The sequence below is a fragment of the Copidosoma floridanum genome, unplaced genomic scaffold (assembly GCF_036245765.1).
Source record: "Copidosoma floridanum isolate Cflo_tuat_1 unplaced genomic scaffold, Cflo_Japanese_pri ptg000001l, whole genome shotgun sequence".
Lineage (NCBI taxonomy): Eukaryota > Metazoa > Arthropoda > Insecta > Hymenoptera > Encyrtidae > Copidosoma > Copidosoma floridanum.
In genome coordinates this window covers 20,084,913-20,229,091 of record NW_028321878.1, presented here as the reverse complement: position 1 = coordinate 20,229,091, position 144,179 = coordinate 20,084,913, and the positions used below count along the sequence as shown (strand labels likewise).

Here is a 144,179-nt window from a genome sequence, read left to right as displayed (position 1 = left end):
TAACTGAGGCCAACGTGCAGTAAAAAATTAATTGAATGGCTCGCTGCTCTAGATCAGAACTTGTACCAAGTAATTTTTAAATTTTTATTTTTATTCAAGTGATTACAATCAAAAGAATCAGTCGCTTATAGGAATTTTTTTTTTGTTTACATTGTAAATAAAATACTTGGATACTTGGGAAAAATTATTGATGTAGTTTTCCTCTCCGAATTAGGTCCATGTTTGCTAATGCGTGGCTTCACATTTTTATTACAAGTTTTACTTGTCATGCTCCAAAGGATCAATTTCATCGGGGCTGGATTCACTGTTTTCTACATGGATATGGAAGATTGGAAGTGCATGTCACCCGTCGAAGAATAAGTTCAGCTTTAGGGCTCATCTGAACTGATTTATTGTCGAGTATTTTCGTATGGTGTAAAATCCCGAAGGATTCTCGTAGTACGCCATTTGTGCCATGAGACCATTAGCCAACTTGTCCACATTCACCTCTTTCACATTTTCATGGTTGCCGGTTTCTTCTACAACTTTAGGTGTACCCATCGGACATAAATGGGCTTGCTTGCAACGTTGTCTGGCAGTTGTCTCTTACATCTCATGCAACGGTTAAAATCGGAGGCAGACATTTTACAAAACGGGCAAATGGCCAATAAACCCTCCATATACTTGGGTTCCTGCAACATAATTACATAGTAGTTGCCCACAATGAGAGACGTGGACAGGTTTTCAATTGTATGCATTTTACAAATCCTTTTCATTCCACTTAAATAATCAATTTTATTGTACTAACCCTTTGCGTGGATGACCTACTGCTTTTGCTACATGCAGAACTCCTGCTTCTTCTGGAAAATGTTCCATTGAAACAAGATGCTTCAAAACTCGAGCATGAGTCTTGGGCATCGTTTGTATTGAAAAACATTTCATCTACGACCTCTCCAGTGTTTTGTATGGATGAGAACATTTCCTTACTTGGATCAACTCTTACATCTACTTAGCATACAAATTTATTTTATTATTATAATGATAATATATTACAAATTTGTAATAAACAGCTGTTTTATGACTTTATTCACCATGACGAATAGGGTGACTGGTTTTTTTGAAGCGTGTTGTATGTTGTGCTTCGTAAGCCTTTCTGGCTGTATTCCCAAAATCTTTTGGCGATGGATATGATTGCACATCAAAACCGTGATTTGCCTCTGTTGTATTAACACAAGTTTCATCATGAATCACGTATTTCTCTAGCCACAGTCTGACCATACGTACAACCTTATCCTTTTCTGATTCAGCCTTTTCGACTCCATCTCCGTCTTCATCCATTTCGGCTTCATCCCTTTCCACTTCATACATTTCAACTTCATCAATTTCGTCGTCGTTCATTTCGACTACTTCCATTTTGCCTATCGTCATAGAAAAAATTTAAGGCCAGGAGTCCAGTAACTTTTTTTTTTGCCATTTCAATGTTATTTAAAACGTGAAATTCATTATGATAATATTAATCGTGGAATATTATGGGGGCTAAATCGAAACATCGGCTTTCCGTGCGGCTAGTACTCAGTCGCATAAGCAAAACCCAGATATTGCACAGGAATTGTAGGTACTCTCGTATATAGGCCAGAAATAAAATAATAATTATATAAAAGTCGTGAACATGATTTTTAAAAATTAGTATTTTTGCTAGCACATAACGAATTTTCTTAACCCGTTAAGGCCCAAACGGACACATTTTTTTGGTGTTTTTCAATTACAATAAAGATGGGTGAAATGATTTGCAAAAAATTTTAGACAAGTCAATTTCGATCGAAAATTCTCTGAACTTTCCAAGTACGCTATTGGTTTTTGATTAAAAACTGATTTTAATAGGTTATGTTTGCTCTTTTACAGTGGAAAATCGTGATTTTTCTCAAAAATTTTTTTCATAAAGTCAATATTTTGACTACGAAATCACTGTTGCATATGGTACAAAAGTTCATACAAAGTGCCCAAGAACCATTTCAAATAAAGCGTACATGGTGACATTTATTAATTCAAGATGGCAGTTTTCAAATTGGCGACTCAAACCTGTAAAACTTACGGCTAAATAGTATTTGGGTAAAGTAACAGTCATTTTAGAATATACTTCTGTAAACATTTGTATACATACGTTTGTGTGGTCGCTGATTACTAAACCAGAGTTCAAATTTCAAAAATAAAAAATGATTTTTTTGGTCGCTAAATAGGAATTCGAGTTTGGAATACAAAATTTTTACATCAAACATGGTGCCTGAAAAATAGTGGCTACAAGGTGGCATAAATTTGTGAAATGCAGCCGATTCTGGCCAAGTTTCGTATTCACTCTGATTCGTAATAATTAACTAAATAAAATTCGTGCCAACAAATTACGCAGTGACCGAACAAACCCCCAAAAATAAAGTTAGGGCTGAATCGATTGATTATTGAAAATTATCCGCCATTTTGTAGCGTCCATCTTTATTTTGAAAATTTTGTAAATCTGACCTCGGATTCATATAGAGTGACCAAAAAAACTCTATCGATCGAAATTTGGGATGAATGAACTGATTATTGAAAATTTCGTCTGTGAAATTGGATCCACCATTTTGTATTTTTAAAATCTGAACTCTAGTTTAGTAATCAGCGACCACAACAACGTACGAATACAAATTTTTATAGAAGTATATTCTAAAATGACTGTTATTTTACCCATGTACCATTTAGATGTCATTTTTACAGGTTTGAGCCACCATTTTGAAAACAGCCATCTTGAATTAATTAATGTCACCATGTACGCTTTATTTGAAATTGTCCTTGGGCACTTTCTATGAACTTTTGTACCATATTCAACAGTGATTTCTGAGTTAAAATATGGGTTTTACGAAAAAAATATTTGAGAAAAATCACGATTTTCCACTGAAAAAAAGCAAACATAACCTATAAAAAACAGTTTTTAATCAAAAACCAATAGTGTACTTGGAAAGTTCAGAGAATTTTCGATTGAAATTGACTTGTCCAAAATTTTTTGCAAATCATTTCACCCATCTTTATTGCAATTAAAAAACACCAAAGAAATGTGTCCGTTTGGGCCTTAATGGGTTAAACAATACGATGCTTAAAGTGTCTGCTAAAACTTTCAGCTTCCTAAGGGCACGAGTTCCATATTTATTTAAAAAAAATGCTTATATCCAACGAGCTGCAATGCGGATCAAAAAATAGCTGACACCATTTGAAAGAGGAGCAAAAAATATATGGCAAATGGTTATTTACTTGATTTTGACCCATACAAAATCTCGAGAGGAGCGGCCGGGACATACGTAATGGTAAATTACGATTGTAAATAAATAAACTACCCCACTAGTCAACAGCCAGAAACAAGCATCAGCCGCGTAGCGGCAGAGCGTGGAGAGAGGAAAGAGGAGAACGGCCAGTAGATACGGCTAATACTCAGCCGAACTTTCGTTTTTTTCTTTGCGTCAAATGCCTGAGAAATATTACAAGTCCTAATGAAATATTTATAATGGGATAAAAAAATTGTTTCTGAGGGAAAAAGAATTTTTGCATTATTGATGATCCTCTGCAGTGGGTCCTGAATCACTTTTTTTTTTTGCAATTAAAAACTTGCTTATTGAAACATTAAAAAAAACATTGTATATGAGTTGATGATGAAAATTTAATTTTACAAAATGTATTAACACTTGGTTTTCGAGCCTTTACTTAATTTTTATATGTTGGCTCTAGCTTGGTGGATCAATCATTGTATCTTGATAGATAAATATTGAAATAAAGTATTTACTTACAATGTAGCCAGATAGTTAACTTGTAGCAGTAAGTTATTTGAATTACAAATTATTTTAGTACTACACTAAAACTCTCTCGTTTCTAGAATATTTGAACTTTTAAAGTTTTATCGGTACTCTTGGCAAGATAAAAAAAAAAAATTTTTTTTTCAATATTTATTTATGAAGATAATTGATTCGCCAAGCTAGTGTTAACGTATCAAAATTAAGTAAAGGCTCGAAAACCAAGTGTTAATACATTTTGTAAGATTAAATTTTAATCATCAACTCGTATACAATGTTTTTTAAATGTTTTAATAAGCAAATTTTTAATTGCAAAAGAAAAGTGATTCAGGACCTAGTGAAATCGATAGAAAATCATCAATAATGCAAAAATTCACTTTCCCTCAGAAACAATTTTTTTCATCCCATTATAAATATATCATTGGGACTTGTAATATTTCTCGGGGTTTGACGCGAAGAGAAAAAACGAAAGTTCGGCCGAGTACTAGCCGTATCTACTCAATCTATACTTGCTCTTAGGGTGAGATTGCATAGAGTCTGGCAGTCTGCAGACTGGCAGAATCGCACTAAGTGTAAATTATGTTTAAATTATGATATCTCAGAATAATTTAGTAAAATAAAGAAAAAATTGTAATTATTGTCATAACAGAATAAAGGCTTAGTGAGAATCAATTTTATTTACAATAAAACGTGTCAAATATTATTTTATAACTTTTTTTATAGATTTATGTTAACATCGCACAGTCGGTCAGTAGGGTCACTAATGTAACCTGGTATGTATAACAATATGTAACTGTGACAAAACGTTTTTCGTCGCCTTTTTTTTCATAAATATTAGTTCATACAGAAATGCAAATGTATTACGATAATTATTTCTTTGCTTACGTAACAGGTTTTAAATATTAATATTGAAACACATTTTAAACTTAGCGCGATTCTGCCAGTCTGCAGACTGCCAGACTCCATGTAATCTCACCCTTACCTCTCCTCGCACTCTACTGCTCCGCGGCTGTAGCTTGCTGCTGGCTGTCGACTAGCGGGAAAATCATAATGTTGCATTGGTACTTTTACTGGACTAATTGCTGTTGGTCGAAGGAAGCAGCAGACAAAGTATACGTTTGCTGTTTACATACTCGTTCGGTGACCGTCACATGACATCAATGTTTCCCTACCAAATCACTTGTAAAACGTGTTCTATACAATATTATGATTTAAAATTGTTTACAGGCATTTTCATTAACAAGCAGAACAACTTTCTCACTACATGTTTTCTAACTGAAAACAATAAACTGTTGTTTTTCACTTGTAAACAATCTTAAGCATGCACTTAAGAAGAAAGAAAGAGATAGAGAGAGTTTCACTATGTATAACCGAGTACTGGCCGAGCGCAAATTTGGCTATTTGATGCAATTACTCACGTGTTTTTTCCCGAAATCTTTATCATGGAATAATCGCACAAAAAACTACGTCTTCATTATATTACACAATTTCATCTTACCTTTGCTGTCAATAAAATTTCTTGCAGTATTTGATCACTCAGTAAAAATTTTTCACAATTTTACAAGACAGTTAATGACAGTTGAAACAAATGCAGGAGAGTTGATAAGTATACCTTCATCCCTCCTAGTCCTTCCACCTCACGGCCTCCCACTCCTTTTCCCTCCCTTTTTTCTCTCTCTCTCTCTCTCTCTTACTCTTTACAAACTGTAGATTGACTTTGTACACTCTGCAGCGATTCGTGAAAAACGCATCAAAAATTTATTACTTTTGATTAGCACATCAGTACATTTAATAAATCAAGACTTATTGCATCGACGTTTCGTTACAAATCGTCACGTACATAGTATTTTTTTGTTATTCAAGAACTACTGTTTGTGTTGTTTTGAAAATGCAAGTATTCATGATTAGTGAGTATTGGTGCAAGTTTTAACGTCATTTATGGTTATCTGACAGAAGAGAAGACTGTTTGGCTTACATCAAGACTAAAATCAAAAACATTGTCATATTTCATCAAGTCATCGAGTAAAAGGTATGTTATTAATTCAGATGTAAATTAATGTGTAATTTGTACTGATGACTGCGCTAGGAGTAGGTGGCCCTATTACCGACAATCTAAAGAGATTTAATTGTTACGCATTTGCCTTGGATAGTGTAGCGCCGCGCCACGAGTAGCCAGTAAAGGAACTGCTATAACGCATGTAAACAATGCGAAATAGCATAGATGAAATATGCCAAAAAATTTTTTTTATTGATTTTAGTAATGATTAGAGCTATGTAGAGGTAAATGACCCAATTACTGTGCACTGAAATTTTTTACTGTGCTGAATTTTTCATTTCTCATTGTTTTTCGATGTACATTGAAGCAGTTTTACATAATCTTTATCTGCAGCATCTTATGCGATCAAAATGACAAACGTTTTTCTGTTATATTACTTATTGTTTTTTAAATAGTTATTTTACTGCTGATATCACTTGCTGGTATTACTGCGCTGGTTATAAAATAAGCACCAGTCGCTGTGCCCCTAATTACTGCGCGGGTATCTCCCATAAGGTTTTCATGGTGAAGCCCCAGACCCGATTGCTGCGCACCAATTACTACGCACGACCATAAAGTTTTGTAGGTTACATTCGTGTAGTCACTCAGTTAAACAATTGTAAATATCATGATGTAAAGTATGATTCTGGATTGAACGTTATTAATGTCCGTACGTCTGTTTTGTTTACTTTCTATTACCGTCGAATGCGCAGTAGTTGGTGCATGTGCAGTAATTGGGACATTTATCCCTATGTGATGTTTTGCGTCAAATTGTTGAAAGCGAACGTATTTGCAATAAAAATCACGTTTTGTGGTATCATTGGCCAAAGCGACAAGAATATTGACTTTCTTACAGTTGTACTATGAACTTCAGCTCTAAATGACAAGACCATCAAAGTAAAAGTAAAATTATCCCTCAAGGAAAATTATTTTGAACCATCAAAATTCTCTTGTTGATGTTCTACTGGTATTCTTAGAAAGTGTAAACACTCTATTGGTGTTTTCATTCGTTTAAGTCGGTAAATATATGGTGATGAAGGTTATTTATTCAAGTTGACAGTGTCAGAGAAATAAATTTTTATTTTACTTTCAAGTAAAAAAATTGGAGAAATTGAAATTTCAATTTTCACTGATTTACAATGTGGATGGGTGAAAAAAGCTGGAAGGAATGGGGTGTGAAAAAAGTTTGTTTCTTAATTTTTTGGATGGTCTTGATAACATTTATAAAGCATAATTTTTGTATTTTTATGTTTCGTGTAAAATTAATGTATTTTTATATTAACATATTTATGCGAGATAACATGAAAATAGTTAAAATTCATGCTGATTATAGTAGAAACATCAAGCCAAATGACAATATTTTAAAATAACCGATAGTCAACATGGCTAAAAAATTGTTTTGATTGCTATCGGTGTTGATCCCATTACATTTCCAGTGTGGTTGAAAATGACAAAATTTTGTCAAGGGAACAGCTTCACATTTTTTGTTATCCATACGTTTGAGCCCATCCCCACCCATCCACACTGTAAATCAGTGAAAATTGGAATTTCAATTTCTCCAATTTTTTTACTTGAAAGTAAAATAAAAATTTATTTCTCTGACACAGTCAACTTGACTAAATAACCTGTACCACCCTATTTTTACCAATTTAAACGAATTACAACACCTACAGAGTGTTTACACTTTCCAACAATACCAGCAGAACATCAACAAGAGAAATTTGATATTTCAAAATAATTTTCCTTGAGAGACAATTTTACTTTTACGTTGATGGTCTTGTCATTTAGAGCTGAAGTTCGTAGTACGACTACAAGAAAGTCGATGTTCTTGTCGCTTTGGCCAATGATATCACAAAACATGATTTTTATTGCAAATACGTACACCTTTAACAATTTGACGCAAAACATCACATACACACCCTACAACATTGCTCAAATCAACAAAAAATTTTTTTGGCATATCTCGTCCATGCAGAGCTGCATAGCAAATTGTTCCCGATGTCCCAATCGAACTGAATTGGCGCTATCGATAGTAAGCAGCATGGTTCAGTACGGTCAGGACATACAAGAGTGCTCTCGAAAGTGGCATCCAAAGAAGCGTGAAATTCAAATTGGCTATATGGAGCAAAACGCAAAAACCCACATAACTCAACAGAATTATCTAACATAATAAATAAATAAACCCCAAGCTATTAAACCCAAAAACACAATGCTAATTAACCCAGTAACACGGAACGCCTACTGGCCACTTTTGAATTTAATGCTTTAAATAATAACAAAAGCGCCAATCACCACACAACCCGGGGCGCTTACTGGCCGCTTTGTTTGATGATATGATAAATAAAATAACACAAGCGCCAATCTCCTCACAACCCGGGACGCTTACTGGCCGCTCTGTTTATTAATTAAATAAATAAAATAATGCAAGCGCCAATCCCCTTACAACCCGGGGCGCTTACTGGCCGCTTTGTTAATTATTATAATAAATAAAATAACGCAAGCGCCAATCTCCACACAACCCGGGGCGCTTACTGGCCGCTTTGTTAATTAATAACTTTGAATTCATTATATTATTCAACAAAGTGTCCAGTAAGCGCACTGGGTTGTGTGGAGATTGGCGTTTGCGTTATTTTATTTATTATATTAATTACCAAAGCGGCCAGTAAGCGCCCCGGGTTGTAAGGGGATTGGCGCTTGCATTATTTTATTTATTTAATTAATAAACAGAGCGGCCAGTAAGCGTCCCGGGTTGTGAGGGGATTGGCGCTTGTGTTATTTTATTTATCATATTATCAAACAAAGCGGCCAGTAAGCGCCCCGGGTTGTGTGGTGATTGGCGCTTTTGTTATTATTTAAAGCATTAAATTCAAAAGTGGCCAGTAGGCGTTCCGTGTTACTGGGTTAATTAGCATTGTGTTTTTGGGTTTAATAGCTTGGGGTTTATTTATTTATTATGTTAGATAATTCTGTTGAGTTATGTGGGTTTTTGCGTTTTGCTCCATATAGCCAATTTGAATTTCACGCTTCTTTGGATGCCACTTTCGAGAGCACTCTTGTATGTCCTGACCGTACTGAACCATGCTGCTTACTATCGATAGCGCCAATTCAGTTCGATTGGGACATCGGGAACAATTTGCTATGCAGCTCTGCGTCCATGTTAATTCTCTTTGTTTACATGCGTCGTAGCAGTACCATTAGTGGCTACTCGTGGCGCTGGCGCTACCCTACTCAAGGCAACTAGCTATAATTTTAAATTTTTTTACACATGCTCTGAAATTTGAATATATGTTTTCTTTCCAAAAGGTGGTGAGCCACCTTAAGCAAGGAAGCATCGATGATAAGCAAATCAACTATTTTGTAATTATGTTATCTATTGCGATGTGCCATATGGCAAGGAAATATAGGCGGATGCAAAACCCGCTTGATTTTTAGCATAATTTATTGTGTAGATGTACCTTGGGCAGGCAAGCATCGGCGATTAATCAAACAAAATCATACTGGAACATTGACGTGCTATACCATGTTTGATACGCTGAATTGCATGCATTTTAGAGTAACAGGTGGGATGCAGAATAGGTAAAAAATTATTACCTGCCGCCAGTCGTACGGTAGTTGGACAACATTATAATTCGTGCATGTCTTAGATGTCATTGTTAAGTAGAATGGATAAGATCAAAGTTTTACATCAATGAAAAATTATCCTCGTAGGTCAATGGTAATAAACCAGACTTGATTGCCGCTGGCAAAAGGTTACATTCTCCGGTGTCACAATTTTTGATAAATAATTAGTTCACTTTTACATAAACCGGTGCGTAAAGTGTCTCTGTTATTTAAAATAACGTTAGTCGAGGTCATAAAAAACGATGTTTTCATTTTCCACTTCCTATATGCAGGAGTCCTAGATTTTTTTAATAAAAAAAATACTAATATCCAACGAGCGGTAATGTGGATCAAAAAATAGCTGACACCATTCGAATGAGGATAAAAAAATACATAGCAAACGGTTATTTACTTGATTTTGACCCACATCAAATCTCGAGAAAAGCGGACGTGAAAAACATTATGGTAAATTACAATTGTATATAGATATACCAGCCCACTAGTCGACAGCCAGCAATAAGCATCAGCCGCGTAGCGGCAGAGCGTGGAGAGAGGAAAGAGGAAAACAGCCAGTAGATACGGCTAGTACTCGGCTGAACATTTGTTTTCTTCTTTGCGTCAAACGTCAGAGAAATATTACAATTCCCAATGAAATATTTATAATCGAAGATTCTATATCAACTGCACTGGGTCCTGAATTGCATTTTTTTTCGCAATTGAAAATTTGGCATACAAAAGTATTTTAAAAACAATGTATGTAATTTGACAATTAAAATCTTAATTTTACAAAATGTATTAATACTTGTTTCTCGAGCCTTCGCTGACTATTTATACGTTGACACTAGCTTGGCTTGATAAATAAATATTGAAAAACAGTTTTTTTTACAATGTAGGCAGATAGGTAACTTGATGTATTAAATTATTTAAATAACAAATTATTTAAGTAATACACGAAAACTCTCATTTCTAGAATAATTAAACTTTGAAGCTCTTATTAGTACTCATAGCAATAAGTCTTAGAGAATCAGACGCGGCTTACTTTCTTCCCTTTTTTATTTATAATGGAGACTGATAATTATTTCTGTGTCCTCCCGTGGGTTGTATACAATTTTTTATTCATTTTGCACCGTGCGATGGATTTTTCGTTTAAAAAAATTTTTTGAAACGAGAGGTTGTATTTATTGCTGTACGAAAAATATCGTGTTATATTTAACGAAAATCGGATAAGAGAACAATCTACCGATTTATTTTTAGAATTTATATTATACTAGGCAGCTCATATATATTGATCTTAATTATATGTGAGTAAGCAATTTTTTATTGAAAAAAAAAAGTGATTCAGGACCCAGTGCAATCGATAGAGAATCATCAATAATGCAAAAATTCACTTTCCCTCAGAAACAATTTTTTTATCCCATTATAAATATTTTATTGGGACTTGTAATATTTCTCGGGGTTTGACGCGAAGAGAAAAAACTCAAATTTCGGGCGAGTACTAGCCGTATCTACTGGCTGTTCCCCTCTTTCCTCTCTCCACGCTCTGCCGCTCCGCGGCTGATGCTTGCTGCTGGCCGTCGATTAGCGGGTTAGTATATCTATATACAATCGTAATTTTGCAGTACGTCTGTCACGGCCGCTTTTTTCGAGAGAGTGTGTGGGTCAAAATTGAATAAATTATCGTTTTCTATGTATTATTCGCTCCTCTTTTAAATGACGTAAGCTACTTTTTGATCTGCATCACCGTTCGTGAAATACAAGCATTTTTGTACAAAAACAACGTGTAATCCGTACACTTATAAAGCTAAAAATCTTACCATCGTTTTTCACGACCTCGATTTATGTAATTATCAATTGGCTCCTGTATCATTAATTAATATAATGCTACGTGACCTATAATTAATTGTTTTGACCACTTTTTGACTCAACAAATAAATTTTTGAAATTTGGATGTAAATTATAAGTGTTCTTACTTTTATTATCGCCATACAGTTTTTTAATAGTACTTTGAGTACGTCCATGAGTCTTGCATGATTTTTCTTTAAATTAAAAAATTGATATGGCTGTGATGTACGATAATATTCTTAATCTTTTTCGAAATCTTCGCTAACAAATTTTTTAAACTGTTTTTAATTTTGTACTACAATCATCTTTAGATATTGCAAGCCATGCAATAAATTTGAATCTGAGTATATACAAATATATTGGTACATGCATTTAATGTAGGTGTAACAGGGTATACATTAATGGTCACATTTTTATAGGCAATTATTATTATCTTTTCCTGAACCCATATTTATGACCTTTCAGATTAAACTATTGAAAAATGGCTAAGACAGCGAAGAAGAAGTCACCTGACAAAAGAAAAGCGTCTTCTGTTATTTCAAAAATTAGTTGCACGAGCAGCAAGATATCCAAAAGCTCTGTAAGTTATATCTTATTAACATTAGAAAAAGTACGTTTATTGTCATGGGATGCACATTACTGCCAACTGGTAATCCATAAATACGAATGACAAATATTTTGCGTATCAAATGTTAACAGTATGATAGCAAAAAAAATAAAAAAAAATTGAACGGTTTTTATATTTATTTTTTTGGACTGTACACCTGCTCGCCCCTGGTCAATACTAAGGGCAAAATTAGCTAATGCATTGTAATGTGGCACCATTTTTCCGAAATTACAATATTATTTAGGGAGGTACCGCACTAACTATGTTGTTCAAGGTAGGTGTACGCTGTAGATCGAACTATTTGAAACTTTGCGGATAGAGGTTTGCATCGATGTCCTATTTTGTAATATTACAGTTTTGTTGGAACTTAGAAATTTTTATTTGTTTCTCTTCAATAACCCAATTAATGGATAATCATCAAAAGTAGAGACATCTTAACCGGGTTTTACTGCCTTCATTTTTGCAATTTCATTGAAATTTATACGTTAATTCAATCAGAATTGTATAATGAAAAAAAAATTAGTACATTTTCCCCTAAGTGGTCATATTAAAATTCAAAAAATTGTTATATTAATTCTTTGATCTAAATTCAGTCCGACGTCTTGAAACTTGGCACGTACTCTATTTCTTAACTTATTAACTTGACTAAGAGTAAATAAAATCATTCCGTAAATTCCTTATACTGTGGTACCTCTTAGTGGTAGTAACGCTAAAATTTTAAGTGCATTACGTAAATAAAGAATAATATGTTCAAGAACCATTTTTTTTCTTTTTTAAATTTTCAATGAAGTTTGGGTGATAATAGTTTAAATAATTATTTTTTGTATAGCTTTGCTAATAAGTTGTATTATTGATGTAGTATTCTTTTAGGTACAATAAATATAAGCATCAACAATTTTTAGAGTTTAATGGTAGTAAAAACAGCAATGAAGAAAAGAATCAGGCAGAAAACGGAAAGAAAATTTAGAGAGGAATGGCTGCAAGTTATTGCTTTTCAAGATTGGTTAGAAAAACACGAGCTAATGAATGATAAAGCTTATTTCGAAGCCTGCAACAAGTTTTTAGGATCATGTGTTTCAATGAACATGCCTTTTAGAAATATGCCTGGTATGCTGAAGACCATCCAATCTTAAAAATGTGGAGTATGGAAAGACTGCTGCATGAACAAAACGAAGGCTCGTCGTTTAACTGTGGATGTCATGGCAGAGTATGCAAAACAGCTCTTGACGAACACAATACGTGAAAATCCATTTTCTATTTGCGTAGACGAGTCTACTGACATCGCGATGGACAAATGTTTGGCAATTATTATCCGGTATGTTGCTGATAACGAGGTAAAATGCAGCACATGGGAGATCCTCTCTGTTTTTGTAAATGATCAAAAAGCATCGTGTGATGCTGATCGTCTGTTTGAATGCATTACTCGATCGTTTGCTGATGATAATGTACCATTTCGTAATATTGTCGCAATATGTTCTGACGGATGTTCAACTATGGTGGGTGGGAGAAGCGGTTTAAAGACGAAAGTAGCTCAAACAGATCCTGGAATAATTTGGGTTCAATGTCTAGCACACAGTACACATCTGTGCATGCAATATGCCTTCAAAGAATTACCAAAAGAAATAACGTCTCTAATTAAACTGATTTTAAAAGTAAAAAATTTTTTTAATAAATTACACGATTTTGCTCTTTTACAAACTAATGGAAGTCCCAAGCATAAGTTGTTGAAAAACAATGTGATACGTTGGTTATCTTTAAAAAGTAGCGTTGATCGTACTGTAGAGCAGTGGCCGGCTGTATTACAATTTTTTACAGATTTATCATTGACCGGTGATGATGACGTGACTGAAATAGTAACTTTGATGAACGAGAAACATATGAAACTGTATTTTTGTCTATTACAACATACTTGCTTTAAACTAAACGCGCTCAATCTATTATTTCAGCGAAAGGACATTATTATTCACATAGTACAAGATGAAATTGTAAAACGGTTTAAAAATATTGCATCGTCTATTCTAGATCGAAATTATGTTCGAAGTACAGCTGCGGAAGATATTGATATATTTAACTCGGATCATTACTTACGTTTTGTTGATTTCAACTTAGGAGATGAAATCAGAGAATCATTAATGAAATTCGGGTAAGATTTGTATTAGTTTTGTAAAGAGGCATTTAATTTCATAATTATTTTATGTTTAGAAATGAACAAATGGTTCGAAAATTTAAAAAATCCTGTTTTAATAGCTGCGAAATGTCTTCAATCAGTAAATGCACTGTCAGAAGAGTTTCAAATTGTAAATCCTAATATTTTTAATGATTTGATGAAGTATTTTAAAAAATGGTCTAAAAATGACAATGAGATGTTGCTTGACGAGTGGAATAAATTACACCTAACCAACGTTCCTGACGATTTAATGTATTCTTCGAAGGTTGTTGCATTTTGGACTTATGTAAGGGATATAGTGGATTACGGGACAGGTACCAGACCTTTCGAAATTATTGGGAAATTTGTTCTAACCATTTTAACGGTACCACATGTAAATGCAGATTGCGAAAGAACATTTAGTGCGATGAACAATTGTAAAACTAGTAAACGTAACAAAATGATTCAAGAAACCGTGGACGGTTCCTTAAGAACACAAGAGTTTATTAAATTAAATGAAAAAAATGGAGTGTATAAATCACCAGAAAATTTAGTAAAGAAAGCCGTCGGGAAATCCAAGGTCTAATTGATAATTTTGCATGTTTGTATAATTAAAAATATCTGTAGTGTTCATTTGATTTTATTTATATCCACTTTTAAGTGATAGTTGTATATAACGACTTAAATTAGGGCATATAGTTAAATCCAAAGTTCCAGTGGTTCGACGTGTGCATCGTATGCGCAAAAACGACAAGGTTTGGCCCTTGGTGGTGGTGCACCTCGATTCCTCTGTTCCTGAAGCCAAAAACATCTTCAACATCTCCTCAGTGGGTGGACTAAGCGTCCGGGTAGAACCAAAAAGAAAGTCTAAAGTCGTCCCTCAGTGTAAACGCTGTCAAAAGTTTAACCATACCTCTAACTACTGTCACGCTGCCTGGGTCTGTGCTTTCTGTGCTGAAAACCGCGCCACCGCCGCCTGCATTTCAAAGGACAACAAGGACAAAAAACCCACCTGCGCCAACTGCGGAAAAGATCACACAGCCAGTTTCAGAGGCTGCCCGAAATCGTCATCCAATTCATCTGTTCTAAAAGATCCCCAGGACCCAAAAGGTGCGGCCATCCCGCCTCTGCCAAAACATTCTACTCGAGAGGCCTTCAAGTCAAGCACAAACCTTAACTTCGCCGTAAAAGGTCCACAGATACCTCTTGCAGCTACTCTTTCATCCGAAGCAGCTCTTACTCTTGTCATCACCAGAATCGTCCTTGAAGTCCTAGCCTCTCTTCGGCAACATTCCTGAACCGAGCAGCTTGATTATAGTAACCTGGAATGCGAGAAGTTTAAACAACAAGAATCTCGAAATTCAAGAATTTCTGAAACAACATCCGATTGACGTCCTGTGTATCACCGAAAACTTTCTGAAAACAACAAAAACACTCTACTTCCCGAACTATACCATCTACAGGGATGACAAAAATGCCGGTGAAGAAGGTGGTGGAGCTGCAATACTTGTACGCAGCAACATCCGTCACACGCCAGTCAAAGTTTCCACTTCCAAAGGACAAGCTGTCTCCATCGTAATCCACAGGGATCGTAGAAGCCTGAAAATAGTTTGCTTCTATGCAGCTCCTTCGCTGAGCGACATAAAAAGCCTTCCCTCCTTCTTCGATAAAAACATTCCGACTCTAGTTGTGGGTGACCTAAATGCTAAGCATACCTCCTGGGGATGCGTGGAAACTAACCCGCGAGGAACAACTCTGCTTGGCATGCTCACAAGACATCGGCTGACGCTAGGAGCTCTGACAGATCCAACGCATATACCAGATATATCCACGCATCGCCCTGATATCTTGGATATAGGTATCACGAATGGAGTACCACTCAAAAGGGACCCCTGGGTCATCAATGACCTATCCTCAAATCATCTTTCAGTTTTCTTCGAAGTTGACAACGCTCCAACAATCGACCCACCTAAAAGGAGTAAAATTGACTGGGATTTTCTCAAGTACAACCTCGAAACTTCATCATTCAAATGCAGAATCATCAGCACTAAAGACGATCTCGATTCTGAAGTCCAAGCTCTAACCGATAGCATCACGACAGCTATAAATAAATCCACGAAACTAACTACACCGTCCAAAAAACAAGCTGATCTACCCCATGACGCAAGGAAACTCATTATAAAGAGAAACAAGATCCGTAGATCTTGGTAGCGCACCAGAACTCCTGAACTCAAAATCAAGTTAAATGCTCTTCAACGTGACATTCAAGCTCGCATGAGAGAAATCAACTCTGAGAGATTCAACAGTTACATTGAAGAAGCCGAAGAAAATCCAAGGAGGGCTTGGAAAATTATAAAATCCCTGAGCAGGAAACGAGTGATCCTCCCTCAGCTCAAAGTTGGAGAACAAACCTTCACACTAGATACTGAGAAAGCAGAAATTTTCGCAGAAGCCTTAGAAAAGCAGTGCTCGCCAAACCCGAGAAATGAAGAGTTTGTCGAAGAACACAGCCAAATTACACAACAGGTCGAAAGCTTCACCCAAAATTCTGCCTATTTTGAGCCAACTTCGCCCACTGAAATCCGTCTTCTCATTCGTTCGCTCAAAAACACCGAAGCGCCTGGAGGCGATGGGATCAAAAATACCGTACTTAAGACCCTTCCAAGGAAACAAATAACTGCAATATGCAACATCATAAATGCCATTATGAGACTGCAGTACTTCCCACTGCTTGGAAAAAAGCTGTAGTCATCTTCATTCCAAAGCTTGGTAAACCTCTCTCTTCAACAGAAAGCTCCAGACCCATCAGTCTTTTCCCGACGTTAGGCAAGGTTGCTGAGTCCATCATCCTCTCACATCTTGAAACGCATGTGAAAAATAATAACATAATACCTTGTAAGGGTCGTAATTATATTAAGATATTTTGATCATAAATTCAATAACTGTTATTTAATGGTTCTTTTATGTGACGTGATATATTCATGTGAGTTAGTATTAGTGGATATACTTTTAAGAAGGATAGAGGACCGTGGGAACTCGTGGGTACAATGTTGGATTCGTAGTCAAAGCGCCGGACTCGTTGCTGATGGCAAAAGTGATTAACGTAGGCTTGCATGGGCCTTTTATACCCTCCAGATTCGCAACGGCGTCGGCGGCTTTGATTAGGCGGCTCGAATGACTTGCACATTTCGCCGCGATTCACAACCATTGTTTGTTTCGGCATACATATAAGTGTTTTGTATAGTCGCGTTATAGGCGCTTGTTTCATCCATCTCACGTATTTACATTCTAGCAAACCGGGTAGCATCTTGAACTCAAATTGGTGATAAGCAAATAATTACTTACTATATGAATTAGACCCTCACATATCTCCCCCAGCCAATTTGCATTCAAGATGTGGTGGAGTTCGTTCTCAAAACACATGTATAAAACTAAGTGGTTGCGCTTAACCCCTAACAATATATTAAGCATGATAAATTATTATTTCATCCATGCTACTACCTATACAAGCCATGGTAGATTTTTATTTAAAAATAAAGAGTATGGCTACGTTCAGTTAATAACAATATTATATAAAAATTACTTTTTAGTCTCTTATGATATAGTTAATAAAAAAAATGATTTATATGTTTTACCATAAACTAAAAAGATATCTATTTATATTATATCTTCATCCTCACAGTTGATAGGCTTCATAATCATCGGTTTGATTATATGCATCACTTCAATGATTTTGGCTACTTCTTCATCATTTTTAAAGATGTGTATTCTTCCTGTTGTTGTTGGTTTTTTAAATGATGGATCCTCAGGATCATATTCTATTGCTGGTTCGTTTAGCATTTTTTTTAATTCCAGCGCTCTCTTGCTCATATTTTGGAGCTCTATAGGTGCTCTTTTCGGTGTTTGGGTCCTTTGCGATTTGGTTTTCTTTGGGACTGTCTGCGTGGTAATTTTTCTTTGATATTTCTTGTAGATCTGGCCCTGTTGGCCATTAATGTCTCTTGATCGCGCTATTATAATTTTTTGGCATTGTTCTCACACCTTGCTCCAATGCATCGCTAATGTCGATTTCTTTAATAGTGCCTCATTTACCAACGTGGAGGCAACGCACATACCCAGGTAATTTTCTGACTGTTTTTCCTGGTCGCACATCTTGAAGGTTTGGCGTTACAGAAGCAACTGAACTTGCTGTGCTCTTTCTTTCTATTTTTACTTATTCTTTGTGCAATTTCAGACAATAAAAAGGATTTTAAATATTATGTATTTATTTCAATAGTTTTGTTTACCGTTATTCAACCAGAAAACAGCCATGTTTATTGATATTATATTTTTGTGTTTATGTGAACGTGCGAACTGTTAACTCTGACCACTCTCACATATTTAGTAAATTGTTATGTAATTGTTCTATGTGAATGTACGAACTGTTAACTCTGACTACATTCACATTTTTTTTTTTTTTTTTTTTTTTTTTTTTTTTCATGTGCGTTTTCTAAGTGTGGAACGGCTCAAGGTTTGATATATGAAATTTTCCTTGTTCCCAATTATTGTCTTTGTTGCAAGTAAGTGTCTGTTCCCAATATTTCTTTTACTTTAAAAGGTCCTTCATATATTTCAAAAAACTTGGCAATTTGTTTGTTTTCATTGTTTGATACGTTAAGAGCTTTTACTAGCACCAAATCACTTATGTTGAAAGTTTTATGTTTTGTGTTTGTGTTTTTGTTATTCATGCGTTTTCTTAGTTTTTTATGCATAATGTTTCTAGCTAAGTGTATTTTCGTGTTTATGTCGAAATTGTTATTTTTTTTTATTGTAAAATATTTTTCTCACATCCTAGTAGGCTTTTTGTTTAAGTGAAGTTTTTATTGTTTTTTATTGAAGTTCTATTGGTGTGAACATGGTGGTGTCATGGTATGGTTCGTTAATAATATTTTGAACAATTGTTACGAGAGTCGGCGTGGTTGGCCCTTCCTGGACCGGTTGGTACGTCAACTTAGTTGTGGCCCTGATAAGGGCCGATTGATGTTGCGGCTTCAAATTATGGCAGTATGGTCGTACCACGGGTGGGTGTCACAGGCCTCGTGAGTAACCGCCTCTTTACCTATTTAAAACGCCGGGGATCCCTTAGCTCGGGGAGTCCCACCTTGAGTCTTCGAGGCCTACCCCGAGGGGTTTCAGCATACGGGTGGCGTGCCGGAGGAGGGAGAAGACTGGGCCTAGTCGGCTTCCTTGTTCCTGCCGGTCCCTCAACGTCTTGAACTGCGGATACCCTGGAAACCTGAGCCCCTGGATTCGTTGCCCTGGGTGGCTCAGGGTTAGCCTGCGCTGGTCGGAATGTGAGGGACCTGGGGGCCACGTCTACTCGTGGTGACAGAGTAGGGGTCCGAGCCGGTGTTGCGGGAGCTACGTATGGGTCGGAGGTTTTTAGAGCGGATTGCTCCCTCCGATGGTGCTCCCACAGGTGATTTATCACATCCAGCGCTGCTTCTCTTTTTCTTTCTTCTTTCTGTCTAATTTACAAGGTCTTATTTGACTATAAAACGGTTCATCCATTCGCTTATTTGTTAGATCTCATGGTTAAGAATAATCGCTGATTAATACTACCCTCTCTCCTTCCGAGTTTTGTTTTAAGGAACTGCTAGTGACCTTATATTCCGAGCGATTTTTTCTAGTAAAAAATCATACTATTTGGTTTATAAATAGTAGCTTAGTAAGAAAAGTTTCCAGCTCAGCCCAACATCAAACAAATTATCCATGTGGCTGTCAAGTGCTAAGAAAAGTGCATTCTTACAAAAGCGTGATAGCGCACATAAGTTTGGTTGAAAAGAGTAAGTTCTTAATAACACTGGCCATGAAAACTTGTTTACTAGATTATATAAAATGCACACGTGTTATCAAATGACAAGATTAGTTTCGATGTATAAAAGTAAAATTATTAGTAATTGATTTATAGAATAACATGCAATAGAATGAAAGTTTTTTAATACTGTAGAGCTATTGAGTAGTCAAACAATATTTGTATTGTTTCTAAGTAGAGAAACGATCGATATTAATACCCCGAGACCATACAAAATTCAGCAGCTCTACATATTCCACAACTGTGTGATGTCAGTCAAGCACTTGGTATAGAACTAAGCTCGTTCATCTGATATCCACGGAATATGTGTCCAGTTAGTTCTTCTATGTACATTGGTCATTCTGTTATCAGGTATGCAAACTAAAAAATTAATTTATCTCGTAGAATTATAACGTAAGATAACGATAAACAGTAGCATGTTCCTCCCACACCTCAGCTGTGCATCACTTGAAAAAACGTGTGATTTCAATATTTCATAGTTTTTTATTTGAAATGTGTAGTATATTACTAATTTTAACATATATTGGCTTCATTTTCACATCTGTAGAAATTTTTTTGTAGCATGTAGTGCTAATGTACGTTTTAATACTTATAAAACTTACTGATTGTTAGTTATTTTTATTTATTGTAGTTTATTCATCGTATTTCATCGAGAAATGGTGTCCCATCTCCATGCTTACTTACAGCTTAGCACAAATTACTCAGTATGAAAAAAAACTTAAACAACTAGAGCCTCCGTATTATCCGTCTGGTACGAATGGGGAATCATAAAACTTTTAATAATACTAAGTGTATTGTGCATTGTTTGTAGACAATGAATACTCAGAATAATAATGGTTTGTGCAGACTTCGTAGACCTGATGTCACTAGACGGCCATCAACCAGACGATTTTTGGCTCTGATTCCAAGTTTAAGTGGTCAGAATCTTACTCCAGGTTTATAAGTCATACATTTCTTGATCATTTTTACTTTGTAAAGAAATATAAAGTAATGACTGTGGTTGATTTCCGCAGAGCTTAATTCAACCGGAAGTCAGAATTCAATTTCAATTCCTAGCTCTGACGAAATTGTCATTCAGCAAAGAGGTAGACGTAAGTCAATAGTTTGGTTACCAGAAAATAGCCCTACCAAACGAGATAGTCCTTTTACGTAAATCATACTTCTTTAATTTCTTATTACATATTAGAAACACAAGAACTTTTATTTATATTTATTATGGTTTTTTTTTTTCAGGGATCATACACCAGTTAAAAGTCTATCGAAAAATCAGTCAGATGTCTTATCGGAAACTATACCAAATAATGTGACATCCCATGTCATATACTTAATATTTATTACTTCAAAACACAGAGTTTCCTTTTTAAATTATAAAAGGAAAAAGCTCAGCTATCTCGAACCATCGAGTGGTATACCTGATTCTGCAATGGCGTGTCATATTACTTACTTCTTTTGAAACAAGCTACCTTCGCAAAACTCGAACTACGCGTGCAACCTCAATCAATCTTATAAAACGCTCATCTTACAAAATCAATTCGCACAAATACACCAAATAATGTGATTAATCAACAACTTCAACATTCTTTACTGCAGATGTACACAAGAAACATCATACACAATTTCGACAGCAACTTGTACTTAATGTAAAATCCGAGAGATCAGCAGTTTCAACCATCAATTACTGTAAAATTATTGCATCACGACTGTGCTTGTGTCAGTCAAGGGTAACTGAGTTAAGCTCCGATTGGTCGTTCGGATCCCCAACTTGACGCGTCCTCCTTAGACGCAAGAGTACACAAACTCCTCGCATTTAACAATATTCGCCTTTTCTCTTTCATCAAGTGCTCCAAAGTAACTATAGAGGTTGGAGAGTGAGTTCTGTTGCGTCTTTTAAGCGGATGTAAGACTTAGTTCGGTGAATAAGCTGTGTAAGAAAAGCTCGAGCAAACCAGGTCACTGTAAACTCACCTAAAAGTAAATCAAGGAGAAACAAGAAAGAAAGGACCGTCGACTTGGGTTCCGACGTTAAAAGCAGAAGCCTAAGTATTGTCATCGCCACGAGTGCTTCCGTGTAAGATTAAGAACTTCGTTGCGGTCAACCTTGTAAGATTTTGCGACTGCGTGCGCGCAAGCAGTGGCTTACCAACGATCATAGAAGTAAGTTAAATTAAGGAAACTACAAATTGTATAACATTGTACATGCGAATCTAAAACTTTATTATTTATACCATTTGTAAAATTAACTATTTCTGGCTTTTCTAAATTTATTAAATCATCAGATAAGACATAACTTGGTTGTTGATTAAATTAATTTTCTTAATTCGAAAACATTCCAATTACTAAATTATATGAAACATTTCAAGATCCAATAATTCTAATTGATTGACACATAATTTTTACCTTATAAATACATATATTGAATATCGAGGAAAAATAAAATAGACACTGTATGACAAAGACCTTTACAAGGACGCGAGATAAGAAGACGAATAAGATACGCTACTACCGTATATGACATAATGCATAAACTCCAACTGTAAGTCAACGACAGCTCAGCGTACACCACTCCATACATATCCCTCGGTGAAACCTAACATAACAACGCTGAGTCGACGATTTCAAAGAAAAGTACACTGTAAGTTAAAGCAAATAAGGCCTTTGGGCCGATGGCTGGTTCCTGACGAACAAAAATTAAATTTATTTGTTTGTAGATCGAATCCACGAGTTCCACCTTTCACTTATAGAAATTCAGACGTAACACAAAAAAAAAATTTCTAATTGCATACTGATATGGATAAAAAAAATGTATTATCAGATTGAAGTAGCAGAGCCATTAATTCAAGACTAACAACTGAAAACTTACGAAATCAGTTAAGAGACTGCAGCCACGAACACTTGGTTGGTATAATCGTGAACTCAGTAAAAATGCACGAAGATGAAACACTGAATGCAATTAAAAATATTTGTAATATCCATTACAAAAAAAATTAAGAATCTAAAAATCAATTATTCCACGTATAAAAATAATTGCAAGATTTTACTAGCTTGTGATTATAAACGTATGAAAAAAGCGTACCCAATTAAAAAAAATAGTTATCAGGTTTAAACATTATATTCCTATCCACACATGAAAATTCATTCTATTTAAAATAGGAGGAAAACAAAAATATTGGCAAAAGTGTGATAAAAGCTATGATTTGTCCACAATCTACGTGTATTCATGTAAAAATAAAATAAAGTCTAACACAACCTTTAATAAAGCTGATGTTATTGCACGAAGTAAGTATTATTGATAGATTACAACGTTCTACGTGACAAATTTTTAGGTTTAGTATCATTAAAAAGGTCACATACACAAAAAATACTTTGCCTCAAGCACATTATAATCAGTTAATATGCAAAAAATTGATTCAAGGGAAATTACGCATTAACATTTTCGTGGAGTAGAAATAACAAAGCACCATTTAATGGGTTCAAAGTGTAATTAGTGCACACCTACACGCACCTGTAGTCCATGTAGCTCCATTATTCCTGACATGAAATTATTTACTCATCAATCTATGAGCGAGCTCATCTCCTGTTGTGCGGACACACTACTTCTGTTAGAATATATAGGTAAGTGAAAAAAACTACTTTTGGATACACACTGTACTTAACGATGCTTGTAATTTTTCAATATTTAGGCAAAATACGATGTCATTGACGCGCGTTTAAAAAACCGACCCACTGACCCACTACAGTCCCTTTCTCCTTTATACTATCTTCTGCCGCGACAATTGCTATAAGTCACGGAACTAACAGCATAAGACATCAAAAAATGTATAATATTCTGAGCAATTTTTTCTACTGAAAAATTATACTATGCGATTTATGAATAGTTTCCAGCTCAGCTCAACATTAAGCAAATCATCCATATGGCTGTCAAGAGCTAAGAACAGAGCATATTTAGCAAAGCGTGATAGCGCACATAAGTTTGTTTAAAAAGAGTAGAATCCTGATAACACTGGCCAATTTCTATTCATTAATTTTCGGCGGTCATCTCTAGGACCCTACTAGATCTGACCCGAAGGAGACTGCTAGTACCCCCCAAAAAAAGGCACTGGCTCCTGTCACGATCTTGGACCTAAAACTCAGGCAAATTCCTCATGGTGGAAAGTATTCCTGTCTACCACATGACTACCACCTCTCAAGGCACATGCGTATACCCCGAAAACATTGACAGCTTTCGACGAATCGCTTATAACCTTGACAAGAAAACCAATCACGAGCTTCACGAAAACAGTGAAATAGTAGTCGTCATTCATGGAGTCAGTATTGGTTGCACGGAAACAGAAATCTGGGACATAATCCAGGAAAAAGTACCCTCTATCCGTCGTGTATATCGCATGACCAAGGGTAATTAGATCTGGTCCCTGTTCACCGTATACTTCGACGCGTCGAATACTAACTCCCATGCTGTTAACAACCTCAGGTTCCTCGGAGGTACTCCTGTCAGAGTCGAACAGAAGCGCAAGTTAAACGACGCTCCTCTATGCCGTAAATGCCTAAAATTCAACCACCCAGCAGCCTACTGCCGCGCTGCCTTTGTTAGTGACTTTTGTTGCCTAAATCACGCCACAGTAACCTGTCCGTAAAAGGACACAGACCATGTCACCCCTCGCTGTACAAACAGAAAGCACCGTGCTTTTTATCGGGGGTGTCCAAAAATCCCTCAAAAAGAAGCTCATGCTCTCAAAAAAGGTATGGTGATCAACGTCGACTTGCACACCTGCCCATGAGTCAAAATGTTAACTGCAAAAAAGAATGTTGTTACTTAATTTATCAGAATTTTCTTTTGTAAATAGTGTAGAGGTGAGTTTATAGTTAATAGTGATGTGATGTGCCTTGAGAAAATGTTTTTTTTTTTTATATTTCAAAAAATATAATTTTAAAATTTGTTTGTAAAAATTGTTAATAACTTTTTTTGTGTGGTTTTTCGAGGTCCCACCCTTAAAATTCTAATTCAAGAGATAAAACTTCGTAAAAAAAACCACGGTAAAGCCATAGATTTCTAAAAGCTACGGGAACCTCCTTTGCGCCTGGTCTATATTATAGCTTGGGAGTCTCTAGAGTACTGAACTCTGCTTTGAGGGCAATAATGTCCCATCTGGCATCACGGAGCTCAACCGGTTCTCATACATGGACACGTGACCCCTCATCCGCCGACCCGGCGCGGCCACGGCGGCTCCAGCACAAAAACGCGCCATCTGCCATTTTATCTTGAAAACTTAAAGTGTATCTTTTTTGACTGATTTTCGTCAACTACACATTCGCAGAAGGTGAAGTGCATGCGCGGTTGATAAAAAAACGGTCAAAAAAAAATGCATCTTTCATTCTCAAGATTAAGTCCCTGCTCTTATGATCGTGCTCGTACCGACTGGGCCAAGCTCATGCACAGGCTTGCGGCTCCCACGCACCGTCTCTATGGTGCCGGCTCAACCAGTAAACGATGCACCACTACTGTGCACCCCTTCGAGGTCACCCATGGCAGTGGCGAAACTTTAGTAACCAACATACAATTTGAACAAAAAATTTGTTTTAAAATACCCAACAAATAATTAATAGTATATAAATTTTTCACGCGTCATTTGTTAACCAAAAGTTTTATATACAACTTATAGATATAATCAAAATAGATATACTTTTGCTTGGCCTTTATGTCTTTAGTGTCATCTATTACATACAACAAAAAGCGTTTTGAAATGGCTAACAAATTGATTTGTAATGTGTAAAATTATTTGATTATTTGAGATTTGGTGAAAAAATATAAAATTTACTTAGATACGGCATTAAACTATAAAAATGATTTTTAACTAAAATTCTTTAGTTAAAATTACACTTCTTGCTACGGCAAACCGTTAATTGTTCGTGCCTTAAATGCAAGACCTAACGTTTTTCATTTCAGCAACCTATTTGAAATTATTATGTGTCAAATTGAACTGAATGGCACGTTAGAGTCACATACTAGAATGGATAGAAGCTAATATGTGCACACCGTACCTGTATACACATCTCAATTGGCCCAACTGAATTTTAAATAAATTAATGAAAAAATACGAAACAATGGAGTGCACTCGATGTTCTGCAGTAATTTGACATATTTATTATTTAACCGTGATTTGCACAAAAAATTCCTTCAAGTATGGATATGGAACATCGTTTTTATGAAAGACGTATCAACACAAAGTGCTGATTTTAAGATGCTTTAAAGTCTTATCCCTATCCACTGAAACTTTCATTCCCTAAAGTTATCCGCTCATGAGCGTATTTGTATATATACATCACATAAATATTGACAGTCGTATATTATGGATATATTTAAGATGTACCGTAATTTAAAACGTACTTGGAATAATTTTTCGTTATCGTGTGTGAAAAATAGGTGTTTTTCACACTATTTTTAGTGCGGCAAATCAAATTTCCCACACTGATCATGAAAAAAGTGTGGAAATAGTAGTTTTCCTACAAGTTTGAAAAGTCTTTGTTTGCGAACTGAGAGGTTTGCGGCCCGAGCCGAAGGCAAGGTCCGTAACGAGGTTCGTAAAGGAGACTTTTCGAACGAGTATCGGAAAACTGCTTTTTTGCCCGAGGAAGTACCAGCCTCCCAAAACCACCTGCGGATGGAAAAATATTTTCCGGTGTGGGGCAAAGATTTTTTGGTTTACGGTGTAGGGAAAATATTTTCTAGTGTGCGGAATACCTTTTTCCACACCCCTAAAAATATTCTTGCAGAAATTTTTAAAAAGCTGATAATATACGATATTTGAAATGTGACAAATAAATCCTTAATATACTCTAAAAATTATGAAATTCAGTAAAAATAACTTGCACAGACACATTATAAATTTTTGAAAGTAGTAAATTATATTTTATTTGATTTTAATATCATTTAATTAGACAGTTAAAATGCAAGATTTTTCAAATAAAATTATACAATTTTAATAAAACTAGGTTTATTTATATAAATTTTAAAAAATAAAAATGTTTTTACTTTGCAAAACGATTACTTTGTTTCTAGTGGTGAACAACCAATAAATTAATAATTGAGTCGGTTTGGTTCTTACAAAGACACAGTCTAGCATAATGTTGCCCTCTGGTGGTAATTTTTTTTATTTTGTTTTATTATGATTTTTGAACTTTGTTCTTAAACATAAACGTGTAAAATGCATCTTTGAAAGCTTAAAACCCAAAAATCTGTTTTTTGTTATTACAGTTCTCTAGTGAAAATGCTGACAACATTTTTCTAGAGTAGATCTCGTTACTGTTGTGCTTTTTCAGACCAAAGATGCAACAATTTCCTCAAATTTAAGAAATTCTTAAAGTAGAAAATGTAGATTAAAAAATTTAGTATTTTTATATTGGGTATTTGAAGATAAAAAATTGGAAAAAATTAAAAATGTCAGAATTCCAATTATTATTGTGTTATTCATACCTATGTATGGTTGGTGAGTTTTGCCATATTATATACCTCTTTATTAAAATTCACGTATATCTTTAGTCTTTTTTCTGTATAAATTTTATAAACCTATACATTCAATGTTTAACAAACGAAACATTGCTCAAGTATATAATCAAAATTCTTTTAAGAACGTTATTTTTAACTTCGAAAAAAAATTTTCAATGGGACGAATACCGATAGCACATAATTTTTTACGCACGACTTCTATTGTTTTGATACTTTGTACAGTAGTTTGCGTATGTAAGACCAAAATAATGAGTAACAATATGCTCTGTAAAAGTAATGTCAAAATTGTTGTGAAACACAGACATTATCTAACTCAAAATAAGTGAGTTTCCAAAAAAAATAGCGTATTGTATTAGACCAACTGTAGAAATTGCGGTTTCAAAATGGTCCAGATTCATGTATCTCTATAAAATACAGAATATCAAAATCAACCTCTACAATAGCATTGCTCGCTCATTTACGTTATTAAAAAAAAAAAAAAAAAAAACCGTTCCTTGAAAGCATCAAAAACTTTTTTATCTTGTTAATATTTGACTTTCTTCGACAAATTTCTAAAAATAGAAGTAGAGAGTTAAAAAAGATATACACACGTAGACAACTCTGCCAGACCGAGAAAAGTGTTTAATTATTATTCTTGAGTTGAGGTTTCAAAAATTTTCAATATAGATGATAAAATTAGTTCTTTATGAATTTTCAAATTTCAATTTATGGTAAAGTATGTCTTTTTCTCGATAACAAAATGAAGCAATTGTACTTCGAATGCAAAAGTTTTTAGTTTTGTGTTAACTTGGTCAACTGTTAAATCACCTGCTTTCCATCGTTCAAATAACAGTGAATATGAATCGAAAGTACTAATTTAAATATTTATTAAGGTCACATTATCATCAGTTCACTAAATGTAGATGTTTGTTACACTTAATATATTCCATTTTATTATGTCCTGACGTTAATTAAAACGCCAAAGAAACATACTTATGATAACAAGATACAGATCATTGAGTGGTATTTCGTTATTTAGACAATTTCTTTTGGTTGCATTTACAATGATTTTAGCGATTTATTTAGTTATTTGGTCAACTTAAAAATATACAGTTTTAATTCCAATTGCAAAAAACTCAATTGCAAAAAAGCGAGCTTTGTTGCCTTTTAATTACAATAATTGAATATAAATTGAAGTAGGGATGACGTCGAGAAAAAATTCTTCTAGACGATAATATAAACCAAACAGTTAAAACAGGTTTTTTTCCACACATGGGCAAAACTAACGTAAACAAGAATGATATCTTAAATTTAATTCATTTTCACAGAAAATCATCTATTCTATCGCTATACAAGTTTACTATAATCAAGATTAATTTTTTTGCTTGTCAAGTGTAGAAAAAACTATTTCTCACCCTTTGTAAGAAAAACAACATATGCGACTTGGGAACAAACGTACAAGAACTGTGACCTTTGAGTGCTAAATTTTGTACTTTATGCCTTAGTGACGTAATGCACTATTTTTCTCGGACGACTGGTTTTGCTACATAGATAATACTGTTTGACTTTGAATGACTTCACACGAGCAGGCATACAAGTAAAGACATGTACAAATGAATACTATGTAAGTACAAAACAGTTCTGGTAACTGCGTCATTCCTAATTTTATTTGACAAATTGTATTTTTCCTACCGAGGACGCAAAGAACGTCTAAAGTTGAAAATAGTAGTTTTCCTACGAGTTTGAAAAGTCTTTGTTTGCGAACCGAGAGGTTTGCGGCCCGAGCCGAAGGCGAGGGACGTAACGAGGTTCGTAAAGGAGACTTTTCGAACGAGTTCCGGAAAACTGCTTTTTCGCCTGAGGAAGTACTAGCCTCCCAAAACCACCCAAGGGCGGAAAATAATGTTTCAAGTAGGAAATACTATATTCTTACGATAAGTGTAAGGGATTTTTGCCCTTGGCTGGAGCTTTGTGACTTTTAATTACTTAGATCTGTCAATCGTTTTTCTACCTAGAGTAGAAACTGGTTAGTGGATTTGAAAGGTCCTCATGGGTATAAAATAACATTTTACACCCTCCGTAAGAAAAATGTTGTTGGCGATTTGGACAGAAACATACAACAATCTTGCCCTTTAGATGTGCAAGTTGTATTTTGTGCCCATGGTGTAAAATGTAATATTTCGCCTTATGTAGCAGCTATTTTTTATATTGAACACAGTATATAGCCTATACTTACTGATCTTTCCCCCTATTTAATACAATTTTTCATATGCTTCGTCTTATCCATTTGTCCAAACAGATTATAATTCTAATTATCATTATGTAAATTTTATGGATCATACAAGATAAAATATTGCTTATTGACACATACAACTGTCAAAGTCACATAGTTACACGGATAAACTTTAGTTTATAAGCCCAATTTTTTATTGTACTGGTACAGACAGAAAATGACATTTAAAGTATTCAGAATGGAGCTCGCTAATCTTATAACTTTTTTGGCAACATGTTTTCTCATTACAACCAGTGGTATGTAAGAAAAAATATTACATTTTTCGGCTTATTAAAATAATGCAATAATAGAATTCAACAATATAATACTTTTTTATCAATATTGCAGCAAAACAGTTTATTTAAAAAATTATTTATCAACTGATTAATAAACCTTACTTTTTTAACATTTAACAAGTTAGTTTATTAATTTCTGTACTAAATTTTTTATAATATTTTCTATTTTTTTATGCAACTAAGTAATAACGTTAAATCAATGGTAAAATTCTGAAATGCAAGGTGGTAATTAATGACAATGTTCAACAATTTTTTGTATTTTCCATAACTACGATACAGAAAAACTGTATAGTCAGCAATCAGTTACGAATTGTTATGAATTTTCCCACGTCAATGTAGAACGTCTATAGTTTGTGTAACTCCTTGAAATAAACCTAATTCTCGTCGTTTACATGATTTATAGCAGATTTTTTGAAATAAATTACGAAAAGTACATCATCTACTGAGATATTTTTTAGACAGATATGATCTAGAAATATAACTCATATCTTATTTGTCAGTCATTTTATATAAACTGCGATATTCCATTAAGCCTATGTTTAAAAATGACGGATGGATTTTATTTCGAGTCAGAACTTTTTTTAAACGGTGTAAATCAATTTTTCCTAAATACATTTTCAAGATCAAGTAGTAAAAAATTGTTACGTGGCCATAAGATTGATAAAACAGGCCAAAATATCATTACTATAAGACGAAGCATTTTAAAATTTTATTGTTTGTGGCTTCTGGTGCCTAGAGATTAATTTTTTAATTTTTTTACGATGCACTGTCTAAAATTTTGAAGTGTTGAGCACCTTATCTGATAGTTTAGAATCGAAGAAAATGTTATTTTCAATTACGGGACGTTTTACTGGTGAAGCTTACTTTTGATACTTTGAAATTGCGCGCCACAAATGATTTAATTTGGCTAACAGTTTAATTTTCAGACACTTGGAATGAATGGTTTTGTATTCCGGAGTTTATGAGAATACTGTAAATTTTTTCGCAGCCCCAAATTTTAATTTGTAGTGTCATCGCAAATATATATCACTGAGCAACCCAATTCTTAGAATCAAAAAAAATTTCTTTACCCTCATTCTGTTAAATATTTTCTTGTAATTGAAACAAATTTAGTCGATCCAAAAAAACATTTCATACAACTAAATGAGAAATTTGTAATTAAAAAAAGAAAATTTTTATCTAATAAAATATTATTTTTAATTAACTTATATTTTTTCACTCATAAGAAAATATTTAACGGAATGAGGGGAAAAAAATTTTCTTTGATTCTAAGAATTGGGTTGCTCTGTATACAGAGCGTTTTTTCCGGTAAAATAAGCGGTCATTACCGTAACGCCCCTAATCCCGGAGGGATTTTAAATAATCGACTAGATGACTGTAGCGTACGAAGGGATATAAGGTGCAGATGTGACAAACGGAATTTCATTAAAAAATATCGACTTGGGGCTTCACAATGCAAACAAAGTACCGTTACTTGTTCTTTTCTTTTTTAAATTTTTTTAATAAATGCATTTAAATTAGTACAGGTTTTTAACAAATGATCGTAGAGTTGGGCCCAAAAGTTTTCAACTAGTTTGAACATCACATAACTTGGAAAAAATAATTAAAAAATTCTTTATTAGGGCGGAAAAATACAGCAGTTTTTGTGAAATGATCTATTTATACTTCTCTCTCCCTCTCTCTGTTTGTCTGATGTCAGGAAATTAACTAAAAGTGGTAAGGGAATTTTTTACGTATAAGGAGATTTTCTTCCGCCATTTGGATAAAAAAATTTTTTTGAGGCACACCCTTGAAACCGGGCTCATTTTACTCGTAATGTTAATTGCATTGAGCAAAAACTTTTGAGCACGGGGTTTCGTGGTAGTGACACCCTCCTTCTGTAAATTACGTGTTAAAACTATAGACATATGCATTACACGTGTTTTTTTTTATTAAAATGAGAGAGACAAACGGGCATTTTTCGGGACTTTTGAACGTTTACTGCGTCCTTGGTAAAAAAAAAAATATATAGACTTTGCCACATAAACGCCATCCAACCAGTGCTACTCTGTATATACGGTCAAAATAGCTCCGGTGGAGATGGCACTTACGTAACGATAACTACTATTTTTGCCCTAAAGTATAAAGTGATATGGCCCTAAGTGTATCCACAGACGCAAAACAGTACGAGTACTTTGTGCCCTGGGTAGGAAAACGTCGTTTGTGACTCAGACAGTACCATACTTCAGTATAGGTACTTTATGTAACGAAACAAGCTGTTTTGTCTACTTTCCTTGGCTTAAAAGTTTAACTGAGAGGCTCTCTTATATTTATTTATTTGCTATATCATAAGCTAGTAAGCCTTAGCTTGTTCACGTCCAATGCAATTCTCAGTAGATTGAAATCTTAGTATTTTTTAGTTTTATGAAGAGTGACAAGAAAAATGGCCATTTCAGGTATCCCAATTTTATTCTGCACCAAATGACAAAGCTAGTAAGTGTTATTTAAAAAAAAAATGTGTACAAGGTATGAAAATGTGTAGAAGGTATATCTAAGTGAATTGTATAAGATAAGTAACGTTTGCAAATAGTATGACAGACATCTTTCTCATTACTCCCAACAACATAAGCAGTCACACTATTTTTAAAGTTATGAGAACGTAAAAAATGATTGTCTAGACTTGCGTGGCTACGTGACACGATTTTAAAAAATTGTTTGAAAATTTTTTTGCCTTATATTTTGACCTGAAAACCCATATAAATATTTTTAAGCCAGTTAACAATAATGTCAGAAAAAATTGTATCTTTGAAAATTTTTTACAAAAGCTTCATTTTTAGATATATTTTGTTATCTAAAAAGTGGCATGACATTATTTACGAGAAGTTTTGTCAAGTGTTGTATTATAAAAAGCATTGGAAAAAAAATTTGTACACAATAAAATTGTGGACAAATGTGTAAAAAACCCAATGAAACATTCAATTTTTAGATTTGAAAAAATTAAGCCATGTTGATTAAAATGATTTCCCCTACCCACTTGAAAAAGATACAACTTTTTACTGAAAAAATTGCGTCGTTTACTTTTGAGATACATTTTTTCATTTAGCACATGTTAAATATTCAGTACTTTCTACTAGTTATTCGTGTTCTTATCTTCTTTTTATTCAAATCTGAAATTAAATTATGAATAAATTATGAAAAAGATAATTATGAAAAAATGTAAAAAATTATGGTGGGAGATGTTTAAAAGCATACTGTGAAATAATTATAAGAAAATTTTTTTGATCACAGCTGTGTAAAGATTAAACGACTGCGCTGCTGATGAACTGATAAAACTAAATTTAGCTAAAGTTTAGCTTACATATTGATCGATGGTATCTTTTGAACGAATGCATCAGTAGACAAAAAATTAAAAAATTCTATGTCAAGGATTGCATTTTAGCGTTAAGCCAAGCGTTATAAAAGCCTTTAATTTTAAAACTCAACGCAGCTCGTTGTTTTCAGCAATCTTTTTAATTTTTGGGAAATCTTATTGACTTTGTGATTCAAGTTTTTTTTTTGTCAGTTAAACACAATTTCTAAATAAACATTTTGATTTTTTTTCTAGAGCTGTAATAAGTTGTTACGTAAAGTATAAATTGTTTCGGTTGTGAAGCACAAAAATATCTCTATAGATGATTTTTAGGACGAGTTAGAGTTACACAAATGAGATTGGTTTTTGAAGTGATGTATGGTTTGCTTACAAGCGATCACATAATTTATTTGTTACTTTAAACAAAAAATTTTCAGTATGAACGATTAATAAATATTTGTTTCAATTGTATATGAAACAGTAAACATTAAATTTTTCCTCATTATCTGTAGTACTAGTAAAAATATTTATCACGTCTATTGAGTTTGATTATTCCTACACATGAACTACAAAGAAGTTGAATATAAGAGCATATTTTCCATTTTCATATACTCAGTTTATTTTGGTATAACACAAGAGCCACCTTGATCACAATGATCGCTGATTACTCCTCGAATTAGAGGTGTAAGAAATTTTTTTACGTTTTTGGGGTTTCAATATTACCATAGACATTTCTTTGGGGGACAGGTACCATCTTTCTTATAAAACAAATGTTTCATCTTGATAAGAACTTGTCTGAAGTTGAACTTTTGCTTGACAAACAGAGAATATATTTTTGATTTACATTGCAGTTGCTGGTCTCGAGATAGAAAAAATCGTGGGTGGTCGTTTATCCAAACTAAATGAGAACAAGTACCAAGTTTCCATACACAAGGGTTCCTCCCACATTTGTGGTGGAGCACTCATTGCTCCTAATGTAGTTTTAACTGCAGCTCATTGTTTTTATGATAAAAAAACAATGACTATCGAAGAATTACCTTACGTGGTCGTGGCAGGGACGATCAATAGAAATGATGACACTCACAACAGTCCTGTAACCAAAATATATGCTCACAAAGATTACAGAACGTTGGAAAATGGGAAAGTTGTAAACGACATAGCTTTATTAAGGGTCAGTATAAATCGATATTAATGGAAATTACATAATACACGGTTTTTCGTGACAAAATAACTTATAATCTTGATGCATATCCCTTAGCTCGAAAATAATTTCGATGTGAGTGGCCGTCTGCCTATTGGGTTGGCTTTATTACCAGGTCAAAAAGAAGATTTCACGCAACAAACAGCATTAGTATCAGGTTACGGTTGGGACGAAGTTATCGTCAAAGGTGACGGTGGTATTCCCAAGGAAGAAATAAACGGTACTTCATCGGGAAAATTAAAGCAAGAGTACGTAAAAATCGTTGGGCCTGATCAATGTGGCGCACAAAAGAATCCAAATTTGTTGTGCGGTCAAATGGTTCAATCCTCCAAAATTCATCAAGGCGTTTGCTCGGTACGAGACTTTGAATTATTTTGTTTAGCAATCTTGAAATCAATGGTTATACCCTTAAAGCCAGTTATGAACATTCTTCCCAACGCATATTTATAACATTATTTTTAGGGTGACAGTGGTGGACCTCTCATGTTGGGGAAAAAAATCATTGGAATCGTGAGTACATCGCCGATTGGATGTGATGAATCACAAGTATCAGCTACGTACACCAAAGTCTCTGAATTCTTGGACTTTATTCAGGACGCTATGAAGGATAAAAAAAGAAGCGACATGACGGTGAAAACTATCAACTTCGTTTACTTTGACATACCATCTCTACCACTGAAAGGAAGAACTAGTTCCCCTCAACTCCAAACAGTTCTTAAATATCTTCAAGTTACTTATCCACAGTTTAATGCGGAGCGTGAAAAGTTAAAACAATTGACTATAGCAGTAGACGATGCAGAGAAAGTTTTCAAAGCATTGGAACCAACGGCTAACGATAGCGAAGCAAATTATAAAGTGTACAACGATAAATTCAAAAAATATCAAGCTAAACATGCCGAATACAAGGCTCAATTTGACGTGGTTAAAACATTAGAAATTTCAGTTGGCGATGCAATTACAAAATTCAATGCATTGCAAAAAACAGAAAAAATTTATATTTGAATAATCGTTTGTACTGATATACTTATGCGACATAATTTTTATCAGTCATAAGTTTACTCGCACGTTGGCTCATCACTTAAAACTCAAAAAGAAATTTTTGCAGTTCGTGTGTGTTTCATATTATGTAGTTACAATTTTAGATATACCAGAATGCATTAAAGTATGAATCACAGTATGAATTTGAAGTCAAACAAATAATTTTTATTAACTTGTGCAAGAAAAATCAACATGGTAGAAATACTTTTAAGTATTGTAAAATTGATGGAGATTAATTAAATGTAATTCAGAAAAGTCTTTTCCAACATTTTTTTACAAATTACCAATAATAATTAATGACATAGAATAATCAATGAAATACATGTTTTATCGATTTATGTGTTAGTAATGGATTTATTTGATACTGTACATATTTTCATGCTTTAGACATTTGATTCTATCGTATAAAATATTCAAAAACAACTGATATGTGCAAAAAAGTGTTGAGCTATACGCAAGAAGGTCAGCAGCACCGTTATATCTGCTATTTTCACATTTCGTCTGCCAATGCTTCTATGCACTACTTGATATTTTATCATCTACACGTCCTCGACTGAAAATTCGTAAACGAGGAAGTCATGTTAAACTCGATCATAAATTAAGAACTGCGGGTCAAAAATTGAAAAAAATTTAGGACGAGTCATAAATATGTTTACTTCTTGATGGTTTGAATCGAAAATTTATAATGATTTTTAATTGTAGTGCTGATAGAAATTAAGTGTAAAATAAAACCCTATTAAAACCACATGTTTCAGAATTATTGTCCGTTTATATTTACTCTACAAAAGAACCGATGAATTAAAAAAAAATCAAGTTCGATTTGCTCAACGACATCAAAAGTTCTTATTCAATTGTGTTAACTTTTTTTTTATTAATTTTGATACTATTATTAACTAGTTTCAAAAAATTTTAAGTAAACAAACAGTGAAGGAAACTTCATATCTTATGTTACAAGGTCAACTTTAGTCAATACAAAAATACCAGACCAAATTAGTTAATAAATGAGTAAAATTATTTCATCTGATTCTTGTTCCTTACATTTTTTCTAACTAAAATTTATTTCTCAAGACTTGTCAATGCAAAACGTACTCGCAGTTTTTGGATAACTCCTCGACTATTTGGAAAAAACGCACTCATTCTAACAATAGCAAACTCCCATATGTAAGAAAGTGAGCTTCAATCATTTTCAGGATTCCAATGATGTGGGTAGTTAATTATTATAATATAAATTAGAAATGTCTTCACAGATAAATCATTTATACCCATACAGACACTTATATCCGCACACTTTTACATAATTTGTTTTAGTTTCAGCGATAATTCTTTTTAGAAAATTTCATGATTCTTTCGATTGTACAACAAAAATAATTAAATTAATTACAAAAATAAAAAAATTGTTGCGTAGGATTCTATGGTCTTGGGGTGCGCACGAAGTAAATAGTCGAGGAACTAGTATCAACGTCTTTATTAATGCAAAAACGAGAGAAGAGCGCGTCGCGTGTGTACGACCTTCGTCCTTGACGGTTCGAGCCACACGGAAGATTGTTGTTACCAGAATAAGCTATACCAAAAGTGATGAGCATAGAAAAATGACGTACAGGTCTTGAGATTTCTGCAACCAGTCTCACATTTTGACGGATTGGTACAGGATTTTTCTGTACCATGGATAGTCTATTAAATTTGTATACTGCGCATGGCTTTCTACTGTACCGTCTACCGCGCATAGTACGTGCGCTTATAACATACAGTGGAGACATGTATGTATATACATATGTGCATACTTGCATACATGTATGGGATTGTCATTGTAATTTTGGCTCAATATGTAAACTGTTCTTTGCGAGTGAAAACCAATTATTATACGCAACAGCAAAGTGACTACAAGTGCCTACTGCACTTATCATTACATCTTGTTAGATTCGTATCAATGTATTGAACTTTATATTGTGTTGTGGTGGATATACTGAAATCTTAACCTCTTGAACTTTTACAGCTACGTATATATACACTGACATTCTATATGCTCCCACTGGCCGACTAACTTTCTGTACTGGTACAGGAAAAACCCGTACCACGTATCGGATTTTGACGTACTAAGTATAAGGTTTATCTATACTCACTAAGGTACTTTAAAGTATACTACCGTACCAAATATACCTGTACCAGTACACATTTTTCTTGTACAGAGTATCGAAAATACTTGTACTAACATATAGTACCTGTTTTTCTGGTAACAACAATCTTCCGTGCCAGAGAGAGCGCTCCTTTCAGCATCCTATCTGCTTATCGCTTTGCTCTCTCCCACTACAATCATCTGTAGTAGGCCCCAAAAAGAGGGGGCGCACGTACGTGTAGCTATGATATCGTACGTGACACGTCCGAGGCCGCGCCACTATCGTCCTCGATGGCGATTTCCCTTTTTAATTTACATGTTTGTGCTCGAGTAATGTTCGTGTAATGTTGTTTATATTGTATGTGAGATTTCTAACGTAGGAGTAAAAAGAAGTAATATCGTACGTGACAAAATTGATAAAAAAAAAAAAAAAAAAAAAAAAAATAATGTAGAAACAATACTTTCTTGTAGCTATGAAATAGTTGAAACAAAAAGAAAACGGATGTTTTTGCCAAAGTATTGAATACTTCTTCTCTTGAATTCTGAAATTTCTGCAATATATAAAACATTTATGACACCTTATCTTGATGTAAGAATTTTTCATCACTTACAAAGCTTCCCCCATAAAAAAGCAAGAGGAGTTAATAAGCTCTACAACTTATTATTCAAAATAATATTTTAATATTGTTATTTTTTTTTTTAATTTTAAACAGGCTAGTACACGGATGTTCGCAATGACGGTGGTACTGAAAGAATATAATGAAAACGTTAGATGTGTACTTTTGTTATAATACTTAAGTCCCAAATATAACTTTACAGTAGTATAGACGTTTTGATTGTTAGTGTCACGATTCTATTTACTCTTACATTAGTGCTAAAAGCTGTGTTTCCACCTACTGAAGTTTAAATAGGTAATATAAGAATAAATTTGCTTACTACTAGTGTACATCTTTAAAATCCAAAAAATATCATGAATACTTTTTTATAATTTTTTTTATTTCTAAATTTAGTCATAAGGGGATGTAAAAGTAAATTTAAATTTAAATTTTTAGGTACCAGCCTCTGTCGGTAACTATACATATTGATATTGTTTATTTAAAAACAAATGCATGATTAGAAAAATCCAAGATTGCATACACTAGAAAACAGTATTATTTTTTACAGTATAAAGTTTGGAGTTAATATGTAATCGACAACTTTAAAATTTTTTTAATGTTGTTACCTATGTACTGATTGTTGTTACAGCTGGTATTGCTTTTTCTGTTAAATTCTTTATATTTTACAAAATTTATTTAAAACATCATTTAAAATGCATTTTTCATACAGACCAAACATTCTATACAGTTGCAAAACTTTTTTGGTAATCAGTGATACAAAGTGTTTGTGAAAAAGATACTTTACAAAGATTGCAGAAGTTTATAAAAGATAAACACTTACATCCATACAAATTTTTTAATTTATTTTTATCCGAATAATAAATTTGGAGACATGGCCATCTATCTAAAAGTACATTCATTCACTGAGAATCACCTACATTCATTGTAATTTACTTAAAACCAGTTAACGCTTTTTTTTATAAAACTTCACTATGTTGTAGATTTTTATATGTAAATTATTTAAAAACAATAATAAATACAAAGAAAAAGTAAAAAATCTATTTTCAAAAAAATTAAAAGATTTAAAACTAAAAAAAAACACAAAAAGAAGAAGCCAAAATTATTTGTACAAAAATCATAGGTGTTCCAATACTAAGTTACATCCACACTCATACACCTACACCCTCACGTATATTTAAAGGCATTATTATCTTAATGAAATTTTGTATGTAAAACTTGAAAAAACTTTATATTCTGTAACAAAAACAGACTGAAACTAAGAGAAAACAGAAAAAATACAATGTTTCGAAAAATCGTACTTTTCAAAATCGAGAGAGGCAATATCAAAAACCCGATCGATGAAATTAAAATTTCATTTTACTCAGATGATGGATATGCAAAAACAAAAAAAGACCAGGATGTGTCAAAATTTGTTACAGGAATCCTGGAATCCCGTGACATGACTGATTACGTACACACCCACTCACACACAAACACTTTGAAATGCAGAAAGAAAGAGAGAAAGAGAAACACTTCTGTCAGGGTACTTTACTGTATCGTAATTCCTTTTAAAAAAAATGAATTTTTTTTGGTAAAAAAACTCATTGAAAAAAAAAAATCGTTGAAACCTGAATTAAAAAAAATCTCCTTAATAAAATCTGAACTTTTTTTAGAAGTAATGGGTAATTAGATACGAAAATAATAAGCAAAGGTTTATCGTAATGGATCAAGGAAATCTTTAGAAATGATCAATTATTATTTTTAAGAATCTCTTCACTTATATGTTTAAACATACACCCATACGCAACTATATTATTACTTCATTACGTTTTTGGAAAAAGATTCGACGGTTTTTCAGTTTTATCAAAACTAAAATAAAATATCTTAAAACGTCGAGATAAAGAAAAAAAAAATTTCTACATGATATGTATCATTAAAAAACAATAACATTCAAACAAAAAAATAATAGTCATAAATAAAATCAAAATTGCATTGTTCAACAGTAATAAGTGTCTAAAAACAGGAAAAAATATGGCTACGATTTATCAAAATCGGTCGAAGGACTACTGAAATATGCTAAATCGTATATTTTATCAAAATCCATTTAGCCATTTTTGCTGTATTTAGGATGCGTAAGGAACGTTTACGTATGATGAGATCTGAACATAAATATCTTCAAATTATGTTATACTTGAATCATTCTTATTTCTTCACAAACGAGGATTGCATGGCTCACTCCTGTACGTAATTGAATAGCATTTCGTTATCACAGAACTATCAGAGAAAAGGGGGATATCTAACCTAATAATAGCTGCCCTTCTGTGCGAGATCAAAAAAATCGGAGAATCGGTATGGGTGTTTGTCGAGTAAATCAAACAAGCAAAAAGATCAAGGGAATACCCTACCCACGCATCAAATCCTATTCAGAGATTTATCGGGTATTTATTTGTGCCTTACTTGTGTAACTTTGTGTAATAGTAACAAAATTATTAGCGAATGATGATTGTTTATACCGGAATTAACTTTATGTATGCTGTTTAAAGAAATAGTTCTAGATTTTACGGAATAATCCTGGAAAACAATATTACACATATTTGGATTATACGTATTTTGTGTGAGTATATCCTTTAAAAACAATGCAAACATCTTCAGGATTAGTTGTGCCATGATAGGCGAAAAGAAATTTAATCATTCATTTGTTCTAAGCATAACAAAAAACAAAATCCTTTTACCTGAAGTATAGGCACAGCTCTTTACCAAACATAATGCAATATACTTAGTCCCATATATCAAAAAATTTTTGAGTTAAAGTCCAGATATTCAAGGAGCAAGTAGCTACAGTTAACCTGCTAGGCAGAGAACATAGAGTTAGAATATACCATTGCAGTGTCTTGAGAAAATGCAAGACCTCAGTTTTTCAGCAGTTCCATTGAACTTGGTGATGGTGCGAGGACAAACAACTCGTACTACTTACATCTCAATTGGTCGCTTCTCGATGGTCGAACGCTCCAAGCTTGTATGCTGCACAGCCTTCGTGTCACATAAGTACCATTCCATTACATGTTTGCTCACTATTGAATTCCTTATTTATAAAAGGGATAAAGATGTCACAGATCATCGTTGTTTTGATTAGAAACAAAAAGTTTGGGGTTTTTCTTCGTCTAGCAATGATGACACTTATTATATCACTACATACAAGTAATATGTAAGCTTTTAAAAGGCCTAGCTTCAGAGTATTTCAGAAACTAAATGTTTGAAACTCAACACTTTAGAAACATCAATTCAATGTAACCAAAGTTGTACGCTTTAAGTAGTGCCTACTAGTAAATACAAAATATTCAAGCCGTAAAGACGCAAGTCATGAGTTAAAAAAAAAATGACGCAAAGATAAAAGTACGTATGGTTTTGTATTCCTTATCCCGATACAAAGCGATATAAAGGCAGAGGCGTAAGGGCTGACATAATGATGACAGACAACAGCTAGACTAATTGGTCGCTCAAAATAATAGCTCATTTGATATGTACAAAACCCAAGTTGAATTCTATATAAAGTCGATTTATAATATTGCACATTAAATGACTAATTATTTTTGAAAAAAATAGAGTACACCCACTTTTTCATGTTTCAAAGAATAAATTAAGCTCAAAATGGTGAGATTGATTGAGAATTCAAGGTGGAAAACGAAAAACTAGATGTTAGACTTTCTAGGTGCAACTTGATTTGTTCTTATTCTTCTTCGCATTGCAATAAATCTCGCCAAAATAAAGCTCCATCAATTTTTTGGAAACTAAAGAATGTGTGACACCTTTTTTTCATATTTATTAGTTGATTTAACGGTTTATTTAAAATTAACACAATATTCTGTAGATTCGTATGCTAAAAACTAATTAAATAAAAGAATAACCTTACGCTGCATCTTTGTTGGATTATGTTATTTTTATTTAAAAAAATTTTTTCGTACAAGTTTATGAAAAAAAGTTGAATAACGAAAATAAGAAGAATAAGTGAAACTTAATTCCAATAATATCAACTGTAAATTGAAGAAGAAAGACGAAAAATAAGATCACGCTTCATAAGTCTGAAATCTGAGTTTTCGTTTTTCACCTTGAATTCTCAACCAATCTCATCGAGTTTAAGCATAATTTATTCTTTGAAGAATCGAGAGTGCACGTCTACATTTTCGTTTTTTTTTCAGACGAAATAGCTAGTTATTTATTAAATAATTTTGCAAAGACTGGAGACTTGAATAATTCCCAGACTGCACTCGAACACTTTGTCAAGATCGATGGCAACTTGGCGAGATAAGAGCAAGTTTTTTTTCTTCAAACTTAGAAGTATGATAATTTTCATTTCCAAATGACTTGAAATTTTTCTCTTGTTATTTCAAATAAGTACGCGTCGCGGTTTTGAAAACCGAGATAAACGCGAAACAAGCAAACGTAGGCAAACAGGGACATCGACCTCGTGCACGTATTCATATATGTGTGTATGCCCGCATGCGACAATTTTTCACACTCGACCAAAAGAAAATGCTTAGGAATTCAGCACGTATACACAGATATGTCCAAGCAGACGCAAAAAGTTTAAGAGAGTGCTGTTAATCTTCGTGGAGTATATTGTACATGTAGAGGAGCAAAAAAGCGGGAGCAGGTGTAAGTATCGCTCGGTCAGTTAGTCGCTGCGTGCGATAGGTACATGTACGCTCTCCGGAGGGGCTGGGTGCGCAGAAAGGATGTCAGACCGCGAGGAGGGGGGAGCGTATAGTCACGGCGGTGGAGGGAGTGAGAGGGAAGGGGGTTGAGAAAAAGCTGTCTGCTGCACGGCAGGATGGACGAAGGGGGCGAGGGACGGGTGGTTGCAAGCCCAGCCATGTGGAGGGTCAAAAAGCCTATACCTGCGTCCTCGACTGGAGTCTGGGTCTCAGTAACGCGCGGAACGCCGAGACAACCCAACCGCTCGGCCGTCCCCACCTGGATGCTCTCGAGTAACGAGCCCAGAACCGCATCCTGGAACTCGATCTGCTGTTCCAAGCACGTGCCTGCCCACATTTCCCCTCCCTTCTCCGCGTCTTCATTGGGAGCTCCTGAGCAAATTAGCCGCCACGCGATCAACAGGTCATTGCATCGCGGAAGCGTGCTCGCTTCACTGGATGGAAGTATGAATCTGCACTCGCGGTCCAGCAGTTTCAACGAGAAAAGTAACGAGGCTTGATCCCTGAAGGAACTTTGTTTTTTCTTCGCCGAGTTAGCAGCAGCTCGAGAGACCTCGGAACGTTTTCTTCATCGGAAGTTGGAAACTAGCTCGGATGCCCGGCAGAAAAGTTTCGATTCTCCACGAGGCGAAATCTCGAGCCTCGGCCCAATAAACTCCGACCTGGTGGTGGAACTTTTTTTGGATTAAAAACTCGCGCTGCGGGTGATCGGAGAAGGGCATCGTTGGTTCGGCGAAATAACGCAGACGCGAGGAGGGTTACGGGGGGTTCGGAGGTCAAAAGTAATTAGGCCATTCAGCTGGCGCGCGCGGTTGAAGGGGCCCTCATTAAGCGGAAAAAGTACAACAGACCGGCCACCTGCTTAGCATAAGAGAGCCCTCCGAGGGGATTCCGCCTCTGTGTTCTGGGAACGGGGTTGGGGTTGTTGTTGCGCCCACGCTGCAAGATTGGAAAAAGGAATTCGACACTGGCACGTGTGGACGGAGTTCTGCGATCCCCTGTGTTCGGCGCTCTTGGAATTTGAATCTCCATTATTTCTGCTCCGCGAATTCGACGCCCACGGCGTGGTTCGATCTCCTGTCGTTGACCAGCTTTTGGGTATACTTTTCGTACGATTTGGTTGTCTTGCATTAGCCGACAGTTCCAGCTGTTTGACAGTTTAGTGAAAGTGTTAAGCGATAAAGTTTAAGGTTGTTCCAATGAGACAGTGATGGTGTTATTTTTACGATCCGCGTTGTGATGAGAAAAAGACAGGGATATAATTGTTTTCGTATTGCATGAAGCAGTGGAAGTTTACTTTCTGAGATTACACCGGATTTCGTGGAAACAGAAATTATTTATGTAAGTTTAGAACTTGTTGGATTTTTTTTTATTACCATTTTTGCTGTTGTTATCTGCTTCTCTTTAATTTTATTAGAAATTATGGTTTTTTTTTTTTTTTTTTTTTTTTTTTTCATTGCTTAACACAGCTTTGCACGCTAGAAAGGATTAGAGTGAATTCAAGATAGCTTATGCATGAATCAAAAACGTTTTGGATCTATTTGAATTTTTATTATTATTTTGATAGTTTCAATACTTGTACCGAGTCAAAAAAGATGTAAGTTTTTTTTTGAGGCAATCAGAATATTTTTATGGTTGTCTTTTATTAGTTTCGAGTACTTTGTCTTCTTGCATAATAAAGCACTTACAAATGAAAAATGGTCTGCTTCAACAGTTATTCAATTTAGAGCCATGTACATAAATCATCTTGACAGACAAAACCTTTTTGACACTTATTCGTAAACAATACAAAAATAATAGTTCATGAATCGAGTATAAATTTTTTTTTATTGGAAATCGAAGTTAATTTTGAAACAAATTTTTTAATGACTCTATCAATATCTAATCGAGTATATACATAACTTGTGACAGCTATAAGATATTAATGTATACAGGATTTTTAAGGCTTATTTACATTTTATAAAAGTTTTTTACAGCAAATTAATTGTTACTGCCCTATTTTTAATAACAATTTATCCATATTAGTACAACATAGGTGCAGTTCGATTACTTCTCTTGGGATCGTAAATACTTGAATAACGCAAGCAATTATCCCTCAAAATATGCAATGAAATTTCGTTTCATACATTGTTATTTTCAATCAGTACTGCTAAAAAATACGAGAGTTTTCCATAATGATTATGACCATAACAATACTCAAACAACAACGGTAACCGTAATAATATCGGAAATATTAACGATAATCATAAACAAACTGGTACTCGAAATCGTACTCAAATTTTGCCAGGTTCACGAAGTTTTATTTAACTTTTTTTTGCACTGGTTCTCATAAAAAAAAATGGACATGTAGAATCTGTAGAATTCAAATGAAAAATTCCATCAAAATCTTTTTTGTTAGTTGACATTTAAAGGTGAGCGGTATTATAAAGATATAGATAAAAACTTTTGACTCCTCGTTAGCGCGGTATTCTCCAGTTCAGTGCAGTCAAGTCTTAAATGACCTGTTGGAGAAAGTTAGCACGTTAAAGATAACTTCTGCGCGTAAATGCCTCTTATTATGCTGATCCTTCCCTTTTATCTATGATCGTCGCCTCAGACGGCTCAGGAGTTAGATCGGCCACGCGATGCGAAGGCCGGCAGCTTAACTTTTTAGGGTTAAAAGAGATAATTTGCCTTAAAAATAAAACACACCGCAACTCGGAGCTGGGCTGGCTCGTTTCGTATCGCACGAGTTGCTCCAACTTTTTTACAGGTATCGGTGAGACGGATCACCCCTCTTTATCCCACGCAACGACATCTACGAGTTATTTTAAGATCAATTTCAATTGAGTATTTTTCGTGCTCAAATCAGATTAGAGTAACAAAATCAATTTACTTTTTCTGTAAGGCTCTTTGACCATTATACGTTTTTTTTTGTACAAATGGCAATTTTATCTGCCAGCCGCGTTAGTCTCGATTAAATATACGATGAACAAAAAAATGTTAAATTTACGCAAGCAGTCAAACTTATTAGGAATAACGATAAATAGATAAGTAAAATTTCAGGTAAACGATTAAAAGTATAAAAAAACGAAATAACGAGAAATCGCTTATGGAGATCAGTAGTCACGGTCAGTATTTAGTCAGCCGTAAAGGAAATTTTAATAAAAGCCGCATAAAACGCATATATATATATATCTCTCGTACAAAGATGTATTATAAATACCGACAACCAAAACATTTCTCTCCATTTGTGCGTTTACTTTTGAACATATAAATATTGTCATGTTTGACATTTTTTTTTTTCCCGCTCAACGTTTTTATGGAATCGTAAAGCAAACAATTTTTTCAACTGATGTCGCTTATGCTCGAAAGCTACCGTGAGAAAAGCGTGGCTGAAAAAAAACGTATGAAATATTGGTGCGCATTACTCAACGTCATCGATTTCTTTTATTGCGCTTCAAGTGCATGTGCCATCACACAATACGCCGGGGACTTGCAATACGAATATCTGAAAAAAAAAAAAAAAAAAAAAAAAAAAACATTTCACGTTTCAGACACGCGTGAAAATGTGCTGCGAGAGACAAATCCGCATTTCACCACGAAACCTCGAGTTGACGAGATTAGTGGCACCTTGAGGGTACAGAGTCTCGTGTGTCCATATCGCAAAGGCCAAGGGTAGAGGAAGGGGGAGAGGCAAAAAATGGCCACCAGCCACAGCAGCCATCACCCGAAATCTCCGAGGAGTCCTCGGCAGCTGCCAGTGCTGCCGGGCCACCGGAGTCCTAATCAACTGACCTGCACCAAGTCGCCCAGCACGACGCGGGTCTTTGAGTTTCCGCCGGAGTTCTGCGGCACAAACTTCGATGGCCTCGGCTCGTCAAAGAGTCCACAGGTGTGTGAGAACCATATACATACACACCCACCATATAATACACAAAAGCAGTGCCATTGTGTGCACGTGGGGATACGCGCAGCTGTGCATGGTAATTATTTGCATTAGTTTTGAGAGCATGCGTGTGGGTAAGAAAAAAGGGAAAGTGAGAGGGAGGGAAGGGCAAGAAAGGAAAGTTAGTGGGGTGGAGGGTGGCCAAAGTTGGCCGCGCTCTCTCGGTTATAATCATTCGCATGACTGTGAAATATTTGCTGGGGCGAGACGTATACACATACGCCCTTGTTGTTCTAATGTTGGGCTCCGCGTTGATGACCTCTTTTCACTTTAATAAAGACCATTTTTTTTTCGTCCAGAATTCATAAGACTCTTGCATCTCAAAAAGCTTTGTCAATGTGCAGTCGTTAAGTCGTTTTTATTTATCATTCCGATCTCCACGCCGTGAAACATGGCAGAGTTTTTCAACTAAAGAAATTTTTCAACTTCAAATCACAAGAATTTTTGTTTTATAAAAAGCTCACATAGTAGGTATTGTAAACAATAACTGAAGTGATTAGTTGTAATTACAAACCTACAAGTACATACATCAATGTCAAAAGCCATGTATAATACACGAAAAAAAGTATACAAATTTCTGTTGGTGCATTCTCATCGATGCAAGAGTAATTTTTTGAACTGATACTACAAATTACAATGCTAACGTATGGCTCAAACGTTTTCAAAGTCCAGTGTGGTTTTTCTTGCGCCACAGTGAACGGAAATTCAAATGCTCGTTTCGTCTACTTCTTACCACTATACTTGCATACAACATAGTTAATTAGAATCACCTAATAGTTAGTATCATTACATTGTATAATGTGTTTCACCAGTGTATTGTAACTTTTTTCGTGTAACGTTCAAAGTATCGCTTAAGGAGTTTCATACATTAATCTCTAATGAATTGCTCGTCGAGTTAATAAAGTCATGTTTAACTAACTATTTCACTAAACTTACTAAAATGCAGTTAATAAACTTTGTTCAAAATTTTTGATGCTATTGAAACATTTCGTTCTATTACGCTTCATGAAAATTTTCGGAATCTGCTATCTACTTGGAAAAAAACTTAAACTGTTCCATAATTAAATTTTTTTTTTCAATGTGTCATCATTTGTTAATAACCTGTGAATGCGTATACAAAATTTTATATGGAGAAATTGAGTAAGAACTGCTTTGTAGTACACGGGCTATGCGTGTTTCAACAGCAACCGATGCTTTTCTTACACGTATTCAGCATAAGCTGATTAATGATGCATTGGAGTTTTGGTTGGCATATTTTGATAACGATCGATATGGCCAATATTTTTAAAGCCAATTGCACAAGCTTTCTTGCACTAGTTATCATAGTATTTTGTTGCACATTATTTATTTTTTTTTTTTTTAAAGTACAAAAAAATACAGATGGCTGTAAGAGTAATTCATGTTCCGATTTCTGACTTTATTGCTCTTAAGGTTAAAAACCACTAGATACAAAATGCTTTAAAAATTCATGCCGATTTCCAACAGCCTAATTAATCATACTTGTAAACTACCTTTCTGGTACTGAATTTTATACGATGAAGGTACGAGCCTCAATTTGTAAAAGGCGTCCAGACTTTTAATTTGAATGAGCGCAACATAATCAGACGAGATATTTTATCAGTAAGACAAATTCCTTCCTTACAAATCTACCTCAAGGCCCCCAAATCCAATCACTATACTTACTCGCAATAGGGCCATTCCGCGAATTCGTAACCATCACCATGATCCGTTTTCGACTTTACAGAGGAGCCCCAGCTCGTGCAGCAGCAGCTCATCGCAAACCGTACCCAGGAGTGCCAGCCTGCACGGCGGCAGCTGTCCAGCCGGCTTGAAGAGCCCGTGCTCTTCGGGCTCCAGTGGCTCGGCCATTTTTCAGTTCTGCAAGCCCCGGCGCAACATCATCAAGACCTTGAGTTACCCGCCCAAGTCCCCACTCGACTCGCCGAGCACCAACACCCGGGGCAAGCAACCCAGGCCAAGCAGCCCGCGCGGCCCGGCCCAGGCACCCGGACCCTCGAGCCGCCAGCGCAACATGAGCCTCAACCTCGGGCCCGACTCGCCAGCCTCGCCGAGCATCGTCACGCCTTCCTCTGCGCGGGGTCTCGCGAATGCGACCGGGGACTCACCCTCCGACGAGCTCTTTAGGGACTCGGCCTTCAGTCCCGACGGCTCCGCGAGTGTCGCCGGGCAAATTCAGTCCGCTGAGTTGGCTGGTTGGCGCCGGGAGAGCTTGAAAACGTACAAGAAAAAGCGCTCGAGGAGTAAGGCGGTCCACGGGTGCCTGAACAAGAGCCAGAGTTACCTGAACGAGGTGGCCAAGCGGGAGGCCAAGACGGGTTGCTCGGCCGAGGGGGGGAGGAGTATGTCGAGGAAGTCCACGAGCGACCTCACGGAGCTCAATGACGCCGACACGGAGGTCACCGTGCTGTCCAGTCCGAGGAGGAGGGGGTCCATGAAAGGGGGCCTAGGTGAGGGTTGCTTAGAAACTTTTTTCTTTACTTACATATGCTTTCAGTGTGATCATTTAGTTGATAAGAGTTTTTTAGGATACTTTGAGTGTGGTTGCATCTGATGGGATTGGTCGTATGGAATATTCAAAGCAAAATCAATCATTTTCATGGGGATTGTGTTTGAATTCGTAGAACAGACAATCTAATTTTTTTGGTGAAAATATTTTTTTACTCATATTTGAGACCAGCTCTGTTATTTCACTGCCGTATGCAAAAGTAAGTTTAAGTAGTAAACCTCACGCTCGAATTTATTTTTATCTAAAGAAAACTTTTCTAAAAAAAATGGATGATTCTGCCGCAAGTGGCCAATTTCGTGTCCAGAGCTCATGCTACTACAAGAAACTAAAAAATTGAATGTTTAAAACTGCGTGAAGTTATATTGAAACTATTAAACTTTTTTGGAAAAAACTTTCAAGCTGATATGTTGACTCTTCAATGAGATAATTCACAAAATATAGTGAAAATGTCACTTTCGTACCCTGTCCTAATCTCCATTTTGCACCTACTTGAAGAAAAATAACCTTTTCTGCCATGTCCTCGCACATACATTGTCAAGTACCGACGTCGTATGTTACCTGAATGCTATAATAACATTAATTTTTAATCTATAAGCAAGACTTTTCATCAAATACCAAATGTCCCACGATTTGAACTGAAATGTCGATGACAGTGGAAGACATTTTGATAACTACACTGTTAAATTTCGTAACACCTTTTAATGGTCACATTTCTAGTATCATATCATAAAAAGACAAACTTACAAGCCAAAGTTGTCAAAAATTCCAATCCCTTTATTTGACACATATTTTAATTTTCAATTTTCGTGTGTACAACCATTTTGGTCACTTCCGTCCCCTCCTAGACTCCTAGACCCTAGACCAGCCACTCTGTTACTCATACACATAAGGAAAATTTTTTTCTTGTACTATTCATAGACAATAGATTTTTTTAAGTGGAAGATCGTTTATGTTGAGTCTACGAGCCGCAACAGTACTCCAAAGCTCGAAATGTCACTTCCGTACTCTCTTTTTCTAGCTTTCGAGCATCAAAACTTTACGAAAGTTTTTTCCAGTAATATTGGGATAATATTGGGGTGTAATATTGGGATAAATCATGAGATACGTATCTCAGCGTTTGATCTAATTGGCTTTTTTTTTGTGCGATGCATCGATGAATATCGCTTCAATTTATAACAATAGTAGCGAAGAAGTACACGATTGTAGGTAGTTCATAACAGGTTCAAATCTCTGCTGAAACAAAGCTCTATCAATTAAAAAAAAAATTGTTGAATTTGGTTTTACCAAACAAAATTTTTAGGGATTAAAAAAAAAATCATGAATTTCCGACAAAATCTACGAAATTTTACTTTGAACGATTTCCATCGCTCCTCTTTAAACAGCTATAACTTTTGAACGGAGGCACTAAATGAAACTAAATTTAATTTCAATCGATAGGGTTTAATCCCAGCTTTTATGTAATCTGCGTTTAACTATACAAGCAGCTTAGCTACGCGCATTAGAAGCAGAGGTATTTTTTTCGAAAATTGACTAAAATTGACTTATACAAAATACCATACATCTTTTGATCCATGATTTCGTACTGGAATCGCTTTAAATACTTGTTGTAGATGAGATTTAAGGGGGCTCCTACGACTACTGCTGAGGTCAAAGACAAACAAAAAATAAAGTTTTGTTTTTCAATAAACAAATGTGTCTGAAAATCATTATGATATTTTTAATAACGTATGAAGTGGGAAAAATGATATTTATGTGTGTAGTTTAACTTTGTACGAAAAATTAATTATTGTTTTGACCAGTCTAGTGCATACGAGGGTACACCACCAGACCAGACCGCCTGTGTTGGTGTAGTATAGCGATGTAATATATAGGTATATGGTATATATATGTCATGAACAAGTACGTCTGCTACTGACCTCCCGGACACTATTTATTTATTTTCATCACAAATATCTCGCTGAAATGGTCCTTTATCCACAATTTTTAATACAACATATTACAGAGGAAGACTTCATCTACAAAACGTATATATTCAGTCTGCTGGGACTTTTAATTTAGGTTTATTATAAACGAAAACAAATTGTTTTTCACGCTGCTCCATAGGAACACGTGCTAGTAGTTACAACTTTGAGCTCGGATTTCTCAAAATTTTGACCCATTCGAAATATAATTTAGACCACCATTAAATTCAGTAGACTTTTATTTACAAGAAATAATATATCTCTGTTTGGGGACTTTCGCGAAGGAGCCCCCTTAAAGTAGAACTACTATGCAAAATACTTTTTTCAACCAACTTTTTTTAAAACGATTCTTTGAGGAATTTTTAGCTATTTTCGGCAGAATCACTTAAGTATACGCGTGCTTTTTACATACACTAAGACTTTTTGTTGTAGGAATACAAATCGTTTATTCTTGTCGTTATCTGCTGTAACAATTAAAGGCCGTAGTAAAAAAATTTTTTGCTATTATAACTATGTGTCTTCATCTTACATCTCAGATCATAAGGGACAAAACTGCTTTATAAATCGGTAAAATATTTACAGCCAAAAAATGTTAATTATTTTTTGACTATACGCAGACGACGACATGTCTCATTAATATCACTATCATTTTGGCCTTTTCCTCCAAGTCGTCAATATACTAAGTTTTTCCAAAAAAATCAGACAGCAGAGCTTATCCCATTCTCTTAAAATAAAAATCGTGCCTGGATAAACTTATCTTATTTAACTAATTCAATCATTAAATTGGTGGCACTCGAATTTCTTTAATTTTCATTCCATATCTTTATAAAAAAATATGAACGTGATTATGGGTAATGGGTATAAAAGATTTTAGGATGTATATGTGTATCAACTATGAAAGTTATTTCACCTTTAAATAAAATATATAATGTGATAAACGTACAAAATAATGTTTAAAAATAAAAAAATTATCAATCGTAATACAAGAGTACTTTGATGAAAACTGGATATTTTTTTTCGCCATTTTTCACTATCTTTTTTTTTATCAAGTGCATTGTTCAGAATTTTTTTTACTATTTTTCAATGTTACGTAAGGCTTAAATACTTAAGCTGAAGAATTAAAATAAAATTTTTAAATGCCTTAAAAAGTTATCCTTTTTGGCAATCCTGAAGTGCTGGATGGAAGTTTTGCAATTGCACATTTTGGAAAAATTTGTTCACATCGATTAAAAATAATCATGTGAAATTAAATCTATTATCTTTGAAAATAGGTTTCATGGAACATGGTAGTTTCACTGAAATAACTCATATTTATAAATTTTTAATTATATACGTATGGGGCATTCTTTCTCAACCGGACACCCCATCCTCTCCAGAATTTTTTAGTCTCCAAAATATTGTCCAGCAGTGCAAATAAAAGCTTGGAACCTCTACTTTCGAATGCTGTCTGGCCAAATTCGTACAACTCATTTTTAGACACAATATGGCGGCTTTGCAATGTGGCTTAGTTTATTCACAGAGCCAATATTATTTTGAGATTTTTCTTAAATCGACTTTTCATAGTGACTCACGTTTCTATTAGCCTAGGCATTAGTAGTACATGGAATAATAAAAAACATTAGATCCAATGTGGCGGTCGAACTATAATCAGTGGTGCAAAAATTATTTTAAAATCATTATTCAACTTGGTTATTATTGTCATTTAAAGCCGCCATATTGTGTCTAAAAATGAGTTGTACAAATTTGGCCAGACAGCATTCGAAAGTAGAGGTTCCAAGCTTTCATTTGCACTGCTGGACAATATTTTGGAGACTAACAAATTCTGGAGAGGATGGGGTGTCCAGTTGAGAAAAAATGCCCCACATATAAATTTACTGCTTGAATAAAACCATGGCTTTTTTATTTAGAAGTATCTTACGTTGATTTGAAAAAAAAAAAAACAATTGATTATCTCCAAATTCATCACAATTACTTTAAATTACTGTTGTTCTAACAGATTTAAGTTATCTTTTTTTTTTTTTTTCAATTAGTCTAATAATATTTTATGTAAGTAAGGATAATAGTTGTAATTCAAATTCTTACAACCATTATTGGAATAAAAGTAATCGACTCATCTCATTTTTCAAGACACTCGTAAAATCGATAGAAAGAGGAAAGTGAAAGTTAATGTAAATTATGAAAGTAATTGAAATCAACTGATCTATTAGTACCACTGCCTAGTTATAGATGTTCTCACAGCCAATATTTCAGAATTGAAAGCTGTCAACTAACGAAATCGATTTTGAGTCAGCCAAGTTGACGATCATTTATTACAGTTTGAGCTCAACATGATTTTTTTTTATTTTGTGCTTAAGCTGCGTCAGTCCAATTATTTTTTTGATTCCCAAAAAGTGTGTGCGTTGTCCGAAACATGATTATAAACTACTTATAACTTGTGAAACAGCTGTCGTACGTGCTAGCAAACATTTTCATTATATTGCCAACGTCATTGTGCAAGCCTTGCAGATATATAATTTTATTGTAGTATAAAATAAATACTTTGAATCAATATCCTAGCAGTCATATAAGTTGATGACTCAACAACTATTGAGCTGCTGCTACAACATTTTTGAGGTGAGTGCCAAAGGAAAAGGGGCATGAAAACATTTATTTTTATCCTATATTTTTTCGTACCCACTCGCCTTTTTTCGTAGCCACGCTATAAGGTCAAGTTTTTTCAAATTTAAAGATAAATACCGATTAGTCAAGTATACATCTACCGACATACTTAGTTGTTTTTTTTTCATCTAATTTTAATAGTTGTTTCTTTTCTAGTGAAATTCACTTAATAAGACGATTAAAATTTGTACTTCTTTAGAAATTCATTTTCCTCGTAAGGTCTTTTGCAATAAATTTTTTTAATAACCGTCAGTAAATTGTTATTTACTCTCTGCTACCAATTTTATTTCGTACGCTGATGGCACTGATAACATGGATACTCTAAAATTAGATCTCAGATAACTTATCGTCAGCTTCTAAAGTAATGCAAATTAGGTACACAAACATAGCACGGCAATAATATGTCAAATACTCTTTATGAGATAAAAAATTTTTTTACAAACATAGCTTCTGTTGACCTCCTTTTAATGTGAAAAATTTATATTAAAAACAGCGATATAAGGTTGTAAGTACTGTACTGCTGCTGAGTTCGGGAATAAAAAAAAAATCGATTCCCACGTAAATTTATTACACACTGAAAAAAAAAAAAAAAAAAAAGGTTAAAGAAACATTGGGGTGACTAAAAGAGGCGTAAAAACGAGCCTGCGTGGATATACGTAAATACAAAGCACAGTGACGAGAGAAGGTGAGCTAGAAGGAGGAAAAGAAAAAGGGAAATTCATGTGTATGCGTAACAAGTGTGTGCGCGTATTTGTTTGTCCGCAAGCTATACATGTAAAAGTCTCTAAAAAATACCACAGCGTACGGCAACTAAAATTGAAAAAAATAGCGATTTTCAAATAGTGCACTGTTCGGATCTATAATATTCTTAGCATGATCAGTTTGTCCTTTATTTTCATCTAAAATAATAATATGCTACAAAAAATGGCATGAAAAAACCAAAATTTATTCCTCTCGATGGAAACTATTGCTTATGTTTTCAATCTAGCTTAGCTCAAGATTAAGTAGATGCATTTGCGTAAGAGATAAATGAAAAGGATTTAAAACAAGTTTTTTACTCTGAACTCTGATACGGTCGAAAGTTTCAGACGATTCTAATTCGCTTGTAAGCTTAAAAACTATTTAAAATCTTTGTACCTTTAAACCGTTAAATAATAATTTTTAAAAGTTGAAATGAAACTTGTATCAGTTACCAATCATTATTTTTGTTTCTGACATTACCAGAATTTCAATTGAAGATTAGTCTGAACGATTTTGGTAACGTTGAGGGAATACTTTACTTAATTTTGAGTCCAGTTACTAGTAAAGTAATAAAACCTGAACTTCCATCCAATCAGTGAATTCAACATTGATTCGACAGAAAATTTTCTTGATTCATTTTTGAAGGATTAAAATAAATGTACGTACGGCAAGAAAACATAAATTTTCAAGATACATATATGAGGTGATTTTTTATCCACATGACTTAGTTGTAAGAGCGTGTGAGAAATACCAACAAAAACATTGTCTTGAAAATTTAGTTTTTATATCTTTAATGATTTTGATAATTGTGATAACAGTTTTTGGAGATATCGTCGTATAGTGTAAGCGAAAGAGTAAGCTCAGTGAGCCGAAAACGTAGGTGTGCGTGTGCGTGTCAGGAATATATGGACATTAATATCATCGTTATTATACAATATATCGCTGGGGCTAAAACTTGTCGCTTCTAAAGCGCAATCTTGATGTGAGCTATAATTGCTTACATACCCAAAACGAAGTTAATAATTGTTTTACCTTTGTTTTTTCAACTTTGTCATTTAATCATCAGTTAATTGTATTACTATTTAATCCATTATAATGCCTTGGGAAGGATTTTATATGTATATCAGTCACTTACTTTAGATGGCATTGATTGTGATAGAAAATTTTTATTTAAATACAACATTTACAACGTTTTTCTTATAAAATGAAGAGATAAGCACATTTATTAAAACTAATTAACTTTAGTCGAGTTTAAGTACGTAAAACGTTTTAAATAAAGTTAGTGGTTGGAAAACACGGGATACTTTTTTCTTATATTTTGTCCAACAAACGTATTACGAAAATAATAAGACTGATTTAATCTTAGCAGCTTATTCGACAAATAATAAGTATTTTCATAACTTTTGTTTTCATACTTTGGAGGAAGTATGAAAAGTCGGTTACGAAGGCAAAAACGCGAATGTTGAAAAGCCCGTCTATAAATCGGTTACGTGGGTATCTTGAATATTTGATTCGGCATTTTAAGTATTTTAAATCATAAAAGGAATTTTTTTAACAGTATAAATAAAGTATAGAGACACAAAGTTTCATGTATCACCACAATATTTGTCTGATTTATCTGTAAAAAAATTAAATCTTAGCACAAATATATACAATAATGTATCGAAATAGAAAGATAGAAAAATAAAAAATGGGACTTGTATACAAAGGATTAAAAAATAATCATTGGCACATTTTGTGAGATTACCTTTACAAGTTTACAAGTATAAACGTATAGAAGAATTAAGGCAGAGACCCAAGGACTTAACTGAAGTCACAACTACCATAAAATTCCATAAACATACTAGTTAATTGGATTCAAGGTATCTCTTTATAAATTTATCTCCAAATCTGTATACCTGTTTTTATCTTTTGCGTAATTTTCTATATTCTTATAGCTGACAAAACTTTATAGTCATGCAATATTTGAGTTTTCTGGTTAATATTTATTTAGATCTGTAGTTCTTGGTGAGATAGTTTTTCCATGTATTGGTCATTACATATAAATATAAATGACAGTTACTTTTTCTTTGAACCTAATATTTAAAATTTTTTTATTTAATTTCTTTTACACTTGTTTTATTTCCATAACTTTTCTGTATTTTTGAATAATACACTCTCTTGGTAACGTCTTTTTACTGATTTATATTTGAATAAGTATGCCTCCATGTGTGTAATAAATCACAAAAAATATCTTTTTTATTTCAGAGTTCAAGATAAAGTTCGATTGTTTTTGACCCTTTGACAAATAATTGTCAGTAACATTTTATTTATGGCTTTTTTTTAACATTAAATTTAATAATAGGATCACTGCTGGATTTTAATCACTTGCAGATTTGGGTAAAATTGTGTTTATTATTTGAAAAAAAAACATACTATTTTATTTAGAAAAAATAACTGTTTTATTAATTAAATAAAATTTTTTCAAAATTAAGTAAAAATAACTTGAAATTTGAACTACAGTATTTTAAATAATTTTAACAAATACTGATGGTGTTTTGATTAAAATATTTTCAATACATTAAACAAAATTTAAAAAATCTAAATACTTTATTTCAAATAAAATATTTTAAATACAGTTTTTTAAATACAAAAAACTTGAAGTACAACTATATTCGGCTAATGGATGTCCAATAATGTGTTTGGAATACAAATGCATCTGATGAAAGTATTTTAATTTATTTAATAAAATACATCTGTATTTTAAATAATTTACTACAAATACAGTTGTATTTAAAATTTTTTATTTGAAATACTTCATCAATTAATTTTATTTTTAATATGTGAATTAAATACTTGACTAAATACCTTTATATTTAATTAAATAATTGAAATAATTGAGTCAAATGCAAGTGTAATTTTTCAACGTGTTTGAATTGATAACATAGTTGTCCACGACAAAGTGCGTTACCGTGAAATTTAAAGCTTACAATTTTTGTCTTATTTTATGGCCATACCTAAACGCACTATAAAATGTTTCAAAGCAAAATCAGCACTATCATATCATGTCTATTAGTATTACCAAAACCCAACCATATACAATTTTTGTAAAAGAACCTAAGGTGAATTCATAGCAAGATATATGTTGTATGCGTATGCTTTGTGTAGTTTTCCTGTTCTCGTCATACTCACAATCCTTGCATCGAAGATTAGCTCTTATAAAATATTGAAACACATACTTGTAAATGCGTTAATTATGGGCTTAAAGTTATGAGGATGAATATTTATAATTTTTCATTTTTACATTTAACTTTTGTCTTGAAACCATTATAGGGCGTTTTTTAAGTCGAAATAATTTGGGAACAACCCATACTGGAGTGGTCCCAAAACGCTTTAATTTCATACATTCGCATTTAAAATACAACATTTAAATACAGTTTGTAATACAATTGTATTTAATCAAGGTATTTAAAATAATTAAGTAAACTACAAATGTATTTAAGCAAATTATTTTAAATACTTCCTCAAACACAATTGTATCTGAAACAATGTATTTAAAATAAAAATGTATTTCGCACAATTCATTTAAAATAAAGTATTTAAACTACTTTTTATTTAAATAGAGTGTTTAATACTCATCGTATTTACATAAAAATTTATTTAAAATACCAACGTATTTGATGTTTTTATTTGAAATAAAATAGTTTCAATACTGTGTTTTGAATAAAAATAATAAATATTCTTTTAAACAATTTTTAATCATTAAAATGTTTTATTTGAAGTAAAATGTTTCTTCAAGTATTTTGTTTCAACTACTTTTTTAAATATCATGATAAGTATAGTATTCAGTTTAGATATTTAATATAAATAAAGTAATTAAGTATTTGGGTAACTTGAATTAAAGCTGAAATAAAGTATTTTAGAGCATTTCAACTCTGTCAAATACTGTCTATCTCTGATCTCTTGCATAAATTTATTTTGACTTATCTCGAAATCGTTATACGTAGTAATAAATGTCTTTTAGTTAATGTAACTAGTACCTTTTCATTGAAAATAATATGGTTTTTGTTACAGGGACCGAAATAATGTTTTCTTCTTTTTTTAGATTTGAACTTATAAATACAGAGAGTATCATTTTTTATTTTCGGTGACAATGAATATGGCTCAACAGTTTCAAATTATTTTAAACCAATGCAGTTGTAGATACGCTTTACAGTTCACCAACTATCTCTTTACGTCTCTCTTGCCTTATTTAAGGAGCCACATAGAGTCCCCCAAAATTTATTAATCAATTTTATTATTAAATATATCTCTGTAGAACAAAAATTTCATTAGTTTCTATTTTTACCTTATTTTATTGGAAATCAGACCTGTTTGTACGAGGGAGCAGGGGGTGACGAGTGAGGCTATTACTTTCACCCTACATATAAATTTCCTATTTGACATAGGAAAATATAAGTTATTAGATTCCACGTGCAGCCATAATCTTCTATCAATATATTAATTTGAGGTTATCAGAAAGTTATGGGTCACTCACAATGGATAGAGCAACTATTGACTGTGATTAATTTAATTTTTTTGTTAATAATTTATGGTGGTTTAATTTGCCCACATTAGAACATCAGCAATAAATAATAATACTTATCTATATAATATACGTTGTACAAAGCTAACTAGAACAAATTTGTAAGTAATAATGCTTCAACATTATAATACACATGTTTAACTTAAACCTTTTCGTGTATCTTGCAGCGTATTTAGCATCTCGACGTGGTTCACGAGATAGTCAGATCTCAAATGTATCAAATGTGAGTAATGAAGAGATTGGACCGCTTAACTTCAGTTCACACCCACGAGGACGACAGCGGAGAACATCAAATTTTTTGGAGTTGCCAGGTATTTTTGAACATAATTTACATTTTCTGATTAAAACCTATACTTTCATGGCTTCTTTCTATTTTTTAAGTAACTTTCAGATGCTGAATTGTATAAAAAATAGTTATATAGCTAATAGTTTTATATCTTTAAAGTTTGCATTAGCGAACACTTTTTGGATTGTCAGGATATCGTGTGGCCTTATAACCCAAAAAGAAAGTGATTGCCACTTCCATAGATGTTGTCTTTCCATTTTTACCATAAGAGGCAACAAAGAGAGCTAACAGTGTTCAGTAAGTGAATAAAAATTATTAACTTTAGAGCTGCATCAAGAACTCTGTTCTAACGAGGTTCCATATATTATCATCAGCGATTTCTCATTAAAAAGGAGTAGGTAATGAGCCATATATGTATATATTCTTGTGATTGCAGTGACTATAGATTAGTTAGATAGTCTTATGCAGCGCGTAACTTTTAGATCCAAATTAGATATTTCAGCTTCTGCACATACATCCACTTTCTAGTCTTTCTCGTACATATTTCTTGATGACGCTTCATACGAAAACAACAATAACATCAAACGACTGTATCTCAAAGACAAACCATGTATATACACGTTGATCTTATGTTACCAGTCCTCATTCTCTTTCCATTCGTCTAGTTATGACTGCTCTTCTCGCGATCTCGATGGTGTGGACTGGATCTTCTGTCAGTCGGTCTGATGAAACAGGGTTGGCTAGCAGCTGATTTTCAGATAAAAACAAAGAGAACTAGATGAACTGGATTCTAGTAGATAAACTGCAAGTAGAAGAATACTGCTAAAGCGGAAAAAAAACTTACACGATGGCTACTCCATCAGCTAGTACTGAGTGTATCTCTGCTTTTGCCCATCTCTTTCTATCTCCCATTAGTTTGTACTGCATGACTCACGCTTGACTAAATTTCATTACGAGTTACTCTGCATATCTTATAAAATTAATTCTCGACGATGCTATTTTACAAATCTTTTTCACTCAACAAGTCAAATGATCTTTATTGTACGCTATTTAAGATAAGCTAGTCTTACAACGATTTCCATAATAATAATAGTCATAATAACAATAATAGCAATAATAATAATAATATTATTAATAATAAAATAATTATAATAATAATAATAAGTTTAAAGTTAAACTCAGTACTACTAATTAGGATAATGGTTTCCACATACATAAATTAACGAGTGGGGCTTAGCCCCTTGGCGCGTTTTTTATGCAGAAAATAATTTAAACGAATTTTATTCGTAATCTTGACTTGTTACCTATAGTGAGAAAAGTAAGGAATAATATTTATATAATTTTCAAAAAACATAACCACAAATAAGCTAACTTTTGTTACAGTTCGATTACTTCATTCGAAGATAATGTTGATGTTGAGTGCTATTACTTACAAATATACTTTTAGTGAAATTAGCTTAGGTTCAAATAATTAAGCCCAAAACAAAAGTTTTTCGACTTTTATGATTTTAACACAAACTTTATTCAGCGACTACTGTTAAGAAACGGTACTTTGCAATTCATATTGCAGAGTAGATGAAGGTAGTTTGATCTTCTTCTATACATTTTACAATGCTTCGGGTATTACTGCAGCCAACCCAGCAAAAAAAAAGATCGAACTAGAAAATTTTATTTCGCTTTTTCGCTAGTTTTTCGACGATCAGCCCCACTGTGAGTTGATTTATGCTGACGGTTGTTCTTTCGTATTGCCGTTCGTTTATTTTTCATTAGACCTCACGCTTGTGTTTACCGTTTGTTTTGATGATTACAATCGGCGCCTGTCGGTGTCCGCTTTGCTGTGCGTCGTGTGCTACTTGTTATACTGCTTGCTTTATTGCGCTCGTACGTCTGCTTCTGTATTTTGACAACTGACTGGTAGTGCTGAAGTCTGTCTGATAACGAAGGTGATTTCGCAAAGCATCAGACCGTTCGTTCTACCCATACATCTCTTGAGTTTACGACTGAGGATGTATAGCAGGTTTAATAGGGTTGGTGATTATCACCATGCCTTATCGCTGCCTTTCATAATGAGATTACCCTTATTTCCAATTTCGTACTAGACAGAGCTACGTCTTGTAGGTCTACGTTCCACGAAACCTGTCACTCTGTGACCCTGGTAGGCTTGGTCGTAAAATTACAGTGAGATTCGAGTACAGATTGTCTGAACTGTTTTTTGCTAATGTTGTTTCGTGTCAGGTTAGCCCTAGTGCTATGACACGCTTTCTTGCTGCGTCTTGGCCCTTTATGTCAATCTGATCAGGATGGTCCATAAGAAATGTGTTGTTGGCCTTATCGAGAAAACTAAAACCTTGTAAGTATAGGAATGCAAAGTGGGCAAGAGATGCTGTAATGTCGACTGTGGATCCTGTGACATTTGGCCCAATACGTGCGTTGTTTCCAGTCCACCCGGCAACTATGGTTCTAATTGAGTGTCCCAATAAGTCGAGAAGTGCCGGGCGCTTGGTGAGACTTAAATCGAAACCTGTCTTCCACTTGCACTGGGTATAATTATATTCTTGTGAGTTTTGAAAAGTACAAGGTTACAAAAGTGTGCTTGAGCATTCTCTTTAGGTAATGGATGATACGACTGTTTAAGTAGTTTTTTTAATTAGAAAAGTAAATAGAATAGCAAAGATAAATCAACATAATATTGGAGACTTTAGTCAGGGTTATCAATACGTACACAAGTATTAAGACGCAGAAATTCACAAATTAGAAGAGACGTGCAAACAAGGTTGGAAAAGCTTAAAAATAGCAGTGTTCTTTATTAAATAACATAATTGTACTTCTCGATGTAAAAAGACTAACATAAAAAATCCCACATCATCTTAGAAACAAAGTAAAGCAAAAGCTGAGTTTTCTTAACTCGGCAAAACAAACTATAATCTCTGACGTAATAAAATAGCCGCAAGGCATCCGCTTTTTAATTTCTTTAAAAACTGACCACGAATAATTGTTGAGGATGCAGATGGATATTTGTATTTTACATAAAAATTTTAAAAAGCATTACACTGGCAGTTAAAAAAAAGTGTTTATGCATGTAGTAATATTGTAGCCACATTGAAAATTCACTTGATATTTCAGTCTTGCTTATATAGATATTCAAATACTAAAGTATGTATTTGTATTGAACTTCATGGCACATGTAGTGGAGAGAGCCGACTCGGTAGATAATGCACTTTATGTCAATTTTAAATTATGAATTTATTTTATGTTTTGTTGAAACAATATACGTAATTTTGTTAGAAATCCTACCATATGGTAGATTGCTCTATCATAGAGTTTATCCCTAAGAACGTAGCTGTAAATACTTAAAAATGGATCATAAACCAATAGATACGTTTAGTTTTCGTATGATTTCTTGACAAATAGGGGTAAACGTACCCATTACCGTACAGTTTTGCACCAACTTTTTTGTATATTTTACTACATCATTGTTTACTGTCAAATATTGATTCAAAACGTTTTAAATCGTTGTTTTTGGGTTCCTTGCAAGTAAGAAAATTTTTTTTTTACCATACTACCGTACCCAAAAAAATTTTAAAACTAAGTAATCAATGATTTAAAAATCGTTCTCCTAATTACCGTACAGCTATTCCTATTACCGCACCCCATTTACCGTACGTGTTTCTATTACCGTACACCAATTATCGCTTGATGACAAATACGAGCATAACCTCAGTTCTAGTTTTTTTTTACGTGTATACTTGATCTTATTTTTTCTCATATTACAAATTTATTAAATATTACTAAAGTAAAAAGTTATTTCACTAAACTTTTGTTTCTCTATTAATAATAAAAAATGTTTAACACTGATACGTTATCAAAGGCATTTAATGAAACCTATCAAAGAACAAAATTTGGAAATAACTAACACGAACAAGTTATTTCACGCAACATGCGAAGAAGGTTTAAACTTCAAACTATACAAAAAATAATGTAAACAATAAAATTTCGTAATATCTTGAAATATCACTCGACAAAAATAATCAATACAATCAATTTAGAATCACAATTTTCATTCTAGTTTTTTCCTTTGTCACTTGAGAATCACGCACTTGCGTCTTCGATTATTGTTTAGCCTTGGATGTTTTATTCTCCATTTTCTTTGATTCTTTCATAGTGATGAATACAACAACAGAAACGGTCAAGTATAAATGCCGTTTTACGCTGAAATTGAGGTTATACTCGTATTTGTCATCAAGCGATAATTGATGTACGGTAATAGAAACACGTACGGTAAATGGGGTGCGGTAATAGGAACAGCTGTACGGTAATTAGGAGAACGATTTTTAAATCATTGATTAGTTATAAAATTATTTTGGTACGGTAGTGTGGAAAAAAAAATTTTCTTACGTGCAAGGAACCCAAAACAACGATTTAAAACGTTTTGAATCAATATTTGACAGTAAACAATGATGCAGTAAGATATACAAAAAAAAGTCGGTGCAAAACTATACAGTAATGGGTACGTTTACCCCTATCTTAAAGAAATGCATATTTCCACATTTAAAGAGGTTAGAAAATTTTGTATTTGTGGTAGAAGGACAAATAGAGGCTCAAATGAACCACTAGAGTAAGATGCTCTGTCCTAATAATAAGTTTCCATGGATTTTGTTGAAAATTTTTCTTTCTCTAGATTATAAACAAATACATATATTCTGAAACTATAAAATAAGTCATACGTTCTGTTTTTGATAAAAGAATTCCCAAAATCTGGTCAAATCAGATGTGCGTCTAACAACCAGTGTCTTATGAAAGCAACTTTGAATATGCTGCCCTGTTGTCAAAATTGTGAATAAAAAATTTAATTTAATTCAAATTTAATTGAAAAACTTATTATTGACTTTTAAAAGTCTCAGAAATGTTTTGTTAACTCGTCAAGAAAGTTCATATATTTCCTTCCGTACGTAATTTTAGTCGGAAAATCGTGAGCAAGCAAAAATAGAGGCTAAAGTATATGATGTTTCAAACTCTTTTATTTATAAAAGGTACAAATGTATTTGATCAAAAGTGTTGCTTTCATAAAACTATCCCTATATGGGCAACTTGTCGAGGGAAGAGCACCTTAATAATCTCATGTAAATAAAATGTTTCCAGACTAGGCTTGAACTATGCATATTATATCCAAAATTGAGTAAGCATAACGAATACATACTTTAGCAATTTGATCGAAACGATTTCGCTATGAAAGTCATTTTTTGTCAAAAACATTCGCATCAATGCAATGTGTGAATAAGTGTGGAGAAAATTCACTGAATCTTATAGAGTTAGTATTTATTGAAGTCACAAATGGTGTATAAAATAGATGCAGCAGTTAAAAAATAAACATTAAAAGACAACAGAGATGATAACAATTTGTGCCAATAATTTGCAGCAGTTGTTAAATTATTTTGGTCTTTTATTTGTCTCAATATCCAGAAATTTTAAATGTACTAATGCTGCCTACATTAATACAGATATGAAGGTAACAATTTTGATTCAATTTAAATTTAATATTAAATCTATATTCTCATCTGGATGACTTTTTTTTGATAAGTTGTAAATTATAAATTTTAAACACAGCAATAACTTCATTAGTGCTAAATGACGCCTTTCTTGCCCTACGACTTTTCGAAAAATAAGTACGAGTATAATCTAACTTGAGCAGATTATTAAAAGAGGAAGAAATTGTTTTTGACTGTTTTTTAAATTTAACTGCCAAAAAAACGATTATAATCAAAAGTACGGAAAAAAAATTAGTATTGGTTTGATAAAAATGTAAGCATACTCTATGGTTTGATATAACTATTTTTCGCTATACTTGGATCATTTACAAAGCAATTAAAACAGATTTCATGCTTTTATTAGGATTTGATCTTATTGAACGCCTTACCTATACCAAGTTTAAATGGTTTCTAATAGCTTTGGTGGTTATAGTTTCAAGTGTTTCAATCAATTTAAAAATGTTTGATAACTGAAACCTTTTTATTTATTTTATGATTTGTTAAGAAAGGCAAAGTAGTTTGTTTAGGAGTTTTTAAAATAATTAGTTGCATAACTATAGTGCAACAATATTCTATTGTACTAGTATTTTTTTGTACGATTTATCTTTTGACAAGAAACAAGTAAGTACCAAGAAAACGCTTCTATTCCAAAAAAAGTTCTTTAATTACTTATTTCGATGCATACAAGAATTTCAATAACAACAAAGAACATTGATATAGAAACTAATTATTTTTCCGCCCTCGGGTGATTTTGAGAGGCTGGTACTTCCTCGGGCAAAAAGCAGTTTTCCGATATTCGTTCGAAAAGTCTCCTTTACGAACCTCGTTACGGACCTCGCCTTCGGCTCGGGCCACAAACCTCTCGGTTCGCAAACAAAGACTTTTCAAACTCGTAGGAAAACTACTATTTCACCACACTTTACCAAAATAAGAAACTTTCTTCGCTTCTAAGAAACTAGCATCACAGGAAGAAAACTCATTTTCTCGGCGTGGGTCCAAGATTATGAAAAATCGTATACTTCTCATGGGAGGAAACAAAGAACGCCTCAGATCACATTCTTGTCGAATACCTATATTATATTTTGGAGGCCATATGTTGCAATCTACGATGTCTAAAATTTTGATTTTCGCAAAATTTTATGAGTTTTCTATTACTGTTGGTTAAGAATCTAAGGACCATGGAAATTAGTTGCAATTTATTTTTTAAATCCAAGCACTGTGAGGGAGCATCCAAAAACTGCGTTAACAGTTCTCAATTGTTTTTGAATCCTCTCCCCCATTCATTAACAGCTGTATCTTACTAATATATAAAGCAAGAACGCTAAAACCGTTGTAATCGCTAACCGCGAAAACTACTAAACCGATTTTGCTGAAATTTTGCACACTGATTCATGATACTTCCTAGATGGTTTTAGTATAGTTTTTATCTTAAAAAATTTAATAACAATAGCAATAAATAAGCCCAAAGTTTTGCAAAAATACGCTAGCTTTTCACTTTAGTTCAGTAAAATCCGCTAGGTAGCGTCGACATAAAATCGAGGTTACCTGCAAAAGAATTAAATAAGTGTGGTTATAATACGCCGGAGCGTCTCGATAGTGATGTAGTCGAGCTTCGGCAGTTCAACGAGCTGTATAGAGAATGTTTATGACAGTCTTGCAGCTGGGTATTCTGGTTACGGACGACACTCTTATCCAAGGGGGAAGGGACCTAGGTGTCCATTCACCCTGAATCTCGACGAGTGCAACCAAAAAAAAAAAAAAATAATTCCAACCGATGCCGTCTCTGCCACAATACCAGGAGACATATCTAGCCAGAGCTCAATCTGCTCCAACTCACAAGAGTTGTGGGGCAGTCCCACCATCTCACCTGGTGCAGTTAGAGAATTTGTGGCTACAAATGTAAGCCAGGGAAAACAGCTCTGAGGGGCACGGGTAGCCACAACAGCTACCTTCTTGGTCGTCGCATCCCCAACGCGCTTACCCACATGTTCCCGTCTAACGATGAGCGGTTGGTTATCGGGGGAACGAGCCGAGACGAGATATTCTTTGGTCAGCGACGTACCTACCTCCATCACAGTCTCCGTACATCGAGACTCCCAGGGTAAGAATCAAGCAACCCGTAGCCAGCTCTTCATCATCAGGAACAATAATAAAGAATAGCCTGGAAGTTTCACCACTGGCGCTTTTTAGGGCCATTATAAGTATTTACGTTCCCTACTTAACCATCAATTTCATCGGTTCTTTTTAGGATCCACCTAAGTGTAAACTACCTTGCCAACAAATACATTTTTATTACCATTTCCGGAAGCGATTCGTCGACTAAAAGACTATATTAACTAAAGACGGGCACTATTAAACCAAGTCAGCCATTCACTAGCAGATGTCACCTGCGGAGTTGTTCTTCGCAAGGCTGGAAAACCCGGTGACCGACGACCCTATACTACCCTCTCGACTCTAAGCATTCAACCAGGAATCACTGATCCTTTCCAAGGTCTGCGCTGGGCAAACGTATAACAGCTATGAAGGAAAAAAAACTTGAGCCAACGGGACAGCCTCCACTGGACAAGTATCACTAACCAATCTCCCCATCTAAGATCATCAAAACAACTGAATCTGCAAATAAAGAAGGTGCTTTAGACACCAACGTCTTCAACGTTATACCGGGAAACGTTGGGAATGAGCACTACAACTAGCCCCAAAGCTTCGAACTTTGTAATTTTTCTTCGGATCAGTCTGGGTCTTCAACAGCAAGCCAGAAAAGATCACCCTGAGGTATCCAGGTCACAATTGCTGTTAACTGCAGTCAAAAAAGAGTTAACTTAAAAAGCTCACCGGCCTTTTTTAGGGCCATTGGACGTCGAACTACCTTGCCAACAAATATATTAGAACTTAACAAAGTTGACAGAAAACAGCCTTTAGGGGTCACAAAAATTTTAAGCATGCCAAAAGTCGCAAGAGGGTGAATTGGAAGAAAAACTTCAAGTGTATCTAATAAATACAATTTTACTTAGGCGTCAAGAAACTGACGCAGAAAATTTATCGAGAGTAAAACAGCAGCGTCAAAATCGACAAATAAAGAGTCCATTGCGTGAGAGATAAGCTTTTCATTGTACCCTCACAGCAATCTTTGAAATCTTTTAAGATCCTACTTCAGATTTTTAAATAAGTAGAAAATGTTTTTGTTTTTGTGGCAATAAAAATGTAGGGGTTAAGGTCCAGGACTTTGTTGCTCTGGTAATAAAGTTGTGAGATATGAGGAAAAAAAATTTTTTTTTTTACAAATTTTTTGGGGGTTTAAAATCTTAACAGCTTTAAAAAATAGCCCATTTCGTGAATTATACGGGAGAAACTGTAAATCAACGGCTTTTTATGGCCACCGATTTTTTTATGGCATAAAGAATGCACGGTACTTTTTAGCATAATATTTTTTTTTGAATTTTCACACCTTATTATTTGACCAAATAAACTATATGGATTTCGAAAAATTGTTTTTAATAAGAAGATTTTTGTTCTGAGATGTGTCAGGAATATGTGTAAAATTTCTAACTGAAAACGTTTCACATTACATGTCAACACACTACGGTGTTTTAATTAGTAATTCTCGGGCGTAGCCGAGACTGGGGGCTGCTAGTACTGACATAATCAAACTCCTCTTTCTATTCAAAAGGAGGTACGTTTTTTCATCCCAAATTAACACTTAATTTTTAAAAATTTTTATTGCTATCAACAAATTAAATACATTTTTAGGATACGTAAACAAACATAGTTAATTGTAATGAAAAAAATTATTTTATTTTATTTGCTTTAATGCAATGATTCTGATTAACAAAATATGATCATTCAACAAAGTAGTCTACTGAATATAAATGTCATGAAATAGTAGTTGATTGTGCAGTAAGGTTTCAGATACTAAAAATCCTCCAGACTTAGAGATAGAAGTACTAATCAAAGAACAAAAATTAACAGTTGTAAGAATTGTTCTTACTATTTTTAAAAACTTTTGTCAACCTTCATTCAAAAAATCAAAGAAATCTTTTTATGTTCTGAGTCCAATCAAATTTTTCTAGTCAACCGAGATACACAAGGTTAATTTAACTTATAATTGGCTACGTATAATTACTGTAGATATGCAAGTCAATAAACCCTTATATAATTCATCGAATCTGCAAGTACCAAAAATATCACCCTTCCAGCAAACAGTTTTATTATATTCATCTTAAAAAGATATTCTATTAGATACCTGAGTGACTTTAAAAAATATGTTAAATATTTTTAGAATGGTTACTAGAAGCTTGTGTTTCTTGAGCTGCGCTATAATTTAATACTCATGTTAGCAGCTTCAAAATGCGTGCCCTACCCGTTATTTAATTAATCAAATTTATTAGCCAATTCTGGAAGGTTTGATTTAATCTCAGGTTCAATTTTATAAACCAAACCTTCCACTCGATACCTTATTGTATTCTTCCTTAATAATGATAAACAAATCTAGCAAATAATCTACAAACTATTTGATTCTAGGGTTACACACAACTGTAACTACAAATTCTCTTTTGTGAAAATAAGACAAATAATTAATCAAAAAACGCGGTTTCATGGCAAGAAGTTTGATAGTATTCATTCAACATTATTAGTATTAAATAGTGTTCCGGATAAATCGAGCTTATATTTTAAAAGTGAAACATGTGAAAGTTTGTCTGTCATGTATATACAGTGAAGTAAGAAAAATGTGTTCAAATGTAAATGACGATCGTTGTCATGTTAAAAAGATGTTGATTTTGGTAAAAAGATGTTCAGTTTTGCCACCAACTTCAATGACTTAGAGTCTCATTTTGTTTGGGCAGCAATAAATATTCTTCAAGTTAAACAATTTTCCAAAGATGTTCCTTTCTTTGTGCAAAGCTGATTTCATCAGCTACAAATAGTGTATTCACAGTTGTTAGCTGATCAAGTTTTAATCAGATTGTATTATGAAAATGGTCATTGAGGTGGAAAATAACCAATGGAGTTTTTCCAAAAAGTTTCACCAGCTATTCCAAAGTGTTGCAGATTTATCGATCCTTCCACTTCTCGAGTGTATAATCTTGTAGGAAGCCATATGGCATCCCCTTATTGTATTGTGTCAAGCTTGCACCGCGTATTGAAATGCCGCGTGTGTGGAATGTGTGGTTCAACGTCGACGTAAGAATAGCTTACCTCCCGTGGCACCCAACGACCTCGTGCGTCGTACAATTACTTTGTGATTATCATTCAATTCGATTCGACTATAACAACGTCGAAGCCAACAACAAAGGGGGAGGAAAACGAATGTACCTTGGACGAGCGAACGCAAGCCACAGCCCCAGGAAATGGAGATGGAAAAAGATTTGTCGGGCAATGGAAAAGGTAAACTTGCGTCGTACGGGGAATTAAAGGGAAAAGTAGCTGTCAGCGGGCTCCGACCGCGATTTATTGCTTCGGCGCGATTATTTACCGTACTCTCGAGAAAAGTGGGCTGGGATGGGAGGGCCCCAGTAGATGTCAATAGCGGCCGGGGGATGCCACGTACCGGGGCGACCGCTTTATTTTTCCTCGTGTACCGGAGCGTGTTATCGATTCGCGTCGACGCAACCAAGTCGCGATAGGCACGTGCGCCTCGTTTGATATTGCTTCCTCACCCCCTCCCGTCCTGCCGGGGCACACCATGTCCAAGTCGTCATACGAACCGAGCTAGTTGACGCACATACGCTCACCCAACTCGTGTGTGCACTGCGTAACGCATCCTCCTCATTGTCATCTGTAGCTCTGTGTCCCACTGACTCCGATATGGTGGAGAGTGTACGCGTGCACGTGTACCCCTCATAGCCATTATACGTGAAGGGCAAATTAAGTGTTTATAGAGCAGGTATTGCACACAGAGGACTGCACTTTGTCCATCCGGAGTATAACGAGAGGCCTTCTTTGACGCACGTACCGAGGCATGTGCATATTGAACAACATACGTCAGATTGTACCTTGATGGGCGCCCAAAATGACGACAAAGATAAAAGCCGTTGGTTTGATCGCTTATGCATACCTGGTGCTCTTGTGATCGCACTGCGAGTACCTGATTTCATTGCGTTTGATCGGTTAATAATCTCAGCATACATCGTAGACCTTGATGCATACATTTGCGTGTCATACTTAGTTCTTATACAGTCAAAAGATTTCCTTACCTTCCCCTTTGTCATCTCGGTAAATGTTTTTAAAGAGGGGAGCTTCTCCGCCCACATTTCGATTTCTTTCAACGGCCCTGAATGGCACTCCGTTGTCATATTATGTGCTCACTCTCGTGTCGTCAAAGCGTAGATGTAGTTATGTCGTGTCCTTGTTTCCACGGCAGATTTCTGGCCTCTGGTCACTCTGCATATATATTATGATATGCATATTCGTGACTTGCAACTTGGTTGGGCTGTCACCTCCATGAATACTAATCAGCCGCGCGTTGCTGGTGTAAACGTGCGTCCATGTGACCACGCGTAAGGAGTTCCAGTGACCGGGTCCAGAAAAAACTAAATTTAGAACAAACACACACATATAAATACCTGCGTGGGATTTTTTTTTAAATCCCTGGATGGACGCACGTGACATGTTACGCTCGTTTGGCTCCATTACTGCGCTTACTGGTCAAGTCTACCCTTCTCCCCCTTCTCATTCGCCTGGCGCGCGTAATGAGTTGCGCTTGTATAAAGGCCGGCGGGCTTACGAACTCCTGCGAGTCCAATTAAACGGCGCTGGGTTAACCAAACCCGCGCCACACGCGCCCTGGGTGGATCGAATCTTCTGCAGCTCTGGCGTTACTCCACTCCTCTTGAGTGCAACCTTTTCCTCTTTTTTTTTATTTTATTTTTTTTTTTATTGGAAGTGTATGGAGCTATTATAGGGTGAGATAGAGATGTATCGTTGACGAGAGGATAGCTCTATTACCAAGGTGCTTATAAGATTGGTATTTATAGGCACTACATTTAGACTGTCAGCTTGCGTATCGCAATATACTTACATCACCATTATAAGTTTAACAAAGAATTCTCTTGCGCTTGAAGGGCTTTTTAACCCATAATAAACGATTGGATGGTCATCACGAAAGTAAACGCACGTTTGGGAATTATCAATGTGTTTTACGCAGTTGTAAAACATTTGTATAACGTGATTACAATAAATTTAAACCTACGAGTTTGTACCTCCATCAGCGTAAGATGATGGTAACAGTAACGTGTTCAAGTCTAGTTGTACTATCGATTCTGTGTTGCGTGATTATTCAGGCGGAAAATGCAGCTGTCGAATTTCACAGATGATTTGAGCACGCCCGAGCGCTGAGCAGTTTGAGTCTTTATGACCTTGCAAATGAACCTCTGAGAGCAGTGATTATGAACGCGATCCCGCACTGATACGAAACGTAAAGTGGTGAAGCCAATTAATGAGCAATCAAACATCATTGCACTGTTTGTACGGTAATTAGGTAACTCTGTTCCCAATTTCAATAAATGCTTTGTGGTCTATTGGTCCAATGAGTGTCGATTACTACCCTCGATGTTGATGCAGATCTTGCCATTGTATTTTTTTAAAGATCGTTTATCGATTACCTTACAAACGTCACTAAGCCACTGCACCTACAAATCTGCAATTAGGTTTTTGCATAAAAAGTTCCATTTGGTCAGTCTTGTACAATTTTGGAAAAAAATAATCGACACGTGTTTTTTTTTTTTTTTTTTTTTTATTAAAAACTTCACAAGATACAGCTCGTTAAAGATTTTCTATTTTTCATAGATATAGATACACTCCTTGTGTGTATGACGTCATAACAATACATGTAAAAAGTAGTTTTTATGTCATTATGATTTTTTACTATAACTCGAGTAAGGACAAAGATTTTTTCTTGAAACTTTCAGAAATACTTGGTTTTGGTATTATGTGGACAAGGTTAAATTTTGAGAAAATTGAATACAACCGTTTATTCATTATTTGAGGTTATAAGTATGTTTGACACTTTTTTTAAAACGCTGAATGTATCTTTAAAAGTTTTAAATTGTTTTTCATGTTTTTGTGCTCATTTTTTCGCTACGTAATGGTAGAACATTCACGTGTAATGTATATTTCACAACGTTCCATACACGCAGAAAAGAATTACAGGAACTTTTACCGTCAAAGCAACGGTAATCCTGTGATAATTTGTCATTACGTAAATTTTTACCATAGGTGTTCATGAGTTTTTACCGTAATTTACAGTAATTTTTATGGTAACTGTAAAATTTATTCCAAATTCACTATAATTTTTACTGTACGGCAATGGTAAAATTTCCCCGAAAGAGTATATATAGCTATAGGCTGCAGGGTCACGTGGTCTGGAGGGGAAGGACGAGCACCTGATCAGTTGTCTGCTAAAGCGCGGACTAACCTACAAATTGTAGACCTGTGCGGATATTTGCATTAACAGAATTGGTACTTAACGAATTGTTGGACACATGATGCAGTACTCCTTCGCTTATAGCCATTCATAAAAGATACCCGTGCTTTCATCTATACGTTGATTTCGGTAATAGAGATGTTACGTCTATCTCGTTCTCTCATTCAGGTTATATAGCCCACTACAGTAGACATCTGGTTAGCCCTTCCCTACAGCCCACGTGACCCTGCGGCCTATAGCTATATGCACTTTCAGGGGAAATTTTACCGTTGCCGTACAGTAAAAATTCTAGTGAATTTTGGATAAATTTTCCAGTTACCATAAAAATTACTGTAAACTACGGTAGAAATTCATGTACCACTGCGGTAAAAATTTACGTAATGACAAATTATCACAGGATTACCGTTGCTTTTACGGTAAAAATTCCCGTAATTCTTTTCTGCGTGTATACATTTGGTATTTTCCGTAACTTTTAAAATACCATAATTTTCAGGTACTATATCTTTTTCAATTTGTATTTTTAAGAAAAAAGAAAAAATACGTGTCAATCATTTGCAAAATCATACAAGACGGATCAAATAGAATTTTTAAAGCTGCTTGTGTATTATCAGCGCTATCTCTTGCAAAAAATTAAAGAAACCTGGGTATCTCGGAGTTTTTAAATATTTCAGTCGTTTACATTTAAACGTTTTTTCTATGGCAAAGATATTCTGTAGGTTACATCTTATGGATTACATCATTTTATACTGTTAGAAGAAATGTAAGATGTAGCTTTTATTACTTTTTTAATGAAATAAGGAATAGTAGTTTGTTGGAAAAAAATTGTCAAATTTGTAAGCAAACAATTAATTATAAACAAACTTACTTTAGTGATCAATAAATTTATTTTAATTTATGCAAAGAGTTAAAATAATGAGCTGGATGTACATATGACTTAAACATTATTCAATTTTTTTCGAGTAGATAATCATCTTTCTGCCCGAATGAATTATTTATAATTTGGGGCTCTAAAATAAAATATAACTGTTGACATGAAAACATAAAGATATAGACATTTAATTGAAAAAAAGTATCAAAAAAGGAACTTGAAGCAAAAAACATGTGTTGCCGCAAGTGCTGTACGTAAGATAACATCATTAGCCACTCTGTTCCCGCTGTGAAAACTTGTAACTGATACATCGTAGCTGTGAGTGTAGCTTACATGATAAATAATCTCATGCAAATTCACCATGGGGTGTCCAATATCTACGATCTACTTGTATATTTGAGCGACCATATCGATTACAGTATAACGTTACACGTGGGTTGATGAATTCGTTGTAATTGACCAAATCTTATGAATAGTATGAACATAAATAAATACACTGTTTCAAAGTGGTAAAAATTGTAGAAGCATCCAGTGATTAAAAATTGGTATTTCTGAAAGATAGTATCAAGGAATTCATACATTTTAATATAACCCGAACATTCAGTACAGTTTTTATGATGGACATACCAACTTCTAAAATTGGGAGAAAATAAATATAATTTCTAGAGTCAACCTCCTGGAGGTTTTTGTTTTCACATTTTCTTCAAATATTTAATGTAATGATAATTTTTTATATTGTTATCAGATCTTTTAATTAAAAAATACAAATTTTATTCAAGTAAGTTAATAGTAGCACTGGTTTAAAAAACCTAATGCATTAAAAACAGTATGTTCGTGATGACAATGATGAGAACTTTTTTTTGTACATAGTAAATGTTCATGACAGTGTTTTTTGTTACTTAAAGAGAGGCATGAATGCCTTAATGATACAGTCAAAAGGGCGTATTTTAAATGAATTATGAATGTGAGTGGCAATAGGTTACCACCATATATTTACCTGAATTCCTCTTTAATTAGAATCTTTTAAATACAACAATTTTTTTGCACAATGTATACGTAGAACATGTCTTAGAAAATTTCAATTTACACAATTTTTTGGTCTAAATTCTCGTATAAAAAATTACTTTCTAGTTTATTTCTTGACTTTCCCCTTTATTTAGTACGACTATCGTGCATTTAAACCTGTAAGTAGGAGATTTTTCTTTTAACTCTAAAACCTAATCCAAAAAATTTTAATATTTTCATGATTATTTCTTACAGTACAAGTATATTATTAATTCATTTTACACTTTTAAATTGTAGCCTCTATTAATAAGACTCTGAAACTTTTTATCAGCTGACTTTTCTATAATTGTTATAATCACTTAAAAAATACTATCAGACGATATTTTTTCATCAGTCATAAAATTTGTAATGAATGTATTGGAAAACTAAAATGTTTAAAAAATTCAATTGAAAGTGATGGCCTTAAAGTATTTTTAAAGCACTACTTAGAAGAAATTACTTTATCAGCCTTGTCTGATAAATTTTTTAAACGAATTGAACATTATTATAAATATTTTAAATACGATAATTTATCATAGTAAACATATGGCGATTTAATCAACGTAAACGGTATAAAAGAAAATTTATTCTAGTTGTCACAGTAGTAAGTTATTATTTTTTACTGAATTATTCCCTCGAAGAATTTAAGTTTTAATTACATAAGTTGATGTACTATTTTTTTGCGTTCCAACAAAAACAAACATTACTATTCATCCTTTTATTTAATGATAATTTTGAAGTAATCAATGACACACTTAAATCTAATCATAGACAGGCATCAGCTACTGACAAATTGTACATTTTCGAACGATTCGCATTGTCAAACAACCATCGCTAGAGTATCCAAGGTACTTATTTTCACAAGCATTTATGAACATAGCGCTTGTGCCTTGTTAGACCACCAGAAGTGTGAAAAATTGTGACGCACAAATCGCAGGCTTGATAGTGCCGAGTGCGCTCATGCTCAATGCGATTGGAAGGCGTGGTAAGAACTTCTGAACATATTTGGCAGGGAAAACTATGATTTTCGCGGACATGAGTTGCAAGACTGTATGGATGTTGGAAATTTTCAGAGCATGTGGGGCACTTGTGGGTGTGGTAGATGCGCATGTGACTATCGAGTTCCAGCTTCCGCATAAAAGATTGTGTACACACAACACAACAGTGAGTGTTATTTGGAATCGTATTCATTTTGAGAGTGTCGCTTTTTGGTGAATTTTGATGGTGGTATTTCGTGATATTAAAAATTTTATTTACTGAAAATAGAAACTTGTTGAGGAAAGTGTTTGTCTGTAAATAAAAACAAACAGTTTAATTGATGCGTGAAAAAATTTTTTACGTATTCATTTATGTATATTAATTTATACATATGGATTGTATTGGCTGCGTGATTGTTATTTTTACTATCAACTGTACTAGAAAGAAAATAAATGGATGAAAAACATCCATGAATTATTCTAATAATATTAACAAAAAAGCGTCAATTAAAAAAAAAATTAAAAATGTAATGTGTCAATGCTAGATTTTTTTTTAAGCTTACACGTGGTTTTTTTAATACAAAAGGATATGATATTTTCCAAGTTTTTCTACAATGATAAAATAAATTAAGATCCTATCTTTCATCATGTAAATGAGCATTTGAAATTTTGTACTTTTTTTATGATTTTTTTATGCATGATAATTTTGAGTTTCATATTTTTAAGAGAAGATTTTAATCTCATTTTCGAAATAAATTTTTGTTAAACATCAGTAATTTGAAAAAATAAGCTGTAAACATTCATGTAAAATACTTAAAATAGTATTCGTAATAACTATAAGGTCTAGCGTACAAGGCACGATCATTTTACGAGGTAATGCAAAAAAAAGTGAGATTTGACGTGGGGTTAGAGCGAAATTAGCCCACTAATCTAATATTATCATTTTTTAAATGCCAACATTAAAGAAGCCTCAACTGTAGAGTTTTGAAGATCCAATAGAAAAGCACTTTATTTTGAGTAAAATTCTTAACGAAAGTCAAAAAATTTTGAATGCTTACTTAAAGTTTTTGCAAACAACAGTAAGTTAAAATTGGTATTGTAAGTTAATTAAGATTTTGAAAAGCTTAGCGGTACCTATAATTCCCGAGTATGCGCTTTCTAAAGCTTAGAACTTTTGTGCAGTTACGTGAGAAGGAGAAGGACAGCTATATATAGTGAAGACCCAACAGCCGATAATATGTTGTATGTATCAAAATATGTGATATAGAGTGCCTCACTACTACCATGAAAATTTTTTGTATGTTTGTAACTTCTCCCTGTTTTAGGCAAAAAACGTTTGTTTTTTTCGTGTTTTTGGATACATTTTTTTCATTTTGGTGCATCTGCAATAAATTTATGCATATAATCTCTCGTATACAACAGTAGTTACTCAGATCACTTTAACAATCGATAAAAAGTTTTTATTTATTAAGAACTCCACTTTTTGCTCTAATAAAAAAATAAAGTACTCTGTGTATTATGTCTAAGACTGAATTATTTGAAAGCATACACAGTTTTAGAGAAACGAATAAAAAAAATGAAAGTTTGTGGTAGGTCCTGATTATTGTTGTGAGACGAATATTATCTTGTACAAAAATATTATGCAAAGTACAGAATAATAAATGTGAGCACCAAAAAAGCGCGGTTGTTGTACGTTTTGCTTGAGCCACGTGTGTGATTTTCCTTTCCACGCTGTATAGTCTCATCAAATTTAACTTAGTCATTTGGGCAGTAATACCTGAGTGTATAATAAATTTTATTAAAATCTTGACTGTAATTCGAGTACCGATAGTACTAACATTATTGTCTTTATCGTACTGAAGAGTCAGAATATACGTACATAACCTTTAAGAGTTTGATTATGCTCCAAGATTTTTTGCCTATCTCACCGAGAGTCTACTTCTTATAAAATGATAAATGATTCTTCGACATTTTTTTCTATGTGTCAACAAAATTTTATTGAAGATTGAATTTTGATAGTAGAATTATAAAAGACAGAAGTTAAAAAAATACAACCTTACCTAAAAATATGTGGTAAGGATAGAAAAACTTGTTTAATCGTTAGTATTAATTTCTCCCTTACAAGGTGGATTTTTCAACTTTTAACAAAGTGCTTTTAAATTTGAATCAAGTTCTTAACATTTTGTCTATCTTTGATTGAGGTTTCTTAAAATATACTTGGTCAGTATGATTTTTATTCGTAAATTATTTGAGTATCAGCTATAACCCTTAGTATATTGAATTAACAATTGCCTAATCAGTATAAGTTGATTAAAAGCTGTCTTCACACAGACATCTTAATGGTATATGGTATGTATGGTACTGAATTTCTTTAACAACTAATTAATTAATACGATCAGACTACTAACCTGTATGCTTTTATTATTCAGAGCTAGTGATGTTGCTTGTTAAATTAATACGTAAAAAAATGAAATGTTGGTACGTTTTTCTAGTTTTTACCAATAGCTTATTATACTTTTATGAATACTATTCTTTTAGAAAAATGAAACTACGACCTATTCGGTCACGCGTTCAATATGTTAAAGCAATGAAATTCGGAACTGTTCTGTATTATTGCATGTTTTTGTTTAGCAACGAAAAAATCATTTTTAACAGCATTCTAATAGGCATCTACGAATATTTCTTTGTAATACTGGCTGCCTACAAATAGTCACGTACCACCTAATATAAGATAAAGAGTTCTGGCTTAACAGATAATCCATAAAGACATTATGGAAAACGTACTAAACCCTCGAAGCCACTTGATTATTTAGTCTTAGTGTTAAATTAATCAAACTCCAAGACTTCACTCCATTTTTTGAGCATAACTATATTATTTTCTTGTGTTTGTATGTGTGTGCACGTGTTCCATTGCATCGCACTCACACACACATATATGCACTTTCTCCACGTACAAATATGAGATAACTAGCAGCCCCCCGTCTCGGCTTCGCCCGAGACTTACTAAATAAAACACCGTAGTGTGTTGACACGTAATGTGAAACATTTTTAGTTAGAAAATTTTACACATATTTCCGATACATCTCAGAACAAAAATCTTCTTATTAAAAACATATTTTTTCGGAATCCGTATAGTTTATTTGGTCAAATAATAAGGTGTAAAAATTGAAAAAAATAATTATGCTGAAAAGTACCATGCGTTCTTTATGCCATAAAATAATCGATGGCTATAAGAAGTTGTTGATTTGGTTTCTTCAGTGTAATTCACGAAAAGGGCTATTTTTTAAAGCTGTTAAGATTTTAAACCCCCAAAAAATTTATATTAAAAAAAAATTGTTTTTTCTCATATCTCACAATTTTATTACCAGAGCAACAAAGTCCTGGACCTTAAACCCAACCTTTTTATTGCCACAAAAACACAAATACATTTTCTACTCATTAAAAAGTCTGAAGTAGGATCTTTAAAGATTTCAGAGATTGCTGTGAGGGTACAATGAAAAGCTGATCTCTCACGTAATGGACTCTTAAGTTGACGATTTTGACGCTGCTGTTTCAATCTCGATAAATTTTCTGCGTCAGTTTCTTGACGCCTCAAATTGTATTCATTAGATACATTTGAGGTTTTCTTTCCAATATACCCTTTTGCGACTATTGGTATGCTTACGACTTTTATGACCCCTAAAGGCTATTTTCAGTCAACTTTGTCAAGTTCTAATATATATAATCGCTAGGTAGTTCGACGTCCGATGGCCCTAAAAAAGACCGGTGAGCTTCTTAAGTTAACTCTTTCTTGACTGCAGTTAACAGCAATTGTGACCTGGATACCTCAGGGTGATCTTTTCTGGCTTGCTGTTGAAGACCCAGACTGATCCGAAGAAAAATTACAAAGTCCGAAGCTTTGGGGCTAGTTGTAGTGCTCTTTCCCAACGTCTCCCGGTATAACGTCGAAGACGTTGGTGTCTAAAGCACCTTTTTTATTTGCAGATTCAGTTGTTTTGATGATCTTAGATGGGGAGATTGGTTAGTGATACTTGTCCAGTGGAGGCTGTCCCGTTGGCTCAAGTTTTTTTTCCTTCATAGCTGTTATAGGTTTGCCCAGCGCAGACCTTGGAGAGGATCAGTGATTCCTGGTTAAATGCTTAGAGTCGAGAGGGTAATATAGGGTCGTCGGTCACCGGGTTTTCCAGCCTTGCGAAGCACAACTCCGCAAGTGACGTCTGCTAGTGAATGGCTGACTTGGTTTAATAGTGCCCGTCTTTAGTTAATATAGTCTTTTAGTCGACGAATCGCTTCCGGAAATGGTAATAAAAATGTATTTGTTGGCAAGGTAGTTTACACTTAGGTGGATTCTAAAAAGAACCGATGAAATTGATGGTTAAGTAGGGAACGTAAATACTTATAATGGCCCTAAAAAGCGCCAGTGGTGAAACTTCCAGGCTATTCTTATTCCTGATGATGAAGAGCTGGCTACGGTTGCTTGATTCTTACCCTGGGAGTCTCGATATACGGAGATTGTGATGGAGGGAGGTAGGCTGCTGACCAAAGAATATCTCGTCTCGGGTCGTTCCCCGGATAACCAACCGCTCATCGTTAGACGGGAACATGTGGGTAAGCGCATTGGGGACGCGACGACCCAGAAGGTAGCCGTTGTGGCTGCCCATGCCCCTCAGAGCTCAGAGCTGTTTTCTTCCCTTGCTTACATTTGTAGCTATACGAATTCTCTATGTGCACCAGGTGGGATAGTGGAACTCCCTCACAACTTTGATGGGTTGGAGCAGATTGTGCTCCGGCTAGATATGTCTCCTGGTATTGTGGCAGAGACGGCATCGGTTGGGATTAATTTATTGTTTTGATCGCACTCGTTGAGATTCGGGGTGAAGGGACACTTAGGCCCCTTCCCTTGAGAAGGGTGTCGTCCGTAACCGGGATACCCAGCTGCAGGACTGTCACCAGCATTCTCTGAACAGCTTGTTGAGCTGCCGAAGCTCGACTATACAAATATCGATACGCTCCGGCCTATTATAACCACACTTCTTTAATTATGTTGCAGGTAGCTTCGATTTTATGTCGACGCCACCTAGCGGAATTTACTGAACTAAAGTGAAAATATGGCGTAATTTTGCAAAACTTTGAGCTCATTTATTGCTATTGTTATTAAATTTTTTAAGATAAAAACTATACTAAAACCATCTAGGAGGTATCATGAATCAGTGTGCAAAATTTCAGCAAAATCGGTTCAATAGTTTTCGCGGTTAGCGATTACAACGGTTTTAGCGACTTTGCTTTATATATTAGTAAGATAAAAAAATTATGATTAAAAAGTCGAGTGGAGACTCGGATTAATTTAGTGTAACGAATAAATGAATTATTTCTGACGTCAGATTTAAAATAAATGTAAATTTTTCAACATACTATGACAATCTGCCCAGCGTTGTAATAATGCGTATCAGTATACTTGTATACAAGCGTTAGTAATGTTCATCGGTGGCTAGATAGCTAGCATGCCACACTGATGAGTTTCAGGTAGTAACAGCGCATGAAACGATTTCCTTTCTTTCTCTCCTATCTGTTAATATTTTTAAAGTTATACTTCTGAAAGTGCGTTATGCACGGGAGTAAATCAACAATTTCAGAATATTCTCTCTCGAAAAATGTGTAACAAAAGTTAATTTTTACTCTCACTTCCGGTTCCAAGACTGAAAGGAAAGTGACACAAGTCATTTTTTAATTTTTATCTATCGATTTGATTTCTAAAAAAACACCCTCCATTGAAGCTTGAACTCACGACCTCCTGCATATCAGCCAAGCCCGGTATTCACTCAACCAACCATGAGTGATCGCTGAAGAGAGGCTACCTTTTACTTTTCTCATACTGTTGTCTAAACTTTTTTTGATTGAAATGTTCATTCACTGTTTGATAATAACTTTGTTTTTAAAGATATTATTGACTATATACATCAATCAATTATTTACATAACTAAATAACTTTTCTTAAACTTTAAAAGTAAAGTTTTTTAGTAGCAGTTTTTAGTCATAAAAACATTGACTGATTCCGTTGTATCTCATTCTTTTACATTTTTTTAATCGTGACTAAGGTAATTTTTTGAGTTAAGGACAGTAAGTGGATTAATATTATTGAAGGATGAGGAGAGCGCAAATATACAGCAACGCTGTCAATTATTTGGTTCATATGGATGTATACTACATGTACGCTTTTACGTATATTCGACCACATCTTCCTTATTTTATTAAAAAATTAGGCTGTGGATCTTTCCATGATTGAACAAACATTCATCAATATAAATGGTTATTATTAAGTTCTAGTCCTTCTTTTACATATATAAATATATGTGTGTGTTGTAAGTGTTATATATGTGACTAAAAATGAATGTATAAACGTATGATAGCTGAAAGCATAACGTTAGAAACTTTATCAGCTTAGAAAGTCGTTTTGAATATACTATTCTTTTTAATTTTCAACTGATCAAATATTAAAATGTTTATTTAAACCACACATTATTACTATATGATTCTAAGGATAATATATTTCATCACCTTTGCTACATCACAGTGGGTTATTTAATGCATTGTTTCGTAAAAAGTACATCTGCGTTCACAACATATATTATCTGCCAGAGAAGTATAACTTCATACTTGGGTACTTAAGCCTCCACTGATCACTGGTTTTTATACACTCCATGCGCTGATATAGTGGCACCAAGTATGAATTTCAACAGATATTGAACTTGCTTGGTGTAATCATGTGTAGGTGCAATATAGTTGCACATACACGCCCAAAAATAAAATAATAATGCTCAAAAAATTAGGTGGTGAGTTGTAATTCGATTAGTTAAATAATAAAAATTTGCGTAAGCCATTTTGACCATACATATAAGAAGATACAAGTGCTGCAGGATTCAGTCAAACTTTTTATCACTACATTGATTTTAATTTAATATTCACTAATTGTAATAGCGTCAATAAATAATGAATAGATTAACCAGTGGACTGTGGGTACTTGAGTACCCAAGTATGAACTTGTACTTCTTAAAACTTATTATCTAATTTTTAGCTGATTACACAATATGTTTGTCATGGTTGGTTTTAATATATTTCTGAGAATTAAGGAATAAACTTATTTTGCTTTATTTGCTACATGTTTGACTATTTATTTGCGTTGACGATTGTTTTTGTAATAGGTAAATTGAAAAATATTTAGACTATAGGTTATCTCGAGCAAAGACAAAGATATTTATCTGATAAAAATACCACAACTTATTGACATGCTTAGCTCCTTAAGTCAATTCCTTAATTATTATATTAATAATAACCATAATTCTTTTTCAATTTAATTTTTAAACTTCGTAATATTTTTTTATTATTTACCAGCATGAATTGATGAACAACTTACTTCTTACTTTTTATTTTCTTTCATTTCAATTTTTAACTCCTTGATGGTTGTCTTTTCTATAATTTTTATAATTATTTTACAAACATTTTTCACTCCTTTACATTAGATAAAAATTGTAAATGCATATGATCAAGTGTTGTAACTGTTACAAAAATCAAATTAATAATAATATCATAACATTTTTCAATTCTTTCGTTTTACAGGACTAATGCTATCTGTCGAAGCTTGTCAAGACTTGAGTACAAATATTTTATCATCACTGAAATAAAAGATTTATTGGCTTTAGCTGTACAACGATCTAATTTATTTTTTTCTTTTTTACAACGATATTCCGACTGTTAAGTCGTTCAGCCCGTTTGTACTGCATGGTGACCATATAGTTAAGTTTGATAAAGAGTTAATTTAAATACTTGATCAGGAATGTAACTTTTATAAGCGATTAATTAGTGAAATAATATTCATTAGAAAATGTGATACTATGAATAGGATTCGTGATACACCAAATTTAAAATCTGTTCTCAAAGAATACATACACAAATTGATCAAATAACATATGTATCTTATAAAGTTATATAAATGATAGTGCTATTATCTTTTACCTAATGTTTTAAATTTTGACTATACACTTTGAAAACAGACAAGAGGAAGTATCTATAGTTCAATAAAATACATGCAATTGTTACTTCGAACAAATATCAATTTTTTATCAGTTTGAACTGTAACGTTTACACGTAAATATTAGGAAATAGACAACATTCTCAACGGTCTCCTAATTTTTTTTATAAATTATGTGTTGAATAAAATTACTCATTGCTAACGTTCTTGTATAATACCACTATTTTCATGTTTACATGGATGGATTTAACTTTGAGTACGCTTCCAAGCTTGCGTTAATATAATTGTCATAAGCTAATGTGATTGTATAACTTTTTAGAATTGTCCTTGAAAAGGGCTGAACGACTTATCAGCCGGAATGTCGTTGTTAAAAGAAAAAAATAAATGACATCGTTGAACAGCGTAAAACAGTAGATCTTTTATTCTAGTAATTATGAACATGTTGCTGTTTGTTGAATCATAATGAGGCTGTCAGATGTTGTAATATAGGTGTACCTACATATGACTAACCAATTGCTTCAAAAAAGTTTTTAATGGATTTTGTCACTCATATGCATCTCTCCTGTAGGGATATATTATCACAAAGGTCCCTCAGGCATTGCTTTATGAGCACTTTTATAGGGTTGGTAATTGACCTGAAGGAAATGCGTACTAGTAACGAAATCTATTGTGTACAAGTAAGTATGGTTACTGTAACTTGTTAAATAAAAAGTACATAACATTGTATTAAATAAAAGATTTTACAATACTTCTGAAAAAATGAAGTGTAAGATATTTTGTTAATTTTACAATAGTTAAAGATAATATCAAAATTATATCTGACAATAATTTATTGTATCATAGTAAAATATTTACTTTACTAACGGATGGAGGAAGTTGAATGGATTTTAATTTTATCAAAACTAGAAATAAAAAACAAAAATCTGTGATACAACATGATCATGTCTGCTTTCATAACAGATTTTATGAAAAGTTAGGACATCAGAAGTTATGGAAAGACGTTTTAGCAGCTATTGGCGTTGTATCTTTAAGTAATGCAATAAAAACTTCAATAATTAAACTCATCTAAATACTTTATTAGCAAGAGTGTTACTTACAATGAAACATTTTCAAACAATGCGCATGTGATACAGACATCGCTAAAATATCCAAGGTGTTTTCAAAAATAAGTTGTAATGTATGTTTTACATCACAAGCATTTATGAACATAGCGCTTGTGTCTTGTTAGAGCAGCAGACGTGTTAAAAACCGCAAAGCACATACAGCAAGGTTGATGGTGACGGGTACTTTCGTGTAAAGTAAGATAATAAGGTGTAGTAAGTACTTCTGAACACATTCGGCAGGGAAAACTATGATTTTCGTGGACATGAGTTGCAAGATTGTATGGACGTTGAAAAGTTTCAGAACATGTGAGGCACTTGTGGGTGTGGTAGATGCGCATGTGACTATCGAGTTCCAACTTCCGTATAAAAGTTTGTGTACACATTGTACAACAATGACTTTTCTGTAGGTTCATTTGGCTTGTTAAAAGCGATACGTAGCAGTAATTCGTTGAGGAAGAGGATTGTCTGTTGGCAGAAAAATCAAAAAATTATTATCAATTTAGAATATATATGGAGAAATAATCGTGTTACTCCTTTTATTTGAGTTTTTTAATGTAAAGGTGTTAAAGTTTTATTGATCTTGTAGGGTATATAATATATCCTATATTATGTATCCTATAAGATTGATGAAATTCTAATAATTTAGAATATCCTCTTATAGAATTTTTTAAATTCTTATCTATATTGAAGCTGTTTTTCATACTTTTTTATTAGTAAAATCAGTGAAGGCAAGACAGAAAAAAAAATACTTAGATGGAAAAAATGGATATTTAATATTTAGTATCTCAAATTTACTGCGAAGCTTATGCGATATTATACTTTAGTGTCATAAAAAGGCTTTAACCATGTACAATCTTTGTTCAGATGATTTTAAAAATAATGATTTTTCTGTATATATTATGTCAAGATCTCCCAAAATCCTGGACGATTTTTCTTTAAATGATCTGTTTTATCTTCTCTAAAAATATATTTATGAGATTCAAAAATTTATGAGTGGAGTATAGAAAATATTACACTTTGTCTGCACAATAACTCATACGCTAAAGTCTTTAATTGAAGTAAAAAATGTAGCACTTAAAACTATTAACAATTTTGAAGTAATAAGCACAAAAAATTATTACTGCTGTCAGTTATCAACGTGATTGTCACACTAGAGTATTATGTTTTTCAAACATTATGTTACAGCCCGGTAAACACATTTTCTTGAGGTTTCTTTTAAATGTCTTGTAGAATGTTAATGTCCATCAGAACGACATCTTTAGGGAGTTTTGGAGGTAAAATTCCCTCAGGATGTCTTTCAGATAGACATTAGAAGCCTACAATACATCCACAAGAAATCTTGAGGAAATGTGTTTACTGGGCTGGTCTTACCTCCAGACATAGTGTGATCTTGCTTGTAAGGTAGTTAAGCCATATGAACTATCTTTGTATTATCTTTTATTCAAGAATATAACTATGTATTCTTTTATTTAATAATAATAACCCAATAACCCTTATTAAAATGATAAAGCTAGAATATTTTTAATTATGTGTATACATACAATGACTACATAAGATATTCATTTTAGTACAAGTAAGAGTACTTTATAATAGCAGAAACGTACTCAGTGACTATAAATGTATTTTCTATGTTAAGAAGTTAAACTTAGCAGAAAAAAGTCAGTTATGTTAGTCGAACTGCTTATTATTACAGAGTTGGCTGTTGTACAACTAATTCATGAAAATCGTCACTAGTTTCTTATTGTTTCATACAACACAACGTGTATGATATATATTTTATTACTTAGAGTCTGTAAATCTTGCACCTGAACTTGATATACTAAGATATAGTATCAAATTCGAACGATTTGAATAAACATTTGTAAAAAAAGTAGCAAGTTAACATACTTACGAATTACCCCTGAATTCGCTTGAATATATGTGAATAAATTATTATACATTCAACTCCAATAAATTAAGCGCTAAAGTTATTCTGACATGATTGCTGGTATAAAGCCTCCTTGAAAATTTATTTGTATAAAACTCACCTGATCGTTTCCACCAATTACTTCTGGCGATACTACTAGTTGTAAAAAATAGGTATTGCCTTGTATCTCACATAAATCGAAAACATGTTTTGCTGCTTATTTCTTAAGCAATTGAAAACTGATTAATGCACGAATATAGATAAATGGTAATGTGACATTTTTCTAATGACATAGAATATATTATTTTAAGAGTCGTATGAATTTGATTCTTTCGAAAAAAACAGTAGTCAAACTTTCAGAAGCAAATGCATTGATGATCAAATATAGTTCTAAAGCATCGCATGATTGTAGCATACGACGAGGGGTACACCCTATGAATTAACTAGAAGCTAGTAGCACTTTGTGGCATCGCTGAACTGCTAAAAAATGATACGTACCATTTCACATTAGAGGAAAAAAATACATTTAATAGATAAGGAAAGAGGCTTAGAATTGACGAAATAAATTGAAATGTTTCAAAATTTTGCACATTTCGACCCAAAAATGGCACATTAAAAATTGCACAAAAATTGCATATTAAAAAATATGCTATGTCGTTAAACTTATCATTGTTTATTTTAACAAAAAAATTTTGTATGAAATTTTTTATAGTTTTCATAGCAAGTACTCGATTTGTAGCTCTGTTACAACGAATAGTACGACTTCAAGCTCTTTTTTTTTAAACTCGGCTTAGAAATAGTTAGTTGGGGAAATTAACAATGGATATGTCCCCCATCTAGGGATTGCGCTTCAATACTGTTCATTATTACTATGTAAAGACCTAATTATTGTGTTAAAATATTAAAGAATATTCATACTATTTTTTGAATCTTATAAGTCATAGTCCATTATTATCTTATCTACTTAACGTGCTTTCTGATTATTTTCTCTCCCCTCTTATTTTGTTAGGATAGTTATTCCTTTGTTCGATAAAAATCTTCCGAAATTAGTTATCTATTTGGGTACTAAGTGTTTTCATACTAAGGAATTGACCATCTATACAAAGACTTTTTAAAGTTATCAACAAGTAAATGTAAAACAAATCACCAGCTGGAACGTAACTTAACGACTTACGTTATCAGCGCGTTTACAAGAAAAACTTTCATTTTATCCGCTTTTTTTTAATTATAAAGATAAGTTTTGGGTTATTGGGATGGATTTTTCAAAGTTAATTCCTCCATTAGATTTGTAGGTCTTGAATAACTTGTAGGCTTCATTCTGTGTAATGTAGGTATCAAAGAAGATCGTGCAAGTTCCTTTTACTAAATCATAAAAGGCCATGTAAACTAATATTTACTTGGTTTGATAGGACCAAAAAGTTTTGTACACAACATAGCTTAATGAGAATTAAGTATTTATGTACACATGATGTTACAAAAAAACTTTTAAAAAATGCATTGAAAGATAGATTACACATTTTTCGGTATTTCTCGGGTGCCTGTGTGTCTTTTAGACTATATCTAAAGTTGGACAATTTTTTATCTGGTCAGAACCTAAATGAAGTCTGGAACGTAAACGAGAAATTTTTAAGTCTTCTTAGACTACAAAAAAGCGTTCGTTATTTTCTGATATTCAAAACTGATTCCATAAGTTTCGTGAGTAGATACGTGTATCAAATTCCAAATTTTTATGTATAATAGACGAATATGAAGAAGTAATGTGGTAGGATGGCTTTTTGCCACCTTCAGATGTCCATAAGAATATAATAGTCCGGTAGCTGAAGCAATCAATAAGGAACAAATCGGAGATAGCGTCCAAACTTTGCAGATCGCTTCGTATTATAGTCTGTAAACATGGAAAAATAGTTTTGTCCAACCAAACCACGGGCTTCAATTGTTATTAAACAATTAGTAAAAATTTACCATTTTTTTTCTTAGTTTTTCTCATATAACTTTTTTTGTGGCTGTCGGATTGCAAAAATAGCTAAAATATTTTGTTCGTTATTTAATTATCTACCGATCTGTGTAGGTAAGATCATTGGAAGACTTTTTTTCGCGAAGTTATATTGCAAAAAAGTGCAAAAATCGTCGTTATAAATTGTCATTTTGAAACATCCATAACTTTTATAATGTTTGATGAAAATGCTTCAAAATTTGGTATTCGATAGCTCTTATAGATATCTTAAGCTATGCTCAAGGCTTTTCTTGTATTATGAAAAATAACGTAAATAAACTATAATTAATTAAAAAATTCATTTGATTGTCCTGATCGTTAAAATTGAGCTAGACTGAAACTTTAGAATGGATTTTATTCAGAATACAAAGAACTTCAATATTGTAAAAAAAAAATTTTTTTTTTAATTTTTACCCCGATTTTTTACAAAATTTAATTTTGCAACATTAACAAATTAACATTACTCGATCATTTTTTATTGTGGAGAAGTAGAACTAGTTCCATCTAATAGTGTATATTTTTACACAAATTTACAAAAAAAAAGTTTTACGATACGATGTTTTTAACTATAGTTATTAACAATTTAGTGTTTGTTGCAATTGTTTAATTTCTATCGGTTTTTTCGATTTGAGAAAAATAATATAGTATCTACATAGCATCTGTTGTTGTAATGTATGACTAACAGATTTTTTAACAAATAATTGACAGTTAGAAAAAATTACTTATTTACAGAGTCTTACGTGCGATAACGGCCTGTGTACGGCGGATTGCATGTTTCAGGCGTCGACGCATGTGAACGATAGTTTTCTTTTCGAACGTATTTGAGAATCCCTACCTTTCACTTTTACTGCGTACGAATAGAGAACTGCAGTTGACGGTGCTGTACCTTACGATGTATTAGTTTGAAAAGAGGTCAAAAACTGATTCAAGCTATCTATGGAGGTACAACTCAAGAAGAATGCCCTTTAAACGAGTTTCGTTTTAATATTTTCCGAAAAATATCCTGTCACAAAAATTTTAATATATCTTTGTTACCCCCAACTGAAGGGGCAGCCCGTGAGCACTCCTGCAGAGTATATTATCAAATAAGGCAATGACTGCAAACTGATAGCGGAGTGGACGTAGAAAAATGGGAATGGAAAAAATTTGAAAATGGACTGCTTCCGGTTATTACACTGCAGCCACTCATTCCTGAAAAAATATTAAAACAGATCGCGTGTAAATGCAAGAAGGGATGTGGAGGAAAATGTAGCTGCAAAAACAATGGAATCCATTGCTCAGCCGTGTGTAAATACTGTGAAGGTAAAAATTGTGCTAACATGGAAGACAGAATAGTGTCTCTTAGTGAAGATGAAGATGATAACGACATATACAGTACTCAGAACGTAGAGCATGAGCAAATTCAAATCCAGATGAGTGAATTAGTATTAGAAGACGATTCTGATGACATCTTGTTCGCCGAAATAGAAGATGACACCGAGAGTAATAGTGATCACCCACCAGTAACAAAAAAACGTAAAATATAAGAAATAGTATTTTATAAAAAATTTATGCAACAAATATCATGTACTACGTATTTTCTTGCATTCACATAATAAATTTTGTATAAAAATGTATGTTTATGTATTTTTAGTTATTACAAAACAATAATAAAAGTAAAAGATCAAATAATATGATTTTTCGAACTGGTATGGAAACGCCTGAAACATGCAATCCGCCGTACACAGGCCGTTATCGCACGTAAGACTCTGTAAATAAGTAATTTTTTCTAACTGTCAATTATTTGTTAAAAAATCTGTTAGTCATACATTACAACAACAGATGCTATGTAGATACTATATTATTTTTCTCAAATCGAAAAAACCGATAGAAATAAAACAATTGCAACAAACACTAAATTGTTAATAACTATAGTTAAAAACATCGTATCGTAAAAATTTTTTTTTGTAAATTTGTGTAAAAATATACACTATTAGATGGAACTAGTTCTACTTCTCCACAATAAAAAATGATCGAGTAATGTTAATTTGTTAATGTTGCAAAATTAAATTTTGTAAAAAATCGGGGTAAAAATTAAAAAAAAAATTTTTTTTTTACAATATTGAAGTTCTTTGTATTCTGAATAAAATCCATTCTAAAGTTTCAGTCTAGCTCAATTTTAACGATCAGGACAATCAAATGAATTTTTTAATTAATTATAGTTTATTTACGTTATTTTTCATAATACAAGAAAAGCCTTGAGCATAGCTTAAGATATATGTAAGAGCTATCGAATACCAAATTTTGAAGCATTTTCATCAAACATTATAAAAGTTATGGATGTTTCAAAATGACAATTTATAACGACGATTTTTGCACTTTTTTGCAATATAACTTCGCGAAAAAAAGTCTTCCAATGATCTAACCTACACAGATCGGTAGATAATTAAATAACAAACAAAATATCTTTAGCAATTTTTGCAATCCGACAGCCACAAAAAAAGTTATATGAGAAAAACTAAGCAAAAAATGGTAAATTTTTACTAATTGTTTAATAACAATTGAAGCCCGTGGTTTAGTTGGACAAAACTATTTTTCCATGTTTACAGACCATAATACGAAGCGATCTGCAAAGTTTGGATGCTATCTCCGATTTGTTCCTTATTGGCTATTTTTTGATGCTTCAGCTACCAGACTATAAGTAGTATGAAATATCGTGAGATCTATCTAAAGTTTTATTCATTTTTTCTAGAGGGTCGATTTTTTACCCTAAAATGTTCGACTTTTTCCCGAAATGTGGATATATTTTATATAAATATGGTGAATTACGTTTGGAAAGATGTTTCACTTTACAATCGCTTTTTTAGCACATTTTCCGTCCTTCATGTGTAAGCTTATAATTTTGAACTACAAAATCTCATAAACTATGCAGATGAAAAGTATGGAGTATTTAGACTAATCTTTGGCATTATAAAGTATAATTTCTTTCATTTCCACAACATTAGTAAATTGAAAATATTAAAAAGATACGTTATAAGGTTACATTAAATGGATGAAGTAAATTTTTTTTATCGAATACCTTCGATTAAAAAAAAAAAAAAAACAATTCCCACAATAAACGAGCTAAAAGTGTTTCTCATTTCTTAAATAGCTGTAAAAAGGTTTCCACAAAATATTACAATTATTATTCCTTCATTACTTTCACAGGATGTAACCATACCATGCTCTTTAAAATAGTTAAATTTTAAATAATTTATAGCTAAATAAACTAAGGATTGGTATATTAAACGTTTGAAGGTTAGGATTCCTTGTGAATTGTAAAATATAAAATACCTAAAAAATGTATTAGTTTTCATGTCTTTCTTATCCTTTTAAGCATGCAAATGAACCTTTTTAAATGTATATGCAATGTTTAATTATTTCATATGATTCGTTTGTAAAAACTAAGTGGTGATGATTTCAGTCCAATTAATATGTGTTATCAGAGGATTTTCAACTTATATGCGTATATGATACGCTCGTATTACATTTTACGTATGGAAATTTATGGGAGAGAATTTTTATTTTAGATGAACAGACAATTTCTTAGACAATTTTTTGTCATACAGTTTTCATTTGATGAGGAGCTTTTACTTTAAAAAAAATAATAGCTTTGAAAGGGGACTTTTTTTCAATTCAACACTAGGACTACTGAGACTTACATTGTCGCAAATTAAAAAAAAGTTCTATTATCTGTGTTTTTAAAATGTTTATTTCGAAAATAAATATGTAAATGCTATTTGAGTATTGACAAGTTAAAAACCGAAGCATTTTATGTAACCGAGAGGATAAACATGTTTGTTTAGTTTAGTATAATTTTTGTTACATGGACTACTGTACCTAGAGATATTATGTACTTATGGCATTAAAAAGGACAGTGTTATTAATTTTTTTAATGATCACTGAACTATACAAGGTCTTTTAAACTAATCTTTATTTGGTTTGAGAATTCCAAAAAATTTTGTGCATAAAATTTATTGCAATTCACTAATCTGGACTAATTGTCTGTACTTTGAAAGAAAAGACGAACCTCTTTAAACTTTTTATTTGATACTTTGATGGTAAGAGAATTATTATTCTTGCATCAAAATATTGTGTCAGTTATGTGTCATAAGATTTATAAAAATATTAATATTTATCTTTTAAATTTTGAAAAGTTAAAAGTTGTTTGGCCATTTAAAAAAAACAATTACTAATCGTAGTTTCTTGAAATTTTTTTATTAAATTACCGGAGACTAAGCTTTTTATTAGAATTTTATGAGTAATGATACCATATGAAGCAGAATAACAATATAGTAGTTCCCTTTTTATTATATTGGAGTCATAAAAAATGGTACAATAATATTTTTCCACAAAATAAATATATACTCAAAAAAATTTATCTGTTTTTTCACATTATGTTTTTTTTTATTTCTCTGAGGTCAAAGAATTACATTGCATTTAAAAAAATACTTCTAGTCTTAATCATCAGCTGTTATGAGGTACCAAATGCGTTTGAAATAGATAAAACAACTCTTTATCAATATAAAAATTAATAAAAAAAATATAAATTAAAAATTTTAATACTGTCATCAGTTAGCTAACGCTTATAAAACACATAATTTCTTTAATTAGGTTAATTTTTTTTTTTTATTATAAATTATCTGACTAGATAGCATTGTTGAAAACTTATCTTAGAGTGCAATGATCAAACTAACTATTGTTGAGCTTATGAATGTTGCATCAATATTTAAGGCTTAGCATTATTCAAATAAAGTACACGCTACAGATATAAATTGTTCAGAAGTAAACTTAAACATTTACTCGTTGAAAGTAAGCCTAAAAAAAGGAAAATTGCTGTTGGTTAGTAACTCTGTAAATGAAATCAGGTTAAAAACTAGTTAAACGTAAAGGCACGCTATTAGTAGTGTCGCACGGAAAGCAAAGTTGTGTTTGAGTTATTGGATATTTGAGAGCGTACTCTACGTGACCGGAAAATGCAATATTCTATAAATGAAGAAATCAATGTTTCTCTTTTTATACATTTCAGAAGAAATAAGTTATTTGGTGTACTATATGATTTAATACTAATTTACTATTTATTCTAAAGAATGTACCGTAATTTACCAAAAAATTTTTATCAAAAAATTTACGGGTATTAGAGAAAAAAGTTTCAATTCAATTACAGTATAAAAATTAGGGATTTTTCATCTAACGTACAAAATGTTATTAGTGCTATGAACAAAAAAATAATTTAAATTAAAACTTTATTCTTTTCATAATACTAACACTACTATGTAATATACTTCTATGTAATTTCTAAATAAATAATATTAATAAGCCTTAAATAAACGTTTATTATTTAAACTTTTTTTTTATAACTTATGTAAAAAAAACATTAGAAAAAACATTTGAAAATCATTTGGCTAGAGCAGTCAGTAATATTGTTTTTATGCAAAAGTTTAATAGTAAAAGTCTCATTTTAATGGCATCATACAATGAAGTTATTTTTCATTATTTTTCTCAAACTTTGTCTTATTTTACTCAGTATATGGTATTAATAATTGTTGTTGCTGTTACAAGAACTACATTATATTTGATTCTGTGCGGCCTTTCAATTTATACAGAGCAGAAAACCCGTAGTAGATTCAAGGATAGTTAAAGAAAATATATTTGTATACGAAAATAAATATTTGAGTCATAATTCTTGCATCTCTATACTTATGTTTCTTTTATCTCAAGGATAAAGAATCAAAAACTTGGTGGTATGGATGAATGAAGCGATAATAAGAATTAAAGAGCTTCTTAACCACCCCCTTTTTGCTAGGCACCTTAAGTTAACGTTAATAATTCAGGATGAGTGTAAGAATAAAGGACTTGTAAGAATCAAACAAATGAATCTAAAATCTAATTAAGTAAAGGGTATTTTAAAAAACGAATTACTCTATTCAAGAAAAGCATTCAGTCTTTCATCAGAAATTGTTGTACTGGTAATGCACAATGAGTATGTGGGGTAAAATAAATGTATTCAGTAATCAGTAATTGGACTAATTTTAATGTTTGTAATAATGTATTGGATTTCTAGATGTATTTATGAATTCAGAAGTAAGAGGATTCACAGAATCTTTAAAATACATCTTAAAGTATATAATACCATTTAAAACTAAAACCTTAATAATTTTTTAATAAAGGTTTAAAATACTAAGTAATACAATGTACTCATTACAAAAAAATCGAAAATATTGAATTTTATTAGATAGAAAAAAAAGGATAGACACTGACTGAGAGAAAATTTAAATAAAATTGTTACAATTTTTCTGTATTTGTCAATGTATGTAAACCATTTTAAATGAACAGGATGATACAAAGAAATACGATAAGAAGTTATGAAAAATGTAAATGTCTTATTAGTTCCAGACCATATAAGACCTCGAGTCCTTAGCCTACCGGAGAAAGCGTATAATCCTCGATCTGGAGATGACTTATACAGACTAAGGGCGTTCAGTATAACCAACAGAGGAGTCGTCAATCGTGGGGACTCTATTCTTTCACGACGTAGTAGAAGCAATACTTCAGTTAATAGCAGTAGGTAAGTGAAGATAATTCAATGAGTTACTTCTCAGTTTGTAATGATTGATTTAAGATTTCAGATAATTAAATAAAATTATTTGGTTTCAATAAAAATAAAATTAAAATAACTTTAAAATTGAAAACAACGTCAAATAGTGATTCTGTCATTATTTTTGTATTGATGCAAAATCATTACGAATTGTCCCTTTCGTAAGAGTCAGAGCTTTTTGCACCTGATGAGGGCTGGGACATTGTCCAAACGGCTGAAACGTTGATTTTGTTTTTGTATAAATACAAATATATGACAGTACCACCATTAGACGTTGTTTTCAATTATTTACCGACTGTCATTGGACATCTTATTTGATTATAACTTTAAAAGTAAATGACAAAGCTCGCTCTCTCTCTCTCCGTCTCTCTCTCTATTGTACTCATACAGGTAGGCCTTTTTCATTGCTTTTTTAAAATATTTTGTGCTCAATTTTGTGCTTGTAGAATATGATTAATTAATATTAGAATTAGAATAATTTTTTCATCATTTAAAAAAAATTTATTCTGTGTAAATAGGATTATTTAAAAATATTAATATTTGACCATAATGCACAGTTTTCCCGGGGTTTTCCAACTGTGTTTATCTCGGTGTTTAATTCAAATTCCATCTTAACCCGTCTTTAATAAAGAGTCAACCCAACGAAATTCGCGCACATGCACAACTACGCACAGTAAACAGGTATCCGAATCCGCAAAGAGACAAAGGGACAGAGAAAGTAATGAACAAGAACGTTCGTTAAACTACTGTACGTACCTTTGTGTAGGTAGGTAGTATAGATATTCTTTACTGTCTATTATATTTTTTTCTTATTCTCGTTGTTTATATGTTACTGAACAAAAAAAAAAAATAAAACATAATTTGCTTTTTCCTAATCTATAATATTCACTGATCAAAATATATATTTATAAATAAGCTGTCTTTTTAATATTAAAATATGAAATGAAGATTATTTAAAGTTAAAAAAATTAATACTTTTCCTACCTCGTGCACTTTTGAGAGATTGGCATGCACTCGGTAAAAAAAATAGGATTCGCCACATAAGCGCCATTGCTCCGTGGCTGCCTTACGTCCCTCAGGCCTTGTTTCGTAGGTCCTTCAGGCCGCAAAATAGCCCTGGAGACGATGGTACTTACCTGACAAAAACTTCTATTGTCATCATAGACAATCAAATACTACCGAGATCAATAACATATTATTTAATGTTCCACATCTGTCGTGGGTCTCACGACTCACACCTATTTTTTTTGTACTTACCATTTTCGTCCAGAAAGAAGCCCAAACGTTCTGTAGGTCGAAAAGTGCTCAAAAATAGCAAAACAAATATATTTTTCTCCATCTTACTTATTTGTTTTATATTTTGGATTGTAAAATTGACAACAAAAGTTGTAGATCTTATTGAAATACAACTTTTTTGCACACAACATTTTGACCTAGAATGTAACCCACACGTTCTATAAGATTCTAGATTACAAAGCCCATGTAAAACTCATATTCGCTGTGAGAGTGAAGTCAGCCAGCGCTCTAGTCGGTGTTTTTTTGCAACGCTGGCTGGATAGTGGACGACCTCCACGATGTCAAATCTATAAAAATATTTATTACAACCAATATAATTTTTGTATGGTTGAGCAAGTGTCATTCAAAGATCGCGTGAGAAACCTTTTTGACTAAAAAAAAATGTGAAGTGATTTTAGTGGGTGTATAACTCATACGCTTATAACAAAGTCGAGCAAAATAGCCTCGATACTGCTACCAGAAAAAAAATGATGTCAAATTCTAGTATCTGACTGTCCAAACAACACAAAAAGGTTAGCTTGTTTGACTTTCTGTATGGCGTACGATATATAGATGCACTAAAATCACTTCAAATATTTTTTGTAGTCAAGAATATTGCTCACATCATCTTTTAATAATACTTGCTCAGCCATACAAAAATTATATTAATTGTAATGAATATTTTTTCAGGATTTGACATTGCCATTCGTGCGAGTCAATCACGACTCGTGTGGGAAATCGTCTTTTCCGCACTTGTTACATAAATAACTATTGTATTAATTTTTTTATTAATTCACCATTTATGGGTATTTTTAAGCTTGAAAGTATACTCAACACCCAAAGAATTTACATCAGTTGTTAATGATGCGTTATTGTTGAAATAGACGCTTGTAACACATTATTGTTCATAAAAGGCTGTGTATTCTTGTTCTTTAGTATCGACATATTTTCCCCTAAAGGTGGGGCTCTTTCCAAGTGCTGCGTGGAGCGAACAGCTTTAAGAGGTATGGTATCAGAGAAGAAATAGTAAAATCTTTCCGAAACGTATAAATCTTGGAATAAATTTAAATAATATTTTTATTGAGAATTGATTCTTGTTTCACTAAGAAATAAGCGTTTAATACAAATTCACAGTGCACACAAAAAAATTGCTAATTGTTGCTGTAACCCTATGATACAACATACATAACAGCGTTGGCTTAAAGAAATAAGAGACCCTGTTATTTATATATAAGAAATAAAAAAAAACTATGTTTTTACAGAGCTTCAATTTTTTGGTAGAAATAGGCTTGCAAAGTAGTCATTTTCACTAACCATATGAAACTTTTTTTTGTGTGAGAAGTGTAAGTACGCAACAAGTATTAAAATATTTCAGAACTAGCTCACATCACCTATAGTATGAATAGAGTTATGCGAAGATTTTTATTTTCCTGTACTTGTTGTGGTTTTAATGATTTTCATCATGAAAAAAATTTCTTGCGTGTTATACTTTGAACTAAAATATTGTATATAGCAAGTAACTTAAGACTCAGAAAAAGTGTTAACAGCTAACTTTCACTAGTATTTGTTGGGTACTTGAATAAGTTTCTGCCGTTCACTGACATAATTATACCATTACCATTATGTGGGCGAGTAGTTTTAGACGGCAATGCATGCATGTAGAAATACTGCGAACAGGCGTTAAAATTTCGTATGTTCCATTCTATTTCAGTATTATTAAAAATGTTTATTTTTGTCACATTGAAACTGTCGTATTCTATTCCTAATACAGAAAAGCTTAGGCCACGGATTTTATTGCATTTTTTTTCTAAAAGTAAACTACAGCTTAGAGTCGTCATTTACTTCTGGAAGTTCATAGTAATAATGCTCCTCCTGAAAAAATTTATAGCGAATGGTTTTAGCAGCTTAAAGCCGACGACTACAGCGTAAAAGATACAATTTTGAAGGTAATGACTTGGAAACGCTATTAAATCAAGATTCACATCAGACACTTACAGATTCGTCAACATCAGTGTAAGTTGATGATTAACAGTAATGAAGTGTTTAAAAGCAGTAGGATGCATTCATAAGTAAGACTACTAATGTTTCGAAAGATTCGTTGTACACAATGTTAACTGTTGCTTTAAAGACAAAAGAGAAAGTCGTTCTTGCATCAAATTATTACTGGCGACAAAAAATGAATCTGATAAGATACTCCAAAACGAAAGACATCGTTTCTAAATCCTGGTTGACCATCGGTACACATATCACTTTAAAAATATTATTTTTCAATCACTATGTTTCTAGTTTCTTTTTTTATCTGAGCTCAGCTAGATCATCCTATTATTTTCTTTCACAGAGTGAGACGCTTGGAAAACAATACCCTTGTTTCCATAAAAAAAAAAAAAAAAGTAAGATACGCTTTTAAATGATATGTCAGGTGGAAAATAACTATCGTAGCTTTTAGGTACCACATTCAAGTATCAAAACCAATACTTCAATAGTGTTATGAGTTTTTACGAGCAGAGAATGGATAGCATCACATTGTGAATATTTCTGTGTTTTTTGTTCTAGAGTTTTAGTGTCTGAAACTTTCAAGGTTCTAAGTGGAAATACTATGACTTTCTATAAATATGTATCAGGCTTTTTACAGTTAAGTATATAACACTTAATTACTATTAAAACGATCCTAAAAATCAACTGAATCGCATCCAACTAATTTACTCGAATTTTATTCTACTTGTCAGCTCAGAGTCTTATGATGTGATTATTTATAATAATTCTAAAAATAGTTACTGTGTTGAAGTAATTTATACATGAATGAAAAAAAGTTCCTTTTTAAAATGATTTCCGTTTCTTGGTACAATATTCCGAGTTGTCTACGTCAATCACAATTCTATACTGTAATAGTTTTTAAATGTCATTCATATAACATCAAGTCAATTTTCTTTACTAACTATGTAAATTGTAACTGAATGGAAATCAGTCCTTTGTTTATTATTATATCTTTAAAATTTTATTTTATCACTTGTCATCCAGTACTTATTTAGTATTTTAGCATACGCATACTTGATACTTCCATTTGAATAAACATAAATTTCAGTGGAATGAAAATTTTGTATGTTGTTCCAAAATTTTATTATCTGTTCAAAAATGAACGTTATTGAAATATTAATAATAAAAATTTTAAAGGCAATAGTAATTATTATTTATTAATAAACTTATAATTACAATTATTGTTATTATTCTTATTGTCATAATAAAACAATGGTATCCAACTTACATAGTATGTAAATAACAGTTCTAATTAAATACAATGTGTACTGTTACTAAATAAAATTGACGCCCCTATTAAAACTGACTTGATCTTATAGGAATGCTATTTGAGAATGATTATAATAGAATATATATTGTTATTGGCGTAGTCAACTTGAAACACCAAGAAATACAAATTATTTCGAAAAGTATAACCTTTTTGTTTATATGCTTTGAAAAAATATATTTTCCGAATAAAGTATGGCCAGCAGGAAACTTTCTTGAAATTATTCATTTATTCGTCATGAGGATTGATTGACCAAGTTTCTCTCAAGAGCAGCATAAAGAATCAAAAAGTAAAGACGACAAGGGAGTCCAAACTTTGTTTGTCAACACACAGTTGGCCCGAGCTCGCTCTTTCGGCTGTGTGCCATCGACTACTTTGCGAATGTTAATGTTACAGTTTTTCTCATTAAATTCTAGTGTATTAATGACAGTACGAGTCTTAAATTTTTTGTGTCAAAATAGTGATTAACAGCTTTCTCGGAAATTAATTGGACAACTAAAGTGATATGACTTATTAATTAAAGATACTATTAAAAAAGGAGAGAGAAATTTATGATATTTAGTGCCAGACGAGGACTCTCGGGCATACGCGCATTTATAGATACTATTAAAACCATATCCTATGGTCTTATTGCAATGCTGCTAATTAGACCATAATGGAATAAAGATGACTGAAGCAATCACTGACTTTTTCTAGCATTCTTTTCTCGGTGAACCAATCCCTTTTTTCCATCAAAGTTAATCTTGATCTTATATTTTCCAGATCGATCGAAGCTGCCTTTTTTTACATGACTGCCGCAGCTTTTCTTCGTACAGCTCAGCTCGTGTTTCCTTGGCTGCGCTACGTTTTAAGCTCTTTTTTTCTAGTCTTTTATCTAGCCTTTCATCTCTTTTTCCACTTTCTGGCTTCGTCAGGGACCTTATTTTTTACTTCATTACACTACGTTTACTGCTTTAAATTTATTGATGAGTGAAATTGGACGTTTTCAGAAGTACCACTTTTGCTGATATCAATCCTTCAAGATATTCATGATGCAATTTATGCATAATATTGTGAAACCATCCAGTATGAATATGTTAATTTTATGAGCGCATTGTTTTATTACAAGTGCAATGATTTGAAGCAATTTATATGAAATTACGTTAGCTTGTATACATGTAGCTTGAAAAATCAATAGAAATTCAAGTGAAAATTAATTTATAAAGAAAATCAGAGTCACCGAGGATTATTTTATAAATCAACATTTAAAAAAACTTTTGTACAAATATTTACTCAACTTTGGTGAAGAGTAGTTTTAAATTGTTTACAGAATTGGTACTTTGGTTGTAAAAACAAGATGTTTCTCTCTGCGTCGGAAAACATAGAATGACTTACTTACAAAGTGGACGCTGTCATACTACGAGTGAAAAATTGTTTAAAAAAAATTGGCTTAGCATTGACAATAAAACAACAAAACCATTTTATTTAAATTTATTTATTTTCTTACAAATAATGTACAAATTAACTTTTCATCATAAGAAAACGATTGACACACAATATAAACACTTCCAACTACCTGCCTGTGAATCGTAACGCAATCGTTTAACTCTGGTATAATGTTGTACTGTCCAATGTAATAATATGTACAATTAGCTTTTGCATTTTCTCCTTAAAAAATAAAAACCATCTCCAATAAAAACCAAATTAAATTAGAAAGCGCGGGGGAATAAAGGAAAACAGCATTGACACCGAATCCGAGAACAAGCATCGAATTAACAAAAGCTCCGAAATGAATCTTCTGACATGCGGACTAGTTGTACTTGATTGAATGAGCCAACGAAGCAGGGGTAAGGAGAATGGGCGGAGGAGAGAGCGCGAGACCAGCTGGCTTTGGGCAAAAATAGTCCCGAAAATTTCGAACAATGCCGAAACATGCGCTTATAACGAGGAAACAGTGAAGCTCGCAAGAAGCCTCGTGGTATCTTGGATGCCAGCCAGACTGCAATAATTGAGCCAGGGAAAGCGAGCGAGGTATTCAAATTCTTGCGCCTCTTCTTTCACGGCGTGTCCGTTTTTCTTTTATTTTTTCGTCACATCGGAGCTCTGACATGCCCTGGGCCACGCACCATACTTATTTTAGCTGGGAAAATGTTTGTCTTTTCGAAGGAGGTTCCCAAGCCCGTTCGAGCAGCTTCGAATTTTAATGCGCTTTTCCAACTTTGGTTTGACGATTCGTTGCTTTGCGACATTTTTGATAACTTCTGTAGTATGTCTTTTTTAGGATGTGTTATTCGTGCAATCAAATAAACTTTATAATTGACACTGGTGCTTTTCTTTTTTTTAATATTTGGTTATAATAGATCACAATTCACAAGCGAATACAAATTCTTACAAAATTTACAAATAACTTCATGCATTACAACAGCCCAAAATTGAGGAATTTTCGTTCGTTTACAATAATACCGTTACTCCCATCCAGCTTTGAAATAAATGTAGGAATCACCCTCAAGGGGAGATTTATCTAATTTGAATATAATTCTACAGTTAAACAAAAAAGCTATGTGTCTATTGTAATAAAAAAAAAAAAATTAAAAAAAAAATGATAAGGAAAAAAAATGAAACCCCATCTTCGGCCGAAACGTGACAAACGACACGCCGGACAAGAGGAAATACCTTCTTCTGAGCGTTTTCATAACTTCCGAAAATTGTTTGGATGTTGTCCTGTAATCGTCAACATCTTTGCCGCAAGTGACATCGTTACCCCTCGTACTCAACAGTCTCCTCGACCTCCACAGATTTGTGCGATTGAGATGACATGGAGACCGATTTGACGGACCGACTTGACTCGACGACCGACTTTGTCTCGATGCTCTGCACCGATGACTTTGACGTTTTTATCGATTGTGACGCCGCCGTTACGTTGGTTGATTGCTCGACGAGTCGTGAGACGCTGTCGTCGACTGTTGTCAGGGTGAAACACACAAGCAAACAAATCAATCCGATTGCAACCAATAACAAGACATAGTAAAGCTTAGATCTAGAAAATCAGACTAAAATCATTGCATGTGGTTTGACATCTGCGATTAATCGGCATAGGATTAGCAAAGATTACAAAAAAATAACGGTTGTGTACGTATAAATGAATGTACATCCCTGCAGTCATTGATTATTTCAAATTATTTGCTATGAATGTATTTTAAAGCTTCCACGTATGCTGGCAACTTTGCACAACTGTTTTTAAAAAAGTTAAGGGAGCATATCATCCGTTAAATTCTACACTACACGAGTGTATCGTGTTTAATCCTAAGTACACTGATTGAATAAGAGTAAGTTGCAAAAATTTTCTGACTTTTCGTGATTCCGCAAAAATTGAAAAAAAAAAAAAAAAAAAAAAAAAAAATGGTAACGCAATCAACTGCGTTCACTCAAATGCTCACCCTTGGCAACTTCCATCTTAGGAGGTACTATTTTCAAAACAGCGGTAAAAGTTGATCACTAACACTATGTAACCAACAGTCGACGTCCGTTAACCTCTCACGGCCGGGGAGCTTTCTCAAATGCGTGGATTTTTCGCGCGCGTAGCAGCTTTACTCGAGAGCAGCTGCTTAAAAATTTCCGGCTCACCGAACGGCGGGTGAGTGGTAGGGGGGGCATGAGAATTAGAGACCACGGGTGCGGAAGGGGACAGAAAAGGTAGAGGAGGGGTGCAAGAAGCCCGGGCGAGCCGATGGAACGTGGGCAGCGAGCCGATGAGAATTTTCGAATTCCTCGCGAGCTCGCCTTCAGCCGCAAGCTCTGCCACCCCACTCCCCCCCCCCACTGGGTCCCGCATCCCTCATTTCTCGAGTGTACTGCATTCATAGCCAGAGTTCCCCGAGTAAGTCAATAATCCGGTTCGCACTCGCTTTTATTGTACACCATCGGTTCAGCCGCACGGGTCATACCAGTCGGAGTGAAAAATTCGAGCTATGACACGCGCTCAAAGTCATTGGAATGCGAGCGTGAAGGGCAAGTTTGCTTTTTCCGAGCTTTTTCTCTTTTCCCCCTTTCCCCACGTCGCTCGCCCAAACTCTTTGAAGCTTGCCATCGAGTGCTGTTGGGGATCGATTCCATATATGTAAGATATTTTCGTGCTGAAATCAGCGTTAGTTTTTTTTTTTTTTTTTTTTTTTTTTTTTTCACCAGTACGCAAAGTAAAATAAGAAGTAAGTCTTTGGAACGTAAATATCAAGCGTCGTTATGTCGCGAACAAATTTTGTCACTTTGGTTGCTAAAAAGAGTAGGTTGCAAAAAACTGTGGTCGTACTTAGTCACGCGATTCAATAAATCAAATGGCTTTGTTCGAGTGCGTTAGTTATTCGGTTGTTTTTATTTTCTCGTCACAAAGCTGATTTTGGCATCTACAAGTGCCATGTAGTGATTTTTTTGCTCGTACAACGTGAGGGTAACGCAGCACGCAAAGTCGTGGCGAACTTTTTTTCTACCCGTCATGAAGGTCCTATCGATCGAAGGAATCTTCTCCATAACTTGACATCGAAGGTTAGCTGTTTTTTTGTTGCAACGATTTTTCGTACGCACGAAATCGCATGAAATTTTCCAGCTTACCTTCCTTTTTTCCTAATATTTGCAGAGCATGAAAATCGAATCAATAGCGCTCCTCTCCGGATATTTTCCACGAGTATTTTCTGCAAAAGGAATTTTATGTGTTTTCAAATTGTATTTTATTGCGTGACCTACTTACACTGCGTGTGAAAACCGGCTCGACTCTCAAGTAACGTCAATCATAGGTCTATATTTGATAATCCGATTGTGTGGACTAAGCCGTAGCTGCCTTCAGTTCATTCAAATTATCATGCAGTTCACAATTTGGTTTATTTCCAAAATTAAAATCTATTTTTTTTCACAGTCACACAAAAAATTATCAGCATTAGTTTTTTAAACATGTTATTAAAATTATTAATTCCGTTTTGTAGCTTTTATGTATTCATGGCCACGAGTGAGAAAAAGAGTGAAGATTGTAGGGTAATGAAGTATAACGATTAACGGTCCAATTACCCAGTGAGTGACCGATTCCATTATACTTTGTGTAATATTAAAAATGACGAAGATATTAAAAAGTGTGATATTGACAAACGTCATAAAGTTTAGAGATCTGAGAATTTTTTTCTTCCTACGGGAAACTTGTCAATGAAAGTAAAGAAATCAACGTAATTCCCAAAAAATTTTCCCCTTAGACGAAAGGCACTTGAGGTATCAAAGATGTATCGAATGGTCAAAAGATACGGATTGAAAAGAAGAACGATCTCCATCGATATGGAGGCTGAGACCACAAGGATCAATCGCGATGGAGAGGGTTGTGGTGGTGTACGTTAGTATACAGGTGGCAGTATATTGGCGTGGTGGCAAGGAAAAAAGGCCTAAAGGCCTTGGGCAGCGAAAGGAGAGCAGAACCCATTGATTACTCCAATTTGCACGTAGCCCGTCTGACAGCCTTGTCGAAGAAATTACTCATTACAGTACACGAGTTGGAGCGCCCGAACGGGGCGCAAGAAGGATGCTCCACAGTACCCAGCCCGACGTCTTCTTCTTCTTCTCCGTTACCTCTCTGGGGTATACGGCCTTCGCCTCGCCCTCCCTCTCCCACCCACCCTTTCTGCCTCTCGAGCCTGCCACATCTTTCCATTTCGACTAACCGTACTTTAATTTCTCCCCAGGCGAGCTGAGAGCGGAGCCTCTACTCTCCTGCCCAACTTTTGCCAAGAACATCAAGGCCAAGCTCTCCTTTTGCCGCCGCACTTTGCCGGCTAACTTTATTTGAAATTCGACGCAGTGAATAAATTAACTTGATTACAATCTTCTTTCCCGCACGCGTGCTCTGTACCGCTCTCTACACAGATTTATTAGCCCACACAGATTTATCAACGAATAATGGCAACTCCCATTACTCATCGTTTATTTACTCTAAGGATGAGCTTGCCATTCATCAATTAAACTCGAAATGGTCATCGGTCACATTACTCATACCGAGGTTTATTTGAAATGACTTTTTCCCTGCGATTGAAAAAAAAAAAAAGGATTTGTTTGATAGTTTTAGGGAAAACGAAAAAGTAATTAATTCTAGTTGACGCTCGAAGGATTTCAGAATCCACGGGCAGGGCTGCGACAATGGAGCTTTTGAAATAGAGCGATGAGACACACGCGCACTAGAAGATTAAAGCGCGCTCCTGTGCCCGTGCAAAACATTGACTCACTTGGCTGAAAATACAATGTTGAATATGGGCTAAGCGTCGCGGCGTTCCACCAAGTTTCGTCTTGTAAAAATTGAGCGTGAGTCAGTTTGGCTCGTTGCTTGATGGGGTCATCGGCGCTCGTCACTCGCTGTTGCAATGTGTTTATGAGGAAATCTCCTTTTATTTTTCACTTTTTGAGGGGTAAAAAGTAGCCGAATTTTTTTATGAAGGCACAGTTCAAAAACATTGCTTTTTATCTTCTAGAGACCATACAGAATAAGTATAAAATTGTCAACATGCGATTCAGATCTCGGCACACTGTTTTATTTGCATTTAAGATAAAAAAAATCGACTTTTGCTAAGATTTGACGTTAAGATTTTTTTCATTCGGACTAATTGACATGACAATATTCGTACAAACAATGAGTAAAGTATCTACTTCACCGTTTTCGAGGTCGCTCTTTCCATTGGTGCAATCCAAATTTTTGTAACGTCTTATTTATTACCATATTTGTGTGAATTAAAGTAAAAAAAAAAAAAAGAAAAAAAAAATTATAATTTTACTTAACATTGCATTTTCCAAAAACTTAACATTATTTACCGATATCATAATGCATAAATTAAGTTCTTGGTAGTATTTAAGGTAGCTAATAAAGTAACTATAATAAAGCAAAATATGACGAAAATTGGAAAGTCTACGTAAATTACTCATTAATAAACTTTTATACAAAAATGTCCTGATCGTTCAGTACAAATATATTTATTTTACCATGTTCTGGCCATAAAACGGTTTCTAGTCCCATTTCAAACCATTTTTCGGCCAGAATGTGGTGACATGTCTACCAGGGTTTTCGATTTTTTTATACATACTGTAAGCATATGTAGTCACAGGGTCTAGCCACTCAGTACTAAAAAATTTTGTATACAGTAAGAATCGCACGGGTTAGAAATAGTCTATTTTAATAATCGAATAAAATAACAAGAATGCATTTGAAATAAACGATCAGGATATAAGAAATGTAACTTCGTTGGCTGAAGTTTGTATGACATATAATTTGTAATCTTGTTGAACATAGAAGTATACAATTTTTTCTAAAATCTCACGCAGAAATAGTATTATTCGATACATTTTTGTATAAAAGTTAATTAATGAGTAATTTACGTAGACTTTCCAATTTTCGTCATATTTTGCTTTATTATAGTTACTTTATTAGCTACCTTAAATACTACCAAGAACTTAATTTATGCATTATGATATCGGTAAATAATGTTAAGTTTTTGGAAAATGCAATGTTAAGTAAAATTATAATTTTTTTTTTCTTTTTTTTTTTTTTACTTTAATTCACACAAATATGGTAATAAATAAGACGTTACAAAAATTTGGATTGCACCAATGGAAAGAGCGACCTCGAAAATGGTGAAGTAGATACTTTACTCATTGTTTGTACGAATATTGTCATGTCAATTAGTCCGAATGAAAAAAATCTTAACGTCAAATCTTAGCAAAAGTCGATTTTTTTTATCTTAAATGCAAATAAAACAGTGTGCCGAGATCTGAATCGCATGTTGACAATTTTATACTTATTCTGTATGGTCTCTAGAAGATAAAAAGCAATGTTTTTGAACTGTGCCTTTATAAAAAAATTCGACTGATTTTTGCCCCTCGAAAAGTGAAAAATAAAAGGAGATTTCCTCATATACCTATAGCTTTGGGTCTCGCTGGTGAACTTTGCTTGCTGTCCTTCTCCGACGTATACACGTCCGACGAGTCCGTTCGCCTATTTGCCACCCTGACGCGTAATCGCCGACTCGCGCTTGCCTCTTTGACAACCTTCCAGAATCGTTTTCTCGGGTTTTCACTTTCTTTGCTATATGTCAGCCACACGCCGTGGCAATGACGGTTTGATTGCGAGATTCTTGTTTTCCGTGGGCTACGTCGATGGTTCTTCACGGCTAGACCAACTTCAATACTAAAAAATTTATGACAAATTCTAAATGATTGATAGAGGGTGGAAGACTTTCGGCAGTTGATCGACACATTTTGTACACGGTATCGAAGATTAATTGTGATGTAACGTGAAATATGGTTTTTTAATAAAGTGATACAAAGTAAATGTTTGAACTGTGATCCGTATAGTTTTGTTTCACTTCCTCGTAGTAAGGAAGCAATAACTTTTTAAATAAATTTTTAAACAACGAGAACAACAACAACAACAGCAACAAAAACGGTGGGAATAAACGAGTGGAAATTCAGAAGTAACACATTGTAAATTCTGTCAAAAGGTATACTTAGGATATAAAAATAATGGAAGATGACATGGGACCTGTATAAGAAGTGAAGTACATGGGGGGTGTTATTTCGGGAACATTGATGCTGACCTCAATTTCCGTTGAAAATTCCTTAGAATATCTCAACGTATTACTTGCTGAATTTTTTTTTGTTTTTACTGGGTGACTCGCAAGTGTACCAGATTTGTGAGATAATGAGTTTAATATATTATACAACAGAAACAACTTTGTCTTGTTTAAAAATATATGTTAAAAATCTCTGCGATTCTGAGATAATGATTCGAGAAATCATTTACAAGAGCAAGTGTTTATGTGTGTCAAGTTTAAAGATTTATACAATTTCAGATATTTTAAAATAGATGCATTGAGAGTTTTCGTTTGAAAAAAAAATTCTGTTTTTTAAAAGATGGAAGGTGCTTGGCGAGCAGATGTGCCAAATTAAATTTAATTTAAAAATTGCCATTTGGGACTTTAAAGTTACTAAAATACTATCTTCTTTTCTTGAAAGTATCAGCGTAAGGAGTCGATTAAAGCCAAAACTAATATACTTCATTAATGATAGACTTATCACTACTATAATGATCATTTAAATTTATGTAAAAACAGCTGTTAAATTAATACGGATTTACGAAAAATGATAACAGAGCTGGGCCCAAAATTTTTCAGCTAGCTTAGACTTTAAATTGCATAGAAAAAATACCTAAAAAATTCTTGGTACTGAATTCCTAAAAATTTTTTTAACGACTTAAAACATTGCAGTTTTCGTGAAATAACCCATGTACATATAGTTTGATTTTGTTTTTATAACTTCTTGTAACAATTAAAAGTAATCTTTTGCTATAGTTACAACAAAAACTACAACAAAAGAAGCCATTAATTTTTTTTGTGTGGAAAAAAAGACTAATTTTTACTTCTGACGACGCCTAAAAGAAAAATACGGTATTTAATTATTTTTGCGTCACATAATCTCATGGGAATAAGTGTAAGCTTCACTTTAACACATTTTAGAGAACAAAAACAAAATTTATCTAAAAGTTGTTTGTTGTAAAAGTAGCGTTTTGAAATTAAGTAGCTTGTTGAGGATGTTGTAGGGATTTTGTTAGTTTTTTTCATGACAAAAAGCCAGTGCTTTAGGTTCGCGAATTCGTAGGGCCAGTCTGTTCATTTTAGTGCATCGGAGTTGCGGTCTTACGACTTTCTCAGAGCCCGTAACAGTACCTACAACATCACTGTTGGAAAATTCTCTTTTAGTGGAGCCTACAAAAAGATGAATCGTTTCGATCACAAATAATACCAATACAATATTAAAAAAGTCATACACACTTTTTTGGTCTTTGTCCATTTCGATCTTCGAAATATTCTGTTTTTTTTTGGAGAATAATCCATGTTCGTGTATATATGCAAATGTGTAAAATAAATATCAGAAATTGTATAAGCATATACCCCCATGAAATTCGATTCACGGCACTCACATTTACAAAAATAAAACACGTGCTGAAGAGCAATATATTTCGTAATCACTTTGCCACCCACGATCTCCTTCTCTCATGGGCTTTTTTTTATTATTATTTCGCAATCCAATAATACAGTTACCATCCTTTGTTGGCTTCTCCTCTTCCGCTCACTTACTCTCTGAATTTTTCTTGAAATAAGCATTGATCAGGGCCTCGTTGTTGCTATTTTTGGTAGACCGATCTTTAAAAGTGAATTCAAATTACTACAGCGAATACTGCCGCACATCAAATTTTATTTTACCATTCATTTTTCTACGTTAAATAAACATAAAAAACCAGTCCATATAGTTATACTAGCTTGACACAGGAATTCAACTCTACGAATCTAATATTTACATTAATTACATTCTTAAAGTTTTCACGAAAATCGTAAGGTTGACTGGCACTTACTACTAAATTCATTCATAATTTCTTCATCCTGTTTGATCTGTATACAAAATAATTATTACATGATTGATTTTTTTGTGTGGTTGTGCGCTTTTAGGAAGAAAATCGATTAACGGTAAAATTAATTTTTCTCCCCCAATCCCGTAAGCTTGGTCAAATTACTTATTGATTATTATTGAACACATATTAAAGGTAGCTTAATAAAGGTCGTCTAAAAATGCTATCAAAAGAGATTTAATTGAATGTCGCAGTGAATAAATTATCATCAGTCATGAAAATTAAATGTTTATTGAATGAAGTAAATTATTTGTATAAGTATGAACAAAAAAATTTTTTTTTATTTTTTTTTATTAACAGATTCATCTGCAATACATGTAGACTTATTTGTACTGAACTTGTATGTAATTATATTAAAAAATCAATAGTTTTAGAATTTTTGAATGTTTATTTTATATTACTACAAAGCTATTCAAGAATACCATATATTTATTTTACGATTTTAGAAACTTATTTCATAAAAGAAAGAACGTTTTGTACTAACGTAGAAAGTTCCTGACTCAAACTGTATTGGATAGTAATACGTAAAACAATAATCAATGTTTAATTAAAATACATTTTTGTTAAGATTGAACATGCAATTTGCTTTTATCAAGAATCAAATCAGTACATGCTAATAAATACTTCATGACCATTACATGTTCACTTTTCAAAGTACCAAAAAGTGCCAAATTTTATTTCGATGGCACATTTCTTAAATGATTTTTTTGTTCCTAGATACTGAAAATAATCAGAAAAATACCTGGAACATAGGATCCAGGTATTGGCATACATTTTTTTATCAGTGTTCGATTTGGAATAACAAATTCAGAAATTAATTTTTTCATTGTCTTTACATTTTCCATCACAACTTTGCTTTAACGTGATTGAAAAAAGCCCTAATTTTCTTTCTGTAATATTCAAAATGATTTTCAGTATTAAAAGTTATGAGAATTCAAACTTGAGACGGAAGCGAATATTTCACATTTTTTTGTTTTTCCAGCTTTTTTGCTTTAAAAGCAAATAAACCATACTGACACCATAACTGTTTGATTAAAAATTTTTAGCGTTCTATAATATCTATTTGTTGTTGGATTTATTTCTTCTAGATTTAAAAAAGTATGTCAAAAGTATTTGTTCACTTTTTAACGTAACTGTGTTTCCAAAAGTTGCAGAATCTCGTTCAAAAAATAAAATTAAAGCTCTTGAGATGAGCTAGAATTTCCACTTTGAAAAATTGAAGAAAGTGAATAAATTTAAAAATTATAGTCCAAAAAAGCTCAAAAATTATGATTGTGATTTTTTTCAACCAAATTATTCTTGGCACGATTGATACTTAGGAGTGCCTTATATTCTTGCCAGAGCAAAAAGTGTAAGTATACTTTTAGAACTAATTGTTTTTGTGTAAAAAAAGTTTTGGTACAAAAAAAATTGCCAAAGCGGACCTCAGCATCAGAGGTGTATATGTATGTATGTATGGGTGTAATCAAGTTTTTTGATTAACTCGTGCAGTTTTTGTCCGATTTGGCTGAAATTTTACAAATAGCTTCGTCTTTTATGTCTTATGTGATGGCTTAAAATCCGTATTTCCTCTTTTAGAAAAAAAAATGTCAGTTGTTTTAAGATGGTACTTTCAGTGAAAAAAAGAAATAATTTTTTGGCTATAACTTTATGACATAAAATTTTCAAGGTTTGCTATGAAAGACAAAGTTGTAGATATACTTAAAATACAACTTAGTCGTATTTAAAATTTTCGTCCAGGATGTAATCCGAACGTTCTGTGAGTCAAAAAGTGCTCAAAAATGGCCAAAACGTAGTTTTTCTATAACCAACTTATTTGTTTTTTACCTTAAATTGTGATATTAAACGTAAAAGATGTAGATCTTATTGAAATACATTTTTTTTTTACAAACCATTTTTACCTAGGATGTAACACACACGTTCTCTGAGCCGAAAAGCGCTTATAAAATGAATAAAAAGTCGTTTTCCCCTATCCAACTTTTTTGTTTTGCACTTGAGGTAATAAATTGAACGTGATAGTTAAAGATCTCGTCGAAGTACAACTTTTTTTGTATTCAACATATTTAGTTATAATATTAAATTTCGGCTCTAAATCGCAAAAATGCCGAAAAATTGCAAAGTTATCGTTTTCCTATTTCTAACTTACTCGTTTTTTTTATTTACGTGTCAGATTACAAAGTGACCGTATAACTCATAGATTTTGAAAAATATAACTTTTTTGTAACTAAAATTTATGTCTGTAAGATAAAGTTAATGCCATAAATCACAATAAACGATAAAATACTAGCTTGTTCAGAATAAATACGAATAAGGGCGATAATCATAGTGTTTTAAGGCTTTCTTTGTTTTATCCCGTAGGAATCTATACATTTTCTTACACATTTTCTTACCAACCCTATACCGAACAGTACCAATTTTTTATACAGAGTAGTAGTAACAGTAATATATTCCCTCGTATCAGTCGTGCCTTAAATGCAAAAACGCAGTTTTTGCATAAGTTTAGCCGCTTGTTATTTTTGGAGATACTCTTTCTGGCCTTCTAAAGCAAAATTATTACATATGTGTTTGTTTTTTAATTACATAGTACATATTTGAACAAAACAAGCTAGTTATTAAAAACAAACATTAAATTCATGCAAATCGCTTTATAAATTCAGAAACAGTTATTTTGTTCAGGTATATTATTATAATTAAAGTTTTGTGCTTATTATAAGGTGATAAATATTTTGGTGGTATAATAAATTATGTAAGCTTACTTATCCAGTCTCAGGCTGATTTAATTAATATTTGCCTGCCTTACCTATGTGCAATAATTCTTGCCTTGTCTACAGAATCATCACTGGTGATATTAAATGTGACGCAGTGGCTGATTTTTTTTTTTCAAGGGATTGTTGTTATGCAGTTAGGAATTGTAGAGCAATTGTTAAAACTAGCTCATTGCGAAATTACGTATACTATTGTGTTGCTTTGACTGAAGAGACTATTAAACTTGCTTCCAGCTGATATTACAACTACTCTAAACGTATTTATGCTTAAGGAACGTTTATTAAAATTTTTAACCGCCGGTAGGTGACTTTTTTGGCAGATAGTCTTCAAGGCTCTGCTTCGTATTCGCTACGTGCACAATCTGAATAAGCGATCGCAGCAAAACCTGTGCTAATATGTGAAACTAAACGATATGTTTGTCTTCTGCTACGTATTACTAACATAAGAAAGTTGTGTTTTTATACAGCTACAATATTTCTAAGGATTAAATTTTTACTAAAATATTATGAGTAGTAAATATACATTTTACTGATGCATGTTTATTGAAACATCTTGATTAAAATGCAATGAAATATATCTTATACTGTGTATCTTTTAGAGCTATTAGCTGGCGTAATCTGCAAAGATGCAGAAGCTGCTGTATATATATGGGGCATTCCACGCGAACGGAGACAAAAAAAAATTTTTTTCTCTTCAAACTTTGGGAATCAATAGTACTCCATTAGAGAACAATACTGAAATTTTTTCAGATTTTTTGGCCAACAACCTTGCCGTCAGCGACGGTCACAATTTTGGAATTTTTCCTTTGAAGGCAAAATTCTGAATTTTGTAGACCAATAGATGCGTATTAAAAAAAAAAATAAAAATAGCAATTCGATAGCATTTTTTCCGTAGAACACAATAAAAATATTTTAAAAAATTTTGAGGATAGTTTTGTCCCTCATTTTTGGGTTTTAAATTTTAAAATCGATTTTTCAAAAAGTATGACACTTTTTTTTTCAGTTTTTTTTTTTTTTTTTTTTTTTTAGCTTAAAATATGGACGTTTGAATAATTTTTGTCCCATGATGGACGCAGTTAAAATGTAAGCGCTAGAGGGAGCTAAGTGATAAAAAACACAGTTTTTACGTTATATCTCGTTCCATATTATAAAAAAATATGTGAAAAAAATGTATTTTAACATAAGTAAAGGCGCCGCATACGATCTCAGTGTCAAATTTAATGAATTCAAAATGGCAGATCCAATATGGTGGCCAACATTTTTAAAATTAACGAATTTTGAAAACTAAAAAGTGTCATTGTAATCTACGTAAAATTTTAAGTCGAAAATGTTTCTTACAAAATTTTCCTAATTTTTTTTTAAATTAATTTCCTAGACTTTTATATCTGTAGATATGCTGCAGCATCAAATGGCCGATGAAATCCAGTATAAATCTTATAAGATGAGGCAACCAATAAGCGATGATTCCACGTTTGTCCTTTTACTCCCTCGGAACTCAATAGCGCACAGTTCATACAGTTGTGAAACATCTTAGCACATGACGTAACCATACTGAAATTAGGACATTGTGTGCTGTCTTGCACCTTGCACCACGCCCTTTCTTACTAGAAAGTAACTAGCATCATGGGTATGAGCAGACTATCATAGGACCGCTACTGATTGGTTGCCTTATCCCATAAGATTAACAGGGGATTGCGTCCGCCATTTGTGACTACAGCTTATACATTACATAGATAATATAAAAGTCTGACAGCTTTGTCCGCTCACTCCCTCAAAGCTCACTAGTCTTTTCGACCAAGGAGATCTCGTGAACTAGCAACCAGCCATATTGTAAAGCAACCAATCAGGAGATATGCAACATAATGTTAACAAAAAGTAAAAAATAAGCGTGCAGTAACACTTGGATTTATGCCTCACTTGTGTGTTATTTTTGATCCACCATATTGGATCCACATTTTATATTTCATCAACCCAACACTGGATTTGTAATCAGTGACCCTAACAACCGAGGACAACCTACGAATTATACCGTTCAAAAATTCATGTTCATATTATCTATTATTGTCCAAATCTGTCGAGTCGAAAAATACTAAATCTTTACTGTTAGTTTTCACGAAAATAACGCAATTTAGGAAAATTTTGTAATAAACATTTTCGACTTAAAATTTTACGTAGATTACAATGACACTTTTTAGTTTTCAAAATTCGTTAATTTTAAAAATGTTGGCGTATGCAGTGCCTTTACTTATGTTAAAATACATTTTTTTCACATATTTTTTTATAATATGGAACGAGATATAACGTAAAAACTGTGTTTTTTATCACTTAGCGCCCTCTAGCGCTTACATTTTAACTGCGTCCATCATGGGACAAAAATTATTCAAACGTCTATATTTTGAGCTAAAAAAAAAAAAAAAAAATTGAAAAAAAAAGTGTCATAATTTTCGAAAAATCGATTTTAAAATTTAAAACCCAAAAATGAGGGACAAAACTACCCTCAAAATTTTTTAAAATATTTTTATCGTGTTTTACGGAAAAAATGCTATCGAATTGCTATTTTTTTTTTTTTAACACGCATCTATTGGTCTACAAAATTGAGAATTTTGCCTTTAAAGAAAAAATTCCAAAATTGTGACCGTCGCTGACGGCAAGGTTGTAGGCCAAAAAATCTGAAAAAATTCCAGTATTGTTCTCTAATGGAGTACTATTGATTCCCAAAGTTTGGAGAGAAAAAAATTTTTTTTCGTCTCCGTTCACGTGGAATGCCCCATATATATATTTATATATATATATATATATATATATATATATATATAGCACGTATTGCGAATGTTGCCTTCTGCTTATTCTGCTATGCGAGGCCAATAGTTCTCGTTTTTCCCTGATTGGCGCTGCTATTCAGTATAGTAAAAATTACTATGCTTGAAAGTAATTTTGTATGACTTCTATAGGTATACTTGCCTATTGAAATTCAAATTTAGGTTATACTAATGTAAATATTAAGAGAAGCACATTTTTTGATTTATAAGAATTAAAAATTGATACGTGCAGGCAATTACGACTGATTCGAAAGCTAAAGGAAGGAGATTCGAATCCCGGTAACTGCAGATTTTTCTTAATATCAAATTATTTTTGCAACACGTCATTATCCACAGTCTTAAGTAAAAAAGTATCTATATACGTATACACTGCATATTATAATCTTCTGTTAGTTACACACATATTCCCTGTATATACATATGTACATTTTTCTTCTCTTACATAAATATAAAAATTATTCCTGAACAAAGTAAAAATTCCTATCTCGAATAGAAAATTTAAATATAATATAGTTTTACTATGTAGAATAGTTATTTTTATTATGTGGTGAGTATGTCTCAGCTTTTTTGTAAAATGTAGTACTTTTATTATCGTTGTAACACTTTTTCTAACATCACTTTTCTCAGTGTAGTAAGGGGCAAATTGCCCGTAGATTTTTTAATGAATAAATGAATAATTTATGAAAGGCCAAGGTAAATAGGAGCTTGAGAACAAGGATTTGCCTGATTTATCAAATGTGAACAATGTTTTTAAATTATTTATTAGTCTAAATTAATAATTTTTACAAATGTATGACTTTCAGACTTGTTTTGATAAACTCCTTAATATAATTTCATAAAATAATATTTTTAGTATTGTATTGAATTATTTATTGAATCGTTTACTTTTTCCTAATCCATGCCATATTTACTAAAATTCTTTCTTTTTCTGTAGATCTCCTTTTTTTTTAAGTATGCGAATCGTTTGTATAAGCTCCTATTACAAAGTTTCAGAAAAAAGACGTGCTCATTTGTATTATGGAGTGCCATTTGCAGGGTGCAGCAATCGTCTCAAGCACACCCAGATCTTTATCAGATTTAATGGAAGGGCCTTTTTCATTAACTATTTAAGTCACTATACCAACCTTTCTGAAATGTACAGTGACTTCACCAATTAGCTGGTCAGGTGTTGGCTTCTCTTAGAAAGAAAGACTTTCTTGATAGCATCTGAAAAATTTTACTAATCATCTTTAGAATCGTATAGTGATTTTTCGTCATCTCAGTTACTCCTTCTATCGAAAAAGCTTGAGAAAAAAACTACAATATTATTTAATGGGATTCTAACCCACGACCCCTTGAGTTTCTATAACTGGGTAGCAAACAGACTAAGCTTAAAGCTATTGGAGCCTCCTATAAAAATATCTGATTTTTATTTTGCAAATTTTTGGTTGCAAATGAGCTATGTGCCTCTATTTAGGTGTATCAGATCACGATATTTAAACTCAAAATTCCCTAATTAAAATTATGTCTAGCAGTTTCCTCGACAAGAATTTTGGCCAGTTTCGGTTCTCTTCAAAAAAATTTCTACATAATTTATCTTATGATCATATAATACGTTAGGTAATACATTTTTATTATGATAACCTAGCTCAATGCTAAACGAATTAAACTTCTTACAGGAATAGCAATGTATCTGGGGACCGATCGCCATTCGATGGAAGTTGCTGTAGTGGTCAAGGTGTTGCAAGTTTAAGTACTGAAAGTGAACCTGAAGAAATCACCAAGTACAGAGTCGTTTTATTGGGAGATTCTGGTGTCGGCAAGACTGCTCTTGTCTCACAATTCATGACCAGTGAATATATTAACACGTATGACGCTAGTTTAGGTAAGTTAATCCCTTGTTGTAGAGGAACCTTATTGTTTGTGAATAGCTTTCTTTAAACTCTAGAGATATTTCATGCCCTAGTGTTACACACCTCATTTTATTGATCAGTATGTAAGTGTTCATGTGCAAAAGTGATTATGTTGACCATAATAATATGCTTTAGGCAAAAGATTCGTTTTATGTTAACACAGCAGCATTTTCAGAGGACTTTATTTACCTACATTAAGTACCTACTATGTTTTGATTGCAAGTACTATCTTTCCTTTACTAACTACTGTAAACGAAGTATAATTATTACTTCTTTTTCACTAAATATTTTTTACATTAGTAAATATTTACATAAGTAAAAAATGTATTACTTGAAACTGCTAAGCTCAAAATACTTAAATTTATACTTGTTACATTCATTGAAAAGTGTAAAAATTCTTGATTAAAATTTTGATACTAAACTTTTATTATGCTACATAACATATACATTACGTGTACAATTTTATTATAATGTAAATAATTTCTCACAATTTGTATCACATCGGATATATCATGTTCATGGTATTGACTACTGAAAATTTATATTATCTCCAATTGTTTTAAATCAAATCTGCTACATATATTGTATATATTGTATTACTAACTTTTTTAAGTGTTTTTTTTTTTCAAAGTAATTTTTTTATTTTTTATTTTGTCGAGGGAGAAATTTCTTTTTTGTTTACTCATTTTACTTTCATGACTCATAATTTATTCGAACTACCTACATGTACTTATTATCGTTCAGTAGGTTAATGTAACTTTTGTACCTTGTGTTTTTTTTCACAAAAGTAGTTGTTGGAGAGATACTTTTTAAACTTTTTTTTTGGATGCTACTTAGTGTTTTGTACAGCATTGAATCATTTGTACATTGAGTTAGATATAGGCTGTTGAATATCGGAGCGGGAGTGTGTTTCTATGTTAAGTAAATAAGACTGATTTATATTTAACACTCTTAAACGTATTTATTGAACAGAAACACCAAATTAATTTTGATACAAAGACTTTACTTTTCTGAGGTAAATATTCGGAATAATCGAAACGAGAAGTAATAGAAGTAATCGAGAAGTGATCGTTAAGGTGCGCATGTAAAACTTTGAAAAGAGGCGTATGTGTGTGCTCATACAAAGGTGCGTGCACCTTGCTCAACGACCGAGTACGAACTGCGGCTATTACATCGCGCAGCTACATCTAAAGAGCAAGCCGCTGCTTACTTTACACAGCTATTGACTAACTAAAGAGACGCGGCGCACTGCGATTTGTTGTCTTGAAACTCGGCGTACTAGTGACTGATTGGTAGATTTAATCAAGCGCGTAAACTTAAATCTTAGGACCTCAATATTGAACATAGGCACATACTTGTTTTATTGGGTCTGTAATCTGAAATATTTTCATTTGTTGTATTTTAAACTTTTGTTTCTATTAAAGTTAGTTTTTTTTTTTACATCTGCGTCGTTAAAGTTACGATTTTAGAAACTACTCTTCTCATGTTAAAAAGTCAAAACTTGCTTGTAAACATCTCGAATATGGTACGGCTGGATTTTTTGAAACTGTAACTTAATAAAAATAGTACCTTATAAACAATCAAATGTAAAGTTCGAGTAAATTTGTCGTCAAACCACTTGTAATATTTAGATGTGTCATTTTAATCTTTCAATCTGATAAAGTCACAAAAAATTACAAAAAGATTGTTGGGATCGGTTACTTCTTCATACGAACAAAGGAAGTTAAGTCTTGCTTCGGTATTAAAATAATTAATATGACAAGAAAATCTGATCAAAAAAGTACAGTCCTTGAGGCTCATATGTTGTAAAAAAACAAGACTCGTTGTGACTAAATAATAAGAACCCCAATCTGCGAGCTTAAATGAAGACTAACAAGATCATGCGCCTCAGTATAGCTGATATATTATTTAAAATAAACATAATTCTTTTATATATTCATGTTGAAGACATATGGTACTGGTGAAAAAGTTATAAATTAAGTTACACTAGTCTTGGTCCAGGCTCAATAAACCTGACTTTATTTGTTTTTGCTTAGTGAATCAGATTTTTTCGTCCGGAAGCTTCGATTATGATCTTCCAAATAAAGGTCCACTCACTGCACTGTTTTGCTGCATGTGGTTGCATAGGGTGAAAGGAAAATCCATTTTCAAATATACACGTCATAGTCAGCCGTCGCAAATTTCCTGCCTATCGACAAGAATATTAGCCCGTAGCAACGAAAGCTTTGGCCCTTTCATAACTTCCTGTTCAATTTAGCTGTTGCTGTGTACAAAAACTTCTACGAAGCATTTTTCTATCTGAAGATAAAACTATAATAGTCGTCCAAATAAAGACCAAATGATTTAGGAAACTAAAAGCAAATAATTTTAATTGTTATTTATTTACAGTGGGAAGATAAGGAATATATCATGTTCTTGGGACATTAAAATATTGTCATTTCTTGAATTATTTAACTCATGAAGACTACACCTGTTTTACTAGTTTTTAATTTGTTATTTTAAATAAAATTACTCACCTTAGATAGCAATATAAAATTTTTAACTTTTGTTATGTCGGAACTTCTATAAGTAAAGGGTGGAGCTCGTAGATTCGTTCTGCAAATAAATAAATTTAATTTTTGTTCGTCAGGAACCAGCCGTCGCCCTAAAGGCCTTATTTGCTTTTACTTACAGTACACTTTTCTTTTAAATCGTTGACTCAGCGTTGTGATGCTAGGTTTCGCTAAGTGATATGTATGGAGTGGTGTACGCTGAGCTGACGTTGACTAATTGCTTTAATTTATATTTTATGTAATGCAGTAGTAGCGTATCTCACTTGTCTGTTTATCTCACGTCCTTGTAAAGGTCTTTGTTATACTTTGTCTATTTTATTTTTCCTTGATATTCAATTTATTAATCAAGATAAGAATTATGTTTCTATCAATTAGAATATTAAATCTTGAAATGTTTTATATAATTAAGTAATTGGAATGTTTTTGAATTAAGACTAATTTTGGATTGGCATTATAAAACGTCAAAATCACCTTTACATATTGGAATTGCTCACTTTTGGTATGGTTTTTGAATTCACATCGTGCAGTCATTACAATTCATAAAAGGATTTTCCAATAAATGAGAAAAACCACTTTTTACTTAAAACTGTAACATTGAAATAATAATAACTTGAAAATTATTGCTTTTTTAATTATACAGGCATGAAAGTACCTCTTTTTGAGTCTCCATACGTGGTTAAAATTTTTATTTTTTTTGGTATCTGCATTTTTGTCGACTAAATGTAAATCTTCGACTGATGTAAAATTGATTAAAAATTTTTAGTCTTGAAGCTAATAAAATTTTTCCCTTCAACAAAATTTTTTAGATTTCAAACTACTTTTTATTACTTTTTAGGTTGTTGAAGGAAAATAAAACCACAAATTAAGTTTTAAGCAATTTCATCCAAAGAGCATAAGGCATAAAAAAGTTTCGAGCAAGATTGGTTTTTTCAGAGAAATCGTAAAATGGCATAAAAATGTACCAAATTAGTACTTGTGACTTATATGAAAGAATAGTTATTTACGTAACAAGTACGAAAAAGACGTGTGATCGCACGGCACGAGTTACCGTCACCGGCCACGAGTGCGAGTCTATCACACGAGTGCAGGAAATCGTCCCGCACGAGTTTCGTACACGTTTTTTCGCAATAAGTGTGAGGGAAATAGGTGTTTTCCGCACACTATTGCGAAATAGTAGTTTTCCTACGAGTTTGAAAAGTCTCTGTTTGCGAACCGAGAGGTTTGCGGCCCGAGCCGAAGGCGAGGTCCATAACGAGGTTCGTAAAGGAGACTTTTCGAACGAGTTCCGGAAAACTGCTTTTTCGCCCGAGGAAGTACCAACCTCCCAAAACCACCCGAGGGCGGAAAAAATAAATTATTAATTACTGTTATACTAGATTTGAAATTTTGGTAGTTACTTAACCGGGTTATAAGTTTTAAACTGTTACAAATAAAGACAAGTTAAAGTTAAAAATCCAATAAAAAATCTGACCAATCATTTATTTGTTATGATAAAAAAAAAGAAGAAAAGAAAAAGAAAGGAAATTAAATGAAATAAAATTAAACAAGAAATAAAAACAAAAAATGAAATAAATGAATCAAATATAAAGGAAATTAAAACAACAAACCAGGGGGGATAAATGGGTCATGGGACCCACGGTAAGAACGAAGTTCTTTAAACATGACATGAGTATAAAAACACAATTTCTCAGGTAACAAGGGGGTCGCCAGACCCATAGGAAGAACGAAGCTCTATAAAAATAATTACTGCATTCATGTACTTCACTGAGACAAAAACTTGAAAAATGAATTAAAAAAAATAAGAAAATTTAGTGCAGTACTCACGATGGTCGAACTTTGTGAGAACGTCGTGCATAAATACAGTACTCACGAAGTTCAATTATCGTGAGTACTGAACTAAATTTTCTTATTTTTTTTTAAATTTATTTTTCAAGTTTTTGTTTCAGTGAAGTACATGAATGCAGTACTTATTTTTATAGAGCTTCGTTCTTCCTATAGGTCTAGCGACCCCCTTGTTACCTGAGAAATTGTGTGTCTTTATACTCATGTCATGTTTAAAGAACTTCGTTTTTACCGTGGGTCCCATGACCCATTTATACCCCCTGGTTTGTTTCTTTTAATTTTTTTTTTTTAATTTTATAGTTTACTTGATTGATTCTTTACAGTACCAGTTTGGTCTTTCTTCTCATTAACTTACGTAAACGTATTGTAAAATCAATTACTAATTATCATTGATAACAGTACAAGTTTAATTGTTCTCGTATGATAGTTACTAGGTAAAAACTCCCAATAATATATTGAACACCTTGAAACAAATTTCACTCAGTCACGTTCCGTAAATTAAGTAGATTAATTTTCTTTTCAACTAAACCATTACTAAGTAAAAAATACCTTGACTGTAAGAATGTATTATATTTCTGTGAGTTACAATAAAAATAGTAAAAGCAGCTAATTTTTTTCAGATGACGAATTTGGTGAAAAAACGGTTTCCATTTTATTAGAAGATGAAGAGTCAGATGTTATTTTTATTGACCATCCACATATTGAAATGAGCGTGAGTATCGTTTTTATATTGTAATTGTTAGAAAAATCGTAAAGAAATAAATTCTGTCAAAACTTTTTGTTGAATTACAACTAAAGTACAATATCCAACTAATTAGTTACGTTTTTTTAACTAAAAATTTTTTTTGCACTTCTCTAACGAGAGAAATTTGCACTAACCTTCTTGTACTAATAATCATTATAAATAATAATATTATTTATTTTTATTTGACAAACAATGCTGATATACGAGCCTAGATTGTTTTGTATTTTATTAACTGTTCTTTAATCTTTTCAATTTCTAGACTCCGGTTCTGTTATAAAAAGAAAATCATTCGTGGCACTCTTAAATTTTTATTATATCTCCATTTAATCTGAAACAACTAGCTCAATAAATGTAAATATGTTTTTTTTTGTTCAACTCTTTGCCAACGAAGTTAGAGTAAATTTTCTCTTCATATTTAAAAACATTAGTTTTCTTTTAATGTAACATAAATCATCATTTGAAACATATGATGTTACTGAAATGTTCTTCTAAGTTTCTAATACATTTGTTAAATAGTAAAACATTTTTAAAGAAATTATTTATTTGTATACACGAATCTTTTTAATTTATTGTACATAAAGAATATTTGATAAGTAATAAAATTATCAACGTTGGAAACTTAATAAAAAGTAGGGTTAATCACATCTCCCTACCATCCAGTCAGAAGTTCTGCCAATGGGGCTAGCGAGTAGGCAAGCTCAGCTCTCAGGGTGTTAGTAAGAAGATCCTCCAATCAATGGGTTTAGCTCATTTTAGGACATGAATTATATCTGTGTATGCAGTGCCATGTTTTGAAGGGATGTTTAGAAATACTTTCTACTGCAAACCGGGCGCTCTTCTCTCTAGCGTCTTCTGAGCTGTATTTGACAACTCGTTAGCCCTATTGAGGTACGACAGTTGAAATTAAAAAGAGGTTGGACTGGCTTCCAAATATTCTACATCCAGATAATGTGTGCGTATGTGGTACACCTAACACATATTGATTGGGAAAAGAACATATGGGTTCGGCACAAGGACTTGGATTTTTTTATCGTTAATAAGTGTGCTCCTGCCAGTAAGTCTGTGAATACAGCTTTAAAACAAGCCTGGAGAAAGACGAACTAGCTGTTGGTTCAAAAACATTTTTTTACTGTAAAATTTAAAGGTGTGAGCTAAGTCCTTTATCTGCGGTGTACTGATACAACTTATAAGAAAAAACAAGAAAAATTTATGGATGATTAACATATGATTCACAAAGCATTTAACAATGATTCACAAAACATTTAGTAATGATTAAAAAAAAAATTGAATCATTCAGCATACAAATTATAAAAGATTTTGCGTAAGCTATTAAATACATTTTTAAAAGTGTGGGTTTTTCAGTTTGTTATGGCACTCTTGTACATAAAATTGTTTCAACAAGGAAGTAGCTTAGTAATAGCAAGGATATTTATTTGTTGAACCTAAAAACCAGTAGACGATCGCTACGTCTTTTTACTGGTATGTTGTGATACAGCAACTGTTATATATATATATATATATATATATATACATATATATTTACATAAAATTACGTTTCATACATACATGTACATAAATATATATATATATATATATATATATATATATATACGACCGTTCGTTTAATTTTAAATATTTTATGTTTTTATATAAGAAACTTTTTATTCACGTGAAGCAAATTTCTAACAACAATTTACTCGAAAATTAAGTATGATTCACATTCGATTGAAACACTAGAAAAAAATAATTTAAACATAAGTTCCTTGATTAAAGCTTTGACATTTCATGCACATGCTTTAGTTTTGCACATAATTATTTATGGATTATTAATCTTAACAAACGTCGTATTTTTTGGTTAGCCGTTACCTATACCTATTTAGATTATCCACGAAAGAAACTTTGTAAGAAACAAACTTACTTTTAATACTAACGTTTAATATTAACAGTTATAATTAAATGCGGTGCCAAAAAATATACTATATTTTACATTCCCTTATAAGAAAATGAAGGTGTCCCTGATTAAAACTATCGGAAAATAATTTATAGATGATTCACAGGCAATTCACAAAACATTCAGTCATGATTCAAAAAAAAATTGAATCATTCGTAGTACAAGTTATGAAAGATTTTGCGTAAGCTATTGAATACATTTTTAAAAGTGTGGTTTTTTCAGTTTGTTATGGCACTCTTGTACATAACACTATAGAAATTGTTTCAACAGGGAATTAACTTGAGGAGGTTGAATACATATCATCGACAATATTTGGGGGCTCTAATTTAGTTTTTTGATTCATTCTATATGTTATAAAAAATAAACGTACTTTTTTTGGGCGATCCCAGCCATGTAGTTATTAAGATATTTCAAAATAAAAAATGAACAACTAAACATGGGCTGTTATGGGAACAATGTTCCTAAAAATGACTGTTGCGGTATCCTTTTTAAACACTCGCCTATATTCCTTATCATTTTTAGTATTCATTTTTACCTCGAAAAGCTTCTCTTCACGAAGATAGAAGCCGTGCTAGGCCGTGTCACGGCCGGTCAATTAAGGGCCGGACTGGGGACACCTATTCCCTCTCACCGAACCCATTTCAGGTGTTCGATAAAAGGGGGGGACCACGGAGTGGGAGAGCAAGCGGCTTCCCCACGGACGTTTGGCCGAGAGGCAGTTTTTTGAGGAGAAAATGTCATCGTCTTTGCAACGATAGACAATATTGATTTTCACTTTATGTTTTTTGTATGTTACTATGGGCGAGCGTATTTTGTTTTTTGTTTTTTTTTGGTTACTAGCGACGGGAGATAAAAAAGTAAGTGTTGAGCAAGCGCGCTTTTAGATCGATGCGAATTTTCGAAGCAAGAACATTGTTTTGTAACGAGATATTGTTGTTAAAATAAATATTTTAATTTTTAAGAAGTGATATTTTTATTTACTACTTTCCCACAAAATAATGACATTTAGTAATAGTTAAAAAATTGACAAAAAATATATTTTGATACTTCAAATACTGCAGATTCATAATATATGATCCTCTGATTTTTGTCAGTATCCATACTAATTGAAGAGAAAATCACGATTTTTTGAAATAAAAATGAAAACTTTGGTTAGGTTTATAAGATGGATGTATGTATTCCGTAAGAATAAGCTTACGTTATTTCGGTAATGCTGTGAGCTTCCCACACCCTTGACCCCGCTTCACCACCCCTCTGAAAGATTGTATCGAACCTCCTTAATGATAGTAAGGACAGGACATTTATTTCACGAACCTAAAAAACAGCAGACGGTCGCTACGTTCTTTTTTTCGTTTACTGATATTTTGTGATAAAGCAACAACTCAACATATGTATTTGTACGTAATTACATTTTATATATGTATACATACATACTCACATTATGTAAAGCTAACATGTAACAATAATTTACTAGAAAATTTAGTAAGATTCACATGCGATTCAAACACTAGTCAGGAATAATTTAAACACAAGTTTCTTCATTATAGTTTTGATAGTTAATGCCTATACTTGAGTTGTGCACACACGTGTATAAACACATACACGCGCGTACGCGCACGCGAATAATTTTAAAAAGTGTAATGCTCAATCATTGTTATTATCTCTGCTTTTTTAAATAAGTTTATGGATACAGCTTAAAAGAAACGAACTTACTACTACCCCGAGAAAGTTTTGGCTCGGATTTTGGTACCGTAAAATTGAGGTGAAATTTGAAGATGACGAAGAAGTCCTTTACCCTCAATGAACACATATGATTACTGTCTACATTTCTAATCAAATACGTTGCAAAACAATGTACTAATTTTACGTTCCCTTACAAGTAGGTATCGGTTCCGTTGATTCAAATCACCAAAAAATAATTCATACGAGAATTATAAAGTATTCAATAATGATTAAACAAAAAAATCGAATCATTTTTCATAAAAGTTGTTACAGTTTTTGCGTAAGATACTTATCAAATTATTGAAAGAAATTTTTTTTTTTAGTTTGTAATGGTACTTTAGTATATACCATTACAGAAATTGTTTCGATGGCGAATTTACTTGGTGATAGCAAGGACATTTATTTTACAATCCTGAAAAACAGTTGACGATCGCTACGTCCTTTCTTTTTCGTTTACTTGTATTTCTTGATACATCAATAATTATAATATTCAATGTTTTTTTACAAAACTATCGATTTATGTTCAGGGAATTTAAAATGAAGATTAACTTGAAAAACTAAGCATGACTCATGCAATAGATATACTATTTATAAATAATTTAAACATGATCACGTTGTCAGTCTTGATTACAATTTTGACATACCAGTTGTATGTGTCAACTTTGCACACATACGCGCACACATATTCTCGAAGAATTTTCAAAAGCAGATTTTTTATCTATCGTCATAATCTGTACTTATTCATATACTACTTATCTCGCTTTTCATTCTATAATGCATGATGTTACTACTACAAATATTCCACTAATATTAGACGTAAAGCTCTATCATTAAATAACACATAAACGACACTCACATCTTTATTAATTAAAATTATGAAAAAAATTCTAGCACGATTTACATGCGAGTTTTTAAGTATTTATTAAAAATTATTACTTTTTTTATTTTATAGAAAATTATTAACAGCGCTACAATTAATAACAGTACGGATACTACTTTTAAAGGTATTTACTTACTCTTACCTTTGACAGATTTAATATAAGGCCACATACAATGTAGGAGGCATACCAAGTTTTTGCTTTTATCATTGGGGAGTGAGTATAAAAAAAAATTCTGTTTTTTTACTCAAATAACAAGTAATTTAATGTAATCTGCTTAGAATTTCTACAGTTGATATAATATAGTTTATTACGTACGAGTTTGCAAAGGCTTCGATTTACGAACCGAGAGGTTTACGGCACGAGCCGAAGGCGAGGGCCATACCGAGGTTGGTAAAGAAGCCTTTTCCAACGAGTTTTGTGTACTATTTTTTCACCTGAGAACCCAAAATCAAGCGGCGAAGGTGCTATTTTGAGGTTAGAACGCGGAAAAGTTTATGTTTGCGTGCATTACGTTAACCAAAAAGTTGGCATTGTCTTTATGTGCAACGTATGCCATGCATAACAAAGATTTCAGTATGCTTGTAATTACAATCATAATTTATAATTTTGGAACATGATTAAAATATGCAAAAGAATAATTTAATATTCTTGAAGTAGTTATAGTAGTGAGCTCTGTGGGATACAAAAATATGATAGATTCTTTGGCGCTGTACCTTCATTTACATCAACAAATTATAGCAAGGCTCAAAATGTTCTATTTCACTTATTTTTAAAACATTATCGAAGGCACTGTGTTCCTTTCGGCAAAATACGGCAAAATATATTAGTTTGATGCATTATACATCTACTTCTTGTGTTATTATTATATTCCAAACACTTCGATTCGAAATTGATTTTGTACCACTGGCACAGTACTCCAATATAATTATTTTTATCGAACTTTTATCTTGCTAATATATGAAGCAAAGTCGCTAAAATCGTTGTAATAGCTAACCGCAAAAACTACTGAACCGATTTTGTTGAAATTTTGCATACCGATTCTTGACACTTCCTAGATGGTTTTAGTATGATTTTTAACGTGAAAAAGTTAATAACAATGGCAATAGATAAGCTTAAGGTTTTAAAAAATACGATAGCTTTTCACGTTAGTTCAGAAGGATCCGCTAGGTGGGGTCGACATAAAATCGAAGTTATCTGCAGTAGAATTAAATAAGTGTGGTTATAATACTCCGGAGCGTCCACCCAACTATTGCAGTTGCCTCCGAGCAGTATATCGAACTGCATCGAGAATGGAGGAATTAGTTGTGCTGCTGGGTATCCTGGTTACTGACGACGCTCTCCTCCTATGGACAAGTAACTTAGGTCTACATTCATCCCTAAACCTCCAGGTTGGACGAGTGCTACCATTAACACAATAATCTAATCGATAACCTCTCCAGTGGAATACCAGGAGACATTTCGATCCAGAGCACCTCCTGCTCCAACACTTCAGAATTGTGCGGATGTCCCACCATTCTACCTGGTGGCGTCAGAGAATTTTTCACTTTACAAGCTAGGGAAGCAACCCTGAGGAATACGGGCAGTCACAACGGCCTCCTTCTCAGTGGTAATCCCAACAGAATTATTATTACAATAGAATAAATAATTAATTAAAAAAAAAAAAAAAAATTAATCGTCAGAATTATTTTGCAAGTACGTACAATAACTTCTAAACTTTTTGTACATATTACTACAACTGATTCTTTTACTAGGGTTGTTATCAAAACACTTGCCCGTGATTGCGGCAATCCTTAAAGGAACTGGTATTGTACTCGGCTCTAATTTTTTTTTATATTTCTTTTCCAGTAGTTCTACATCCGCATCGGGCCAGATCTGTTCTTCAGTGAAAACTTCTTTAATTATGCTTCCTACAGACGAGATATCAGAGTACATTTTGGCATTTTCATAATTTAACAACATTTCTAAGGACATGTATAATACAGTCCCTTGAGGGCGCTTATCAGCTGTAGTTAACAAGTCATCAGGGATATTTTCTATCCGGCACAGACCCATATCCCACAATTTTATTTTTAATACCTGGTTGACCAGTATGTTTTCGGGCTTTACATCTTTGTGTAATAAAATAGGATTTGACGTATGTAAATATGATATACCCGAGCACAATTTCATACAAATTCAAACTTTATTAATTTCTAAAATAGTAGGAAACGTTTCTTTATGAAAGAAATCTCTTAAGTTACAATAACCAAACAATTCCATCACAAGAAAGCAATGAGTTGTGTCTACGTGAACAGCTAATAATGGATTAATGTTAGGATATTTAATACGAACCATTATCATGACTTCTCTTTTCCAATATTATTCTTTAAAATTTTTTCTGACGATTTTTACAGCTACTTCGGTATGATTCCAAGTGGCCTTGAACACGCTGCCGAATGCGCCTTCGCCGATTGAGGAGCTAGAAATTGTCGTGTTTGTCTTTTTGATTCCATGAGCACCAATACGTACACCCAACCAAAATTTTTGGGTGACTGCTTGTACAGCTTCTTTTCCTAAATTTAAACCAACATGCAAATTATTTGGTGGCTGGATATCTTTTTTTTTTTCTATACTATTTTTCAGAGATCTTAATAGATCTGGTTTAGCCTTTTTTTTATGTAAACAAATATAATCTTAGTAGACCATTAGAAGCCTTGATTTTGTTGGAGAACGCCAAAAAAACACAACTAGCACCTACCGCATCCGTAAAATCATAAAAAACATATTCTTTAAAACTTCCAAGACATTTGCTGCATCCATCACAATACCCACGGTTGTCTTTGTTTAGAAGACCCTCGATACACATACGTAAAATCCCTTCGTAGTCGTAGTGTTTATCAACTTCCAATTTAATTTCGTTCGTCCCTGTATTTGGCAAAAGTCGATATTTGGCATTATTAACGCCTTCATACTTCCAGCCCAAAAAAATCTCTTACTTGAGGCGCATCCTGCAATAAATAGAAATTCATTTATTTTTTGAAAAAAAAAAAAAAAAAAAAAAATAGTATTTTATGTGGCGCAACCGTAACGGAAAACTAATGTTAAAATTTTTACCACTTTCTTCGCCACTTCAGCATTTTTTTTAAGCATGTGTTTCTTGATGACGTTTAAAATATGCGGTTCATACTTCCTTTTGCTCGGTGCTGTAGAACAAATAAATAATCGAAAAATAATTAAGTAATAAATTACAGTGTGCAATTTCTTGTTAGCCCGAACCGAGCGTCAACCATAAATTGCATTTTTATGCCAGTATGTACTTGTGTAGAGTATTTCGAGAGAAACTACAATTTTTATGTATACATGCTGTAATTAAAAAAGTTAGTCTTACACATCGTGAGCCATTTATTAGTGTAACAATAAAAATAATTTTTTTTAAGAACTAAGTAGTTATAGCTTGAAGGCATTAAGTTGATTAGTCTTCAGTCGATATTTCGTTAAACATACATTACTTACTCGTTGAGTTTTCACTGTTATAAACAATGTCAAAAGCTTTTATTCCTGCAGGTATCTCAAAATTGTCACCAATTTTACCAATACCATACTTAACGCCACCAGTCTCGTAGGTTAATTCTGTAACGTCAGGAAAGTAAGCTTTTAGGGTGGATACATTGATTAAGTGATTCTTGACTGGCAAGTAAAACGAAGTATTCTCGTTTGTCACACAGACATGATCCATTGTAGGCGGTAATTGGTGTTAAGACTACGAACGAAAACAGAGTAGGAGAGGTAGACGTAGATAGCTAACTTGTTTTACCAATAAGCGTTACCTACAATTACAAAAGCTTACAACATTTCTATAAAAACTGCAATAGAATACTCTAAAATTTCTTTAATAACTACAATTTTTTTCATATTTCCTACATGAACCAATAGATGATATCAAAATATACCTTGAGTGTCATCAAAACATTTCCACTCGTTCAGATAGCCTCGACCAGGTGCGTAACTATTCATATTAAAAGCTTCTCTAACATATAAAATGCAGGCACTGAATTTCCAAAAAAAGTTAAATGTAAATTGTGTATGGAAAAAAAAAATATTAAAAACTATACTGGCATTTAAAGCCTGCATTTCTTCCAGACAGACACATAATATATTCAATTGAAATTCTAAAGTTTCCATGACTCACATGGTGAGTGTCAAAGTGTGTATGTATTTCCAATTAACTACATTTAGTCGAAACATTTAATTCATTCCAATTGTTTACTTCTTGGGATGTTACGTAGTTAGATAGTAATGTCAATTCATCGAATCATACTAGACCCTGACTACTATTGTTGTATTCTTTTTCAGTCAATACATGTATTGACTTTTGGATGTCTTCCCATGTGAGTACTTTTTTTAAACTTGCCTTAAGGTAAAGTACCCTGTATTCGGACAAAAGTGTTGTTCGGACCTATATCCGGACAGCAGCGATAATTACATGATTTTTTTACAATTCCTGAATGAAAAAAATTTATTTGTAACCTACAGTATCGAATTGATTTAGGATAGTTACAACATACGTCGAATTTATTTGATAATTCATTAAAAGAAATGTTTTTTCTTGCAAATCGAGGTTTTTTGTGTTTGGCTGCTGTCCGGAAATTAGATACTACGGTTCAAACTGTACCCCATATTCGGACACACATAATCCATCAATTCACTTGCTTACAAGTGCAAAGAAATGGTTATACTATGTAGTAAAATACAATAATAATTTGTTTTTTGCATTTGTTTAACAAATTAAAGCCATTAAAGTAAATTATAAATGTATATAAAGATCTGCCATAACCTCATGTTCGCAATGTTCACGACTGTCCGGATTACGGTCCCTACGTCGTAACGGGACCTATATTCGGACTATTTAGAAATGCATTGTCCGAATATAGGGGTTTTGAGACTGAATCTTTATAATTATTTTAAACAATGATCACACGGTCACAAAGAACTTTTTTTTTTTTAAGTGACAGAAAAATTACTTTACTATCTATATATCAACCGTCTTTTTCGCAAAAACAGCTAATTTCTTTGTGAATTTAGAAATAGTGGATTACCTACAATTATGTGTCCGAATAGGGGGTACTTTACCTTACTAAAGGTATCTAATTCTTCTTAAGATGCAGTCCATTCGCTTAAATATTCACAGCTTTTTTTGTAAAACTTCATGGCTAAAATTTTGACTGATCCTTCGTCAATACCAATACCATCCTTTTTTGGCAAAGTATGAACTTAGTATAATAGAAAATGAGTACTTTGTTATTTAGTCTAACTGATAGAAAAAAATACAGTTACAGTTTTGAGCTGGGATCTTAAAAAAATGTTTTTAATATTTTCAGTCACTTTTGAATGCTTAAAAAATTGTTTTTCAGTGGCTCATACATTTTAAAATTTTTTTCAAGGCAGGCATACGGTCAAGCTATCTGGACTTGCTATAACCAAGAATTTTTTGTTATTCAATGTCTGTTTTACAGCAAAACTCCTTCAGTGCTTCTTCACGAACTGTGTAAATGTAAAAAAATGAATAAATTTTTACAATTATACATTGAAAGTTTATACATAACCCATCTGCAGCTGATTTTATGGCGTTGTGAATGATATAGGCTCCATACCTAATTCCTATGTTAATGTATCTTTTTTTTCTGCTAAATACTCAGTTATCAACTCTGATTCTCATTTTATACTGAGACAATTTATCAATAATCAGCTGTGTAATATTTAGTGACATCTTAAGCTCTGTAAAAAGTCTATCATTCTGTAGAGACACTGCTTAAACCATCCATCTTATGTTTAGAATAAAACCTAAATATTTAAAATATATTACCAAAAATCAGAACAATTTCGTCAAGCTGACATGAATTCTAGCTATTGTTTAAGATAACAATAATAACAATACTCTCTAAAGCTAGATGAGCCGAATAAGTCAATATTGATTCGAACTTTAGAGAGTAATGTATTTGATAAACAGCGATTTATTACTAATGATATTTTTATAATAAAATTAAAGAATTCTCAAAAATCCCTATGTAAATACTAAAATAAGGTTACTATTGTTCAATCAGTTGGAGAACTCTTTGTCAACTTACGAACCCCATGCTTGCATCATCGTCTACTCGATAGTATCTCGTGCCAGCTTCCAAATGGCTGAGGAAATGCTCAACTACCTTTGGCGCGAGCACTACACTCAAGAGCGTTCTGTTATTCTTGTTGGCAACAAGTCTGACCTTGCTAGAAGTCGTGCCATTACCACAAATGGTGAGCCGTTTATATTTTATGAGCCTTATACTTTTTGTATTGTTTTTTCCTATTTTCTGTTTAAATTTTTTAACAATAGTACATAATAATTTATCAGTTGACTCGAACAAAATATTTACGTTCGTCTGGCATCATTATGTATGCTTATGATTGGACTACAAAGTAAGGCACTCAAGAAGATTTAATAAATCATAATAGTAATAAATAAAGTATAATTGTTAAAACCTTAAGTCAAAAATATACGTATAATAATGCAAACAATCCGTGGCATTAATACTTATTTGAAAAAATTTGGGAAACACTTATAATATCCCTCTTCAAAACTTGTATGATACGCTAACTAATGAAATATTATATTTTTTTAAACTTATTTTTAGAGTAGATAAGCCTTATTTAAGTTCTGAAATACCAGTTTGAAAAAATATCTTAAAAAATATTAAGAATCAATTGGATTCAAAGATACCCTAAGGTCTATGTATCTTTATAACTGGTTATTCTTGAGTAGCATATTTTATCTTATAAACATTTTTCACTGTAGAGGGCAAGCAGCTGGCAACATCACGGGAGTGCAAGTTCATTGAGTCATCAAGTGGCATCAAGCACAATGTTGACGAGCTTCTCGTTGGTGTGCTTAAGCAGATAAGGTTACGTGAGTCGCGCGACCGCAAGCTCCGTCGACGGGGTAGCAAGTTCAAGGTGCTCTCGAAGCTACATGACAGCAAGACCGCTCTTAGTCTCAATCTGGCGCGTGATATCCTCAGTAAGATATGCCTAAATGACAACAAGAGTAAAAGCTGTGAAAACCTACATGTTTTGTGAATCAGGGGTAGAAGCCCCGTCTTGCCTTCTTTCTTTTTTTCTATCTCTATTTATTTTTATTTCTGTCTATGATAGAAAATTGGGAAAAGCTACGGGTTTTTTATGTAACTTTTTGACCATACACTAAATATGTACTCTAGCATTCTGCAAGAAATGGCAATCATTTACCGAAACATCGTTTTCACGTAGTTTCTTAAGTTAGATTAGGAATGAAAAAAGTTATTTATATAAGTCTTCACCTGAGTGTGCTTATAAAATACAAGAATTTCAGACTGTCTAGTCACTCTTTGGGATTGATTGTAAGTTTGTTTATAAAATGTACCTCGAAGAGAATGTTAATCATGGTTTCAGATGAGATTTCTAATGAGAAGTATGCTGTAAATGTAAAGGATGAATATTGAGAATACAAGAGTCACTTCTTTTTTTATAAATAAACCATAGTTTAATGCAAAAAATTTATTTTTCGAGATTTCCACTGTAAAATGACATAATAAGTGTAGTATTTTTACTTAAACTTTAATTATACTGAAGTAATGATATTTCTGTAACAATTTAGAAAGGACTATCCGTTTATAGAACGTGACATTAATGTAGAGAAGTTATGAAAGCAATAGTGGTTAATTAATTTTCATTTACAATAAATTAAATTAAAACAAACTGGATTGACATAAGATAGAGCTACAAAATGTCAAATTAGTTTTTAAAGACTTACTGTGAAATTTACTATTAATAAACACACATAGGTATGTACAAAATATGTTAATACTGTTTTCTAATTTATTTATACAGCTTTCTTGTAAGATTCACATATGTATGTCTGAAATTTAAAAAATTTTTTTGTGAAATTAATGTAACAAAAAAAAGAGTCTCCATAGTATCTATGATACTTTAATACTGTATGATATGAAGAATTTAATAGTAAATGTTTTATTGCACAGCTGGAAACTTAATTAACATTGTTTATTGTTACAAATTTATGAATCACGCTTAGCTTTCAGTAACAAGAAAATAGAATGTGCGACGACTGTCAAACTAGATGTACAAAAATGTTAATTAGAAGCAGGAAGTAAGGAAAAAAAAATAAATTGGATTAATTATTGTGTCTGCTATAAGAATTCTCATGGATTTGTACACGTGATTAATAGTGGGTGATTTTCCATCGCACAAGAAATTACTTAGTTATCGGATTGTAGAGTCAATTTATTAGGAGCTTTGTTTGAAATGGTTAAAAAATGAGACGTTTGAAATTGTAAATGTATTCTTTTTTTTTTAATATATGTGAGAAGTATACTTCACCTTCAAATGAGACAAAATACTGTTTACACTCTATGTAAAAAAAGTTTGCACTTAATCAATTAATCAACCTCATAGAATTAAAAATGTGTCGTTTGTTTATGCTATAAATGAAATTTGTATAAGTCTGTTACTTAACAATTTTGTTATCACTTAATGCACTGAATAATGTGTAAAATACTTTCTTTCTCAGTTTTATTACAATCGACAGGTGATTCTGTAAATTGTGTGTAAAAAAAATTTAGCCTAATAAAATGAAAAACAGCATACAATCAGACAAATCTGCTTATTTATATATGGTTTTCGTAAAAGTGTTGCAGTTTAAAATAAGTATTAAATTTTTACAAGTTTAAATGCTTATTTGCATAAAGAACATAAAATATGTACATATATATCACTTTACTTATAGAAGACTACGTCACTTTTTCTGTTTTTTTTTTTTATTTGTCAGGTATATGATAGGAGTTCAGTAACCCCCTAAGGCAGGTGAATAGGCGATTTTCTATTTCTCCGAAGAACAACAATCAGCTCTGTGATCAATGGAGTAGTCTCGCAAATAATATTCCTGAAAGAATTGTTTTTTTTCTCGATCAAAACATTCAGATATTTTACTATGAGTTTTCACTGAGAAAATAATATGTGCCACTAAAGAAATAGTTGTGAACAGTAAAAATGAAGTAATAAAAAAACTTCCAGATTTTGTAGCTATTCAAACGAAAAATCAAATGAGATTCTAAAAATATCGAACTTGTACTCTCAAAAATATTATAATAAATACATCAGTATAGCATGCATACCGGTTTGATATATGTAATTTTAGTATTTTCCGTCTTTGGCTTATCCAAGATACATTGTGTGGAGCACCCTCATGTATTGATACGTAACGTAAAATATATTCAGGTTATCATAGTACTTAAAAATTTTGTGTTCATTCTTGACACTTCTTAGAATAAAACAAATTTGAATTAGATGGTTGAAAACTTAAACAGGACCGCAGGTTGACAAAATTTTTGAATCGGATCCTAATTACCTGTAAAATTAAAAAAAATGTATGATAGCACTGAAAAGTAGCGTACCATTCCAACGATATAAAATATTTGTTGCCCTAGAAAAGTCTTAGTTTGTTACGTTATAATATATGTGAAGAGCCAATTGTTAAGGCTGTAAATATTTACAGCTGATAAAAAATATATAATTTTTCGAGAAACTCGATACACAATAATCATTGGTATGTTACTGGCACATTCGTTGTCTGGCACTGAAATTAACGGTCCTTGAAAAATATCAGCAATTAATGTCACATAAGGCTATAATTCAGGTTTTAGTTTTGAGCTTTTTTAAGATCTCTTTACTTGGAAAATATTATTTACAAAGTTATAATTTTATTGCCATACCGTGTTCCAAACCAACATCAGGTGTTAAGCAGTATGCACCAAAATTAAAAACCCTTTTATGGGGCGCATAATAAAGTAATAATAACAATAATAGTAACGATAATGATAATTATAACAACAAAATAATATAAAAACGATACCATAACAGATGACTCTAGTAATATCAATCAATATAAAAGGCTATACAAAAGCTCCCTTATTATTACAAATATTTTGGATCTTGTGGGGATGATATTTAATTCGTTTCAAAACAAATTATCAATGCATATGTAAGCTTTGACTCAATCACCTTCCTGCACACGCTTTCCAGAAAGGCCACAAGCCTTCATGCAGGCTTTGACTCATTTACCTTCCTGCACGTCGCTAGCCCTCGCTCTGACTCACTTTCACTCTCTCCACTATACCCGCATCCCTAGAACCTGCTCACAAGTGCACGACCCAAGGTATTACGAATGAACTGTGAACTCACCTGGACTCATCGTCTAAGGAGGGGACAACCACCTGCCGATTCTCCTGCGTCATTTCAACCGGTAGCACGAGAAGGTCCGCAGTAAGAACAACACTAGCCTACCAATCTATGATACCCGAGACTTTACCGCAAAAACACTCTCAGCTTTTGCCTTCCACAAGAGAGAGTCTTCAATTATCGTTGTCAGCTGAGTTTTATTTAAGTGTGCAAAAGGTCGTCAACGTCAGATCAATGGTCCGTAGAATCCATACAGGGAGATCCCCCTCTTGATAATTTTAATGACATTATAATAATTAATAAACTATGAACTGATCGTTCTGAGGACAGCACAGACCCCTCTTTAAATAATATAAACACAAGCTCAGTGACAGGCAGTACTCACAACGATCAATCAAAATCAGCTGTAAAATCTAACAATACATTGAAGATCGCATACAAGAAAGTTAACGACCTAAGTAATTTAATCCTTGAATTTAATGGCAGGAAAATACCAATTGAAATTTTTATCAAAGAATATCGAACCGTGGAGAATTATGTTGACGCTGAAGAAAAAGATCTTCTTATGCAAACCATTCAGACTAAAATTGCTGGAGACACTGGAGGAATATTTTAGGATGCTATGATTGGTTTGGCCGGAATTAGTGAAGGGCTTGTTAAAACGCTAGGTCGAATTGAATTAAAAATAAATAATGTAAAAACTTCCGGGCACGTAGTGCTTAGTGACTTTCCTATATCCTACAACGGGATACTGGGCATCGACTTTTTGGAAACACATTAAGTTATTTAGAAAAGGAAAACAGCGATCTGCGGGAGGTGAATGTGAAAAACAAATACAACACAGTATTATATTTTTCTTATTGATGTATATTTGGCGACGTTTCGCTGGCCGGTGTGCCAGCCTCATCAGGCTAAAGCTAAAAATACAAAAAACGCAATTTTCTACATATCGACCATCAATAATGGAAGGTGCTGAAAACATTGAATTTCCACATTAAGTTATTATTTCATTTTCGGAAAAGAAGGTGACACTTGGGTTAAATCAATTTACGGATTTTCTTATTCATCATGATACTTTTCTACTTCCTACTCGAACTCAAACCGTATGTAAAATTCAAATTAGTAATAGTAAGAAGTCTGATGGATACCTGCCAAGGCTAGAGGCCGTACCTAGTATTTTTGGGGGGTGAATGCTTAGTAAAAAACATTAATGGGCACGCACACGTCGTTATTACCAGTAGTTCAACAGAAAATATCAATTTGATTATACTCCAATTTTATTAGAAGCTTATTATAGCACGCTCATTTCTGTCCGCACTATTGAAAGGAGTTCAGATGCACAACAACAAGTTAACATACAGAGAAAAATATTCATGGCAGTACAAGAACTAAATGAAGATGGACTAAATGAGGAGGAAAGAGATCATGTAATTCACTTGACATCACTATTTCCATATCAATTCCATTTACCTGGTGATAAATTAAGCAAACCATACACAATTAACTATCGAATTTCCACGACTGATAACGTATCTATTAATATAAAACAATATTGTTATCCTCCTCATTTACACAATGAAATTCAAGATAAAATGCTGGACTTTATAAAAAATGAAATAATCGGATAATCGGACTTCCCTTATATTTCTCAAGTTTGGATAGTTCCGCAAGAAATCTGATTCAGATGGAAAGGAACGATGGCGATTAGCTATCGAGTTTCAGGCCTCGAATGAAAAAACCATTGCACCCTCGTACCCGTTGTCTAATATAACCAAAATCGTTGATTAATTAGAAGGCTGTAAATATTTCTCCACTTTGACCTGGCCTCTGGCTTCCATCACGTACCCATCGATCAAGATGATGCACCAAATACCGCCTTTTCAACTCCATTCCAACACCTGCAGTTTAAACGTAAGGCCATGGACCTTAAGAGAGCCCCTGCAAGTTTTTAAGCTCCGATGAATAAAATTTTGTGGTGTTCAGGGTGTAGAATCGTTTGTATACATAGATGAGATTGTAATCTATGCAGTTTTGCTCCAAGAGTGATAGAAGTAGCTTATTTAAATCATATTTTTTCAGAGAAGGGAGTCAGGCCAGACCCCAATAAAGTTTGCTTGGTGGCTAAATTTCTACGTCCAAAAACGTAAAAAATATTTAACAACTTTTGGGATTAATAGAGTATGACTGACGTTTTATTTCAGAATTTTCTGAACTGGCTTAACTTTTAACTTGCTCATATGAATACGATTATACTGTCATTCACGAAGCCGGGAAAATAAATTTCAACGCTGACGTGCTGTTACGAAATCCGATCTTGATGATTGTCCCTTCAGATTCCTATAAAGCACCATATGAGACGATAATTAAACATGTAGTCCTAATTAACAACACAGAACCACATCCTCATCGTTCCTCTTCCAAATCCACCAGATCCAATACCCCTATATACCGACGAGACTGATACAGAAACCGACATATCTTATACAGAAACTCCTGACGTATACCAACTGATACACATGAACAACAGACTAGGGTCTATTTTTACTCGTATAGTGACGATATCAGATTCGGAAGGCTTGCCGAATCCAGCGCCGGTGTGTGGGACACCATCGGAGTCCAGTTTGCAAGGTCAGGTCATAGAACTCAAAAATATACAGTTAGAAAATAAAAAAGAAAGACAGGAGATAAAAAGCGCTTGTGCCAATGGTTTCCTCCTTGAACCCAAGCCAGCACAGCTAGGAAATGACTAAGAAACGTTAAAAAAAATGAGAGAAAGGGGCTGTGTATACGGTTTACTCCTGATATACAAGCTGGTACAGAAGCCCTCAGGCAATATGCCTCTGGTATTCAGATCACCAACTCGGAGAAAACAAAGAAATAAAAAAGAAAGAGATGCCTCTACTCAGAGAAACCAATGGAATGCCCTTGAAGACATACCTAAGAATACAAGAAAAAAAGATTTAAAGGATTGTAGACGGGCGACGGGTGACAAAAAGGTGAGAGTTGACAGTGATAGGCACGACGACGACAATACTGCAGTTGTACTGTTTATAGAGTACGTTAAGTTTTCAAGAGACCAATTGTTAATGAGAAAGAACATTATCGCTTATTTCATGTCAATAGACTTCAGAGACAAGACTTCCCTTTGTAAATAATTAAAGGACTTACAAATAATTAATGATGATTAAATGATGCTTCAGAATCCCGGGATTGGTACCATAATACAGACAAAATTGGATAACGTTCGATGAATCTTTTCACTATTTGTAAAATATTAAGCTGTAGAAATACTCTCTATCATGTACGTTATTGATTGTTTGAAACGACTAAAAGACACCTAGATAAAATTTAAAATCGTGACGGTAAGTTTTGCCAAGATAGGAGATGGGCTTGACAAACTACATTCGTTACCTATAGAATATGCGTTAAGAGATGACTGGAATCAAGACGACTTAAGACTGACCATATGTACCGGAGAGGTTACTATTTCTCTTCATGACGAGGAATTACTAGCGAAGCACACGACTATCTCATTGGGGGGATATAAAGGGATAGCAAAAACCTATAGTAGAATATGCGAAAAATATTATTGGGATAGAAAGAAGGAAGATATATCTGAGTACGTACGAACATGCATAGAGTGCCAAAGAAAGAAATTAGTTCGCGTGAAAACAAAGCTCCTTATGACTATCACGACCACTCCTGAGGAAGACTTTAAAGTGATTGAAATAGACATAGTAGGTAGACTCTCTATCACCACTGTCAGAAATCAATATATATTAACTACCCAATGTAACTTGACTAAATATTCCAACGCCCTCTCTTTGCCCGACGCAACAGCCAAATCAGTAGCTAATCACTTTACCTAAAAATTTATTTACCGATTTGGCAGCCCAAAAGTTATAAAAATCGATCTAGAATCTAACGTTCAGAGTCAATTAACGACACGCATTAAAAAACTTTATAAAATCAACCAATAAAAGTCAGCTGCTTTTTGACCATAGTCTCAATTGAAAGAAGCCATTATTCATTGCTAGAGTAATTGAAACTGTACACAGATTAAAGCGATTGGGATGCATGGCTAAAATTCAAGCTATTTTCTTACAATACCTCTATTCATTCTAGCCACAGGTTTACTCCTCACAAGCTAATATTTGGACATAAGGCACGGCTCCCTTCGGAATTTAAGGGAAAAAAAAAAAAAAAGATTAACCCGGAATACCTTGATGAATTCTTGGGTAATCTAAACTGTACACAACACATGGCCAGAGAAAAACTCATAAAAACCAAGGAAAGATCAAAGTTGTATTATGATCAAAAAGCGAACGTAAACCAGTGGACAGTGGGTGTTTGGGTACCCAAGTAGTCACGCTCGCAACTATCACATACGATCCCACACTTATTCCTTGTCCATATTTAATACCCAAAATATAATTGTATATAGAAAACTAAGAAAAACCATCCTGTAAAATAGGTAATCCTTGTTGTCAACCTCCGTACGTGTAACATCGTTTGTGTATTTCTCACAATAGTGCGTATTTTGTATTTTTAGCTTTAGCCTGATGAGGCTGGCATACCGGTCAGTGAAACATCCCTAAATACACATCAATAAGGAAATTATAATACTGTGTTGTATTTGTTTTTCACATTCCCCTCTAACAGATTGTTGTTTTCCGTTTCTACATATCGACCATTGATAATGAAAGGCGCTCAAAATATTGATTTTCTTCATACCTTGAGTCTACGATCTGAAAACAACTCGGACGTAAGACCGCACTTCTTCCAACACATCACACGGGAGTATGGGTCATCGACCTTGAACGTTTTAAAACGTTGGAAGGACCTTCACGCGAATTTTAGATGGGAACAAGAAACTTCACATTGAGTGTCTAAGATATTGCTTTGAATCTTTAATTTAAAGTGAGATGGACAAAACTGAAAAAGAGAATACTAACACATAATCCGATGTCAAACCAATGCTCCAGGTGGGATACTGAATCAGCTGTTTAAGTGCTCAGAAAGAAATAGATACAACGGTAATTCCAAACTTGAAAAAATGTATTGCTCCATTGTACTCAGAAGTGATGAAAGAGTTAGTAGCGCTTATTAAGAAAACAAAAACGCTGACACGACTGACGAAGCTTATAATTTATATTTAAATATTTTAAATAGTGTCGGATCTATCAATATTAACTAAATCACTCCACTTAAATAAATACACAAATAAGTCAATATGTAAATGTATTTTACTAATGCTTATTGTTTTATTCCATACAAAAATATTTGTACTAACACTGCAATACTTAAATAGCACACCCTTAATTTTCTTTATAGTCTGAAGAGGTGCATAAAATGCTCTTAAGTTTTTTACAATTTTCTGTAATGCTAAACATTCTATTTATTATTGAAATTAAATCTATATTTTTTTTGTTTTACTTATACATAATCTTTTTTAAAATACTGATTTTTTGAGTACTGATTTTCTTTGATTAGTTTGTTTACAGTAGTGAATTTAAGAGTTATTAAATAAAGTATTGAAGAAGTCTTGACTTTAAAATTTCTAACTTTAACAAAAACTTAAAATTCTAAAAAATTAAAGTCCTGAATTTTTTTTTATAATCTTTATGCATTATTCGCTATATTAAATTATATTCAATAGAATACAATAGATTTATCACAA

At 33.1% G+C, this 144,179-nt stretch overlaps 1 protein-coding gene and 1 long non-coding RNA gene across 2 annotated transcripts; one reads left to right on the top strand and one right to left on the bottom strand.

The window, feature by feature from the left end:
* Positions 1–46,593: 46,593 nt before the first annotated feature.
* On the top strand, positions 46,594–135,489 carry LOC106642751 (Rad, Gem/Kir family member 2). Its single transcript, XM_014357610.2, has 8 exons — positions 46,594–46,785; positions 48,584–49,307; positions 59,458–59,601; positions 95,846–96,023; positions 118,328–118,533; positions 123,576–123,667; positions 134,335–134,527; positions 135,066–135,489. The coding sequence occupies exons 1-8, from the start codon at positions 46,594–46,596 to the stop codon at positions 135,344–135,346; spliced, it is 2,010 nt and encodes a 669-aa protein (XP_014213096.2). The 3' UTR covers positions 135,347–135,489.
* Positions 103,205–104,309, bottom strand: LOC149376075 (uncharacterized). The gene is made up of 2 exons (XR_016293025.1): positions 104,046–104,309; positions 103,205–103,568 (listed from the first exon to the last, which is right to left on the bottom strand). It is a non-coding gene; the product is annotated as an uncharacterized LOC149376075 (long non-coding RNA).
* Positions 135,490–144,179: the final 8,690 nt, after the last annotated feature.

What these genes read in the sequence shown, in the direction of transcription:
- LOC106642751 (XM_014357610.2), top strand. Translation starts at nt 46,594, where the DNA reads ATGGCCACCAGCCACAGCAGCCATCACCCGAAATCTCCGAGGAGTCCT. An exon ending in AAATTTTTTGGAGTTGCCAG is followed by an intron (nt 59,602 to 95,845) that starts GTATTTTTGAAC and finishes ATGTCTTATTAG; the next exon opens with TTCCAGACCATATAAGACCT. An exon ending in TCGTGCCATTACCACAAATG is followed by an intron (nt 134,528 to 135,065) that starts GTGAGCCGTTTA and finishes TTTTCACTGTAG; the next exon opens with AGGGCAAGCAGCTGGCAACA.